This window comes from Macrotis lagotis, chromosome 4 (genome assembly GCF_037893015.1).
Source record: "Macrotis lagotis isolate mMagLag1 chromosome 4, bilby.v1.9.chrom.fasta, whole genome shotgun sequence".
Classification (NCBI taxonomy): Eukaryota; Metazoa; Chordata; class Mammalia; order Peramelemorphia; family Peramelidae; genus Macrotis; species Macrotis lagotis.
In genome coordinates, this window is record NC_133661.1 from 263,912,590 (window position 1) to 264,056,768 (window position 144,179).

General features: G+C 35.1%; 3 protein-coding genes and 1 pseudogene across 3 annotated transcripts in view; 3 read left to right on the top strand and 1 right to left on the bottom strand.

The window, feature by feature from the left end:
• MNAT1 (MNAT1 component of CDK activating kinase) overlaps positions 1-7,025 on the top strand; it is a 303,321-nt gene extending 296,296 nt beyond the window's left edge. The window contains exon 8 of the mRNA XM_074235952.1: positions 6,747-7,025. Within this exon, the coding sequence (XP_074092053.1) occupies positions 6,747-6,867 (121 nt within the window). The 3' untranslated portion in view covers positions 6,868-7,025. The remainder of the gene's footprint in view (positions 1-6,746) is intronic.
• A 3,797-nt stretch (positions 7,026-10,822) lies between these two features.
• TRMT5 (tRNA methyltransferase 5) lies at positions 10,823-20,111 on the bottom strand. Its single transcript, XM_074235950.1, is given in 6 exon segments — positions 10,823-12,897; positions 12,899-12,939; positions 14,553-15,228; positions 16,324-16,448; positions 18,168-18,820; positions 19,871-20,111. Coding segments are annotated over 5 exon segments (1,377 nt in total). The 5' UTR covers positions 18,658-18,820; positions 19,871-20,111; the 3' UTR covers positions 10,823-12,852.
• Positions 20,112-20,636: 525 nt separating this feature from the next.
• SLC38A6 (solute carrier family 38 member 6) lies at positions 20,637-95,208 on the top strand. Its single transcript, XM_074235953.1, has 16 exons — positions 20,637-20,768; positions 24,653-24,783; positions 26,388-26,461; positions 33,941-33,993; positions 43,905-43,944; positions 58,621-58,699; positions 67,012-67,094; positions 67,556-67,614; positions 73,980-74,045; positions 75,113-75,166; positions 81,286-81,365; positions 81,738-81,838; positions 87,487-87,611; positions 88,995-89,139; positions 89,242-89,336; positions 91,924-95,208. Exons 1-16 carry the CDS (start codon positions 20,637-20,639, stop codon positions 92,002-92,004), a joined length of 1,398 nt encoding a protein of 465 aa, XP_074092054.1. The 3' UTR covers positions 92,005-95,208.
• Positions 95,209-126,145: 30,937 nt separating this feature from the next.
• On the top strand, positions 126,146-126,548 carry LOC141522902 (ubiquitin-conjugating enzyme E2 G2 pseudogene; annotated as a pseudogene).
• The last annotated feature ends 17,631 nt before the right edge of the window (positions 126,549-144,179 follow it).

A 144,179-nucleotide genomic window follows, 5' to 3' on the forward strand; every position in this document is an offset into this window, starting at 1 on the left:
GGGTGAGAATAGAGCATAATGTAGAGCAGGTTAAGCTGGTGGAAACCAGACCCTAGCAAACCAGGAGCATACCTTGGAAATGACTGAATCAGCAATGGCAGCAGATGTTTCCAGAGCTCTCAGCCCACAGAGATAAGGAGGTCAGATAACTGGTCAGATGGAGATTACAGTGTCATTTTGCTGACACTGCAGGCAGGACTATGTTGCATTGGTCATATTTGGATCTGGATCATAGTCCTAAGTGGCAATCCTAGAGGGAAGAAGGAGCACTAGTGCACTAAAGTTTGCAACAGAAGAGGACCCAGGACTTTGATCACAGTTCCAGGGCAGAAAAGAGTGCTTGTGATCACTGTAGTATTACGCCTCTCCTTAGATCATACTACACAGGAAGAACTGAAAGTTCTAGAAGTATCACTGAAAAATTCTGTACAAAACCCTGAAGTTTGGGACAGTGCATCCTCCATCCCTGAAGCAGAGCTCCACTTTTCAACAACCACAAAAAAAAAAAAAAATGACAATAGAAAGTTACTGTGGTGGCAAGAAAGATCAAAACACAAACTCAGAAGAAGACAACAAAGTCAAAACCACTACATCCAAGAAGAATGAATTGGTCTCAGGCCATGAAAGAGCTCAAAAGGAAAAAAAATGGGTAGAGAAATGAGAGTGATGCAAGAAAATCATGGAGAAAAGAGCCAACAATTAGGAAAAGAAGGAAGAAAAGAAAAGAAAACCTTGTAGACTGGAGAGGGAAAGGAAGGTTAGAAAAACTTATTTCACACACTCAGGGTGCACAAATGAACAGTTACAGAAATGAGGGAAGGGTATAGAGGAGTAGTTTACATTTGAATCTCCCTCTTATCTAAACTGGTTGAAAGAAGAAAGAATATATTCACATAGTGAAATTAGTAGGGAAAGGGAAGTAGAAGAATAGGGAGGGTAAATTATGGAAAGATTACCCCTAAGCAAAATCAATTCTAAGGATTTTTTTGAGGTGGCATAGAATAGGAATCTGAGGGGTGCCTGTAAATGGGAAAATAAACCAATTACGGTATGGTCATGTGATGGAATACTATTGTTATGAATTCTTATTAACATACTGACCAACCAAAAATCTAATGAATAAATAAATACAATATATGGATATAGAGGTGAAGGACTAAGAATACAGAATAAGGCCAATATTGGGGGGGGGGGTATTTCCATTGTAGAAAATCTGTCTTGCATGTTTGAAATGGATTTTGTTTTTCCTGTCTTTTCAGTTGGGCATGGCATAGTGTATGAGACTGAGAAAGCAGATCTGACTAATTAAAACCTTTTATTTTAAAGATACTCACCTCTTTAATGAAATAGAGTTGTAAATGAAGTCTTCCAAAATGCCCACCTCATAAAAAGAAAGTCCTAGACTCTAGAGTTTAATTTTAATTATCTCTTGAACTTTTTGTTTTGGTAAAAGATGCTATTTTAAAATTTGATATAAACAATAATAATGCTTGCCCTTTGTTTTTGAAGACCACAGCAAGGGAGATGATGCCATGACAAGCACATGAATTGAATTTGAGTGAGGGGGTGCTGTGCTAAGTCACCAGCCTCACTTTCTCCTCCACAGCCAATCTGGTTCCAGTGGCCAGATATGAATCAGGATGACTGGAGATGACCCTGGAGGTGAGGCAGTTAAATGACTTGCCTAAGGTCACACAGCTAGAGTCAAGTGTCTGAGGTCCAATTTGAATTCAGGTCTTCTTGACTCCAGGGTCAGTGTTCTATTCACTGCACCACATAGCTGCCCCATTATTTCTTGTTTAATGTTTAGCTAGGCTATTGGTAAGGGGATCCAGCATGTTATATCTGAAGTTATATTGTAAGATTTCCTTGTTATCTAGAAATGGTGATCATTGTTCAAGAATAAAAAAGAAAATAGAGTATTTTCTTGTTCTTGAGGAACAACTTTTTTCCAGCAGAGAGTATTCTTGACCATTTCTAAGTTCAGAGCTTCAGCCCCACTGTATGTATGTGCATTTTTATTTTTATTTCCAAATTTTCTCCTTCCCATTACCTCCTCCCCCATTGAGAAGGCAAGAAATCTAATACCCATGATTCAGATGCTTACCTGTGCAAAGCATTTCCATGTTAGCCATGAATCTAATGAAGCAAGAAAAATAGAGGACAAACGTTTCAGTCTGCATTCCAGTCCTTTAGTTCCCTGTCTGGAGGTGGATAGCAATTTTTGTCCTGATTCCTTTGGAATTGTCTTAGATCATTGTATTTTTTTTAGAATAGTTATGTTTTTCACAGTTGGTTGTCTTTACAATATTACTGTTACTGTAGACTGTTGTTCTAATTCTGCTCATTTCATTTTATATCAATTTTATTATTTCTTACAGCAAAATAGTATTCCATCACATAATACCACAACTTGTTCAGCAATTGCTAAATTGATGGGCATACTCTCAGTTTTCAGTTCTTTACCACCACAAAAGAACTATTAGATATATATCCTTTTCTTTTTTCCTTTGCTCTCCTTAGCATATAGACCAAGTAGCAGTGTTGCTGGGTCAAAGGGTATACAGTTTCATAACCCTTTAGGCATAGTTCTAGATTGTTCTCCAGAATGGACTGGTTCATTGCTCCACAAACAGTGCTTTAGTATATCTATTTTTTTATATCCCCTCTAGCATTTGCCATTTTCCTTTCCTCATGTTAGCCATTCTGATGAGTGTGAGGTGGCATCTCAGAGTTGTTTTAATTAGCATTTCTTTACTTAATGATTTAGAGCATATTTTTTATAATTCTTGTTAGATTTGATTTCTTCTAAAAACTGCCTCTTCATATCTTTTGATCACTTATCAATTGGGGAATGCATTTTTAAAAAAAATTTGGCTCAGTTTTTCAGATATATTTGGGAAATGAAACCTTTATCAGAGAAACTTACTATAATTTTTTTTTCCAGTTCTCTGCTTTTCTAATTTTGGCTGCATTGGTTTTGTTTGTATAAAAAAGCTTTTTAATTTTGTGAAATTAAAAATTCTCCATTTTACTTCCCATGATCTTCTCTATTATCTCTTATTTGGTTACAAACTTCTATCCGTAGACATAACAGGTAATTTTTTTCATGTTTCCCTAATTTTTATTATTTAATCCTTTATAGTAAAGTAAATATTAGAAAAAAAGCTTTTGTTACAAAATAAAGTTACGTATTTAAGTGTAAATTATACTGCCTCACTTGGGAGGAAAGACTGTTAATTTTAATAAGAAATGGCAATGTAAGAATCTCAGTTCAAGGAAGATCCTCTGCCTCCTCTCTATACCCCAATGACAAAAATGCAGTTAATTGAAAAATAATTTTTGGGGGGCAGAAGTTAAAGGAAAAAAATATTTCCTTTGAGCATAACTCAGGATAACAATGCACTCTAAATCTGGAGTATCTGAAATAAAGTTTTTGAGAACACCTGGTTCATTTTGCCATGTACAGAAATAATAAAGTATATCTTTTTATTTTGGCTGCTTTTACTTTTAGCAAAAATTAGATGTGAAAATTATACACCAAAATAAGCAAACTTCTTTTTCCTGGATTGTGCTAATAAAATTTATAGGTACCCAAAATAAAGCCATGAAAAACAGACAGTGGATGTTAAAATTTGCTAACCAGTCAGAGCAATTATCTACAGATTCCAAAACTCAGCTGAGCTTGATTTTAGAACTGCTTGGCAAAGGCTTCTTCCTGGTGCCTTTGTAAAGGTGTACATGAAATGATATTGACCCTTGCCAGAAACCCTAGGAATTCAGTTCAGAGATGTATTTGTGTAAAAGTCATCAAAGAATTAAAACAACACATGTGAATTAATGTGGAAAAGTAGGCAAAAACACTAAATTCTCATTGTGTGGTTTCATTGTGGCTGATCCTTTAAAATGCTTTGGTATACCACAATAATTAAAAAGTTTAAGAACATTAAAGTTAGCTACTTTGTTTTTTAAAAATATTATTAAAATATCTTATTTTTCACAAATACATTTAAAAACAATTTTAACAATTTCTTTAAATTTTGAATTTCAAATTCTTTCCCTCCTGTCTTCCCCCCCATTGAGAAGTCAAGCAGTTTGATATAGTTATACATGTGTAGTCATGCAAAACATATTTCCATGTAAGTCATTGTGTGAAAGAAAACAGACAAAAAAAGGGTCAGCTCCTTTAAAAAGACCACAGCTAAATGCCTACTATGAACTGTTTTAAATTGGAATTAAAGTAAGTTGCTATGGTGAAAATAGGTTGAAAGCTTCAAAAGAAATCACTCTGTGCTGATGAAGAGTCTATAACTGTAAAACATTCTTTTATTCTGTTTTCACATGTTTCATTGTAAGTGAATACAAAAAAAGGAAGTTAATATTCTTTGATTTGCAAAAAGTATTCTAAGACTACTTAAGTTTGGTAGTAAAAATCAAATGTCTTAGGACTAATTCATACATAGAAATAGATATTGTCAGGGGCAGCTCGGTTGCACAGTGGATAGAACACCAAGCCTGGAGTCAGGAGTACCTGAGTTCAAATCTGACCTCAGACACTTACCATTTGCCTTGCAAAAACCTAAAAAAAAAAAAGGATATTGTCCATTTCCCTGACAGCTATTAAATGAGGAATATTGTATTCAAACTATAATTAATTTAAAAGAAACTTTTTTCACATTGATGGCATAAATGAGTATGACTTGATTACATTTTACCTGTAAAAGTTGAAATGTTTTAAATACTCTTTATAGAAACTGTGCATAGTTATAAATTAAAAGATGCAACTGTTTTGAATATTTTACTGCCAGCAGTACAGCTGTTTTAGGTTTCTCAGGATAACATAAAAAGTCATGTGCACAGTGCAAGTTTATGCTTGAATTGCCAAGTCCGAGGTAGAATGACTCAACTTTCTCAGAAGTAAGTTAGACCAAGATGTGATGAATCAAAATAGTGAGTTTCAAGCTCAGTGGTTTGCATTATAACTGTGAAACCAGTTCCCATTTGTGATAGTTGGCTTTTAAAGGTTAATAAGCATACTACTAGAGTACTTAAGTCTGTCCATGACTTCACAATTATTGAAGTTGAGATAATGCATTTCTTATTGAAGGGCTAGGGTAAAGAAAATGAAGGTGATTACAACCCCAAAATTCTGGAACATATTAAAGAATGTAAATTGTTAACATTGTTTCAGATTTGATAAAGCTTTATTTTGTTACTATTGATTTGGTAACCCATGTGAGATAAATAGTTGGCCTATCCTGCTCCATAGGTGAGTTTTTAAACTTCTGAGCCTGGAAACATTTACGTCATTTGTCATGCATCAGACTCCTTAGTAATACCTTTAATCACAGTAAACTTTGTTGTGGCGGTTAGGAGGTATTTAGCAGATAGAATTTTAAAAAGTAGTTATTTTTAGAGGGAATCCCTCTAAAAGTCTCATAGAACCTAGGGTTTTTGTGGACTTTAGAAGATGTTTTACATTTAATCTGATGGTGAGTTACCTGAAGCAGAGAATTTTATTTGTGACCCCATTTATTTTGTTGTTGGGGATTCTGTTTTGTTTGTTAATTTGTATGTTTGGCAAAGATACTAGAGTGGTTTGCTATTCTTTTTTCTAGCTTATTTTACAAATAAGAAAACTGAGGCAAACAGGATGATGTGACTTTGCCTAAAGTCACACGGGTAGGAAATGTCTGAGGCCAGATTTTTAAGTCAGGAAAATGAGTCTTCTACTAGATAGGGAAAATATTACCCAAAACTACCATACCTATCATATTCCTAGTTTTTAAAATGTTTGCTTTGGTCAGAGAGAATAAAATCAATTACTAAAGGACTAACAATGGAGTTGGAAAATGTTATTATCTTCAGTAGTGATGCTTAATGACTAGATCAACTCTTTTAATGAGAACATCTTTTTTATTCTACCTTGTGTCAAGAAAGACATATGGCATGACTAAAGGATTTAGCATTTCTGAATGGAAAAAATAATATCTGTTCTATCCTTTGAGTTCTTTATAGAAGAATATTCCTTATATATAATTAACAACATCAATTCTAGCTTAAGCTAAGCCTGAGATATTTGGGCTAGGGCTTCTCATGCATTTTTAAAAGTAAATATTGTTGATGTTTATATTTAAGCTATATTAATATATATTTCTTTTTTGATACCATATATTTCTGTTCAAAGTCATGATAAGGGTTGGCAGGGAGCAGGGAAGAAATATCACTGCTTATTCTTAATTAGTCAGGATCTTTATGGCAACACCTTTTGGAAACCTCAAAGTTGTACAGTTAAATGGTTATCATGATTAATTCAACACCAACTAAACTCCTAGTAGACACTTGATAAATTGAATTATTTTTTAGTTGTATTATCATAAATATGGTCAAGAAATCAGAAAATCTTGGGATCAAGTATTGCCTCTGGCACATACTGGTTCTGTGACCTTAGAGAAGTCACTTATCTTCTTAGTATTATAGGTAACTTGACTAAATTGCAGGTGTGCTGACTTACAGAGATAAAGGGAGTTTCCTCACCCAGTTTTACCAGTTAAAACAGAGTTGCACGTACTGTCCATTTTCACATTTAATTACTTAAAATTAAAACATGATGAAGATTCAGTAACTCAGTATTTATCTTAATTAAAATAAACTAAACTAATTAAAGTAACTAATTAGTTGCCTTAAAAAAAGTCTTTACCTGTTGCTTTGTACTTTTTTTCTCTAATCATTTTTTTTTCTTTTAGGTATCTAAATCATGTCCGAGCTGCTTCACCACAGGATCTTGCTGGAGGCTATACTTCTTCTCTTGCCTGCCATCGAGCCTTACAAGATGCTTTCAGTGGACTTTTCTGGCCATATGGTTAACCTGCACTTATTTGCTAGTTTGTGAAGATTGGAAATTAAAGTGGAACCAGAATCTATGCCAAGTAAAACAAATGACCACCACATCCAGCACAACTCAATCTAAGTGCTGCCACTCAGGGTAGCTCTGTGCAATAAAGTCAAGTCACAGTGTCATGTAATTGGGAGATTTATTTTGTGTAAGAAAATTCATTTTTACTTGTATTTTTCTGAGAGGAATTGAAGCAATAAGCCACATCTAATGAAAGATATGAATAATTCAGATGTGTCTGTCTGTGTGTGTGTGTGTGTGTGTGTGTGTGTGTGTACACACATACAGTTTAGGTTAAGACAGACTTGTAAATTTTTTTTAAATAAAGCTAGACTTTATATTAAGTTTTATAGTTTTATTATAAAATTTTATTTGAACAAGTATTTAAATGCCATTAAGTCAATATTCAAGCCTATTCTTTTTTTCTCCATTGTCTTCTCAGTACTAGTCCAGACAAGTAAGTTTGTTTTCTTCTAGCAGCAGGATCTGGCAAGTAAAATCTAAGCTATGATAATGTCACTCTCTTTAAGTTAGAGCCCTAATACTATTCTGCTACAAGTTTGATTAAGGCCCCTGTGAGCTGTGGATTAAATAGGATAATCCAGAGCAGACACAGCTTTTTACCAAAGGTAAAGTTAAAGACATATCTTAGCATTTAGGGGCGGCTAGGTGGTGTAGTGGATAAAGCACCGGCCTTGGAGTCAGGAGTACCTGGGTTCAAATCCGGTGTCAGACACTTAACATTTAATAAATACATAAAGAGTACCATTCAACTATCATACGTACCAGTCTACAAATCCCAGGAGACTGATTTGTTTTAAGTGAAATTTTACCTTTTGAACATTGCATTGAGCGTGATGTCTTTTCTTGTGGACATTAAAAAAGTTTTCATTCTATAAGAGATTTTGTATTATGCAGAATTACTTGTAAGAGCTTTCTTTGGCCATAGAAAGAAAAAAATATTTGAAACATCTGAAACAAATAAAAATAGCTGAAATCTTCTAGTACTTTACAGTTAGTTCATAAAACACTCCTTACAACCACAATGGTAATTAACAATTAGTACAATGATAACTAATAAATTTTTACATCAGGAAACTAAGGCTCAGGAAAATTAAACTGACCATGGTATACAGCTACTGACTGGTGGTCCTGAGACACAATTTTTTAAAAATTGTATTACATTGCTATTTTTATTTCCACTGCATCATGCTGCCTTTCTTAAAGTCAGTGATTGTTTCCTGTAGTTTTTTTAATTGCCATTAAGTAAGATACTAACAGTTATAACTGGTCAAACTCTGTGAAACCATTTTAAACCATTTGTAAAAATGTTATAACTTTTAGAATGTAATATTTGTGAATTAGGGTACTGGACTTTTGAGGCTTAGCAACTGGATCAGATTCCCAGCTTTGCTACTTAGCCACATGACTTTGGGCAAGTTACTTGATTTCTCTGGACCTCTGTAAAAATGAGTAGGTTGAAATTAGTTATCTCCAAGGGTTAAACTAACTTGTCAATGTCCTATAACATTCATAATCCTTTAAAGTGGGGAGAACACATATTTAACATGTATCATTTAACAATTTAATATCATGTATTATCATGTATAAGAGGAAACTGAAATACATCTTGCTCAGGGTCACACATCTGAATGACAAATAAAAAGTAAGGCTTGGATTCTTGTTTTCCAAACCCATTTTTCTGTCCATATACAAAGCTTCTGGCCACTTTTCATGTCTGCTAAGCTCTTAATTAAGAACACAGGGATATAATTTCATAAACACTTTCAAATGAGATGCAAGCTCACCACCATAGCTTTGATATCTAGTTCATATTTTTAACTCCTTGTTCTATTATCCTTTCAGACTTCAGGGGTCATGTCTGACCCTCCTAGCCCATTCTGACTTAAAACCTTACTCAATTGATCTTCTCTGAGATTCTGAAATTCTCTTCCCTTACTACAATTTTCTGTTCTATCTCTTTTTAATTCCCCTGCTTAAGCTAAATCTGTTCCTCACCTAAGGATGACCTTTGCTTTATTCCTTCCTTTGATTCTAGCCTTATTTATTTCTCTAACCATGTAGGAAACACTTAATGTTTACTGTTCAGTTGAATTCTTTCAATTTTTTCAGTGATACCCCACTTTAAAAGCCCATGTTTCACTGACCTTCCAAAAGAACCTTCCTTGTTGAGTACATCTACTACTTATACCCTGTTCTCTCAATTAAGACCCTACTTTTAATCCTTTCTGCCATACTTTGCTCAGCAGCTATTCCAATTCTTATCTTTCTTCAGGCCCGAAGCTCCCCAATTATATCCTATGCTCTCAGCAGATAGCTTCTACAGCCCAAAGTATATGAACTCCTACAGATCTCTTGCTCTCAGTAAACTTTATTGTCAAGAAATGGTCCTCCTGGGTAGAGCCAAGATGGTGGCAAGAAAAGAGCCTCTCTTAAGTACTGTCTCCAGACCATTTAAAAAACCTTGAAATTATGACTCTTAAGTTTTCTAGAGACAGAACACACAGAAAGATCCAATGAGGGAATTCTCCAACCCAAGGTAATCTGGAAAAGTAGTGGGGAAAACTCTGTTCCATGGGGTTGGAGGGGTGCACCTCCCCATAGCAAGGAACTTCAGCCTTCAGGGAAGAGCCCCAGGGTGCCTTGAAGTGCCAGCTCCAGGCAGCAGAAGCAGTTTCCTGACTTGCACCCCAAGGAACACCAAGCACAACTTGGAAGATCAGCAGGGAGACTTCTGCCAGAGTAAGCGCGAAGCCCAGGCCTTCAGTGCTGCCAGGGCACTCAGCACTGCCCAGATCCCAGAAAATGGAAGCAGGCCCATGGAGTCACCCAGCAGGAGTTTCCAGGCAGTTGGATCCTGAGTGTTCAACATGTGGTCATTCACAGACCAGGAGAGCACTCAGAGCCTCACACTAAGGTCCTTGGGGAGGGGAGGGAGGGTATTCCAATAATACTCAAAAGCTCAGGAAGCAGGGGTGGCTAGGTGGCACTGTGGATATAGCACTGGCCCTGTAGTCAGGAGTACCTGAGTTCAAATCTGGCCTCAGACATTTAATAATAACTTAGCTGTGTGGCCTTGGGCAAGCCACTTAACCCCATTGCTTTGCAAAAAAAAAAACCAAACAACTAAATAAAGCTCAGAAAGCACCCCAAAACCATGCATAGACTGGGGAAATGAATAAACAGAAAGAAAAGGAACCTGTCCATGGAAGACCAAACCACAGAAGATGGGAAAGTCCAAGCTTCTGTATCTAAAGACTCTTAAGAAATAAAAGTTGGACTCAGGCTGTGACAGAGTTCAAAAAAAGATTTTGAAAATCAAGTAGGGGGAGATAGAAGAAAAATGGGGAAAAGAAATAGGGATGCAGGAAAAATACGAAAACGAAGCCAGCAGCTTAATCAAAGTGATAAAAAAAAAAAATGCTGAAGAAAACAACATGTTAAAAACCAGCTTGGGTCAAGAAGGCTTTTAAAAAACAGAATTGGCCAGATGGAAAAGGAGATATGAAAGCTCTCAGAGGAAAACAAATCCTTCAGATGTAGAATGGATCTCAAGGAAGCTGATGACTTTGTGAGAAATGAAGACAATACTTCAACATTAAAAGAATGAAAAATTAGAAGAAAACATGAAATATCTCATTGGAAAAAAACAACTTATCTAGAAAGCATATCTAGGAAAGATAACTTAAAAATTATTGGGATGCCTGAAAGTCATGATCAGGAAGAGAGCCTTGACCTCATTTTTTTTTAGGTGTTTTTTTTTTTGCAAGGCAAATGGGGTTAAGTGGCTTGCCCAAGGCCACACAGCTAGGTAATTATTGTCTGAGACCGGATTTGAACCCAGGTACTCCTGACTCCAGGGCCGGTGCTTTATCCACTATGCGCCTTGACCTCATTTTTAAAGAACTTTTACAGGAAAATTACCCCGATATCCTAGAAGCAGAGGGCAAAATAGAAATAGAGAGAAAATCCACCAATCTCCCCTGGAAAGAGATCCAAAAACAAAACAACCCCCAGGAATATTATAGGCAAGTTCCAGAACTCCCAAGTAAGAGAAAATATTACAAGCAGCCAGGACACAGTTCAAATACCGTGGAGCTGCAGTCAGGATCACACAGGATTTAGCAGCAACTACATTAAGGGTTCATAGGGCTTGCAATACAATATTCTAGAACGCAAGAGTTTGGAATGCAACCAAGAATCAACCACCCAGCAAAATTGAACATCCTCTTCCAAGGGAAAAGATGGACTTTCAAATGTTCCTGTTGAAATGACCAGAGCTGAACAGAAGTTTCAAATACAGAACTCGGGTGAAGCATAGAGTAGACAAGAAGGGTAAATTATGAGCGACTTGATGATAAACTGCATGTATTCCTGCATGGAAAGATAATACTGATAATACTCAAATGAACCTTCTCATTTAATAAAGCAGGTAGGAGGAGCATTTATAGATGAGGCACAGGAGAGAGCTGAATTCGAAGATGTAAAAAATGTAGTCAGTGACTAAAAGGGAAATGTACTGGGAGTAAGAGAAAAGAGAGTGAATGGGCTAAGATATTTCATGTACCTTTTGCAATGGTATGGAAGGGTGGGAAGCCAAGGGGGAATAAGAGAACCTTCATTCTCATTGGAAATGGCTCAGAGAGGAAACAATGCTGATACACACTCAATAGACATCTAGAAGAAAAAGGAGAAGAGAGGGAGGGGAGGGGGGATGTGGATGATAGAGGGTAGATCATAGAAGATACTCAGATATAACACATTTTCTTCTTTACTTTTTACAAGGTGCTGGGATTGTGTAGTTTGTCTGGGACCACAGGGCTGGGTGGTTGCTGGGATGTAGACTTGGGGACCTCCTGGCCCCAGGGCTGGTCTCTGTCCACTTGCCACTTGGCTGCCCCACAGCACATTTTTTAAGAGGGACAGAATGAAAGGAGAGAGAAAATAGATGGTAGTGGGGAGGAATGGATGGAGGGAATTACAATCAGCAACAGCAACTGTGGAAAAATATGGAAGTAACTACTATGATGGACTTATGATAAAATGATCCACCTGAGACAGAGATGGTATCAGAACACATACTCAAACACATTTTTTCTTTTTCTTTTACTTTATTTCTCATGAGGTTTTCTATTTTAGTGGGGGAGGGGTATTATGTTTACACTTAAATAAGAATATTTTAGTGATTTGTAAATAAAAATAAAAAAATAAAACAAGTGAACCAACTGTCATGACTATACTACTCACCTGTACAATTGGTCCCATTCTTGCAATTAATCTTCAATCTATCCCTCTCTTCTGAGTACTTACCTTCAATTTACATCATGCTTTCAAGCCCCACCTATGCTAAAAAACATCCCCTTAACTAAAGCTATTCACTTTCCTCTTTCAGTGCTTAACTTTTAGAGTCCTCTATATTTAATTATTTTCTCTTTATACTCATGCCTTTTTCCCTTGATATCCTTTATCTACCATTATCCTGAAACGGCTTTCTCCAAACTAATTACTAAACCCAGGAACAACTTAATTATAGAAATCTTGCTGTGCCAGATGATACCACTGATTATTCTAAGGTATTGCTTTGACCTTCATAATCAAGGAAAATCCTACTAGTGGATGTGATTCTTACTAACATGGAGGAAGGATGACTTGAAATGATTGAAGCATTGTAGAAAAATGACTCTTTTAAGTCTTTGTGATGGAGAAAACGAAAGTAGTCACGGTCTCCCCAAAAGAGATAACTTTTGAAAGTAAATTTAATCACCTTTGTAATACAACAATTAAGGTGTCTTTCTCATAATCTTCAACAAAACAACTGTAAAAAAGAAAAACTATCTAGTCCCAATATCACAGTGATATAATACATGAGCTTTAGGGAATTACAAATTGCTTTTAGTTCCACAAAGGATAGATGGGGAGATAGAAAACATTTCTGATCATGTTTGTGAAAGATTTTGTGATTGTTTTTCCACCAAAGTTTTAATCTCTTCTTTGCTGTTTAAAAGGAGGTCCTTCTAGGTTTTCTGTAACAAAACCAAATAAATAGACTTATGTTAGGTAATATTTCAAATAACTGACTTAAGATTAACAATGACAAAAATGGAAATAATCAATGTTGGAGAGGTTGTGGAAAGACAGGAACACTAATATTAGCATTATTAGTAGAGTTGTGAATTGGAATATTCATTCTTGAAGGCAATTTTAAATTCTACATCTAAAGTGACTAAAATGTCCAAACCTTTTGACCCAAAACCCTTTAACCCACTGCTGTGTGTGTGTGTGTGTGTGTGTGTGTGTGTGTGTGTGTGTGTGAGTGTGTGTGTGTGTATGTATCCCTTGTTTAATATTCTTAAAATACATGTAGCAGCAATTTTTGTAGTAACTAAATGAAAACAAAATAGATTCCTATTGATTTGGGAGTGACTAAATGAATTGTGGCATATGAATATAATATTACTTCAAGAAACAATAAACATTCGGAACAGTGCAGATGAAAAGAATAGCAACCAAAATACAAATCAAAACTGAATGTTGTGAGATTGTAAATAACAAGCTTTTTAGCTCCCTGGCAGAGGTCAGTGTGTTGATCATTTTTGCTAAAATGTTTTCCCCTCTTCCTCTCTTTTTTTTAAAAAAAAATCCTTTGTTATAAGTGATGGCTTTCTGGGGAGAATGAAGTAACAAAAGGTGAAACCTAGATAGTATTAAATTTTTCTTACAAAACAAAATAATAAAAACACCACAGAAACCCTAAGATTCTTAAAGCTTAAAATATGAACTTAAAATAATACAGAAGCAAGTGATTAATAGAGAAGCAGTATAGTGCAATGGAAAGAGGACTTGAGGATCAGTTTTTAAATCCTTTATGTACTAGGGCAGGTAGATGGCCCAAAGGATACAAAATGGCCTTGAAGTCAGAAGGACAAGGGTTGGAATCCAGTCTCAGACACTTGACAAGTCACTTATCCCCAATTACCTCACATCTAGGACCATCTCCAGTGGACCTGATCTTTATCAGGCCACTGGACCTAGTTAGTTCTGGGGGAGAAGATGAGGCTGGCAACTTAGCACAGCACCCCCTCACTCAAATCCAATTCATGTGCTTGTTATGGCTTAACTTCCCCTTATGACATGGTCTTCAAGAAAGAAGGAGAAACGTCATCTGTGCTACTAATTAGTTGGGTGACATTGAGTATGTCACATCCTTTTCTGAACCTGTTTCTTCATCTATGAGGAAATTAAATTAGAGGTTTCCTGACATGCTATTCAACTCTACATTTATAATCCTATATTAAAATGTCAGTTGTCTAGCAAAAAATTAGTGCAGTTGCTTTTCTAAAAATCAATAAAATTAAAACACAACTGGGGGCAGCTAGGTGGCGCAGTGGATAAAGCACCGGCCTTGGAGTCAGGAGTACCTGGGTTCAAATCCGGTCTCAGATGCTTAATAATTACCTACCTGTGTGGCCTTGGGCAAGCCACTTAACCCCATTTGCCTTGCAAAAAAAAAAACGCAATTGAATCAGAAAGTGATTAAAACTAACTATCACACCAGTTTAACCTCATTGTCTATTCCCAAATGAAAGGGATGACTATTAGAAAAGTGAAGTGTTAAAACATGTAAATATAGCCATACCAGCTTTCAGGAATTGCTTCTCTTGGTTCATTGGCTGGTTTTCATAGAGCACAGAAGGTGGGATCTGGAAAGTGATACATATCATTTCCTTATTAGGAGCCACATTTCTTACAAGATGAACTGAACTGCAGCCTTTTAAAGAAACACGTAGCAAAGCTTCAGCTCGCTGTTGAATATCTTTGGCAGGATCATCAGCTTTGGAAAAACTGTAACAGTGCACTATGGGAAGAAGCTCCCTGCTTTTGGATTGTCCATCTAAAAGACAACAAAAAGTACCAAGGAACTCAATAGCCATTGCTGGTAAATTCATAACTATGTGCACAGATGGTTTTTTCCCCTTTGATGGTTGTCCCATCAATTTAATTAATTCTTCTTTTACTGGTCCTTGAAGAAAGTCTTTACCATCCAGATTAAAGATTTTTACTTTTTGGTCCACTTTGTTTAGTTTACAATTGTGCAATAGCCATTTGTGGGATTCAGGATTGAGATCATTGGCAAATACAGTGCAGTCTTTCTTCGCTACCGGGATGGCAAAAGGCCCAACTCCAGCAAAGACATCAAATAAAATATCTCCAGGCTTGAGAAATTCTGTAATACGGCTATGTTCTGTGCTGAGTCGAGGATTCCAATAGACTTTTGAAAAATCAAATTCATATGTATAGTTGTTTTCTCGAACCTGAAAAAAGATATGTTTTGGTAATTATGTTATTTCTAAATTCCTGACACTAATATGTAAATATTTGCATAAGACTAATCATTTACAAGTGTTCTTAAAATGGTAAAGCTAAGAGTAAAGAGTAATGCATTCAAAACAAATTTAATTAGGAAACCAGTATTTATAATAATATCCTTGAGACTAGTTTTTGCATTAGACTTACTTGAAAAAAGATATCCTCTTCAAAGCCAAATAGTTTTCCCACTTTATACTAAAGGGCTATAAAGTACTTCTCCAGTCACATAAGGAATTTTTAGATAGGCCAATGAACTTAGCTTAATTATATTCTCATATACCACATGGAAAGAAAAAACCTATAACTTAAAAAACAATATACCACACACATCTTCTTGGTTGATAGTTATTTTGCAGTCATCAAGACCACACAGTAAAGCCACCTCCAAAGTTTTTGTCTGTAAGAAGGCAGAAGTATCAATGTGAACAAGAATAGAAATGGAAAAAATTCTCAAGTCAGAGCCATTTTGGGGTTTTCAGACATTGTTATTTTGGGGCTTTGCTAGTTTCAAGACCAGAAATCTATGTAGAGGGGAGATAGAGCTGGGAATTTTAGAATATATACCAAATTTAAGATGATGAGAGCCAATCAGCATAATGAAATGGTTAAGTTAACTAATTTTTCTCATGTTTCTTTCCTTTGCGAAGTTTAACTCATCTTGGGTAAATTAAAATGCAGGTGATATTAAGACCTCAGAAAAAATTAATTGAACAATTTATGACACTGCCTTGTGACTGTCACTGTTATGAAATATCAAAACCATAAAAACTCTAGAATACGGTTGAAAGAATTAACAAATGGGGGCAGCTAGGTGGCGCAGGATAGAGTGTTGGCCCTGGAATCAGGAGGACCTGAGTTCAAATCCAGCCTCAGACATTTAATCATTACCTTAGCTGTGTGAACTTGGGCAAGTCACTTGACCCCATTATCTTGCAAAAATAAAAACAAAACAATGAATTTAAAAGTATTATTTTTGAAACTTTGTTTATTCCTTTAAATTAGCTAATTTGACTCAATATATTAGGGAAGAAATACTGTACCTTGGTTATCATGTTCTCTTCTCCAGATAACACTTCCATTTGAAAATTTCTATAAATATTGTCAATAGTATTGATCTTATTTACTACTGAAGTGATGCCTTGGTTTTTATCAATTATAACTTGGCCTGAAAAAAATTGGAGAAAGATTTTTTTTAAGTTTTCTTTAACACTTACAAAATAAAGCCTGCAATTGCATATATATAAACATATTTTCCTTAAAATAGGATCTAAAATGAGTTGAAGGAATGTAATTATTAAAATCTCTTGCCACTGAGGCTATCCGATGGTCTCAGTAATTTAAAAAAAATTTCTTTTTCCAATACCTGAAGTCCCTTGAGTGTGTTTAACAGTTAAGTGTAAGGTGAAAGGTAGGAAAGAGGGCTTTGAAAATATCAGCAAAAGCAACCTTCTAACTATGGGATTTAGGCAAATGATCGTTTTTGGAAATGTTTTTGAAGAAAACAAATGTTTCCAAATAAAAATACTTTATAGTAACCTGCCTGTAAACTTTTCAGTACTGTAACATAAATGGGTGAATGCTCCTATTTTGCCACCTTCTTAGGTATCAGAACTGATTTTTCAAAGTAAGGTAATTAGCTTGAGATGAATGAAATTTATGAAGAAAAAAAATCAAATAGAGCTCTGATTAATACCTATTGTTAAGAAATTTATAATGACTTGGACAACTTAGTTTTAGTTTAGAGAGTAATCCAAGGCATTGAGAAGTTAAGTGATTCTACCAATCTGAACTGACTTTCAGCCTTCTCTATCCACCATGCTTACTTCTTAAAATATTTCTGAGAATTTCATAGATCCTATGTGAGGGAAAGGAAACATCATGAAAAGGAATTCCAGGAGGGATTTGTGCATAATTACATAACATCTGCTTGCAGCATTCAATATTTTGATCACACTGTTCAAAAGGCAATCCTTTTTATCATTAAAAATGAAGGGGGGTGAGCCATAAAACAGAAATCATAAGTCTTACCTGAACAAAATGCTGTAGTTAGACTTAAAAGATGAGCATAATACCTAAATGTATTAAATATTTTTCACCTAAAAAAACATTAATTTGCCTGGGGAATGCTAGTGATATTTAATATTTATACTATTAATTCACCTCCAACAAATTAGTGTTATGCTAATTATAAAGCGACTCAGGATGAGTAATCAAGAAATAAGGAACCTAGCCAAAAATTTGGATCTATAGCCATATAGAAAAATAGACAATACTTTATTAAACAAATCACACCTAAACCAAAAATTCACAAAATTTCAGATCTTAAAGATCAAGAATCACTAAGTATGAAAAAATGCTCTTGTTGCAATATGGCAACCAGTGAATTTTGGCACAGCAAATAATTCTGAATTTTTAAGTCTATTCTTACACACTGATGAACACAAAAGCCTAAGCAGACATATTTAAGCTTGTTCACATCTACATCTCCCAGAGGAGGTTCTAAATGGCTTTTTAAATGGGGTGGATTACAGCTCAGAATATGACCTAAACTTAAAATGGGAAAATTTTCTCTTCCTATAACCTGGTAATTGTAAAATAAAACTCTTGGTTTTGGTCCAGACTTTTGTTTTCATCAGTCAGAAAGGAGGGGATCTTATGTGTGAGGAGAGAAATGCAACTGAACTTCAAATTTGGAAACTTCCTCTACAGATGCAGATCCTTAATTCATTTGCAAATTATAATCTTAGAAAACTTCCTGAGACATAAAGGTTAAATGACTTGCCCATGACATAACTAGTCTATGTCTTAGCACTAGTCACTCCATTCACATTTACATACTAAAATTACAATTTACACACTGAACATGCCTTTCTATTGTACCTACCAATTAACTGTTTGAATGGTAGCTGATGGTCTCGAAGGTTCAGATGGGCTATATGACCAATTCGGCTAAACCCTGAAGTTACTTCTTGACCTTCTGGAAGCACAGCTCTCAAGATTTCTTCTGTCTTAAAGTTTTCATATGTTAATTCCAAACTATACGAAGAGATTTCAGGATTAACATTAAGCTCTTTTAAAAGAAGATGTTCAGATTCTTCAAAGGAGTCTTCAGAAATTATCTTATAAGGATCCAGCATAACAAGTTTATTTTCTTCATCCTTTGGATCATCAATCACACGCTTTATGCCTGGGCGTTGTAGCAGTACCTTTTTTAGAGATTTGACTAATTTATTTACCATTTCTTTCTTCACTTTGAGTACTGGAATAGAAACTATTTTTTTGAATGCAGTTTTATCAAGTTTTGTCATTCCACGAACTTGAGAAGGTGGAAAATACAATTCAAGGTCAATTTTGTTCTTTTCTATTTCTGGCATTGTAGAAAATGTGTTTCTTTGTCTGCACAAGTTAAAAATTAGTGTTTTATGAAGACTCTGTGCCAATAATTGCCAAGTGAAAGGAATCTGTGACTTTGATGTAATTATTATATAATAATATGTTTTCAGAAATCCTGAATACCCAAATGATCTCCACAAAATCCTAAAAAAGTAATAAAAAATTAAAATATTAAGTAATACTTGTTTCTGAAAGTAAATCTCAAGAAATAACTGTGAAATAAATTCACAATGAAATCATACACTGCAAAAGGAACTACTTCACAACTAATTAATACTACAAGAAAAAAAGGAGAAAAGCCTAAATAAATCGAAAATTATCTGAGAAGGATGGCACTGATATTTTGGGTGGATAGGAAACACTTTCATGTTGAAGGTGGTAACTTGAACTACATCTTAAAGGAAGTTAGAGATTCTGAGGCATAAGTGAGGAGAATATATTTCTGGGATGCATTAAAACCAGAACAAATGCTTAAAGAACAAGAGAGGGAGTGCCTTTTGGGAGAAACAGAGATAGCCAGTTTGGCAGTATCAAAAATCAATAAACATTTAATAAGCACATAAAATACGACAGGCACTGTTCCAATTGCTAGGGATACAAAGGTCCCTCTTCTCAAAGAGCTCACTGTCTAGTAAGAAAAACAACATGCAAAAAGTTATAAACAAGATGTGTAAAGGAGAAACCGGATCAAAGAAGGGTAACGTATGATAAAGTCACAAAGATAAGCTGAGTTCAGCTCATGGAGAGATTTAAAAGCCAAAAGAAGAGTTTTTATTTTATCTAGGAAGCAATTGGGAGCCACTGGAGTTTACTAAGTAGGGGCACATACTGTAAAAATGTGGCACATGACTTTGCAAAATTCATTTTCCCTCAAATAATAATTCAAAAAGCAGGCGCAGCTATTTCTCTCTTGAATAAACTCCAAAGGGGGGAAAAAATTCAACTGAATGACTGGTTAAGAGAAGGTAGTTCTAAAAATCATTTGAATAAAAATACCTTTCAACTTGTTTAAGTAACTTGTTAATCACTCCCGACAAAATGTCCTCAACTTTACAGGAACTCATATTTTACGTTCTAGACGTTCTGAAAATTTGGGATTTAGGGAGCTAAAATTCTAAAAATACCTTTTTTTATACCCCGCAAAAATTTCCATAGCGTTTTAAAAGTACAAGCTGCCACCCAAAGCCACCCTACCCAAGTGTGTCCCGAGACAAGGAAAGCGCTGGGGCGAGTCCTTCGGCTTCTCCCGGGCCTCGGCTCCTCCACCGTAAAAGCAGCCAGGGGCTCGCCCCGCTTCCGGCTCTAACCCGGCTAACACCCAGACCCCGGAGCGGCGTCTCCGGAAACCAAAGGCCGCCCGCATCCTTCAGAAACAAGGCCCAGACCCAGCGGCCCGAGGCTGCTCGCGCCGGAGGGTGGCAGGGAGCGGGCCGCGGCGGGCCCGTGACCTCCGACCCTCCCGGTCATATCGCGAGGCTGTTCTTCCATGCGGCGGGTAACCACCCTACACGGGACCCGGGGCCACTTGCCCACTCCACGAGGGTTCGCATTTTCGGGTCCTCACAGCACCCGCGGAAAACCACGCCCCAGTGGCCGCTGTGCCTGCTGTTTTCCCCTTGCCCTTCCATCAGCCCCCCTCCGGTCTGGGGCGGGAGCGACTTCAACAAACCACTCGCACCTCATAATCCAAAAGAGAGGAAAAGCGCCAGCACACGGGAGGCCCGGGCGCGACGGCGTCCTCACTCTATCGGGGGGAGGGGCGGACCCGGAGCAAAACGTCATCAAATCGCGCTGGCTTCTCCCCCCCCTCCCCCGAGACGAGACGGGGCTGGAAGGTCGCCCCGCGGCGGCCGGGCCTGGAAGTGCGCGCATGCGCGCGAGGAGTCCGTGCGCTTACCTCTGCGGAGTGGGAGGCGGGGCCCGCGCTGAGACCGGAGGAGGAGGAGGAGGCTGAGCCGGCATGGAGAGCTCTCGGGGGCGCATCCGCGCCGCGGGGCCGGGCTGGTATGTCTCCGCGCGCCCGGAGCAGAGCCAGGACACGGACGAGGAGAGGGAGCAGGCGCGAGAGGAACGCAGCCCTCTGCTGCGCAGCGTGAGTGGCGGCGGGGAAGCAAGGTCGGCCCCCGCGGGGCGCAGAGCTGACGGGACCCGATCCTCAGTGTCCGCGGCGGCAGGGAAGCCCGCGGCCCCGCCTCACACCCGCCTGGCCCCGACGCCTCCCTCGCCCCAGCTGAGCCCCCCCAGAGCAGGCCGTGGGAGCCCTTGCTTGGAAGGGAGCGGGCGATTCAGTCTGTGCACTCGACTAGCAAATTGCCCTCCACCGGGGCAGAGAACTAAGGGATGAGCAAAGGAACGGGCCAGCCCTGCTTTCTGGGGTGCCTTCACCCCAGGACTCCCTCCACGCCCCCACCCTACCTCGGCCCCGTGACTCCCACCTTGCCGCTCCAGGCGTTCTCCCAGGTCTCTCCCGAGCCTGGAATGCTCTCCTCCTCCACCCCTACCGACTCCCTGCCTCCCTTAAGTCCCCACTAAAATCTGTCTTCAATAGGAAGCATTCTCCAACCCCTCTTAATGCCGGTGCTTTTCCTCTTTTAATTATGACTTATTTATTCTGTAGATAGCTTGTATTTATGTGTCTGCATGTTGTCTTTAGATTACAAGCTCCTTGAAGGAGGGGACTGTCTTTTGCTTTTTTTTTTTTTAATCCTCATCGTGGCTGGTACATTATGGGTGCTTAATAAATGTTTTTTTTTTTTGCAAGGCACTGGGGTTAAATGTCTTGCCCAGGGTCACACAGCTAGGAGATTATTAAGTATCTGAGGTCGGATTTGAACTCAGGTCCTCCTGCTCTCTACACTGCATCACCTAACTACCCCTAATAAATGCTTATTGATTGATGTTGTAGAGATCAGTTTTGTTTAGTTTAGATCAGGGGTTCAGAACCCAGAATTCAGGAGCTGATCTGTGAACTAGGAAGGGGGAGGGGAAGAGAAAACATCTTTATTTCAATATAATTAGCTTCCTTTATAAATATTGGTAGCTAATTTTATGCATTTAGAATTTTGAGATAATGTCTTGTAGGCTTCATTATACTGCCAAAAAGATCATGATATAGAAAAGATTACACCCTCCCAATCAGATAGTCTTCTATTTTTTTCTAACTCAGAAGTTGTCTAATGATAATAGTTGTTTAAACAAGCCTAGAAACTTTTCTTCCTTCTAAGTTGAGGGTTGGGGTGGGATGTTAAGTGAATCTTTTGATCCTGGAATTGTTAAGTAAGAAAGGTACTGAGTCAGGAGTGAGGAAACTCGAAGTAACTGTCACCTTGAACAAGTTATTTTTACTACTTAGGATCCCATTTTCCATATTTGTAAAATGAAGAAATTGGATTAAATGGCCTTTCAACTCTAAGTTTGATGCTGTTCCATTTAGTTCACTTTTAGTCTCAAAGTTACAGGGCCAGGGTTATAAGGATTAGGCAACCCTATCTAAATAAGATTGAGAAAATTGTGACTTGGAATTTGGACTTCTAGGAATGTTGAGAGGCCTCCTAATAACTAGTTGTATGACTTAAAACATGGGGGTGGGGGAGAGTCATATGGGAGAAAAGGAACGAACTAACATTGTTTTCTGGAATAAATTGATAGTAGAGTAGCATTTTTTAAGTGCCTGATATATCTAGACCTTGGGGATATATAGAAAGGCAAAAGATAATCCCTGTCCTCAAATACTACACAGTCTAATGGGGGTGGGAGTGGGGTAGGGAAAGCAAACAAACAGACAGGACAAGCTATAGGCAAAATAATAAGAAAATAATAAACAAAGGGAAGGCACTAGAATTGAGAGATTGAAAAAATCTTCCTTATAGCAGGTAGAATTTTTACTGATAATTGTAGGAAGCATGGAGGTTGAAAAGAGGAAAAAGTATTCCAATCTTAGGGGACAGCCAAAGAGCATGCCTGAAGCTGAGAGATGGAAGGTCTTGTTCCTTGAACAGCCAGAAGACCAGAGTGGGAGAATGAACGAAAAAAGTGACCTAGAATGACAGCACCAGAGTTTCTACAGAACAAACCTTTCTTTTCAGCATCTCATGAATTTTGGAAAGTTTAGACTTCATTGCAAAATAAAGGCTTTTGCTACTTATGCTGAAATACTTGTAATAATAAAAAGGAAGCAGGGAACTGAATGAGAAGACCAGGGTTGGAGTTCTGTGATTCATTCATTAATCATCTTCCTGTTTCCATTTACAGTGAAGTAGTATTTCTTAAAGTAGTATCACGAGGTAGCTTTTTTCCCCCAGCTGAAATGTGGGGAATTCATATGTAATATTTGTAGCTTGCATTTATAGCACTTTAAATTTTTTAAAATGCTTTTCTCAGAACAGTCTTGTGAAGGGGAATAAGTAAAGTAATTCTCAATTTTATAGATAAGAATACCAAGCTTAGGAGAGATGAAGTGGAACTGAAACTCATCTTTAGCAAAGTTTAGTGTTATTTACACACACACACACACACACACTGTGCATGCCACCTGCATGTAACAAGTCAGAGTATAGAAACAGTTTACCAATACACTGGTATCTCAGAAAAAAAGAAAATCTTTATGGAAACATTAATATTTCTCAAACTCTAAAGTTTAGGATAAAGACACTGCCATGTCATCTGACTTTGACTCTTCATCTCAGGTCCCTGCAAAAAAAATAGTTATATTTGGCTTCTGAGAATTCATTACCCTAACTGTTTTGAGAAAAACACACTCTCAGGTTGGCCTCTACTGAATTTGAAAAATTGAAATTGCTTGTTTCTCTTAACCGTCTTTCCTTACATTTACTTAGGTTTTGAAATGTCAGTTCAAGAGAATATTAGCAATTATTGATAGCATATCCTATGATAAATAAAGTGGATTTAACTTTTTAAACATGGGTTGTATTGATTTTTTTTCATTCCTAGGAATAGATTATTGCCTTTGTGCCACTAGTCCTTAATGTGACTCTCATTCCATTTTTATGAATGCCCTCAAAATGATTTGCCTAAAACCAATTTTCCTGAAATAACTGGTAACCTGATGATGTTGTAACAGTACCACAGCACCTTCCAGGATTGGAAGCCAAGGATCTTTCCCTTCTTAACCCAATCTTAATTGCATATTTCTCATCAGACCTTGTCCCCCTCCTTTGCTGACCCCTCTTCTTCATCAAAGCTTCCTTCTGCTCTGATCCTTGGATCCACTATCCTTTTCATGCCAATAGTCATTGGTCAGGGAACATCTGCCATACCACATTGCCTGTCAGACTCTTAGTACCACTTGGCTTTTCCATCTGCCATGAAACTGAACCCTTCTTTATGTGTTGTCTTAGCCAGTTGGAATGTGAACTCTTGAGAACAGAGACTGTCATGCTTTTTCTATTTATATCCCCCATGCTTAGGACAGTGCTTATCACAGAGTAAGTGCCTACCAAAAAGCCTCAAAATTGGTGAGAAGAAAACAAATAACAAAAACCAGTGTACCTTTGGTGAGCTGGCACCAAGAAATAATTTTTTGAGGCAAATCGACTTAAGTTGATTGTCCTCCATCTCCTACTTATTCAACCAGGAAGATTCTCAGTATCCCAGTAAGAAAAAAAATTCTCCTAGGTATACTCCAGGAGCTACATTGAACTATTAATCTAAAGGGTTGGGATGAGGAGAGTAACGGGGAAAGACATCTACTTTCATATGGTTCTATCAGGCAGGATAGAATTGGGACATATTTAGAGACTAGGATAAACAGCTCCAATGTTGAAAATGTTTATCAATACACTAATATCCACAAAGGAGAAAACATACATTCTTTTTCAATTTTTTACCAAGTACCCTAATATCCTTTTCAATTTGGGAAAATATTTAGAAGAATAAATTAAAACATCTGTTCAAATAGGTTTTCTGACTTCCAATAAGTTAATATTTAAACTGTTATTTTTGTTTGTTTGTTTATAGAGACCCCAGGGTCATGAATGCTCCGGTGTTTCTTTTAGTTTCTCAGTGTTTAATTTAATGAATGCCATCATGGGAAGTAGCATCCTTGGTCTAGCCTACATTATGGCCAATACAGGTATTATTGTGTTTAGGTAAGTGTTCTTTTACATGCTCTTATTGTCATTAATAATTAAAGGTTCAGAGGCAGCTAGGTGGCTCAGTGGATAGAGCACATGCCCTGGAGTCAGGAGTACCTGAGTTCAAATCTGGTCTCAGACACTTAATAATTACCTAGCTGTGTGGCCTTGGGCAAGCCACTTAACCCCATTTGCCTTGCCAAAAAAAAAAAACCTAAAAAAAATAATTAAAAGTTCATTTATATAAGACACAAAGCTACTAGCCAAAATAAATTAAAGGTTCTTGACCATTGCCTTGGATATTATTTTAGGAGTGCTCCCTGTATTTGAAGATCAATATGACCTTATGTTACTTCTTTATGTAAATACAATTCTCTTAATAGAACTTTACTTTTTACCTTAGAAATTTTTGATTTCTCTCCTTTCACTGATGAAGATTGAAAAAAAAATCTCTTATATTACTCAATAGGTTCTTTTGAGCTACTTAGGAAAAAAGTTATCTTCTAGTGGCTATCCCTGTGGTTGATGAACTTTTCCTAAATTAACTAGATTGACTCTCATAAAAATCATATAATCTGAATCTGTTATTCAAAACATTTCCACTTAACAGAATCTGCTTGTCTTTATACTCTGTTGGCATAACCTTCAAGAGCTCAGAATCCCCTCCACAAATGGGACTTTAGTGGAAAAATTCATTATTCGTTTATTAGAATCTGGTTTAAAGCGGTTACTTATCTATAGAAAAATATGTTTTACCCTATTTATTGTATTTTAATCCAATAACTTCTAAGAAAAAATTGATCCCCTCCCTCTCCATATCTTTAAATATTGATTCATTCTATGTGTCATTTTAGCCAAAGTGAACAGTTTTATCAGTCATTCAGATTACTTATCAATTGAAAAAAAAAGAAGATTATATATATATATATAATCTTATTCTTCTTACTAGTCTTTTCCTCTCTTAATTATCTCCCCTGACAATCTCATGTTTGGAAATCAGTCAATCAGTCTTCATTGTAAAGACTTTGCCTGAAGAAACTAATATTGATAATTGCCTAGTCATGAATTTAAAATTATGCATTGGAAATGTAGTTCTTTTTTTCATTCAAGAATTTTTTTTTTTTGCTTCCTATAATTTTTAGGGAAATTAACATGTACTAATTGCCCAATTTCTGAGTTTTATGTTTTCACAAGAGACTAAATAGTTTTCATTATTTTGAAGTAGGAATATTATAAACCATATCTTAGACAAATATAGTAAATAAAATCTTAAGTTTTATACATTTTATTTTATCAACTTGAAAACCAGCTGTATCTTTAGTTTGGCCTCATATACAAATATGAGAAGCAGCATGTATTAGTGAATAGAATGTCAGTACTGGAGTTAGGAATACCTGGATTGATGACTTTTTTTTTCTTTGGTTTTTGCAAGGCAATAGGGTTAAGGGCCTTGCCCATAACAAATATTGTTAAATAGTGATATATAACAAGATTATTAAATTGATGTGACTAGCGGTCATAAGCATGAAATTAGGAATCTTCTTGAGGTAAAGAATTTTTTTCCTTTTGAAAGTGGATAAAAGCAAGCTTGTTTAACTGCGTACTATTTGATATTTTAGTATCATGCTGCTGATTGTTGCCATCCTGGCTTCTTATTCAGTTCATCTCCTTCTTACAATGTGTATTCAGACAGGTAAGTAAAAAGATCTTATTTATTTTATAGAATAAAGCAGCCATTAAACTTGCCATTTGCTTACATACCTCAAATATCTTAAAATACTTTCAGATGAACAGATACGGCAGGGGGAATGAATTGGGGTCTCCTAGAAGACCAGGATGTACAGTAACAATCCTTTAGAAAATACATTAATACAATGATGCTGCTAGAAAGAGGGGAAAAATAGCATTCACCTTTGCATTTCCAGCAAGTGTTACAATATTCTTTTCAGTTTAGGGGATAACCAGTACAAAGATACATGAAATCCAAATAGAGCATTTAGTTCTTGTACCCCTAGTGAAAAAAAAGGGGATATTTATGCTAGCCTTCACTTCATGGACTAGCTATCCAATAACTGAATGCCTGTGAGCATGAAGAGGGCTTCCAAGAGTGAATAGAGTCAATTTACATATATCACCATGGCATTCTTTGCTCATAGTGGTCCATCTTCATACACAGGAAAGGATGACTAAAAGTCTGATTTTCTCTATTTTTTAATTTAACTTTTTAAAAAATTCTAGACCTGTGATTTCAAAGTGTGTGGAACACCTAAGGTAGGCTCCCTTTTCTGATACAGATGAACAATGTCTCTGCAATTAAAAGTCTTAAAAAGTGGATTGAAGCACTGAGATGTAAAGTGACTTGTTGCTAGGGTCATATAGTTTTATATGGAAGTTCAGCAAGAACCTGAACTTTGATCTTTTTCACAGCAACTTGAATTTCTGTCTATGATACTGTTTCCCCTCATTTTGATTTGCATATTTCACATAATTTACGTTTACATAAAGTAATTATTGTTCCTCAGTTTTTGAAGGTTTAGTAAATGCTTTTTATCCTATTTTGGTTCTCAATTCTTGGAGACCAATTTAAAAAAAAGATTTTAATTTGTTGTAATGATTTATATTTATATATATATATATATATATATATGTATATATATATATAATTAGGTTTTGAATAAATAAAAACCTTAATTAAGTTAAATAATTCCTATTTAAAATGTAAGTTTCTCACCTACTCCTACTTCCATCTCTGATCATTCTGAAAATCTAATACCTGTCTATGTTGTTTTTCTTACTTCAGGGCAAAATAAAGTAGAAGAAACCATTTTTCTTTCTTTCTTAATTGCCTTTGCTTTCAATAACTTACTTGGGTTTTTCAACTGGCTTCTTCATGATCCTGTACAGATACTACTGTTTCCTTCTTCTGTTGATTGAATTCCTTCAATCACTAAAAATACTCTACTGAGGTAGGCTTCTTTTAATATCAGTGACTTTTTAAAAGCATGTACTTGATTGTATAAATTGTTTTTTTGTAGCAGAATTATAATACCCAATTCTAACTCATCAATCAGACAAAAGATTGTGTAAACCTTTTATAGGTAAAATTATCATGAATTTTCATGGGGCTAGAAGTGTGAATTTCCCCCTTTTTAGAAACAGAGGCCCTTCTCTGACCAGGGACATAAATTGTAGGTTCAGTTATAGGTTCTTTGAGTCTCAAAACATATTTTTAGGTCTTGAGTGGTAGAGGGTCAATACATTCATCTTGAGGTAGTATCATAATTGGTTATTATGTAGGGTTCAGATTTTAGATGGAATAATTTCACTTCAGAGTTCAGGATAAGCTCAGCTGTATCTTTGCTGAACAAAGAAAATTTATGTCCTTCATCCATAAGTTCATAGTCTAGCAAATAACTCAGGTGATATCATTTTTTTAGGCATCTTTTGATGCAGAAATAGCTTTAAAGCCAGTAGGAGGGATGTTTCATACTTAAGAGTTGTATACAATATAATGGGGAGACAATATAAATATATTTGTAAAAACTAGCAACAGAAATACAAAAATAATCTGCCAGTATATAAAACCTTATAAATGAGTGCTATATTACTAGTGAAACCAGAAGTGGAATTGATCTGGAAACATAGTTTGGTTGAGGTAAATTTGAGAGTTTTACATGAGGGTAAGGGTAGGTTTTGACTGAGTAGATTAAGATCATGTTTCAAAATGATGGAAATGGAAAATTAAAAGAAAGGAAATAGAAAGTATGAGGCATGAGGAAATGAAAGATTTTCATCCATATGTATATGCATATTTCCAAGTTGCAAAATTTCCCTCCACCCTCCCTTCCCACCACCCTCCAGTCAGCAGGGTACAGTCAGGTTAGCATTTTACATAGATATTTTGATAAACGTGTTTACAAATTAGTAATTATCAGCATGAGGTATTAAGATTAAGGGAAAGAGATAACATAAGAGATAAATTTTATAAAGTGTTCATCATAATTGGAAGGGTTTTTTTCTGTGTGTTTTGTTTTATTTTTTTATTTTTATTTTTTTTTACTCTGGATGAGGGTAATATAGTGTAATAGCCAGTCAGATACTGTTGTCCTAGGTCTCTGGACTGCCAAGAGGAGCTGCTTCCATCTAAGTTGTTCATCCCATAATGTTGTTCTTGATGTGTATATTGTTTTCTTGGTTCTACTCCCTTCACTTAATATCAGATTCCAAAAGTCATTCCATGCTTCTCTAGAGTCCAACATTAGTGTTCCCTAATATTCATGTATCATTACTTGATTAGCCATTCCCCAATTGAATGGCATCCCCTCAACTTCCAATTCTTTGCCACTCCCAAAAAGCTCCTATGAAGATTTTTGGAACGTATAGGGCATTTCCCAATTTTTATAATTTCTCTTGGATATAGACCTAGAATCAGAACTGCTGGGTCAAAGGGTATGAATAGTTTTATTGATTTGGGGGGCATAGGTCCAAATTGTTCTCCAGAAAGATTGGATCCATTCACAACTCCACCAGCAAAGCATCAATGTTCCAATCCTCCCACGACCTCTCCAACACTGATCATCTTCCCTTTTTCTCATCTTGGCTAATCTAAGGTGTGAGATGATACTTCATTGTTGTTGTAATTTACAGTGATTTGGAGCATTTTTTCATATGATTATATATAGGTTTAATTTCTTCATTTGAAAACTGACTGTTCATGTCCTTTGACCATTTATCAATTGGGAAATGACTTGTGCTCTTATAAATTTGATGCAATTCTCTATATATTTTGGAAATGAGACCTTTATCAGAACTCATTATGAAGATCATCTCCCAGCTTTCTGCTTTCCTTCTAATTTTGGCAGCATTGATTTTATTAATGCAAAACTTTTTAATTTAATATAGTCAAAATCATTCATTTTGCAGTTGATAATGTGCTCTAATTCTTGTTTGGTCATAAATTTATCCTTTTTTCCATAGATCAGAAAGATAGAGTATTCCTTGGTCTATTAACTGATCTATGATGTCATTCTGTATGTCTAAATCTTGCATCCATCTTGACCTTATTTTACTATAGGGTATGAGATGTGGCTCTATGTCTAGTTTTTGCCATACTGTTTTCCTCAAATAGTGAGTTTTTATCCTAGAAGCTGATGTCTTTTGGTTTGTCAAATAGTAGATAGATGTAGTCATTTACTACAGTTTCTTTTGAACCTACAGGATAAAAACTTATAAAGACTGTAGTCAGAAATTTTAATTTGATGGAAGAGATCATAATCTAATAGGAATCTATTAATCTAATAGTAGACAAGTAACATGATCATGAGAATTTATAGCTGGAAATGACAGTAGTCCTCTAGATATATCTCTTCCTTTTACAGATGTGAACACTGAATTCTATGTCCCCAAAGTCACACAGGCAATAGATGTTAGACTTTGTATTCTAATCCAGACCTTCTTCCTTCATATCTACTCATTTCCATAGTACAGAGAGCCATTATAGGATTCTGATACATTGCTCAGTATGTCTCAGACATGGAAAAGTGCCTCTAATTTTTTTTTAATTCTGGAGAAGTAATGTGACAGTGAGTAAAAGATAACATATTCAAAATAATTTTTGAGGAAGTAGATGATTCTCATTACTAAGAGTAGAATAGAATGTAGTTGGGGGTTTAGGAAGATAGTTAATGTCTAATGTAAAACTATGATTTTTAAACTAACAAGAAGAGTGTGATGGAATTCAAGAAAACTAGGTAATAAGAATTATCAAGATTCAGAGATGAACCATATGGAATAAATTGAGGATAGAAAGGAGTCATTGAGGACCCAAGATTGTCAGCCTGGATGACTTAGAAGATAGCAAAAAAAAAAAAGTCCTTTGAAAAGCAATGAAATACTGGGCAATAGTGAACATTCTTCTAGACATTTTTAAATAGCAAATATACATGACATATAGATTTAAATATAAGTAGGGTTGTCTACAAAATAATGAGAGGTTAGAGCTAGAGATTTTGAAGGTTTCCATATATTTGGCAGTTGAAATTATACTCAATAATTAGTTTGATAAGGAAAGGGAACATAAGTGATAAAAAAAAAAAAAGAGAAATAGAAATCATAAAAAGTAAGAGGTAGTCTAGAAGCTGTAGTTTCCTGCAGGTGAAGTTTAAACATTTATCAAAGATGAGTAACAGTATTGAAAATGGTAGAGGTCACATAGTATTTAGACAATAAGTGTTTGATGAATTAATGAATGAATTAATGACTTTACATAATTGACCTTTATGATCACACTGCAACCAAAAGGAAATGAGATTAAAAGGTTAGAAAACATTACACATAAAAATTTTTTGAAATAATAAGGAACCGTTCCATGTGGCTAACTTTCTGAGGGTTGAACTATATTTAAATAATTTGTGTTCCTTAACCCAGATCCAAAGATAATATTGCTGCTGTTGAGAAGCTTGAGTTTTGTACTTCATCTGAGATTTATTAATTGTCCTTTCTCATTGAAGAAAAAATGCAGAGTAGACAAGTAACTTGATGGAAATATTTCACATGATCATGAGAAACAGCTTTCCAAACTGTTCCTGTGAAGACTTAACTCTTTGCCAGACCAAAATAGCCATGACACATGCCTCAATGGTATACTAAATAAGATTTTTCTCTCCTGTTTATTTGATTAAGAGTTACAGACTTTCAGTCTCCTCAAAACACAACATTGATTTCTCTAATATAATATAATATAATATATATATATAAAAGGTTTCCTAAAATAGATTCCTCTCACATGCTGATGATTGCTTCCAGTTATTTATTTAACATGGGTTGTGCCAGGTACTGCTAACATGAATTCCTGTAAAAGATGAAAATAATTCCATCTTTCAGATTGTTTCTGTAACATAGGATATACTATTAGAGAGGATAATCATTCTTTAATTATTTTGATTTTCTCAATTAAGCTTATTTCTTTGTAAGTCAACTTTAACAAAGCAGCCTTATCAAGGAAGAACAAGGAAAAAGCAATAAGACAAGAAAAAAATTTCAGTAAATAGACATAGAAAGTCAAAACTTTATTTAACCAATTTAACCATTTGGGGTGCAAATGAGATAGGATGTTGAGGTTGTTAGCAACAAGATTTTTTAAAGAGTATCAGCAGCATATTTATTGAATAAATGGAGATATTTCATTTAAGTTGTGACTTAAGATTGTTAAGCATAAAAAGTATTATTCATGTCTTAGATGTAGAAAAGTATCCACAATTTTTGCACTTCTATAGGCCTATGACTTGACTGTATGTAATCACTATGCAGATATTCTAACTGGAAATGCAGAGTTCAGGACTCAGAATGGTTACTCCACAATGTCTGGGAACTTGCTATACTCATCATTTTTTGTTGATCTCTAAATTGAGTTAAACCCATAGGATCACAGGATTATAGAATTAGAAGACCCTTTAGAGATAATCTAATCCAATCTTCTGATTTATGCAGATGAGGATTTGAATCCAGAATGAATAAATTCACTTGCCCCTAGATTACACAGATAGTAAGATAGCAGCCTTTGAAGATTTTTTAACATTTTGTAATTATTAATGTTAGCCTTGAGAAGATAAGTGATACCTTGATACACTTATTTAGAACTGCAACTCATTATCTCTTTTCTTCAAGTGCAGTACTGTGTATACTACAGTGTACTTCATACTAGATTATGCACAAATTGCTGGAGAAAACAGAATAATTATTTGCTATAGTGTGCCCTATCCAACAGCTTTGGAAATTATGGTAGAATTAGCATAGAGAAAATAAGTACATAGTTACAGCATTTCTAGAGGTGATCAGTTTTTATTACTGCTGCTTGAGAAGTGGAAAAACAAATACATAATGTTCATCTTGTGCAATTAAATGATGGCTTGATACCTTTTAATAAAGATATTTGCTTTTCCTTTTGCTGATGATAAATGTTTGTTTGACACTTCTATTGAAAAAATAACCATGCACAAACCATGCTCAGGTTTTTAGAAAAATTTATCTGAATAACATGGATATTTATTGACTGTAAAATTGGTAACTTTGGAAGCAGTTCCTAGTATATCTAAAGTGCAGAAGATACAAAAACAAAAATTAAATAGCCTCTACGACTTCAGTGACTTTATATTTTAATGGCATAGTATGGCAGGATACTAAGATGATTTAAAGAGGGGGGGAAAGCATTAACATAGGGGAAAGGTCTCATAGGAGGTATAGAATTAGAAAAGATCATAGAGATTGTTCAGACACAGGGCTTCTGGAAAATATTCCAGTTTTCTTTTTACTTTGCTACATTGCCTCCCTTATTTTAATTTAAAATATGTATGTGTGTGTGTGTGTGTGTATATATATATATGTATATATATATATATATATACATATATATATGTTTCTTGAGGTACTTAAAATATATAATGAAAGGTTTACAAAATAAATAATTTAAGGGAATTATTTTCCTATAATAAGAGTTTTAGGAAAGCGTACACTCAAAACCTTCATTTATAGACCAGTATGACAGTAATATGATTGTGCTATATAAAAGTACTTATTATTATCCTGGACCTAAAAAAATTCTTTGAAAGTACAGTAAGGCCTTGTTTATTTGACTCAGTTTTTCCAAGTCTTCAGTTTCTAAGACCTATTTCCTGTCTAAGTTTTTATATTGTGAAAATATTACAGAGGATTTTGCAGTTAGTTAATAACAGTAGCTAGTGTTATTTTTGAGTTACTTTTTAGTCCCTTTCTTGAAGCAATCTTTGAAGTAACAATACCTATTTAGGCTCCAGTTTTATAGGACCATCTAAAACTATTACAGTTTAAATAAAGTTTTGAATCAAGAAGTATTAGTAATTGGACTATATTTCTTCAAATTCAACAAAATTTAGTTGTAAAATACTATATGAAATCTTTGCTACATATAGTTCACAAATCAGTCAACTACTCTTATTGTCATTTTGGAAGCTCACAAAACATCTCTCTGTAAGAACTATTCTGTTTTATGGATTCCAATGATTCTGGACCCATGAAAATTATGATATTATTCATTTATAATAAAGCAAATTTTTAATAAAATAATATCTAATCTAACAAATATTCTTAATTTTTATGTAGGTGATAAAAAAAATCACTGTCATTTTTCTCCTAACAGCTGTCACATCTTATGAAGACCTTGGTCTTTTTGCATTTGGATCACTTGGAAAGGTAATTTTTTTTTTTCTCCTGACTGTTTGACCAAGCCTGAACTGGATAATATTTTCCTCTTTTTCTGAATAAAAGAGAATGATGAATGAAAAGCAGTTCATCAGGAAGAAATAAAAAAATAGGATGATAGGAAATTCAAGGAAAGCAGAACAAGAATAAAAGGAAAGACTATAATAACCAAAGGAAAATAATTATTTAAATGACTGGTGACTGCTGTTTACTTTCCAGGTATAGTTGATACTTTTTCCTAGAAAATAAGGTGAGGGAATGAAGGCATATCTTTCTATTCTCCATGGTTATTAGGGAAATGAAATATTCCTTAAAAAACAAAAAAAGTAGTCTTCAAGGCGGGGGGGTGAGAGTGAGAATCTAAAGTGGATGAGGGGTAGCTTGACCCTCATTGGGATGTTGGAGAGTAAAAAAATACTACACAAAGGAGGAAGAGAAGGAGAAGGACAGTATAACCTTTCAGTTGAATAACAAATTTAAGTCTATTCCCAAAGAGGAGGAAACTGAATGATCTGAGGAACAAGTAGTTCTCTAAGAGATGATATAATAGAGCCATAGCAAACATCATGTGAGTTTATCTATTAAAAATCAGAAGAAGAAAGGAAAAATAATGGTAGTAGTAATTGTCAAACTGATAACAATAATATATGGGTTTGTCATCTTCCCAAGTCCTATATCTAAGACATTACAAAGAATCCCAGAACTTTGACTTAGTATCATTTGCGTAAGTCACTTAACCTCTCTGGGTCTGTTTCCTCCTTTATAAAATGAAGGATTTGGACTAAATGGTCTCTAAAGTACTTTTTGGCTCTGTATCTAAGATCAAATGAAGTACACATTTGTCATCTACCCAAGACCTATTGAATAATACCAATCCATGTAAAAGAGATGATATACCAGAGAAAATATAGAAAGTACTGGCAAAGATTACAGAGTCTTGGACAAGAAAATGAAGGGCATGGGTATCAGTTGTGTTTTCTTCATTGCTGCCTACTGAAGGAAGCAATTGATTATTTTTTTTTTCTGTAAAAGAGAAATATCTTTACACCAGAACTAACAGAGTAAAAATCACTATTCAAGATTTATAAAGAGGGAATAAGAGAGCACCTAAGCAGCTAGCCAGTCTTGATGAATTCAAGTTGCCTGTCTCAAATAAACTGCATCTTAGGGTACTAACAATGGGCAGGTCTGACTGCTAAGTCAACCTTAGTAATATTGAAAGATCATGGCTATGAACTTTTTTGAAAATAGGAGAGGTACCATAAAACTGGAGGACAGAAGTCCTGATTTTCAGAAGAAGTAAGTGATTAGTATCTACAGACTGAGCTTGACTTTGATTCCTGGGGAAATTGTAGAGCATATTAAAGAGATTATTGCTGAATCATCCATGAAAAGCAAGCAGTAAATATCTCAAGCCAAGGATGGCTTCATCTAAAGCAAGTTATGTTAGGCTAACAATTTTCTTTCTTTGACTGTCTTTCTAAACTAAGGGATGTAGATGAATGCACAGTGGTAAATACCAAAGAAATCAACTAAAATGATAGAAGGAAGTGTAGCAATTTAGGAGATTATATATTACAAAAACCTCAAAACCTGTTAGTAAGACCCCTGCCCTCAAATTTCTCTGGCAGCAAAGAGAAGAACCAGGGGTCCTCACAAGGAGGCAAATATAATCTTATGACTAGAACTGAGTTTTGGCATGAAACATAACTCAGGAATATGGCTCTATTTGGATATGCCTCCTTCAAAGAAAGGGAATATTTAAAGGGGGTAGGTGGGATGTGCTTGTGTAGAATAGCATGTTGAAAAGTTTGGACAGAACTCCAAATATATATGTGTGTGTGTGTGTGTGTGTATATACATATATATATATATGTATATACATATATATATATGTAAAATTATAAAATATATTCAACTAGAAGATAACCTTGAGGGTAGAGGAGGCAACAGCAGTTAGATGGATTGGGAAAGTTGTGCTTGAGATGAATTTTGAAGCAGATGAGAAATCCTAAAGCAATATGGTAAAAATAAATTTTTTTTACAGGAAAACTTTATTTTGTTAGCAATATATTTTTTACCACGTGAGCAGAAAAGACAAAAATAGAAGAGATCACAAGCCTGTTGGAGAGGCATGAGATGGGAGTGACTGGCAATTTTAGTTATCCAAGCATATATTTGATCTCTCTGTTTACAAAACATAGAGGAGCCAACAAGGGGAAAATCCATATTGGATGTCTTAACAAGAAGAAGGTTGCTGGGGTGGAAATGATGAGTGAATACTGAGAAGAAGAAACCAATTCCTTCTTGGAGTGTATGCAAGAGGAGAAGAAAGTTAAGTCTATTCTGATGTGCACCTTACATTTGATAGAAGCAGATGTTAGAGGAGGATCGATGGGAATTTTATGGACTAAAAATCTAAATGGGAAATGAGCCCAGGAGAGAAGGAAAACATATCAAAATGAAATTCTAAAGACATGCAGGGAAGCAGTTTCAATGATGAGAAAAATGAGAACTACCTAGAAAGAACAGGGACAGTCAACCTGTACCTACTATGGGCTTCTGTGTGCCAAAGTCTGCTTAAAATATAATAAATGAGTATAATTTTTGTTACATAGGTTTACTAATGAGAAAAGTGGAATTTGGTGGGGAGAGGATGACATTTCACTTAGGGTTCAAAGTTATTCTTTCCCATTACGAAAATTAAATTGTTCATCTTTAATAATGACTTGTAATGAGATTTTACATATTTCATGTTTGAAAAAGTCTTTCCACACAAATAGGAACTATCAAATACTACTACCAATCTATCAGCATAGGATTTAATTGAGTATATTCATTGTTTGGAAAGCATCTGTAGAATTTTATTGGATTCTTTGCCTGATATTAGATTTGAAAAATATCATTTCATTTCAGATTAATTTTATCCTTTTGAAGACTAGAGGAAAAGCTCCTCATTTGCACAGTTAAATGGATTTTAAAATATCGAAATTATTTTTGCTTTTGCATCAAGGACTAGAAAATGCTGCTGGAACTGTAGTTTGGAGGTGGCTAGGTGGCACAATGGATAGAGCACCTACCCTGGAGTCAAGAGTACCTGAGTTCAAATTTGGCCTCAGACACTTAATAATTACCTAGTTGTGTGACCTTGGGCAAGCCACTTAACCCCATTAGTTGTTATCAAATGGACTTTATCACAGCATAAATTTTATACTTAAGTGCTGTTTTGCCTTGTAATTTTAGGTTGACTTCATAAAGAAACATTATCAAGTCTGCTGTAAAAACAAATTTCCTAAATCATTCAGTATTTGATAATAGTGCTTTAGGGCAGTTCTCAATCAGAAAAACTTGTCTTGACACTGAGCTCAAAAAATTGTATTGAAACCTCTCTCTTCTTTTCTTGTTGTAACATACCATGCTGCACTAGTAATAAAAAATTAAGTAAAATATCATGGTGCAGTGATACATATGGATCTTGAAACATTGTTGAGTTACAATTACCTTATTGAAATTTATAGAGTCCTGGGTGGTAGTGGGAAGCAATGAAAGCCAAATAAAGTCTCTGCTGTAATTATTCACTTCTGCCATTGGAGCATGAAAGAAAGTCATGTAAAATATGAAAACAAATGAGCATAATTGTGTTCCATTAAGACTGTGGACACTGAAAGTTCAGTGCCAGATTGCTGACCACTAATTTATATTTCCCTAATCAATATTCTATACTACTTACCACAATGGCTTTTCCAACCCTTTTTATACCTCCTTAAATCATTGATCCCCTTCTCCATAGCCTCTTAACTGAGAACATTGCTTCATATTTCATTGAAAAACTTGAGGTCATTCTCTGAAAACTCCCCATTCTCCCCTCCTCATAACTCAAGATGTCTTTTGTCACTCTCTTCCTTCATTTCTGTCTCATATGAAGAAGTAATCCTTCTCTTAAGGCAAATTCTATATTTACATACATATCTATTCCATCCTGTCTTCTCCAGCAGATTGACAGCCCCCCTCTAACTCTCACTAATCTTTGATTTTTTTTTCCTTTTCAGTTGATTGCTTCCCTACCATGGCCCCATCCTCAAAAAAGACTCTCATTAGATCTCTCTATAACTGTTAGTTATCATCTTAGACTTCTCTTCCCTTTTCTGGCTAAATTCCTTGATAAAGTCATTTACAATAAGTGCTTCTATCTTTTCATTCTTTTCTAACTACTTATCGAACATCTCAAACTGAATGTCTTCAAGAGACATTGTCCAAAATGGAACTCTCACCCCCAAACTCTATGCTTCTAAACTTTCTTATTACTACTGAGGGTTCCTTCATCCTCTCAGTCACCCAGGTCCACAATCAAGGAGGCATTCTCAACTTCCATCCCACATATGCCAGGTCCTCTATCTTCCCACCTTCTCTACCATCATTTCCTTCTCTTGTCTCACACAGCTGCCATCATGATACAAGCCCTTATCACCCCATGCCTGGATTATTGCAGTAGCCTCCTCATTATCTCCTTGCCTCAAGTATCTCCCAACTCTGGTTCATTCTTTACTCAATGACCAAAGTCATCTTCCTTTTTTTTTTTTAGTTTTTGCAAGGCAATGGGGTTAAGTGGCTTGCCCAAGGCCATACAGCTAGGTAATTATTAAGTGTCTGAGGCCAGATTTGAACTCAGGTATTCCTGACTCCAGGGCCGGTGCTCTATCCACTGTGCCACCTAGCCGCCCCCAAAGTCATCTTCCTAAAGCATAGATCTGACATGTCAACCCTCTACCCCCCCTGATCCTGGCAGTTTCATTCGTTCTTTATTGCTTCCAGGATCAAATAGAAAATCCTCCAATGACTTTTAAAGCCCTTCATGACATTATCTCTTCCTACTTTTCTAATCTTCCTGCACTTTAGTCTCCTCCACATACTCCACATACAGGGACATTGTTCTTGATATTTTTCATACAAGACACTCAATCTCCTGATTTTTAGTATTTTTAATGACTCTTCCCTATACTTGGAATTCTGCCTCATGGCTTCCTTTAAATCTCATTTAAAATCTCTCCCTCTGCAAAAAGCTTGTCTTAGTCTCCCTCATGCTAGTGCCTTCCCCCTGCAATTGATTTCCATTTACCCTATTTATCTTTTATGTGCATAGTTTGTTTGTCATCTCCCTCATTTAAGGCAGTGACTATTTTTTGCCATTCTTTGTATCTCTAGTACTTAGCACATTACCTAGAACATAATAAATCCTTATTAAATGTTTACTGATTTACATAACTTGTTCAAGGTCACACACCTAGAGACCAGATTTTCTGACAGTTATTTTAGTTTATTTTTCATTAGAGCATACTGCTGGTTTCCACAGTCACAAACTGATTTATTCTTGTCACAAGCTACCTTAGTAATGATCCATTCTACTTCCAAAATTTCTATTCTGTGTTTTAAAATGTCCTCCCTCTAGCATATTATAACTCTGTAAATGTGGGGAAATCAATTGACCTCTTGGGGGCTTATTTTCTTCATTTGTAAAATGATGAAATTGAATTATTTGACTTTATGACTCCTTTCAGTTCTAAATTGCCCTGTGTTAGGGGAAAATATGTATATTGTTATTTATTTTATTTTTGATTTGGATTTCTGATTTTGTTGATGCAGGGAATGCCTAGTGAAGAAATTCATACCAGTGTAGATACCCAACTGTTTAAAAGTTGCCTGGAGAGCTGATAGGTTATGTCTTATGCAGAGTTATATAGCTAGTATATTTTAGAAGCATAATTTCAACCCAGGCCCTCTTGAATTCAAGGTCATCTTTCTGTCTACTAAAACCTGCTGCCTCTTTCTGCATTTGTTAGCATAGCTAAATTGTGAGAATGGAAGAAAAAGTAATAACAATAATAATAATAGCTAATGTTTAAAAAGAGCTTTGCAGTTATGAAATGCTTTTATTTTCATTAACTTATCAATCCTCACATTAACCCTATGAGATAGGTAATATAGATATTACTATGGTTGTTACCTCTATTTTATAGATGAAGAAACTAAGATTGAGAGGCATTATATTACATTCTACTAGGAAGTAGCAGAATCAGAAGTAAAAACCCAAATCTTTCAATTACAAGCCCAGTACTTTCAAATATAATGTATAATTTCAGGAAGATATTATAAAGGTGATAGATTGACACAATGAAGAATATGGCAAGTTTGTGAAACTCATTATAAAAGTTTATAGTAATTATCCTTGATGACAATTTTTTATTTCTAAGAGATGTTTCTTGTATAAAGATATAACTATGAGAATGTATTCAATCAAGAAACTTCCTGCATGTGGTTTGATTGAAGACTCAAAAGAAGAAAATGTTTTAAGAAAACATCCTGATTAGTTCTTCTTGATTTATAAACATGCCACTAAGCATCATCACTGTCATCATTGTTAATTTATATTAGCATATCCTTCTGGATTTTTTTAGTTTAGCATCAATTTTCTGAAAAAGTATAGATTGTTAGAGTAATTGCTTGAAATAAGCAAAGATGTTCACTGCCATTTTCTTTTATAAATCTCATCAACATGAAGCAAAAGTGGTATGGTTTCTACTAGATAAAGGCTAAACTGGGAACTAGATGCTCAATTTTTGACTGAGTTTTTCTGAAGAAAGAATCCTCTTTTGAGTCTGTTTTGACATCTGTGAACATAGATGATGAACATAGGGTATTTTGTAATTTGTATATTCTGAGAAGTGAGTCATGAGAAGTGTTTTAAATATTTCAGAAAAATATTTTTAAAAATATAATCAGACAAATTTTGTGCTGTTGAAGTACTTCAAAATTGATTACTTGATTTCTTTTATAAGTTTTATAATGTAGTCATAGATTTAGTGCTTTTATACTTTTACATATTTCTGAGAGGTTAAAATATAATACAAGAGTGTTCAAGGTTCTAGCAATTTTTTTAAATAGCTTTGCCTGGAGGAAAACTGTTCTAAGACCACAAATCACAGTTTCCAGTTTCAGGAATCCATCTTGCAAATGTCTATCATTTATCACAAGGGCAACTGGCAAAAGAGTATTTTTGGCATGGTGCAATTCATCACTATTCCTAGAAAAACAACTCTGAGTGCATGTCCAAAATGCTGGGCATCATCTTTGTATTCAAAGAAAAGTTCAGACCCTCAGTTTAACTAATACATTTTGGTTTATTTAAAAGGGGAAAGGCCAGAAGAAAAATCACTAGTCTTAATTTGGTCATCTCAAATCTGCTCAGCTTTATGTCCAAGAACTACAGCTATGTAAGGAATAGACAATGAAGTCTGGTGTTGTCTTGAGCCACCAAAGGAAGGCTCAACTAAAGATCTTTAGGAGGCTAAACATTACAGGGTTATGTTGGGTATTGAAATCCACTTTGTCTTAAGGGTATTCCCTCTTTCTACCCCTATACCCCAGTATATGCGAACTTCTAGAGATAGCCAATGAACTGATCCAAGGACAATTTTTGAATAATTTCAGGGAGAATAAGGGTTTTTGTTTTGTTTTGTTTAATTACTCTAGGATACAAAGTTCCCGGTTGTTTTTTTTTTTGATTTAGTTGATTACTCTTTGATTACTCTTTGAACTTGTCCCAGTAGATATCTTTCTCAGAAAGCCTCCTTTACCTAATAGGTGAAACAGAATCCCAGAGGCCTGTTGTATGGCATACTAATGAGCTCTGAGGGTCATATGTCATCCTTCTTCCTACACAGCAGTAAACCTGCATCAGGCTGCTCACAGAAGAATGTGCCCAAGTTATAAAAACAAAAAAAATGAAAAAATACTAACCCAGATGGATTCCATTTGACATTTTTTAATTGATCAACATAAAATGCAATTATGCTAATGATATGTGATTTTATCAGTATATGACTATAGCACAGATCACAACCTATTTATGACTCTTATTGTTAATTGAGTCTCAAGGAAGTTTTAATGATTTGCCCAGTATCATAAATTCCAAGGAAGGACTTGAATCTAGGGCTTTTTTGACTCAATCCAGCACGATTCTGCGCCATTCTACCTCCGAATATAAAAGACTCATTAATACCACATTCTTTTAGTACTTGACAAGGTAAAAAATTTACCTGACCAAGACCTCCCCCCACACACACACACATACCTATCCACCTACCTATGTATACATACATAAAAATTTTCTAAAATTTTCTTTGTGCTTTCCTATGCACTTTCACTGCTCCACAGTGCCTTGGACGTTTTGAAGCTTAGGTCAGAAAAGTATAAGCTCTTTCAGGCTAGAAAAATTTCTAGCATAGGCATAGTAATTGATTGTATATCTATTGTCTGATGAATGGTATATCTAAATTCAGAGAAGCTCAGTAGCTAAGCCACAGGGTGATGAATTTTTTTAACTATACCAACTGTCAAAATCATCTGATGTTTTAGAACAAATGTGATCTGATACGACACACTTTTGAGGAGGGACAGGGTGAAAGGAGAGAGAGAATAGAATAAAATGGGGGTGGGGAAGAATGAGATAGAGGGAAATACAGTTAGTAATAGCAACTGTGGGAACAAAATATTGAAGCAGTTTCTCTGATGGAATTACAATAAAGAATGCTACCAATCCCAATGCAGAGCTGATGGTGTCTGAATACAGACCGAAGCACAATTTTTCCTCACTTTATTTTTTATTTTATTTTATTTTATTTTTTTAGGTTTTTGCAAGGCAATGGGGTTAAGTGGCTTGCCTAAGGCCACACAGCTAGGTAATTAAGTGTCTGAGACCAAATTTGAACCCAGGTACTCCTGACTCCAGGGCTGGTGCTTTATCCACTACACCACCTAGCTGCCCTTTTCTTTTCTTTTTTAAAAAATATTTTATTTGTTTTCCAATTATATACAATAGTAGTTTCCGCCTATCATTTTTTGAAGTTTTGAATTTTACACTTTTTCCCTCACCTTTCCTTCCCTTCCCCCATTCCCCACAGACAGCAGTCTGATAATCTTTACATTGTTTTCATATTCTACATTGACCAAAATTGAATGTGTTGAGAGAAAAATCACATCCTTGAGGAGAAAATAAAACATTAGGCATAGCAAAATTATGTAGTATGTAAGACACTTTTTTTTTAGTTAGATCGAAGGTAATAGACTTTGGTCTTTGTTTAAACTCCACAGTTCTTTCTCTGGATATAGATGATATTCTCCATCACAGATACTCTAAAATTGTCCCTGATTATTGCACTGATGAAATGAGCAAGTCCATTAAAGTTGATCATCACCCCCATGTTGCTGTTAAGGTGTACAATGTTCTTCAGGCTCTGCTCCTCTCACCCAACATCAGTTCATGAAAGTCCAGACTTCTCCAAAATCCCATCCCTTTTGGTTTCTAATAGAACAATAGTGTTCCATAACATACATATACCACAATTTGTTTAGCCATTCCCCAGTTGATTGACATTCACTCAATTTCTAATTCTTTGCCACCACAAACAGAGATACTATGAATATTTTTGTACATCACTTTATTTTTTTTTGTGGTTTTTCTCTCTCTTTGTGGAGGGAGGGGAGATTATGTTTACTTTTACAAGATTACTGTAGTCATGTGAAAAATTAAATTAATAAGAAATTTTAAAACCAAGATAAAAATTTTAAAAAGTAATATGATCTAAATTAGTTGAATAGAGTACCCATGTTACTAAAATTACAGAACCTTAAAGTTTCTAGAGGAACTTTTAAAGAAAGGGTTCACATGAAATAATCATTACAAAGTTAAAAACAGTAGTCATAATGCACTTCTTGTCTTCAATGTTGTGAATGCCTTCTCCCTCTAGTTTAGTAATAATCTTTCTTGTACTAAAAAGGTTCTGATATTTCTGACATTTACTGTTAAAATGTTCTTATGTCTTCTGAATCAATATATTATTTTATAGGTGGCTGTGGCAAGTACAATAATTATCCAGAATATTGGAGGTAAGGAAGTTTAAGTTTAATAATTATGTTTTCATGACTTAATATTTTTTATTTTGACTTTGTATATCTTTATGATCATGAACAGTTTCTGAGTTGAAGTACTTTACATTTCCTTGGTAGGCATGTGTGATTCATTATGTTGCCACTGTGGCAGTTAAATCTAACTACTAATAATCTGAGCAGCTGGGTAGTTAGAGTGGTTAGAGTCCTGGAGTTAGGAAGACTCGAGTTCAAATTTGACCTCAGACACTTACTAGGTGCATTACCCTGGGCAAGTCACTTAACTGTGTTTGTTTCAGTTTCCTTATCTGTAAAATGACCTGGAGAAGGAAGTGGCAAACTGCTCCTGTATCTTGGCCTAAAAGAACTTAAAATAGGGTCACAAAGAGTTGGTTCTGCTACAGAATTGTGCCTAAAACATGATTTTGAAAGACCCTCATAATGATCCCTTCAGAATCTTAAATTTTATGTGAAAAATAAATGGTCTTTAATGAGGCAAACCTACTAATATGACTGTTATGGGAGAGGCAGGTGGAAGAAACATTGGATAAGAACAAATATGGCAAATAGATAATCTGTTTATCTTTACATCTTTTCATAATAGATTGATTCTAGAATGAAATTATGAAATCAAATTAGTGTCCATTCCAGTATTAAAGGTTACAAAAGGGACGGCTAGGTGGCACAGTGGATAGAGCACCAACCCTGGAGTCAGGATTACCTGAGTTCAAATCCAGCTTCAGACACTTAATAATTATCTAGTTGTGTGGCCTTGGGCAAGCCACTTAACCCCATTTGCCTTGCAAAAACCTAAAAAAAAGTTACAAAAGATATAAAATTATGAGGTTAATGCCAATTGGTAATTAAATAAAGATGCAAAGCATCTAAATACAAAAATACAGGATTCTTGTATAGAATCTAAAATTTTTCTCAAGCAAGTGACAACTAACTTTGTTTTACCATTTGCCAGACCACCAAATAAATGTTAACTGTCTAAAAAAGCTATAAGGAGAAGGTATTCAGATTTTGTATCTAATGCAAGATTGTAGTCAAAAGAAATTTGAATCTTGTTTCTTGTACATGGTAATTCATAAATTTTTATGTGTGTTAGTTTTAATAAAGTTCAGTTCTAAAACCTGCAGCCTTGGGCAGTCATACATTTGAGTATTGCTCAATCCACTCTTTCACCTTCTATCAAGGACCTGTTTAGCATCCCTCCCCCCAAAAAAAATTGTGCTAGTCACTATACTTTAAAATCCTGAACTTCACAAGAATTAATTATTAATTTTGATTCTTTGAATTCCCATGGGAAAAAGTTATGTTTTTGTTTAGGAACAATTATTTTCCCCTCAGCACTGACTGTTGTAGTTAAGAAAACTAACCTCTCACTTTTTTCAAAGAGTATATCTGCCTATACTAATTTGAGAATCTATTCCAAAACATGTTTCATTTTTTAATATGAAACTAGAATGTGATGTATTCAGTCTCTCATTGTGACACTTAGGGGATTCTGCATCTAAGTCTGAATGTTACTAATATAGTAGGTTTGATCAAATCTGTCTAAAATTACTTTCCATTGTTTGAATTTACAGTGTAATTTTTAAGAGTGGCATTTAAATTTTACATCTTCATCTAGCATTTTTTCAAGAAAAAGTGACAGGCTGATGGGTGAAAATTACAGTGATGTCAAATTTGACTGAGTGTAATTCACTTTAATAAACAACATCTACTTTATTAAGTCTCCATACAGAGATGAAAAGTAAAACTGGAAATTGCAATCTAATGAGGGAATAAAATATAAATAAATAAGTATGATATAAGGGAGAGTCTGGTAAGGGCAAAGTGTTGTTAGGAATTTGAAGAGAAAAAAAATTGGAAGAAAGGAGTTGGGGAAACTTTCATGGTTAGAATGCTGGGCCAGTATTCAGGAAAACCTGATTCAAATCCAACCTCATACCAACTCTGTGACCCTGGTTGAGTCAGTTAATCACTTTATCTCAGTGTTCTTATCTGTAAAATGGAGATAGTAATAGGACCTTCTTCCCAGGATTAATGACGTAATAATTGTAAAGCTGTTAGCATGGTACCTGACAATAGGTGCTATATAAACATTACCTATTATTTCTGTTATTACCTGCACTACATCTTAAAGAAAGAACATTTCAACAGGCACAGATGTGGAGAGAGGGTCTTAGTGGGGAGTGCAGAATTGGGGGGATGAACTGAACAATTTTCCTGACATAGGAGAGGTATGAACAAGGGATTACAGTCCTTACTGTTCAGAAAGTGTGAAATAAGACTGAAAAAGCAGATGAGAGCTAGATTATGGGAGAGCTTTTAAATGCCAGAGCAAAGTGGGTAGAGAGGAATGGTGGTGGGGAGAGAGAGTTAATTGACTATGAGTACAATATGTGACAGCAGTGTGATTTAGAAGCCACAAGTTAAACAAATAAACAACAAAAACTTACTGCAATGAATAGTAGGTTTCTATAAGAGATGTAATATATCCTCTACTTGCAAGGTAGTTACTTGTTCATATTACATCTGGAGTATTGTATTCCCTTTTGAGTGCCTTATTTTAAAATCATTGATAAACTTTTAAGATCCAAAGGAGAGCAGCCAGTGTAAAGGTTTATAAAAGGCTTATAAAGATTATCCATCATTCAACAAGCTTGTTTTACCAGCCCCTTGTTAGTTGTAAGAGAAAGATAAAGTAAAAAAAGCCTCTCCCCTCAAAGAGCTTACATTATACCTAAAAAGTGGATCAATAATAGCAAATACAAGACAGATTTTACACTAGCAGCTAGGTGATCAGAAAAAGGTCTTATGTAGAAGTGACACGTGAGCCAAGTCTTAAAGGAAATGTGATATTCTAAGAGGCAGAGGTGAGGAGAACTTGCATTTCAGACATAGAAAACTTCTAGTGTAAAGGCTTGGAGATGGGAAATGAAGTATCATGTATGAGGAAGATTAAGAAGGCCAGTACAAAGATAGCAATATGTAAAGGTAGTGAAGAACTTTGAATTCCAAACAAAACAGTTTGTATTTGATCCTATAAGTGAGAGGGAACTGGAGTCTTATTTATGTAGTCAGGCCTTACATTAGGAAAAATCAGTCTTGCAACTGTATGGTATAGAGACTGAAGTAGGGATCAGTTAAAGGAACAAGAAATGATTAAAAAAAGAAAATATTTAGAGGGTGGGAGGGACATGATAACTGTTATCCAATATTTGATGTCCTGACTTGTGGAAGAAGAAGAATTAAATATATTCTGACCCTAGAATTCTTGTTCACTTCCACAATATAGCTTGCATATTATCATTTGTTCTCTAATATCCACTACCTGAGTTCAAGCACTATTGCAATAGCCTCATAATTGGTCTCCCTGCCTTCTATCTTTCCCCCTTTCAATCCATTTTTCACATAACTGCCAAAGGATTATAACTGCAGGAGACCCCTTTAGTCACTAGGAAAAAAGCATAAACCCTTTTCTTTGATATTTTTAAAGCCTTCATAATCAAATATTGGCAAAAATAATATTTTCCCCAAGCGGTAGTCACTTTTTTCCTCTTTTTTTAAATGGGGTTAGTTAGATGATAAATCTTTTTTTATGTAATCATGCTGATATTAATGACACATAATAAGCAAAATACTTTTTTAATGCTTTGTAAATATAGTATGTCCCAATTTAGAGAGGTCATTTTTGAATAAAACTTCCCAGTCTTCTGTATTCTTATGTTTCTAAACCTAATCATGGCATACTGTGCTCACTAACAAAATATGTCAAAATCATGAAGATAAAGCTAATATTCTAGATTGACAGGAGAGAAGGTCCTATGCTAACCCAGAAACATTGGTGACCCAACTTAGTTCAGATTCATGAGGAAGGAGAAAAACTATTAAGTGATCAGAGGAAGACCACAGCACATTTGGACACTAATGGCACTAGTTTTCTTTGGTGTTAAAATGGAACCAAAACTTTATGGAAAGCCTACTATATTGGCTGTGATACATTCTGTGATATTTCAGTTAACAATTATCTGTTTACAATGCGAGTATCACACTATTTGGGAAACAGCTGTTTAGAATATTTCTAAATGACTAATATTTTTTAAAAATTAAGCTAATTTAAGGAGATCTTGTTTCATGGGCTGGTTAGAATAAATTACATGCCATAGCAAGACTATTACTACATATGCTGAATGAAATTGGAGAGCAAGTTATTTTAGTAAGAACTGTGGAAAATGGAGGCCCATGTAATTAAAATAATAAATGTTTGTTGAACTGAATTGAATTCAGAGCAGTTAATGATCTACAGCCAACACTAATAATTTTGTAGCTTTAGGAATTTGAAGTATAGAAATGGGAAGGGAGGGCTGAAGAATCATATGATTCCTCAGGCTGAAAAGTGGCATTTGTTGAGAGAAGGGGAAGGTCATTTATGCTGAGATATATATTCAGACAAACAAACATCTGGAAGTTTTAATATGTATGAATGTAATGTGAAGGCAGAAATCAGGAGCTTAGAGAGTTTGGATTTAGTAGGTTAATAACAGAAGGAGCCATAGTAGAAAAAAAAGCAGTCCTCCTCAGGGAGTTCATTCAACCAATTATGAAGTATTGTATAATTCTTTATCCCCCCCCCCCCAAAACCCAACAATTTGGACAAGATTTTTTTTTTGTATTTAAATGATTGCTAGAGTCAGACAACATAATAGTGAAATTCTCCAACTTGGCATGTATGTAAACCCCCCAAAACTCCTCCTTAACAAAATGAGATATCAGTATATTTGTAACTTCATTTTTGTATTCAGTCTGAAAATATATTTATGTTCACATAATATAATCTTTGATAAGTAGAACAGAATCATAGGCAATTATTTCCTACAATTATAAACATGAAGTATAGCTGAAGTAATTATTATCTTTATAGGTATTTAAGTCACAACTATAGCTTATAAGAAAAGAATCTTGCTCCTTCAAAAATTGTTTAAATGTTTCAGATTTTCATAGATGCAGACTCTATTCTATAAACTTAGGTTGGGTAAATTAGGATGAGTTCATTTGGAATCTAAGTCTTAGAAAGAGATATAGCAAGGACTTATATCTTTCCAGTTTCTAAATCTGAAAGATACTAATAAGATCATTTGCAGTCAAACTTTAGATCTGATCAGGTCTCCTGATTCTATATTTTGAGGGAGCCTTTGATTTAATGTTGAATCATTTATAAGCTTTTCCTAGATGTAGAAAACTGAAATCTCCATTTTCAGATGTCAGATACTAGTTTGCTATAGATTTTCTTCCTAGTTAGATTTTACCACAGGAAAGAATGTGGACTGCCTCCATGGAAAGAAACTAGAATTTGGGCGGTACTGTACTGTCACAACTCCCTCTTCTGGCCAGTTTTATCTATGGCGACTGCATACTTGTGTTATTTAATCAGTTTCCTTTTTAATGACAGAGTCCAAAAGATCTATATAGGCACTGTTGTCTTTCCCTGTTTTCCTTATATCTTTTTTTGTTGACAAGTTCATTGAGTTCTACTCCAGAGTGAAACAGTAGAAAAAAAATGCATTTAAAGATTAGTTTTAAAAAACTTATACAAAATATTTATGACTAAGAGTTATTTATGTACCATGCTTTGCTTATGATAGGAACTTAACTCACCTTAATACGAAATAAATTTCATTTGACTGAATGAATTTTGTAAATTTATTATATGTTTTATAGAGTGTATACCATATTATTCCATTCTGGGTTCTCCATGGTGCTGACCAAGATTTACCAGGTACAGAGCAGATACTGTATTGAGAGGTAATAAATTTAAGCCTATGGTCAGTTACTTACTTCTCTTAACTTCTGTGAGCCTTAATTTCCTCATCTGTAAAAGGAGAGGTTTGAATGCTTTCTAGCGTCTCTTCCAGCTCTAACATTTGATAATTTTGAACTTTTACCCAGATTTAAGCGTCTATCCTGACCCCCAATATTTACATTTTGTTTAGGTTTTAAGACATTGAGGGAAAATGTTTTTAAACTTAGGATTTAGATCTTTTAAAATATCAAAATTTTATTTTTTTGAAACTTGAAAAGGAGGTGATTACATAGAGAAGGAGCTTAATGCAGATTCTACAATTTTAGGGGGGGGAAATCAAGATATTAAGAATCAGAATAGATTGGTTTCCTGTAAATGGCTATACCTGAAAAACATTAGAAGTAAAAGGAAAACTCCCAAAGACTGAAAAGCAAACAGTATTTCTGCCCATGATGCATCTTCTTTGTTTTGGGATGACTGACTAATCCTTTAAGAAGTTGTTAAACTTCCCTGAGTGCTGAAAACCTAAATCTCTTTAAAATAGCTGTAAGTAATCCTTTCTTCATACTTTTATTTGAACTGTTTAGCCAAAAAGTTAATTATCTTTGTTTAAACTGTTGGTTTCTAATGCTGGGTTCCTCCAATTAGAGATGTTTTAAAGAAGCTCTTATTCCAGTTTAATGATGGCAATTAAAACAAATTGGCTAGCATTTTTACAGTGCTGAAAAGTTTCTAGTAATTATTTAGGGTGTTTTTAGTGATTTTTTTTTTAAGAATAATTTTAAATACATTAAGAGCATAGTTTGCTTGGGAAGAGAAGAGCCAGCCTTGGAGTCAGAGTAAGTCTTTTTTTCTGATCCACCCTGACTAAGTGACCTAGACAGCTGACCTTTATTGTCCCCCTTTATTGTCCTCTTATTGATCTGCATTAGTATCCCTGATTCCTCACCACCAACTCCCTAAACTAATGAAATCATGAAATCTCAAGTCTGATCTTTTTTTTAAAAATTAGCTTCTGAGAGAACATGCAACTAGGAGAGAGAAGGGACCATAATTATAGAAGTAAATTGAGATAAAGAAATATTCAGCTCTATTGAGCAGTTTTGTTTTAGACATTTAGTTATATGATACTTTCAGTGTCTATAAAATGTATCTATAAATGTTTGTGACTATAAAATTAGGTTATCCAGCTGTCTCACAAAGAAATAATACATTAGACTATTACTACTATACTATATGTTGTTCAAATGTAGTTAACAAATTGAAAGAGAATTCTGAGTAATCCTTTTTTATTTGACCTTTTTCATTTTCTATGTGCTTGGTATCTTCCATTCTACTCATGTTCTCGCCAACTTCTGTTGTCTTTCCAAACTTTTACTCTCTTCTCCCCTTTTTTTTTTTTTTTGGAAGATAACAGTCCTTCAGTGGTTTCATACGCCAACATGTCTACAACTTATAGTCTTAGAGAGTTACTTGGTCAAGAAGAAGATGAATGGCATGCACAGAGGCAGTAGAGCAGAGTGCTAAATGAGTTGAGGTTCAAATCTTGCTTCTAAATCTTGCTTCTGACATTTGCTAGTTATACTAACTTACACAAGTCACTTAAAGGTCTTTTTTAATCTTCTCATCCATAGTTTCTCATTTAGTAGAATGAGACTAAATAATACCTACCTCACAGTATTGTGGTGAGGTTCAAACAATAATGTACAGGTACTTTGCTCATAAAGCACTTTGCAATCTTTAAAGCATTATATAAATGTTATAATAATTATTATTATGCTTACATAGCTAACATGTCAGTCAGTACTTGAACAAAGATCTCTTCACTCCAAGCTCAGCCCTCTGTCTCCTAGCCTATTCAGCCCCTCATATAAATGTCATACCTACTATATAAATATTGTTTGCTACTTATCTAAATGTTTCATTTCTATTTTATATGCTCTTTTAATATGAAAGATTTTATGCTATATATTTCTTGAAAAAATATATTAGTCAGGTAGACAAATGTACTTTTTTCCCTTTAGTACAGTTTTCTGTTAAAAGTTAAATCTTTTCCACCCTTCATTTTAAAGAAAGAGAATTTCTCTTTAGTAAATGTGGTGAAACTGCATGATTTGTAATAATTGAATACTTGTCATCATGGTATGTCTTATAGTATTGATATTGGCCTTAGTATGGATGCCAGAGCCACTTAACTATATGGTTTTCATAATCATACCTCTTATGGATGACCCTATTATGGCTAATAATTTTGAGTACAACATGGTATGTCTTGTATTAGAGTACTACTTATCTGTGTCAGTGAAAATCACTTACAAATCCTTACTTGTACACTCTCCCTAAGATACATTTTAAACACTTCCTTATGCCTTTAATGGAAGACATGAAACAAAAGGTGTGGCAGCTATTTGGTCTGGTAAATCTCTTAAGTGAAAATAATGGATATTTGAGTCTTCACCATTGATACTATCTCTTTAAAAACCTTTTCCATTTATCTTTATGAAGTTAATTCTTCTGTATAAATGTAGCTAATTTTTTTTAATCCTACTTTGATGACCAGGATGGGTGCTGGTCTGCACTTGAAAATGTACAAGGTGATAGGTATACATGTGCAGATATACTTGTATATGTGTGTATTTATATGTATAAATATAATCTTTCTGTTAACTTTTTTGATAATGAATACAACAAAATAACTTAGTACATTACTTGTTAAATTAATGATTTGTTTTTCCTATAGAGAGCTATATGTTTTTATAAGCCTTAAGACATATGCTGACAAATGTTTAAAAAGGAAAAATTAATTTGTTTTATTATTTGTTTCATATCTATAAAGATCTTTTGAGAAAGCAAGAATACAAATATTTAATGTGTGCTCTTTTCTTGAGGCAAAGATGATTCACTTCTTTAGACTGGAATTTAGTGAAATTGGACTCCCATTCGAAAACAAAAGAGTAACCTACAACAAAGGATATATGTGATCAAATGATTAGCCAGAGGGTAGTAGGAATTCATAGGAAGAGTGACAGATTGTATATTAGGAAGAAATCTGATCTTTAAATTAATTGAAGCCTTCTACTTCTCAAGAGCCAAAAGAAATAATAGAAATTTTCTGAAGGAGATAAATGTCTGAAACTTTAGAAATGCGTGTGTGTGTATTGTATTAATCTAAGCAAGAGAGATTGATGGAGAGATAATAAATTGCATTGTATAGTAAGTCTGCATTCCTAGTTTTCAGGAATACTCTTGTCTTTCATTCCTTACAAGATGTATTTAAGTAGCCTTAGGCCAGTTTTAGAAACTTCACTTCATGATTCTCATTATCACACCATATGTGCATAGTTCTTTGGGATAGATAAAGTATTATAAACAAAGACTGTATTTTTAAAGCTAAAAGTCTAATCTAAACCGTCCTGAAGAATATTGATATTTTCTTTCTTATGCGGATATGAACAATTTAAAACATTTTTCATGCAATCCACCAGAATGATAAAACAGGAACATAAGATAAAGATAGGTTTTTCTAAGATATCATAGTTTTAGTCAACAGCTGTGCTTCTATTGGGAAGAAAAGAAATGAACAGTCTGAACAGGCTGAACCAACTGATTCTTCCATTACCAAGTGATGATTATTTCCTTATTTAGTGGCCTAACAACTGTTTTTAATTTAATGTTACTGTAGATATTTGTCATTTGAATCAGAGATTATATGGATATACAATTAGAAAAATATATGTAACTATATCTTACCACATCTTTATAATTTTTGATATTGCTTTAATATCAGAATATTAAATATTTTATTTACATATTAAAACTAGTTTTGATATTATATAAGAACATCTTTGTATGTTGTTCTTTTAGAATAAAACCAGAAAATATAAGCCAAGGTTTGCTATGTTAAGGTGAAATTTAATTCTGTTTAAAAAAGGAAGGAAAACATTGAAAAGCTTTGTTTTTTTCTCCTTAACCAAGGGGGGGGGGAGAATATAACCAAGTTGCACTTAAATTCAATGACCCTTTTAAATTTTATTTAGTTTTAACTTGTTTAAGGAGAGAACTGATTGCTGAAGTGGAAATAAAGGGAACTTTAGGGGAAATAGCCATCCCATCTTTGAACTTTTGATAGAGATGAAGAAATTTGGGAATAATATAACAAGCACTCTGAATTTTGAGGAAGCAGATTTCTAAAGTTTCATAGGAACAATAAGTAGGGTCTCATGGGCTAAAATGCTACAAGAGGGCTGGGAAATCTTAAATTTGAATATCAGAAGACATAACTATTTTGAATGGAAGAAAAAATTCAAACATGGATTCATTAGAAACTCATCAACATAAATTTTTAAGAGCTTTGTAAGTAAACAAGGGCAAACCACAGAGGATGAATATAAGTGTGACACTCCTAGGGAGTGCTAGAAATGAGAGGTTGGTAAGGAAGGTGAAGAATAATAACTAATAAAGTTATATACTAATAACTAAAAAACTAATAACTAATAAAGAAAAAGGCTGTACTGCTTAGCCTTTATCTACTGTTTTTTCTTCTAAAGAGAATGATTTTTAAACCAGAAAAGAGAAAACAAAAATGGCTAATGGGGAACTTGTAGCATACCAAGATAAGTTAGGAGATAATAAAAGAATACCTACCTGCCCTTCATGACTTCAAGTCACCTGGCCAAAATGAACCACATTTTTGAGTACTAAATGAAAGGGTAGGTTTTCCCATTAAAAAACATTGGAAGCTCCTTGAGAATAAGAGGATGGGTCCTGTTTTGTTTTTGTTGCCTATTTACCTTTGGTTGAGGTTTCTTGGCCAGTTATTTCCCTTTTATTAATTAAACAAACTCCCCTCCATAGAAGTATCCTATTTTATAAAGAAAAGTTTTAAGTAAAACCAACTGATTAGAGCAGCTAGGTGGCCACAGTGGATAGAACACAAGCCCTGGAGTCAGGATTACCTGAGTTCAAATGTGGCCTCAAACACTTAATAATTAACTAGTTGTGTGGCCTTGGGCAAGCCACTTAACTCCATTTGCCTTGCAAAATCCTAAAAAACTAACAAAAAAAACCAACTGATAACAGTTACTCTATCTGACAGCTAGACCTTTTTTCACATCTGTAATACTCTACTTTCCTACTAATAGAAGTTCAAGGACCATAATTGATCATTGCAGTAAATCAGTGTTCAACTTCATTTTGCTGACATCACTTACAATTTTTTAGTTGTTGCGTATTCTACTGGTTCTGCTTATTTTTCTTTGTTTCAGTCCATATATGCCTTCCCTTGTTTCCTCTGAATTTCTCCACTTTTTTGGGGGTGGGGGAGGTCCATAGCTGTGATTTCATTGTTATGTGAAAAATTCTTCCATTTATACATGCTGATAGCGCTTCTGTAACTTAAAGTCTTAGAGAATTACCAAACTCTATGATGTGAAGTAACTTGCTTATGATCACTCAGTTATTTAAATATGTATCTGGTTAGAACTCAAGCCCAGGCTCCTTAATTTCAAGTCGATTACTTTATCTGCTGCATTACCTTGCTACTCCCATTTCATTGTTTTATGCAATATGGTAAAAATTTTTATATGCCACAAGGCAAATGTTTTGATTTTCCCTTGCTTCTCTTTCCCTCCCCCCTTCCAAACAAGAACAGGGAATAGGGGTAAGTGGGAGAAATGAATTTATAGAAAATTAAAGAACCGTATTAAATAAATACACTGTATGGTAAGGAAATTTTTTTTAAAGTTTCTTATAGGAGGGAGACTGATAAAATACAAAGAACTTTGTCTCTTGAGTCATAAGACCTGGATTCAAATGCTACCATTGATGCTTACTACCAAATGTGGTTGTTCAGTTACGTTCTACTCTTTATGATCCCATTTCTTGGCAAAGATACTAGAGTGATTTACCATTTCTTTCTCATTTTACAGATGAGGAACTGAGGCAAATAGAATTAAGTAACTTACTCAGAGTCACACATCTAGTAAATATCCACAATCATATTTTAAACTCATGAAAATGAGTCTTCCTGATTTCAAGATCAGTACTATATCCACTTTACCACCTAGCTGCCTACTACCCATATTATCTTGAGCAAGACATTTAACCTCTCCATGCCTCAATTCCTTCATCTTTTAAATGAAAGAGTTAGATTAGATAGGTTCTGAGGTATCTTATAACTCAAAGATTTCATAAATCATAAATCTGTGATTTTATGAAAATTCAGTCACATTTAATAAAATGAAGTTTAACTTGCAAGCTTGGTTTCCATTTTAAAAATGCGATTTATCAGCAGTTACATCACATTAGAAAATTGAATTAAAACCGTTTACCATTTATTAAGCCCTTATCATGTTAGGCATTGGGGGGAGACAACAAAAACCCCTAACTTTAAGGAATTTGCATTCCAGGGGCTGGGAGAGGGGGATACTATGTACAATTAAGTACAAAATATATGCAGAGCAATTTCTCAGGAGAAGGCATTAGCAACTAGGGGGATCAGACTAGTCTCCCTGGAGAAGGTGGCTCTTGAACTGAGTTTTAAAAGCATTCTGGGAGGTGAGTGTGAAGAGAGGTTTCCCTCCAAACATCTAGCCTGTACAAAGGAACAGATATTGGATACATATGGAGATGTGGGGACTACAAATAGATTCATTTGCCTGGAACTTAGGATACTTGAAGGTGGATAACACTCAGCCTAGAAAGGTAATCTAGAATCAAATTATGAAGAGCTCTAAAATGCAACAGAAGAGTTAGTATTGGGTCCTAAAGGCAAGAAGGAGCTGCTGGAATTTTTTGAGCAGAGTGTGGAGGAGGCAAGGATACTAAATATGAGGCTATTGCAGTAGTCCAAATGAAAGGAGAATGAGGGCCTACAAGATGTTGGCTGGGTGAGTGAAGAGTAGGGGATGTATGTAATGTGCACAGTACAACTGGCAAGATTTTGCAAATGATTGATAAGGGAGAGTCTTGTTGACTAGAGAAATAGAAATGTCCCCTCACCCCCTCCCACAAACAGACGTTAGGGGAAAAGGTAAGTAGTACAAATGAGTTTGAGAGGCCCATGACACATCTAATTTGTGATGTGGGCCCAGAGTTGTAATTTAAATATGGGAGTTCTCTACTTGGAGATGATAGTTGCACTCTTAGGAACTTATGAGATCACCAAAAGAGTATGTAGAGGGTGAAGAGAGGGAGGATCATAAATAGGACAAGGATGAGGCAAGGAAGAATAAAGAGTGGATATATAGTCAAAAGAGCAATATCAAAAACCTAAGAAAGATGTGGTCAACAGCATCAATATAAAGAAGTTCAACAAGAAAAAGGACTAAGAAAAATGTAAATTGGATTTAGCAATTAAGAGATTGTTCTTAACCTTGGAAAGAACAACTTTGGTTGAATATCTAGAATATCTTGCAGTTGAGACTGCAAGACAGAGAAGTAAGTATGAGGTGGGTAAGCAAATTTTTCAAGAAATTTGACTATGAGAGAAGAGACATAGGAAGGTAAATTGAAAAGATAGTAAACTTTTCTGACTGAATTTTTTTTAAGGATGAAAGTATGTTGTAGGCATGTATGTAAGCATCAGGAAAGTTGCCAGTGAATGAGAAAAAAATTATCCTTCATGGACATTTGACATTTCCCCCCCCTCAATTTTGTGAGAAAAAGAAAGGGGATTCCTGATCTTTAAAATCAACATTCTGTGTTTCCACATAATTTCACATCTAAATTTAAATGTTTTAACACAAATAGGGTATTGTGTTTACTCATAATCAATTACATAATGGAGAGTTTGTTGAATTTGTTTTTTACCAAACTGTATAAAAATTTTAGGTATAATGCCTCTTTTTCTTTCTTTCACTGAATGACATAAATGATAAAACTTCATAGAACAGATATTTTCCCCCTTAGATATATTTATATATAGTACACAACATTCCATCTTCCATATTCTTTTCTGCCCCAAGCCTGGAATGCTTTCCCTTTTCACCTCTGCTGTTTTGGAATCCTTAGTTCCCTTTAGAGCTTAACTCAAGTGCCATCTTCTACATGAAACCTTTCCTATTAACTCAATCCTTTATATTTACTTGCTGATAAATTAATTCCTTCCTTTTTTCTTGAAAGCAAGAACTATTGCTTTTCTGTCTTGGTATCTCACTACCACATACCTGGCACATTGCATATACTTAATAAAATACTTGTTGAATTGTTGGAAAATTGTTTAGAAATAATTGATAGTTATGTTTAGGCATCTTTAGATATATAATAACGTATAATACTTGAGTTTTTATATTTGTATATATTGTTTTAGTATGTTTGAATCAGTCAATTAGGGAAGAACAATTAGCAAATTTGTTAATTATCCTTAGTCCCAAGCTAATTTTTAATAAAGTAATGCTTGTTAAAGTCTTCTGCTTTGAATAATAGTGCATGTCACAGTTTGATATTTGGCTTTCTGATATGGAAATTTTAATATATTAAGGGAAATACAAACAAATTTCATACCTTGTGGGCCCAGAGTTGTACTCTTCACTCACCCAGCCAATACCTTGTAGGCCCTCATTCTCCTTTCCTTTGGACTACTGCAATAGCCTCATATTTAAGAGATAATCTTTTGAACTAGAATTGTCAACAGAAGAGACAGCAGTGGTTGGAGAGTTCAGAGGACCCAGGTTCTAATCGTACCTCTAACATTATGTATATGAACTTGGGCAAGTCAGCCTTCCTGGGCCTGTTTGTTGGACTAGATGGTCTCTGAAGTACCTTCCATCTCTAGCTATGATTTTAAGAACTCTCCCTATTTACATGTTCTTTAAGTTGCTAGAGATTGCGTAATTCTAATATTATCTTTTAAATTCTCTTTACAGCTATGTCAACTTATCTTTTAGTTATTAAAACTGAACTTCCTGGTGCAATTTCACAATTTCTAACTGGCAACCACAGTGGGTAAGGAAAAATATTTCTTTTCCACATATACTTATTTTGATGTTCTAATGAAGTCATAATTTCATTGTTATAGGTTTCTACTTCTCCATTCTGTGCTATTTTTACCTATAGTTTTCCCTAAATACTCCAGTGTATTTTGTCCAGTTTGCTTTAGGCTTGTAAAATGTTTAATTTTTGTTATATATAAATATATGTAATGCAATTCCTAATTAAAAATGCTGAATACTTGCTTGACAGTCAACTCATAAGAACCCAAAATATCATTCATATGAAATCTTTACATTGTAGAACAAAAATTTTGAGAAAAAGTAGGCTTTGAAAAGAAAACATTATCTTTAAATTGTCAAGTTGTCACTTCAAAAAATTATTATACAAAACATAGCAGGTTTCAAACTTATATATTTAATGGTTCTGTTTGAGAATGTGAACTTTCTTTAGAAGATAGACCAACTTTTTCAAATTTGGTTTATAGTTTGAACTTTTTAAAAATAAAGTTATGCTTAGATATGTAGCCATGTATAACACTGTGTATGCTTAAAATCAGAATCAAAACCATTGCAAGAAAATGTGCTTGACATAACTAAACTAAAACATTCCAACTTGAACATTGCATTAATGTGTTTTCATTACTATATCTTACCAACATTGACAACATTTTAGTTTTCATCATATCTGTGTTATGGCTATCATTGTCAGAAGTTTTGAATTTACTTCAAAATCTTTCTTTAAACATAAGCTTATATATCCAAATTAATATTGGCTTATGTGTGTCTTGATTTCAAAAAAACTTTCATTATCTTATGAAAATTAAAGATAGCTCCTTTGAAATCTGGTACTATTCATGTCATTTATTGCTCTCTTACAGTCTTATGTTGGAAATAAACCAAACAAACTTTATAAAATTATGAACAAAGATTTTTGCTTATTGTTTTGATGCTCTATAGTCAAATTGAATTTTTAATGTTATTTTAAAGTATGCTTATTTTAAAAATACATTTTAATACAATAGACCTCTTTAACATAAGGTAATTATTTTAGATTTAAAAGTTTTAAAACCTACTAATTTAATAAATACTTGTAAGAATTTTTTAATATATAAAAATAAGCTACCCAAACCTCAAAATACTTTAAATCAAGAAACAGATTTAGTGAAATGATTTTAACTATACCCCTATTCCCCTCAGTACAATTATATGGTGACATTTTTCTACTAGACCAGAATAATATTTATTTACTTTCTTTTATAGTGGTGTTTTGTATTGTTTTCTAAATTATTTATAGAAATTAATGCATCTTTGATTTCACAAAGTATTTTGGTTTTAGCTTTTTAGCCAATCCTTACAAAGGCAGGGAAATTAAATTATATATATTTAAAATAATATTCAAATTTGAAAGTTAATCTTCAACAGTCAAAATAACATGCCATTTGATCTTAACTTCTATTATTATCTGCATTTTTAATGGAATGATTTCAATGTTTTTAAAAGCATACTGTTAAAATATTGTAACTTGGGAGCTCTCTGCTAACTTTTAATGATCCTGTCAGGAGGATATGATTGACACAATTAAGTTGTCTTGCATTTGAGTTACATAATTGATATGGGATGCAAGTAAAATGCTAATTCAGAACATATGATACTCTTGTCCCATTCCATTTGGGAATGATATTAAAGCAACTCATAAATAAATCTGGTTTTCATTTAAAAGAAAAAGAGAACATCTGTATGACAAAGTATTTGCAATACAGCAAAGGATTTATTCTCTATATTTCATACTTGGAACATTTTTATCATATAGGATTAAACCCACAGATCAGACAAGTTTTCTAGGAAGTATAAAACTTTTTCTTAATACTTTTGCCCCAAAGCATTCAAATCTTGTGTTTGGGAAATGGAAGCTTTATTTAACAACTTTATATTTAGAAAAAAAATAATTTTAAGTGAATATATTCTTCTAAAAAATACGTTATTTTGGAAGTGTTTATGGTACAATGGAAAGAGCACTATCTCTAGGATCAGAGTGCCCGATTCAGATATCATGCTGGGGATTACTTAGCCTATGTGACCTAGAACAAGTCATTAGGTCACACAGGTTAAGACCCAGGATTTGGACCTCAGTTTCCTCATCTGTAAAATGAGTTGGTTGGATTACATGACATCTAAGTCCCTTTTAAAGTTTCAAACCAAACTACTATAGTATAACATGGTGGAAAGAGAACTAGCCTGATTTATGAAGACATAGGTTCAAACCTCATTTCTTGCACAAGTCATTTAAACTCTCAGTTCCCCTCAGGTGACTCTCTGAGACCCTAAAAGGCAAAGCAGTTGTCAGTCTGCACTGTTAGAAGGAGTTTTCTTACTGAGATTTCCTTATATCAATGAAATTTGAAGTATAAAAGAAAAAAAAAGTTATTTATAGATTTTTTTCTGGAAAACAGATAAGACATTTTGGGGCTGCAATTATATTTTCTGTGTGGTTTTTTTTGTTTCCTTGAAAAATAACCATTGCCTAACATAATTGACTTGGCTGTGACTGACTAATATTACTGGACAATCTATTATTGCCTCTCTTCCTGGAAATAATTATAAGAAAAAATCCTTATCATTTATGATCATCTTTATGTTGGTTTCTTGATAATAATAATATGTGATTATAAACAAAGATGGGGGCATAGAATTAACACCTGAGTTCATTTTCTCTTAGAGATTCATGATATATTTGTACAAATCAATCCTTATAACACCCCTATGAATTTTGACACACTGAATCAAAAGCAAATAAAAACTGTAGGTTAAAAGACCATAAAATCTTAAATGAATGATTTTAGAAAAGTTATCTTTATCATCATTTGCTAGGAATCCTCCCCTAATCCACGTTTTCTACTTTAGGCAGCTACCATGTGACCTTCTGTGGCCATAAAAGAAGAGGGGAAGGGAACAAGCATTAAGAGATGAATAGGCTCCAGGCACTGTGCCAAATGATTTATAATTATTATCTCTTCTAAGAATAATAGTAGCACTTGATTAAGCATTTCTGAAATGACTACTTAGCATTTTAAAAGAAGAAACCCTTCTAACCTGGACTCGTATAGCCTTCTTCATTCCACACCTTTCTGACTAGGAGGACATGGAAATTGTTTTTGTGCTCCTTTGTGCCTTTTCCCCTTAGCACTGGGTCCTGTATTGATAATAGGTCTTCTATTGAATCTCAGAAGAAGATAGATATTTTGGTACTCTAGTGGACCTTCAATTACGAAAGAATGATGTAAAGATTATTATGTGGGAAAGATTGAAAATTAGTGTCACCTTCCATATTAAAATGTTTCACTTTTGGGGGCAGCTAGGTGGTATGTTGCTAGAGCATGGGTCCTGGAGTCAGGAGGACCTGAGTTCAAATTCAGCCTCAGACAATTGAGATTTACTGTATAATCTGCAAGTCACTTAACCCCAATGCCCCACAAAAAAAAAAAACTGAAATTAAAAATAAAACAAAATGTTTTACTTTTTAAAGTTATGTCATTCTATGTAATCCCTCTTGCAAGATTATTACATTTAAGTTTAGGTTCTCTCTCACCCAAATGCAAAGAAGTATTCAGTTTGAGGTTCACTGGAACTAAAAATATTTGAACTTCCAATAATTCAGACATATAATAGGTCCTTAACAAATCCCTCTTGATTCATTGTTTTCTTAGAGTTGTGAATCCAGGTGTAGAGGAAAGCAAGTGAGAAAACTGCAACTATTCCTTCTCTGATACTCTTATTAAAAGGAAAGTCTCTTTATTAACATCCAAATTTAATCATCAAATTGAACATACTTATAAAGAATATCAAAAGCATGTACCATTTCCAACCATAGATACACTACTTTATGGAATTTGGGGAATTAGAATATCCAGGTTACTGGAGGCATAGTGGTTTCAAGAAAAACCATATGCAAGCTGAATTTGACTAAGGAGTTTTTTTTCTAACAATTTCTAAAGAGTAATAGCTTTTCTTGATCTTGCTTTGGAAGATATTTTACATCCTACAATGACTACAAATTCCATAAAGATAAGAATCATAACATTCTTTTTTTTGTACCTAAGAGAGTCTAGGAGATAATAGGTACTCAGACTGAGGTGAATAGTATTTGAAGTATAATTTCTTTTGTGGCTAAAGCCTTAATTTTATTTTGTTATATTTAAAGGGATCTGTGATCAACCTGATTTGTAAATTCTTTCCAGTAATAGAGATTGAAACCCATCCATACTTATTCATTCTATATAAAGCCTGTCAATGTCTTCTAATATTATCCAATCTGTTGGATGCCTTCCCTCTTTCTTTTTTACTTTGTTAGGGACTAGTGATGCTAGTTCACCTAGCTGTTCACTTGGGTCATCCTTCATTCTCACCAGATAACCAGCCCTTCTTCTCTCCTATCATACAATTCCTTCATGGCATCTTTTATTCTTGTTTTCCTCTCAAGTTCTTTCATTAGTTATATATTGCAGTCTACTTGTATCTGTCACACACCTTCATTTTAATTCTTCAAGGACTATTGCATGCCAAGTTTGATTTCCACAAAGCAAAACTAGTTAAATATTAGTATTTAAAGAAATTAACCTTTGCTTTCATGGAAGACTTGGGAGTTGTTAAAGGAGTTTTGCAATTTATCAAAGACAGTAAAGCCCATTTTTTATCTTTTATTTAACTTTGGATCCAATTCATTATCCATTTACACTATCTGTCCTCATATCCCTTCTGATGATTAAGGTCTATGGGTTGTAGTCTGGGCAATAGCTCTACTTCTTTCTTGTGTGGGTGATCAAGCCAAATGCCACTGAGCAATTACATCTTTATTCCAGTAAGCTCTGCATTATGTGATGTAACCAACAAAATGTCATCTGCAAATGAGGGGAGAGGAGTATCTGAAAGACCTTACCATCCACAGGTATCACTCTTTAACTTAGACTCTGTGCTGAATCTCCTCCATCCAGTGGTGAATACCTTTGGCAAACATATCACCCATTTTATGCCTCACTTGCTATTTAAACTTAGAATAACTGAATATGATTATTTCTTTTTTTATATCTTTCAAGGCATATTGGTGCTATTGATGAATAAATGAGAGGCATTTTATTGAAAAAGAACCTGTAAAGTGGTTTTTTTCTCTACTGAGTCAACTTTTTTAAAATAATCATCAAATAATAAGAGCCATGGAATCTTATAATCTACATCTTTAAGTGAGTTGCGAAATAATAAAGATGTTGTACATTGTACAATATCACTTGCAAAAGCTTGGTTGTTTCCTCATCAAAGATTCCTTTTATTTCTATATAGATGACTCTTATAAAAGTATTATATTGGGAAAGTAGGTCTATAGGTTGGTGGTTACAGATGGCCTCTCAATCAACTTTTTTTCTATATTAATAAAGTGAGATTTTTTCCCCCCTATACTTTTGATGGCTTTCTCTCCTTCACCTGTGTTTTCTTAGGGATACCTCAATACCTTCAGAATTGTGTTGCCTTCAGCAACAAAGCTGTACTGCTGGTAAATTTTAACAAGAGATCTCTAGAAAAAGAAAAATATATGTATTCATACTTTTAATGTTAATCTGCATTATTAACACATTCTTAAGTCTTGACCATCAACAGAATAATAAATCAAATCTTGATTTGTGGCAGTAACTGTTCTTAAGGACTTGGGAGGGAAAAGATCTAGAGAAAGAACTTATTGAGTATGAATTCATATGAAAGCATATGATTTTTCACTTTTTTATGTTTTTTTTTTCCCTTTGGGTCTGTCTTCTTTCACAACATGACTAATATGGAAATGTGTTTTGCATGATTATATAACCTGTATCAACCTCAGGGAGGGATGAGGTAAGGGAAGGAGCGAGAAAGTTTGAAGCTCAAATTTTTTTTACAAAATGAATATTAAAAATATATTTACATGTGATTGGGGAAAATGAAATATTTTAAACTGATTCCCAAAGTTCAGCTGCCCACATTGACCTTTTAACAAGTGACTCTTGGAGCTCCAAGAACAATTGACTCCAGTGCACCTTAGGGTCCAGGCATGGTGATTCTACTGTCCTTGTTGGAGAAAAGAGATTGTTAAAAAATATTTTTTTCATTTTTCATTCAGTTAATTGAAATTTCATTTTCTATTTTCATTCTTAAAACTCTTGGAATGACTGCCTTTGAAAACTCTCACTATATGTCTGACAAGTAAATATGATGTTTGCTAATAAACTGTACTTTCTGGGCATTTTGAGTGTCTTTACCATAATAGTTGATTTATATTTGTTACATGTCTGCATAAAATTTTTATATTACTGTGGATGTCATTTGTCTTTTCACCTTTACCATTTTTAATTATTAATTGCTTGTTTAAAAAGGTCAGAATTTATTTTTTCAATTAACATTTTTCAATATTTTAATTTTTTTTTTACCAATTATGATTTTAGCACTGACACAGCTGATGGCCTGAATGTATCCAAAAGGCTATTCTGGAATGATTCTTACATCAATAGCAAGTCTGTTCCTGTCAAGCTATTTTAATTTCTGCAGTGCTATTCTGTGCTTTCCATGTCCAGTGCATACCAATTCATTTTTTGAAAAAAAATTTTTTTTTGATATATAAATATGAGTCTTCAATGTAATCTACAAGTCTTTTGGGGATTGCCTCACAAACCTGAACTGTGTTTTCACATATATTTTTCTTCATCCTCACCTTTTCTCACCTTTACATGAAGTGAACAAGTACTAGAATGGGATGCTGATTTAATTTGGAAAATTATATCTTTCTTCACAATTTATGTTTTCATAAGCAGCAAGTTATTTTCATGGTAGTTTTTTTTTTGAAAATAATTATCTTTACCAAAGACTATTACCTTTAATTTGAAAAAAAGGTATCATGTAATTTTGCTCTCTCTTATATTTTATTTTTTCTTTAAGGATATGAGTGCTCCCTCAATTGAATTTATTTTTATTTATTTTTAGGCAAACAGGGTTTAAGTGTCTTGCCCAAGGCCACACAGCTAGGTAATTATTAAGTGTCTGAAACCTGATTTGAAGGCAGGTACTCCTGACTCCAGGGCAGGTGCTTTATCCACTACTCCACCTAGCCGTGCCCCTCCTCAATTCAATTTTGATCAGTGTATAGCATGGAAACAATGTAAAGACTATCAGACTGCCTTCTGTGGGGGGAGGGGAAAATTGTAAAATTTTAAAAAATAAAAAAAGAGAAAGCATTTCTCTTTAGATGAAATACCTGATGAGCTGCTATCCCCATGAAACAATTTCTGGTTGCCTTTGGATTATGATAAATCCTGCCCCACCAATTCCTTTCTTTGCATCTCTGAAGAATACTTGTGACCCATCCATTTAGATGCAAGTTGCAACATGCATCTAAATTTGTTCATATCAAAAAATGTCAAAAATGATATGATAGGGGCTGTTAGGGGGCACAGTGAATAGAACATAAACCGTAGACTCAGGAGGACCTGAGTTCAAATTCCACCTCATGCACTTAATGATTACTTAGCTGTATGACTTTGGGCAAGTCACTTAACCCCATTGCCTTGCAAAGAATAAACAGTTGAGACTCCTTAGCAGCCTATTCAGTCATTGGACACTGGATAAGGATTTTGCATTTTAGAGTATCAATAGTCAAATTAAAGTTTATAGTTAGTATTTGGTTTGATTAGTTTGTTTTTGCAAGGCAATGGGGTTAAATGACTTGCTCAAGGTCACACAGCTGGGTAATTATAAGGTGTCTGAGATCACATTTGAACTCAGGTCCTCCTGACTCCTAGGACGGTGGTCTATCCACTGAGCCACCTAGCTGCCTCTATAGATAGTATTAACTATGGTTCTTAGCCCTTTTCTTTTTATTTATTATTCTTAGCCCTGTTGACCTCTTTTCCCAGCATTCTCTCACTATTATTGCAGAAGCATATGGGTGGGTGGGGGGGAGAATTATATAATACCTCAGGCTATTTTGTAATTTTCTTAGTTTTATAGGTTGCCATGGCCAAAAGAAAAGTCATCATCAAATAATAAGTCTTTTTGCACTGACCTCTCTGGTCCTTGGAAAAATAGACTTAGTCTGTTACTAGGACCGTATTCTCCATCTTTCCAGCAAGATAGAACCTGCTAGAGTTTTGAGATCACAGTGTCCCATTCTCATGCTTTTCTAAAATATAAATTATGAATAAGAAAGTAGGACCATTTTTAAGTGTGTTTTTCCATTGAATGATTATATCAGAACATGTTTTTTTTTCTATTCTGTACTCTTGCCTAAAATTAGTTACATTTTTTTCCCAATAGGTCTTGGTATCTTGATGGAAGAATACTGCTGATAATTATATGTGTCTGCATTGTTTTTCCCCTCTCACTTCTTCCTAAGTTAGGTAAGTCATTTTAGAATGGGAGATAGTATTATTTGACCAATTTGACAATAAATTACCAATAGGCTTAATTTTCACTGGACTAGATATTTTAGCATGAGGGGAGGAGAAGTCTTTGTAACTTGAATTTATTGTAAATGATTCTGCTGTAGTCCTGCCTAGTTACCCTGTTACTTGGGTTGCAGTAGTATTTTGTCTGCCATACGAAAATAAAATCTTTACAGCGGAACATTAAAGAGCAGCCTTTCCTTATAGTGTGCCATTAGTGGTAAGCCAGTTCCAATTCTGCCCTACAAAACTACATAAATGATCTGTGACAGGCAGTTGGAATGTTGTTATTCTGAGCTCTAAGCTCCAGATACCAAGCAACTGTAATAGAAAACATGCCCGTGACATATAGCTTTAGCTGTACATTAGGATCACTTTCCTTATAAATTGCTTTTTATTTTACTGTTATTTTACAGGCTTTCTTGGCTACACAAGTAGTTTATCATTTTTCTTTAAGGCGTTCTTTGCTCTTGTGGTAAGTTTAAAACATCAGTGGACTGCTTATCTTCCCTCTTTAAAACTGACCTCATTGTTCTTGCTTTTTATTTACTTCTGTCTTATGTTGAATGTACACCCCAGGATTCTTCCTTATTAACTCTCAAATACCTTACCTCTTTCTATAATCACTTTTATTTTTCCTTAAGTAGGATAATAAATCTGATTCTTTTGACTGACTAAACAAGAAGGTAAAGCTAGTATCAGGTCACAAGAAATGTATCCAATTGCCTACATTTTCTTATATACAAATATTCTCAAAAGCCTTAGATAAAATAAGTATATATGTGTTTCCTCTCTTGTCCAAAGAAAAGTAAGATGTGTTGGAGGATTAAAGTAGTTGTCTATAACACTATGGTCAACAGAACATAATGAAAAAGTTCATTTGGCACAGGTGTGTGATCAGTGAAACCAGATTTCAGAAACTCTGACCACATGGTTTGACCATGGAACTAGGAACTTCTAAATTTTTCTGCACAAGTTTGGTTTACTCCTACCATATAAATAGATTCTTGGGGGAGCTTATTTTTTGAGCTAGTTGTGTTGCCTCCACCACAAAGAATTTTTTTTTTTTTACTTCTAAAATGTGGTTCTTTATCTTAAAGTTTTTAAGCTCTAAATTTTCAGAGTGGCTAAAAAAATGAGTTAATTCCATCTAAATTTATGTCACTTATGTAAGACAAACTTGGATGGTTCAACATGGCTAAAAATGTCGATCCAAAGGAAAATTAAAACTTCTCTTGAGCAACATAAATAGATTTTAATATTTGAAAGACAGTATTTCATGCACTTTAGAAAATCTTCCTTTATTTTCCTTTGCATCTATATACTTCATTGTGAGTATCCAAGAGTTAAACTTAGTAGGATTAATTATTTAATAGTTTGCAAGAAGATATATATCTAAATATACTTTTCATAAGCTTGGTAATTTTTTTTCTTTTTATAACCAGTTACCAAAATTCTGTTTTACAAATAGATAAAATGTGGACATTTTACTTCATAAAAAGTTAAAAAAAAAAAAAAAAAAAAAAAACAGCAAAGCCTGTCCTAAAGAGTTGTTAAAAATAACCCAGTACACTATAACAGCAACATGGAGTTGATGATCAACCTTAATGGATTTGCACATTTCATCAGTGCAATAATCAGGGACAATTTTAGGGCATCTGAGATGGAGAATACCATCTGTATCCAGAGAAAGAATTGTGGAATTTAAACAAAGACCAAAGACTATTACTTTCAGTTTTTAAAAAGAAAGTTATCTTATGTATTATGTAATTTTGCTATCCTTCATAGTTTATTTTTTCCTTAAGGGTATGATTTTTCTCTCAACACATTCTGTGGGGGGTGGGGTGGGGGGAGGGAAGCGAGTTTGGGAGAAAATTGTAAAATTTAAAAAATATAAATATAAAAAAGTCTATACAAATAAGTGAATGAATGAAATAATCCAATATTTATACCAATTTGATCAGATCATTATTTTGGTGATTGAAATAAAGGATAAAATAGTTTTGCTCAGAGAAAGAAATATGATCCCAGGAGCCAAAGCACTATATGTTTATGATTTTTTAATTTGAATATTTCTATAAAACAGTTTTATATTTAATCATTTTACATGGTGCTCTTACATATTTATTCCATTTTCCCCATGCTTCTTACTTATCTGTGTGACCTGAATCAGTTTACTTAATGTTTCTGGGTCTCAAGTTTTCATCTGAAACATGATGGGATTGGACTTGATATAACATAAGGCTCTTCTAGCTCTAAATCTTTTATGCTCTCACCTCCAGATATATTTAAATTAATAAATACCAGTCCTTACAGTGAAGAAATATGTTTATCCTAATATCATTATGGCCAGAGTTCTTAATTCTGTTGAAGTAGGTAGAACCCAGTGCATATAGATGTATGCTTGTGAATATTAAAGAAATAATTATATTGATGAAAAAAATCGGAAGTTGTATTATTTTGATTTAGTTTTCATAGTTAATAGTTTGAAACAGGTGAAATATATTGGTAAGCTATGCCCACTGCAGTTTTTACAGCATTAATTTCTGTCATGGCATATATGCTCTAATTTGGTCCAGATTTCTAACTGGAGCAGTCATATGGAATTAATACCCTTATTCTACATTTATAGTAATCTTAGGAACCATCTGTTCAGATTTTTGCTTATGAGCAAAATTTTAATTTGGTTTGCAATAGGACAATAAAAAATACTGTACTTTTAAAAAAAAGATTTATGTCCTTTATTTGGTGAATTCATTTTAGTATATTTTAGTATATTTAGTATATTCATTTAGTATATTTAATGGTGGATAGAAAAGTCAAGTTTTTTGAAGGATCGATTTCTCTATATTTTCATATCAAAACTCTAAAATTATTTTTAAATCAGTGATATAATAAAAATGGAAATTTCTTAACCCAAACTATATAGTAGAACAAAGAAGTGATTATCTTTACATCTTCCTTCTCTCAGAGTTTTTCTAGTTGATTTTTGTCCCTTTTTTTGTCTGTGAACATTTATATGGTTAAAAAAGATTAATTTTACCATGTAATTGCCTCAAAATTCCAGTTTCTACCAGTCATATAGCTGGTAATTTGATTCTTGATCTCTTAGATTAACATTATTTTAAAATTTACATGTTAATACAAAGCTCATTATTAAAAACAACATTTAAATAAGTTAATAGTAGAAGTAGGAAAGAACTAGAACTATAAAATTTTTTTACAATCAGTCCATCAATATACATCCTTTTTCTGGGTATTCAGTGTTGAATTTAAAAGCCATAGGAATACAGAAGTATAAAATTGGTCCTTCTCTTGGAACTTTAATTCACTTATGCATATGACTTATGCATATGAAACGATCAGAATAACAAAATCATATGATTATGTGATATCGTGTGTAGTATAAGTTATAAGTGATTCAGAGGAGAAAAAATCATTGTATAAAATCAGTGGGAATTGAACTGAAACTGGAATTTTGTAAAGGATTTCTATAGATAAAGGAGAGTATATTTTAGACATGATAACAAATAACTTGAGTTATTCCCAATTCTTTATTTTCTGTCTCCCTGATTTTTTTCTTTTTATAACTTAACTAGGACTATTTTACAGATTCTGTTTGCTTCATTTTGGTTTTCATCCTCCATAAAATTGTATATTTTTCATGCCTTGATTTTTTATTCCTAATTTATTTCTGCTCCAAAATATTTTGATCATGCACCTATGAATAAAAATTTTTTGAGCACACACTTCCAGTATGTGATTATTTGCCTCTTAATAAATTATATTCCTTACTGCTGCAGTAGTAATTATATAATTTATAAAGCTTACTAAAATAGAAATTTGAAAAGGATGAGATAAAAATGAAGCAATATTTTATGCTGGAGTCTATAGGGAACTACTGGAATTTGAGTAGAAAACTGATTTCATCAGATCTTAGCTTCAGAAAATCACCTTGGTGGTTTTTATGGGGGTAGTATTTCAAGAAGAGAGTGATGAAGTAGGGAAACCTATTAGAAGACTATTGCATAGTTCAAGTGAGAGGTTAAGATGTGATAGCTGTCAGTAAAGAAAAAGACAGGGTTTTAAAGGTAGACATGAAAGACATGGAAACTGATTAGATTTGTGGGATGAAGGAGATTAAGAAAACTGAAGATGTCGCTAAGGTTGTAAACTTGGATGACCAGGAGGGTGATGGAATAGGAAAGATGGAGAAGGGTGAGTTTGGGTGACAGGAATAGGAAAAATGGAGAAGGGTTGGTTTGGGTGCAAAGGTAATGCCCATCTATGCCTGCTATCTTGTTCAACTCTGTTACCCCAAATAAAAAGTTGGGGGATCTGAGTTTTACTCAATGCTCATCACCTGAGATGTAGAGCCTTTATCAAGAGTATCTGCCAACATCTGTATCCAGATAAAGAGCCGAGGAGTTTGAACAAAGTTCAAGAACTATTCCCTTTAATTTAGGGAAAAAAACCAGGTATCTTATTATCTGATCTTGTTATCTCTTAGACTTTTTGTCTCTTCCTTAAGGATATGATTTCTCTCTCATCACACTCAATTTGCATCAATGTACAACATGGAAACAAAATAAAGACTGTCAGATTTCCTTCCATAGGGGAGGGAAGTAAGATTGGGGGGGGGGGGGAGATTGTAAAACTCAATATCTTTAATAAAAAAAAAGAAAAAAAAGAGTATCTGCCAAAAGCTAAAGCTAATCTTGTTGTTGTTGTTTGTCATTGGTTCTTAAAGAGGACCATGACATCATGGAAGTAATGTCATAACATGCAAATTGGATTTAAATCCAACATGAATTGGATTTAAGTGAGGGAGGGCTATGCAAAGTCACCTACTCCTCCAGAGCTCTCTGGGTCCAGTGGATCAGGATGATTATAGATGCTCCTGAGTGGAGTAGAAGACCTTGGTTTTTTTTAATAAGGTCCTCAACAGGTTTCAGTTTGACTGAGGCAATGCCTATTCAAGTGGTTAAGACTTGGTAAAGAAAGAAATGAGGCAAAGAATGACCTCTTTTACTTGGTTAAAAAAAAATTTATCTGTGCAGAGAAGACCCTCAGGGTTTCCGGCCACAATGGAAACAAATGCTATTCATATTCACTCTGAACCTTTCAACTTTGGGCCCAAATAAAGACTAAGTGGGGGTTTATTTAGGTCCTTTCGTTGGCTATTGCTTTGGGTTTAAGTCCTGGTCCTTAAGAAAGAAATCTAGTTGGTAAAATCCTAGATGTCTTGTGAGGTTTCAGTGATCAGAATTTACATTCCTTTGAGGAGATCCAAAGAAAGGTAAGGGTATGATATCCTATGTGGAGAGAAGAGAGAGAGAGAGAAATGAACAAGAAAGCATCTGTCAAAGTCAGAGGTAATCCGATAGGTAAGAGGTGAATATGTTGCAGAGGTTAGGAGTTGAGGATAAATTTTCCTATTACCACCTACTCAGCTATTTTAATCAACATTAGCTAAGTTATCAATGCCATAAAGTAACCTTCGCCTTTCCCAGAAGGAGTAAGATAACTTACACAGATGGAATGAGAGAGTGTTGGAGGATAAAGATAGGTATGACATCCTTGCTTTCTAAAATCTTGTTTCTCTTGCTCACAGCACTCATAATCACCCTGACCTGTTTTAAATGGAATTGACTAATTATTGTCTTTTTTTTTTGCCTTCTCTTCATAAATCAAATATTGTAATATCAAAGCAACTTTTTCATATCATTCACACTTCTCACCTTTTTTCTATCAGATCTAAGCATGCCTCTTCATTGGTTTATTTTATTCCAAAGAAGTTAAGTGAGTTTTGCTTGAAACTTGTATTAGCATTACATTAATCTTTGATTGGCTAAATAAATATCAGAGAGAAATACTGTTTATTTTTTTATTTATTTCCTGCATAGCACAGGTCTCTTTCTTTATATTCCCTTGGCCTTTTGTATACTGGATATCAGTCTGAAACAATTATTTACAGGGTACTTATTCCCCCAAATCCAGGTCTATAGTGATTGTGCTGATACAATCATAACTATTGAGCAAGTACAGCATGGCTATACAAAAAAAAAAAGTATAATTGTGAAAAATTCTCATTAGACCCTCCTGGGAAAGAATTTCCCTGAATTTCTTTTCATATTTCTTTTAAAAAAATATTTTTCTAGCTAGGTTTACTTAGCTCATTCACAATGTTTTAGAGACATATTCCCTTTGGATTTCAATTCACCTATCTTAGACAAAGAAAATGACCTATGTTCATATCCACCTCAACCTGGAAAGTGTTTACTCTTCCCCTATCTTAAGATCTTGTGCTCCTGTCCCAAGCAGCTGTCTCCACATTCATTCATTAGAAGTTTCTGTAGTATTCACTATCTAACCAAGGGATTATGAGTAGAGCATCCAGGGAGATGTTTAATCATTTTTCATTAAATTCCCTCTCACCTACATGCCTACACTTCAGATCTCTGTATGGCAGGGCTGAAGGTTGAATTTTCTTAGATACAATGCATGAACTTAATCTCAGGGAATACTAACAAGAATTACCAAGCTTAACTGACCATAATGGTAGTTTCCCCACAGTTTTTAATTGTGTAAGGTCTTATCAAATGTGAAGTACCTCACCTGAGGAGATAGCCGTAGCCTGGTTCATCAGCTTTGGTTAGTTAGATGGAGAGAATATTCATTAACTGTAATACCCTTAACTGTATAATTTAATTTAGAAGAAAATAAAACTAAATAGAATCTCTCCTTTGGCTTGCCACTGCTTTGATCTCTTTTAAGTAATGTGTTTCATGAAATTTTGTAAGTACAATCCAGGTACTTAAGTTTTTTTTCATCCTACAGGTTATAATGAAAAAATGGTCTATTCCTTGTCCACTGACACCCAGCCATAGAGGGGAATTCTTCCAGGTAATGATCTAGTTGTATTTTGTAGAATTTTAAGAATTCTTATTTTAATCTGACAAGAAAAGTCACGGTAATAATGTTTACTTTTATAATTAGCAAAAAAACTCCTACATCTCATTTTTCATTTTTTTAACTTACTAATACCATTTTAAATTTCCAATTACATGTAAAGATACTTTTTCAAATTTATTTTTGCAAAATTTTCTCTCTTTCTCCTTTCTCTCCTCAACACAGCAAGAAACCTAATTTAGCTTATATATACACAGTTGTGTTAAACATATTTCTATATTGGTCATGTGGTGAAATAAAAATCAGAACAAAAGGAAAAAACAAAAGGGTCCATCATCAATCTTTCAAAATCGTCTTTAATCTTCTGTATTGCTAAAAAAAAAAAAAGCTTAGACTATGATAATTGATCAACCCACAATGATGCTATCACTGTGTACAGTGATCTCCTGGCTCTGCACACTTTACTCAGCATCAATTCATGTAAATTTTTACATGTTTTCCTGAAATTCACCTGCACATCATTTCTTATAAAACAAGAGTATTTCATCACATTCATATACCACAACTTTTTTTAGCTATTCCCCAGTTGATGGGTAGCCCTTCAATTTCCAATTATTTGCCACCACACAAAGAATTACTATAAATATTTTAGTATAGGTGGCTCTTCTTTCTTTTTTTATGATTTCTCTCTCATTGTTTTAAAAACTGGAATTCAAAAACTGAAGGATAAATCTGGCATTCATAGGCCGATCCTTACTCTTTGGGCTTGAGCATATTTCATATGCCATCCTTCAAAAACAGGATGCAAAAAGGGTGGACCTGGATACCGAGAGGTACATGACCTGACCTTGGCTGGTCTTTGTTCTGTCCTCTGTAAAGCCCAATTTTCTTTTTTGATGAATGGTAATAATTATAGGTAATATCTTGAATGTTGTGATAATCCCAGGAACCAAACATCTCTAAAACACTATTGATATAAATTTTGATTGTTAGGAATATACTAGTTTACTAAATCGTTAACTTTTGGTTTCCCATTTTTCTTCTCCTCTGCTCTTTCCCAGATTTCAAATATAACAGAGGATTGCAAACCAAAGTTTTTTCACTTCTCCAAAGAGGTAAATTGTTAACAGACTTTTCTGATATAATTTTCTTGTTTTAACTATAAAAGATTTTTATGTTACTTGTTTTTAAGGTATTTTTACTTCTTAGTTATTTTTCATAGGGAATGCTAGGTATAGTTTTGCCCACCAAAATTATATTTTTAAGCACAGGGTATAGATTATCATAAAACAGTTACTTTTTTGATGTTTTAAATGAACCCTTGCATAGAACATATTATCAGATTATTTGATCTATCCAGTCAATCTTTCTGTGACTGCTGGTATTTTGCAGCATCATGGACTTGTAAAGCTAACCAGTCTGTAACATCAGATATTCCTACTTTAAACATTGTCAAAAAAAAAAAAAACCATTCTATTTAACTGGTGGACCATTGACTTAACATATGTTGACTTCTGGTAGATATTCAAAACCTTAAATATTGTTGCTTTCTGGAGTTTATGACTAAAGGATAAATCTGGGATTCATAGGCCAATCCTTACTCTTTGGACTTGAGCATATTTTATGTGCCATCTTTCAAAAACAGAATGCAAAGAGGATGGACCTGGATACAAAGAGAGGGTGCATGACCTGACCTTGACTGGTCTGTGCTCTGTCCTTTGTAGAGCCCAGTTTTCTTTTTTGATGAAGATGAAGAAGGGACTCCTATACAGCCTACCATTATTTATACTGTTCAGGGCAAGCATAATCAAATGTATCCCTTCTGTACCTTCAGAATCTGGAATCTTTCCTTAAATTTTGAGGTGGAGGGATGACTTTGTAGGTAAAACCAGGTCATCAAAAACCTAGCCTCCTACAGATAGAATACCTTTAAGAATCCACAAGCTCTTCCACCTGGATATTCATTCCACCAGTGCAGATTACAGCCTTTATGTAGTAAATTATATAATATGTTGTTATGATTTAAAAATGGTATTATAGAAAAGGGCCTTAGAGTTTCTGATTCTCTAGTAATTTGTGTCCTAATAGTGTAGGAAGCTAGATGTCATCTTGCCCCAAATGTGCCTTCCCTTCACCTTATTTTTTTAAAAAAAAAAAACTTTTTTTAAGGTAATTTCTTAGCAGTTCTTACATCCAAATATATGTACATATATTATGTACAATTTTGGTTTTTAGAAAAATGATGCTTAGAATGTCTGTACTCCCTAGCAGGCTGAGAATTCCTGAGCACAGTCACTTAGACAATACTATTAGTAATAATTAGTATGACTTTAAGTTGAATTGAGTTATTAAAGGAGACAATGTAGTTGATTTGGAGTCAGAGAAAGTCCCTGGATTTTAATCTCTCTTCTGCACTATATATATATATATATATATATATATATATATATATATAACCATGGACTAATTTCTTTGAGCCTCAGTGTGCTCATGTGAAATGAAAGGTTTAGAAGAGATGCCCTCTAAAGGTCCCTTTTGAATCTATGAGTCTATGAATTCTTTTATCAATATTATTATTTAAAACCTTATTTTTTCCAATTACATACAAAGATAGTTTTCAACAATCATTCTTTGTAAGGTTTTGAGTTTCACATTTATTCTCTCCAATATAGGTTATACATGTATAACTATGTTTAATATAGGTTATATATGTTAAACATATATCCATATTAATCATGATGTGAAATAAGAATCAAGTCAAAAAGGAAAGAAAAAACCATGAGAGAGGAAAAAACATAATATATAAAACAAATTTTAAAAATTGAAAATAATATGCTTTGGTTTACATTCAGACTCCATAGATCCTTCTCTGGATGGGGATCGTATTTTCCATCATAAGTCCTTTAGAATTCTCTTTGATTATTCTACTGCTGAAACGAGCAAATCCATCATAATTGTCATCACCCAATGTTAATGTGTACAGTGAACTTCTGGTTCTGCACACTTCACTTAGCATCAGCTCAGTAAGTCTTTCCAGGTTTTTCTGAAATTTACCTGCTCATCATTTCTTATAGAAAAATAGTATTTCATCACATTCATATACCACAGTTTGTTCAACCATTCCCCAATTAATGGGCATCTCCTCAATTTCCAATTCTTTGTTACCACTAAAGAGCTTTATAAATAGATTAGAACATGTGGGGTCTGTGATTTCTTTGGGATTCAGACCTAGAAATGGTATTATAGGATCAAAGGGTATGCATAGTTTTATTACCCTTTGGACATAATTCCAAATTCCTCTCCAGAAAGGTTGGATCAGTTCACAACTCTATCAACATTGATCATTTTCCTTTTTTGTCATATTGAGCTTATGAATTCTGTGAAAGTTAGTTGGGAGTTACATACATTTCAAACATAGCTGTCATTATTTGAGTAAAAAGGGTAACTAGTGACAGTGATCTACCCAGAATCAAGTATATTTGGCAGGAGGATGTTTTGTATGTTTGCCTGTATTAGATTGCCAATTACATTATGATCCATCATCTAGCTCTCACAGATTGCTTCCCTTTGTGACCCACAACCTGGCTTATCATTTCTGTTACCACTTATAGATTTTTTTTGATACTCTCTGACACTTTGGTCAAGGAGGGCAAACTGACTTTACCTTATTCACCATTGCTATTTAGGGGCTCCCTTCCCTACTGCCATGCAACCACCCATAAAGGTTTACTCTGTCCACATTTATTACCTAGTCCAGATGTGAACAGCTATTACCTTTCAGTCAACAGGTCATTCAAGGAATTTTATCCAAAATCCCAAATCCTGCCTTTTTACTAGAGAACATACATGTTGATGTTCTCGGTTAGCATCCCTACTTCTCAGTTCCTCACCCTCCTCAGCCCTATGATCTATTCTTTTCCACTTTACCTGTATCCAGAAATTGTCATACCCTTGGTCTCAGTATTATCCACATATGTTAAACTTCCATAATTAGGACTCTGAAGCTCTCCACCTAATACTATTCTTTGTCTTCATTGTGACTTTCTTTTTTTCCCACCCTTCAGTAATTTCCCACCCCTGTTCTAGCTTTACTTTTTTTTTCACTTTACCAATCTTGATCCTTTAGTTGACCAATTCAAATCTATATTAATCTCTATTTTTGTATTCCCTTCTCCTTTATTCTACCACAGCTTATGACTTGCTAAATCTTAGCTAACCACTTTGCTGCCCCTGAGGCCATCCCCTAACATTTTTAGTTTCCTGAACTCTTGTCCCAGAGCCCCAAATGGTCTTAGGAGTGATCAGCCCTGCTACTCCAGCCTTGCTCGTTTTCTTGTTCCTGTTCTTTGTGAACAGCATTAATACTATTTATCACCTTCTTCTCTCTAGGTTTTTGGAACATCACTTTCTCCTGATTCTCCTTTTCTGGATCCTCATTCAAGTCACACCCTCTAATTGTAGCTATCCCTCAGGGTTCTATCTCTCTCTTCTCCCTTTAGATCACTTCATTTGGAGTTGTCATCAGCTTTTCTGGATTTAATTATCATCTCTGTGCTGGCTTGCCCTAATCTCCTGTTGATCTCCCAACTTTGAAGCTTCAACTACCTTTCAGACATCTTGAACAGAACATCTAGTAGCCATCTTAAACTCAAGAGTGTCCAAAACTGAACTTTTATCTTTACCCCTAAACCTTCTCTCCCTCCAAAAATTATCTATTTCTGTCAAAAGCACCATCATTCTCTTAGTCCCTCAGGTTCACAATCTAGGTCTCTTCCTCGACTCCTTACTATCTTTCTCCCCCCAAATCCAGTCTGTTGCTAAGGACTGACAGCTTTTACTTTTGCAACATCTCTTGAATATATCTCCTCTCTTCTGATACTACCACCACCCTAGTGCTGACCCCTATTACCTTACACTTGAACTATCTGACAGAAGCCTGCTGGTGGATCAGCCTGCATCAAGTCTTTCCAAACTACTCCATTCTACCAGTCATTTAGCCATCAAATTACTAAAATGCATGTCAGATCATTTCCTCCCTCCCCGTCTCCCCCGCTCCAATAATTTCTAGTAACTGCTATTACCTCCAAGATCAAAAATAAAATCCTCTGTTTGGCATTCAAAGCTTTTCATAAACTAAACCCTCTCATTCCCATCTATCTTCCAATTTAAAGTCTATGCCCTGCAGGCCTTAAACCTTTCATTTTCAGAACTTCCAAGCTGCAGTTTTCCTCTATCCTTATTGTTAAATGTCTCTCCTGTGTGGAGACCATACCAAACCCCATCTAGCTTTATAATTAGGGAATTAGGATTTCTCATCTGGGTCCTTATTGCACCGTCAATCATTCTTTCTTTTCAATCTCTTCATATCTATGATTTCCTTTCATAATGCCTGTAAACATTGCCTTTCTTCCATTCCTTAAAGAAAAACAAAACCCTCATTAGATTTTGTCTTTCACCAAAAGCTATTGGTAGGCCATATCTCTCTTACCTTTATCTCAGCCAGAATCCCTGAAAAAGCTCTCTATAATCATAATAAATTTATAAATATTTCTTTTTCTTCTTTTTTAAAATCTGGTCACTCGTGATCTCTTTATTGTCAAATCTAATGGACTTTTCTCAATCCTTAGCAGTCTTGACTTCTCTCCTGAATTTGATACTGTTAATACCTACATCAGCTTTCTTCTATGTGTTTTCATGACCCTGCTTTCTCTTGGTTCTCTTACCTTTCTGAGTGTTCCTTTGCTTAAATCTTTCATATTATGGAATGTGTATCATTATTATTGACTCTCAAATCTATAGTTCTGGCTCTGGTCTTTTTCTTGACCTCTGATCCAGCAGCACAAACTGCCTTTTAAACATTTCCAACTCAGTTAACTCAGGGTGCCCAAACAGAATTCATTATCTTTCCTCCTAAACCCACTACTCTCTTGAAAATCACTCAGGTTCCAGACCCTGGTGCCATCCATGACTTCTTATTTTCCCTCACCCAATTCCATTCAGTTACCTGTTCTGGCCTATCTCCACACAATCTCTTCCATCTAATCCTTTCTCTCTATCCCCATAGCCATCACTTTAGGCTAGGCCCTCATTGTCTCTTGTCTAGATTATTGCTACAGCTACCTAATTGTTCTCCCTACCTTAGGTCATTCCCATCTTCAATCCATTCTTCATAGCTGCCAAACTAATTTCTCCAAAGTATAGGTCTTACTCTCACTTTCCTTCTCAGGAAACTCCAATGGCTGCCTATTATATTAGTGCAAATATGGATTCCTATGAAGTCATTACATATATTTGAATTTGTATAATTTGAAATTATAATTATATAGAATATGGTCATTGGTTCCAAGCCAGTGGAAATAATGCAGTACAGATTTGAATAATGATTCACAGAACTTGTAATTTACACTATTCACAACCTGGCTGTACCTTCAAAGTCAAACATAAACTCTTCAGTTTGTCACTTAAAGCCTAGCCCCCACCTACCTTTCCATCTTTCTTGCTTATTATTCTCCTCCACACTCACTACAGTTCCGTCAAACTCACCTCGTGGCACTGCCCTTCATTTCCCACATTTATGCCTTTGTGCTGACCTAAGAATGCACTTCCTCTTCATTGCTGTGTCTCAGAATCCCTTTGTCTCAGGTCATGTGCTACCTTCATGAAGCTTTCCCCTTATACTGAATTAGAGACATTCAATGGGCTCTTTCTCAGCTAAACTCTAATGTACTTAAGGACAGAGACAAGTTTTGCTTTTGCCTTTGTACTCTCAGTACCTGGAACTTAGTAGATTCTTAATAAATGCTTGTTAATTGGTTATTATAACAGTTGCATGCATTAACTAAGAAAACAGTAACCCACAGCAAAAGAAGGTCCCAGATGGCATTGCGGGACAGGGGAAATCAGCTAAAGAATAAAACATTTTCTGTAGATTTTGAAACTGCCCATAATTATTTAGAGGGAAGCTGGAAGGGGAGAGAGAAAATGTTTATAGAGAAGGGGAGTCCCAAAACAATTGTGATGTAAAAGCAGGAGGTACCAGAAAGACTTATTTAATAAATATAAATATACCTGTTCCTCCCATCATAGAAATAATTTTCCTTTGAATAATGTATTTGCTTAGACTACTGAGTTTGACCAGATTCCTTACTCTGGAAAATATGAGTTGAAGGTCAAATTTAGTGGTAGCTTTTTCAGCAGGAAGCTAACAATTTTATTTTATTTTTTCATTTTTCAGAGTGCTTATGCCATTCCAACTATGGCATTTTCATTTCTCTGCCATACTTCGATATTGCCCATCTATTGTGAACTTCAAAGGTAATGTGTATGAATCTTAGATTATCTTAAGGGAAATAAAGAGGCCTTTGATATTTTGAAACTTTTCTGAGTCAGTTCCATCCTTCCCTCATAGTTCTCTGTTTTAGATTCTGGAGGTTTTCTTAAACAACAATAAAAAAAAATCAGTGGAGTCCTCATGGAGAATGTCACATGATTAAAAAAATATTCTTATATAATGAATTTCCATTGTAATTCCTAGTTTAAAGTTTAAAGTTTCTGATGGACTCAGCTTTGTATGGCTGAGGAACCCCATGACTTGGAATATAGATTCTTTGATCTCTTGTCCAGCTTTTAGTTTTTATCTTGTTCAGTTTTGTAGATCTATTTTGGTTTGTCTTTGTTGTCTTTTAGACCTTCTAAGAGACGAATGCAGAATGTAACCAACACAGGGATTGCTTTAAGTTTTCTCATTTATTTTTTATCAGCATTATTTGGGTATCTCACTTTTTATGGTAAGTATTTAATTTTACATGATTAAGAAATAAATGAAATTTATTTTTCTTGAACTGTTACTTAATGAATTTTATTGAAAACTTAGAATTCATGTCTCTCTTTTACTTGTGATTCAACTCTTTCAGAAAACTACTTGGATAAATTGAATCATCTTATGGAAATGAAAGGATTGATTTATTTATTGTCTTTTGAAAGTGAGGAATCAGAAACTGTGATTTGTCATTTTATAGGAAACTTTTGTTTAAAAACTTAACTGGGGGCAGCTAGGTGGCACAGTGGATAGAGCACCGGCCTTGGAGTCAGGAGTACCTGGGTTCAAATCCAACCTCAGACACTTAATAATTACCTAGCGGTGTGGCCTTGGGCAAGCCACTTAACCCCATTACCTTGAAAAATCTAAAAAACAAAACAAAAAAAAAACTTAACTGTAGGTGTATGAACATACTTCAGTGTCTCTCTGGCAGATATTTTAGTATGTCAAGTTACTGATACTTTTTAAATGGCATAGGTATAGTGTATGTCCTTTATATACTGGTAGGAAAAAAACCCCGTCCTTCCATGCAAATGGTAACAAGTGAAGTGGGACATCTGATTGTAAACTCCTTGAGGGAAGGTATTGTTTTTTGACTCTTTTTACACCCTCAAAGCTTAGCACAGTGCCTGGCACATGGTAGGTGCTTTTTAATTAAATGTTTATTGATTGATTGTTCACACATGCCCATTTATGTAGCCCAATACAATTGTAAAACTCATTATACTCACTGTCTCCTTTCATTTTCAAAAACTTAGGAGTTAAGTAGTGTAAGCTTATTTCCATTTTAAAGATGAGGAAAACAAAGCTGAAACAAATTAAGAGAATTGCCCATGATAACTGAGACCAGAATTCAGGATTCTCTGGACTCTGAATCAAGTGCCTTTTCCATTATAGATATAGTAGGTGTAAGGAAGAATGAAAGAGAATTAAAGAGGAAAACTATATGTAGACCTCCTGGTTCAAATGCCCTTTACTCAGGGTTCCAATGAAGCAAACTCTTAGCTGTTCCTGACTCATTTAGGTTTTGTCTTTGTAGGTTTTTAAAAATTCTCTTTTAGCCATCATAAGTCAAGTGGTCTAAAAGATTTTAATACTTGTTAAGTGACATATTTTTCCTGAAAAAATTTGCCTAGTCATCACATATCTTTTCCTTTATGGATCTTCTGTGACCTGAATTCCTTTTCCATAATTGCAAGTTTTTTTTAGAATACTCTAATTTCCTCAAGTGAGAAAATGAAAACTTCTAGAAAAATTATTACATTGAAACAAAGAGTTTTTTTGGACTTCATGGTTTATTTTGTTTTTTTACATACAAACTGATTCTTCCCTAAAAACTGAGTCATAATGGGGATTGGGATATGCAGTTCAGAACAGATCTATTTTGGCATTTAATCACAGTGTAAGAAAGAACTTTCATATCGCCTTTCTGCCAAGATGACTACAGATGCCAATCTCATGTAATACAGAGTGTACTTTAGGCAAAGAGCTTGTTAAAAATTTTAGTTCAAAGTTAAAACCTTCCAAAGGTCAAAAGTCAAGTAGTGAGTCCCACTTTATAAACTTTTTACCCTATCTGGCAATCTTCTTTGATTATGACACTGTCTTAACTAGGGTCATATATATTTTGGAGAGGTCACCTTATGATATTTGTAGAGATTTGTCTGGATCTATACATATTGGTTACATGTGTTCTGGCTCAGCTAAGAACACAGGGCTAACCAACTAGCTCGGACAGCAAATCTGGATCCTGAGAAGATGGAAGGTAGGCTTGTAACAATTTGAGCTTAAATTAGAATTGCTTTCTTAAACTTCTGACAAAATCTCATTATATGTCAGAAGCAGTGTCTTCTATCCAAGCATTTAAAGGCAGATTTTATATGTGATTCAAATTTGGGTTACAGGAAAAGCCTTCACTTATTAACCCTAGCTTATTTGTCACAGAATGTGTAATGAGAGCTTGGCATTATCTGGTAAAAAGGAGAAAAACAAAACTACTTCCCAAATATGCACAATAATAAACCCTTCGAGGTTTATCAGTAATAGGTGATAATAGTTGCACTGTAGTTCATAAAATGGAAATAGATTTTATTTTCCTATTAAACAATAGTAGTCCCCTTGTATTCTGCCCTGATCAGACCTCATCTGTTTAGTTCTGGTCACTAAATTTAATTAAAAGCATTGATAATCTGAAGAGGGTCCAAAAAGAGAAACTCTTGGTAAAAGGCCTCAAAATCATGTTATAATCTTAGAAGTTCGATGAAAGAATGGAGGATACTTAGCCAGGATTACAAAAGTTTACAAAGACGTGTTATGCATCTTTAAGTATTTTATTAGATTTATTCTACTAGCTCCAGAAAGTAATAATAGTTGTCCTTCAGGGGCGGCTAGGTGGCGTAGTGGGTAAAGCACCGGCCCTGGAGTCAGGAGTACCTGGGTTCAAATCCGGTCTCAGACACTTAATACTTACCTAGCTGTGTGGCCTTGGGCAAGCCACTTAACCCTGTTTGTCTTGCAAAAACCTAAAAAAAAAAAAAATAGTTGTCCTTTAATTTCAAGGATCACACTAACCAAATTAATGGTGGCATGACTTGTACAATATATTTATTGTAGTGAGGAGTATGTTGTGCAAAGACATCCTTCTCACATGCCATCCCAGAACCATTTCACCCTGTAGCCTGATTTAATAGGAAACAGGACTTTTGTTGATGGTCTGGATGCTACAGGAGTCCTTGGACCTGAGAACAATTTTTCCTCTTTTATCAGCAAGGCACCTCAGCACTCCAGCCACACCAGACAAAGCACCAGCGTGTTATCTGGTGACAAAATGGCTACTTACAGCATAGAAGGCACCACAATGTCTCCGCAACATCGAGCTACAACAAACACACTTAATCCAAACCTGACTCTTGCTGGATCCTGGAATGGCAAAGCCAGAGGAGATTGGTGGAGGTCTGTAGGGATCCTGACATGTTAATCAGTCATCCAGCCTGGTTATAGGGGCAAAAGGCTAATTGAACCATCCAGTAGCTGGTTCCCTCCAGAGTTTCCCTCTCAATAGCTGTTGCTCTTGCAACCAACTGGGTCATCAGGGTGCAGCTGCCATTCAGTTTTTATCCAGTCAAGCAAGCAATTAGAGGTCTTGAGGCCAAAATGATCTCAACCTAATCTTTATTCAATGGGTAAGAGGCCTGAATCACTAGCTTGGAGCTGGGCATGGAATGTGAGTGCCTAGTAGTACACTTTTCATCCAGAGAGTAGAATTAGCAACAGGCTTGTTTTAGGGAAAAACTTTGTAATAACTAGAGTCCTATCCAAAAGTAGAATAAACTACCATCAGAAATCATTATCTGAGAGCTTAAAGAGACTTCAAAGGTTTTCTCATCCAATTTGTTCTTTAACAACCTAACCATTTTTGTTTGAAGATCACTACCTCCTGAAACAGCCTATTCCATTTTTGGATGGTGAAGTGAGTTGGAGTCAAGTCCAGTCAAATTAAGTAATCAAGGTTTTGTGCTAAGTCAGATTGACTTGTTAGGGATGGAACTAGATGACCTCTGATTCTCTTCCAATTCTGAGATTCTATAACCCAAAAATGTCAAGCATTTGGGAATAGAATCTAGATTTGTATCTCCTGCTCTCTTGTTTGGTTTACTAGACTGCTGCCTTCACACAGAAAAAAATCTAGAAAGCACTTTTTAGATAATTTCTAAATGGAATTCAATGATATTAAACATTCACTAAATGCCTACCATGATAAAAGTACTATAGTCCCTGCCCTCCAGGAGCTACCAACATACAAAGTCATTTTGGCCTTAATAAATATTTTTGTTCATTAGAGTTGCTTTCCATTTGAAATATTAACATCATGATTTAGGTCATCATTACTTCTCACCTACATAATTGTGATAGCCTCTTAACCTATCTTTTTGTCTATACTGTCTCCCAAGTCCAGGTCTTCCTTAAGGACAGTTCTCATCATCCTCAGAAACCTTCAATAATTTATACTTGCTTGCCCAAAGTACTACAGGCCTAAAGCAAACATTTGCCAAATGATGTTGTTGTCATACTGTGAAATTATGCTTACTGTTTGCTCAGCTCTTGATAGTTCCTCTAATCCATGTCTCTTTGCTTATCAAATTCCCAGTGTTCAGATTATAGTGATCTATCCCTAGGGAAGATACAAATTATATATAAGCCAATCAGAATCTGCTTGAGGTGTAATAATATTTGTAAAGTGCTTAGCCTGGCATAAAATGATGCTATATAAATGTGGATTCTCTCTCCTTATTCCCTACTAGTCCTTGTGTTTTTATTTGTATTTTCCCACCCCTTTCTCATTTCCCCACTATTTCTCTGTTAAATTTCCTTTAAGATCCAGTTTCAATGCCACGATCTCTATGATCACCCTCACTCCAATCTCATCCATGTTAGAAATAATCTCTTTTCTAAAAATTATAATTGCATTTTTCCTCTTATTTCACATTTATTTTTCTCCCTATATTACCATTAGTTGTGTAAATGTCATCTCTTCTATTAAATTGTAAGCTCTCTTAAGAATGTTATTTAATCATGTATTCCCAGAGTGCCAGACAATAGAAGGCACTCAGCAAATATTTGTCAATTATACCTTTTTACCCTTACTAGTTTTCTCAAGCTAGTAGAATAGAATAAGTTCTAACTTGAGTCAAAATTCATCTTTTTTCTTCAATTCTATATGTACTACTTTCTTAAATATCTTCACTTTTTAGATCTTATCAGTATTTGTCTACCCTTCCTAGCTACTACCCTTATGTCATTAGGTAATTAATTTTTCATTTGGCCCTTTTCTGCTTTTAGGAAACAATAATTATGCTGCTTGGTGCCATTTGAGCTAACAGTTGAGGTAAAAATAAGCAAAGCAAGGGGCAGCTAGGTGGTGTATTAGATAGAGCACTGGCCCTGGAGTCAGGAGGATCTGAGTTCAAATCCGGACCCAAACACTTCATAGTTACCTAGCTGTGTGATCTTGGGCAAGTCACTTAACCCCATTCCTTTAAATTAAAAAAATTCTAAATAAAAAAAATAAGCAAAGTGGCATTTGAAATTCTCTATAGGATCCTGGAAAGAAAAATTCTATATTCTTATTTTTTCACATAATGTTAGGTTATCTGTTATATATGTGCTTGTTTCTGTTTGGGTGGCCAAAATGTAAAAGGGGGGGGGAGTAAAGATAAGCCTATCTTTGAGATGTTTTACAAAGTCTTGCAAAAACAATCCATGGAAAAGAAAATATTTTGCTATTCTTGACATTATAATGGGACCTTATGATATATTTTTTTCTCTCAACACATTCAATTTTGTTATATGTATATCATGGAAACAAATGTAAAGACTATTAGATTACCTTCTGTTGAGGGGATGGGGTAAGGAAAGGTTAAAAATTGTAAAATTCAAAACCTTGCTAAAAAAATGATTAGTAGAAACTACTGTTGTTTATAATTAGAAAACAAATCAAATATTTATATATTTTATTTTTATTATTTATTTATTTTATTATTTATTTGTTATTTATTATTATTATTAAATATATATTTTATATATTTATATTTATATAGCCTTATTTGTTATTTGCAGAAAAAGTGGAATCTGAAGTACTACAGGGCTATAGCAAATATTTGCCGAATGATGTTGTTGTCATGGCTGTGAAGTTATGCATACTATTTGCTGTGCTCTTGACAGTCCCTCTAATCCATTTCCCTGTAAGTACTGTTAAAAGTCTTGTTGCTTATTGTAGTTGTTTCCCTAACATGGCAACACTAATTCTTTGCAGACTGGAATATTTGAGTCAAATCTAGTCTTGTGTATCTTATTCATTTGTCAAGTGATTGATCAAAGACCTTATACTGCATATGGCTTCATGAAAGGACAAAAATAACTGTAAACCACTGAGCTAATTTGTGCTTTTTGAGATTAAGTTTAGGTTTAAGCTATCCCACAGCATTGTTTCCAATTTGGAGAATGTAAAACTTCTAAAGTTTTAGGGGGGAAGGGTTGAAATTATTTTTCTCCAATTCTGTAGTGTGTCTTCAAAAGGATATATAACAAAAAGATGAAAATTCTAGTCAGAAAAAATAAGTTCTTGCTGATTCATCATTACTTTGTTTTTACAGAGAAAGTTTAGTTTAATCCTAGCCAAAATAAAACATTGACTTTGCAGTTATTAAGATTTGAGGGCAAAATGAATGGATAAATGAATGAATGAATAAAAAATATAGTATTATTATACATGAGAATTCCAACATTTACTATGTCACTAGGGAAAAAAGTAGTCAAATATTGTTGTATTAGTGCCCTAGCTATTCATTTAGATTGTAAATTCCTCAAGGACCATTGTCTTTCTGTTGATTTGCTTTTCACACAGTCTCTATCTACTGTACCACCTAGCTGCTCTCCCCACCCCCCATCCCCATTATTACTCAGTAGCCAATAATCTTTTATCTAAGCTGGACTAGTCCCAAGGTATGGCATCTGTCTCTGGGCTTAAACTTGTAGTTTTTCTAGCTTAGGACCTCTAATAACTATGCTTTACATAGCTCTCAAATATAAATCATATTTACCAGGTTGAAATATCATAACAGGACCTCCATGACAGACAGATTAATCAAAAAAAGTTGAGAAAACTATGTGGGTAAAAGTTTTCTCATTTTTCATAATTTTTTATCCAGTAAGGTACAATGTAAATTCAGTGCAACAAATATTTATTGAACATGTACTAAACCCAGGGCAGGGAACATTCAGAGATGAAAAAGGTGCAGTTTCTGCCACAAAGAGCTTGCCACCTAGTAGGAGAGATAAGTACATAAATAATAATTATTATACATAAATAGAACATGATAAATGCAAATGCATTTATCACTAAACCAAATGGAATATCCTAAGAAATGAAAATAATATCTGAGAATAAAATTAAAATCTTATGTATGTTTTTAAAAACTTCATGATAAAAGAAGTATGTAAACACAACTTTTTAGACAATAGGCATCTTGTGAAAGGACTTAATAAAGACAGATTTATATCTCAACAAATATTTCCCTAATGATACCTTCTTTTTTCTTAAACTATTTTCTTTTTCCTTTATACAGGCAAGGAAAGCAATAATATTGGCATTTTTTCCTAATCGCACATTCTCATGGATTCATCATTTTTTGATCACTTTAGCACTCAATGTTACCATTATTTTACTTGCACTGTATGTTCCTGACATTAGAAATATATTTGGTATAATTGGTAAGTTATCTGTTCCTAAAGTTCCACATAATAATTTGACTCACTTAGTTTCAGGTTCTGATCCTAATGACATCATTTTCTTTGTTTGTTTCCCCTTCTAAGGTGCCAGTACATCAACATGTTTGGTTTTTGTGTTCCCAGGATTATTTTATCTAAAACTCAGTAGAGAGGATTTTATATCACAGAAGAAGCTTGGGGTATGTTTTTTTAAGTGAATATTTCTTTCATGAACCATATTTTAAGAAACATATTGTCATTTTATATTTTCTAAAGAAGCCATTTATCAATCAAAAAGTATTAATTAGGGCAGCTAGGTGGCACAGTGAAGAGAGCACCAGGCCTGCAGTCAGGAGTACCTGAGTTCAAATCTGGTCTCAGATACTTAATAATTACCTGGCTGTGTGGCCTTGGGCAAGCCACCTAGCCCCATTAATAAATGCTAAGCACTGTCCAAGTGTACAGGGATTGCAAATTTAAAAATGAAACATTATCTGCCCATCCAGGAGATTACATTCTATTGGAAAGAATCAATATGTTCATTATATATTTGTCTGATAAATAAATACAAAATGATCGTGGAGGGGAGGCACTAGATGATGGCAGGGTCAATAAGGCTTCATGTAGAAGATAGTGCTTGAGCCGAACTTGGAAGGAAGGTGGAAATTCCCAAGAGAGGAAGATCTTCACTTAAAGAATGATAGCCTCTTGAAGGACCCAAAATGGGAAAGACTATCATATGTGAATGATATCGAAAATGAATAATAGAGATTGGGGTCAAATTCTAAAGAGGTTTGAATTTGATTCTAGCGATAATAAAGGATTTCTGGGTCACACGAGCAACAAGATGGTGGACTAAGTATTTCCTCCAATCTCTGCAACCTCTCAGACCTTTCCAAAACTGAAATATGCACCAGAGATCAAGCAACTTGAGCTGTTTCCACAATCTGTGACAACCATATACAAAAGAAGCTTTTTAAAAAACCCAAACCCAGGAAATTACACTGACCCTAGGTTCACTCAGCACCCTGCTCCCTCTTGCCACACTTGGCATTGAGGCTTCATTAATAGACCCAAGGACATAACACGTTTACCTCAAAATCCACCCCTATTCCTTGCTCCCTCTTCCTTTTTTCATGTTATAAGAGATCCTAGTTCCAGGCTGCAGAAGTTTGCTCTTTCCTCAACAACCAGTTTGGTCACAGCCTTTCAGGAAAAACAGCCTTCCAGAAGCTTCAACCAAGAAGCTCTAAATTGCCAGTACTAAGGAAAGACAGCTCTGAACTGATAATACCATGCTAGAGAACTAAGGAACAGGGCATGTCACCCAGATATGTGAAGAGCTCTGAGCTTAAGGCTGAGGGAAAGAGCACAGCATTCATCAGCCTTTGACAAAGTGCAAAAGACACTACAAAGCATAGACATAGAGACCTTTTTTTTAAATTAGCATGAAAAGCATATGTCTAAGACCAAAAACAAGCATATGCCCTATAAATCCAGTAAATACAGGCATGAAGCAAGGATACTTTCTCAATAATTACTTGAATATAGTACTGGAAATGATGACAGGAGAAAAAAAATAAAGGAATAATAGGCAAAAGAAGAGATAAAACTATCCCTCTTTGCTGATATATTTTACATAAATTATCTGATCAACCCCCCAAAACACACAAAAGACGTGTAGAGATTCAATTACAAAATTCCCTTTAAATAAACAATCTAAAATTTAGTTTGAGGAATATTTAGTGCTTACAATTAGGCCATGCCAGTATTATAAAAATTACAATAATTCTCAAAAGAATTGCAAGAAGTTCACAGGCACATGAAAAAATGCTACAAATCACTAATAATAGAGAAATCACATATCAAAACAACTTATCTCACACCTTAAAATAGCAAAAATGACCCCCCCCCCCCAAATGCAATAGTCAGTATTGGAGGAGTTGTCAGAAAGTGGGCAAACTAATATTTTATTGGTAGATCTATGAAGTGATACAACCATTTTATAAAATAATTATAAAATTTTTATAAAATAAAACAATTTATAAAATAATATAGTCATCAATATATCTATACCTTTTTACTCTGTTACTGGGCTTATTACCCCAAAATATTCCAAAATATTCACAAGAACACTTTTTGTGATAGTAAGAATTGGAAATAAAGTAGATATCTATCATCATTTTGAAAATGGCTAAATAAATTATGGTATATGAGTGTAATAGAGTACTACTGTGCTATAAATTCAGACCACTATTTCACCAGAAATAGTATTGCACAGAGGAAAATACTTTTGATGAAAAGCATAACTGGTTTAGTAGAATTTTTTATTTGATCCAAAGTGAAGAAATACGAGGAATAACTCTAAAAGTAATAGGGATCTAAATCAGAATAAAGTTCCTTGTCTATGTAATCAAAACATAGGTCAACCTTTAAGGTCAAAGTGCTTTGTTGGTGATGTCTTGAGATGGATGGCTCCATTTTTCAGAATTTCACAATGAAGTTGTTGAATACCAGGGCCCTTCAGTCTTTAATATACACAGCAAGTGGAAGAAACCACCATATAAATGAAGCTTACAGTTTATAAAGTCTTTGCCTTACTGTCAAAAAAAGATGAAATATTTCATTTTAAAATATTCTTAAAATACAGCCAAGATGCCCCTTGATGCATGTGTAAAGAAAGGTTTGAAAATTTTTCCTAAATCATATAGTATCTTTTACAAAAATAGAGCTTTCCTTATAAAAGGTAACCCTAACTGTTTTTTCTTGTTTTCCTTATTTCTGCAGGCTTTTGTATTGCTTCTCTTTGGAATTCTTGTTGGGAGTTTAAGTTTTGTGCTAATAATTTTCAACTGGATTAATAAATAAAAAAATCATTATCCTTTAACTTCTACAAAAAAAATTATAGGATTGTTTTCAGCAAGACATGTGTTGTCACAGAGCTCAGTTGATTAAGGACAACAGAAGACATATTATGGCAATTGTGTCAGTCATTTCGCCATGTCTGACTTTTCTCTGCAAAAATACTGGAGTAGTTTGCCATTTTCTTCAGTGTGTCCTCATCTGTAAGATGAGAAATTAAGACAAAGTAAGTGTTTAGTTCTTTATCCAAGGTCTGATAATAAATGTCTGAGACTGAATTTGAACTCAGGTTTTCATGATTCCAGACCTAGTGCTCTCTCCACTGCACCACCAAGCTGCACCTGTCATCACACTTCAGCCATTCTTGGGAGAGGATTTTTTTGTACAAGTGAACTTTCATACTCCTGAAATTCACCGCTTTTGAAGTAATTTAATAGGAATGACCTAGAATAAATCAGTCATTTTCTGAGAAAAGAAAACGTATCTTCAGTCTTAGCAAAAGTCTTGTAAAATAATAACAGTTTGATATTTTTATGGTGTTTTAAGGTTTACAGACTATTTTTCATTTATTATCTCATTTGATCCTTGCAACATCCTTATGAAATAGGGAGTGCAAATATAAATATCTGCCCTTTACAGATATGGAAACTGAGGTTCCAAAGGATAAAATGATTTGCCAAAGATCAGACATCCAATAAACTACAAAAGCACAATTTGAGCCCAGATTTTTATGACAACAAATCCAGTTCCCTTTTTACATTTTATCATGATGCTCCTTCATAATCCAATGAGATGGCAGTATACTTGAATTCAAGAACTCTGTCTCCTTGTATCTTTCATAGTGTTTAGCATGGAAATAGATCCACAGTACTCTAGAAACTTGCTAACTGATCAGTTATAAGAAGGTAGAATTAATGTTAGAATACAAACTAACAATATTTTTCTTATTTAATAGACTATGAGGCCTACATTTGGATCATGGAAAATAATCAGTATTTTTTCTTCTTGTATTATACCGTAGCAGTACATATTAACATTAGTCAGTATTTCCATTACAAATACTTGTTTTCTAAAACCTCAGTTCACTTTGACCTTCAGGATATTTATGTTCTGACTCCATAAGTCATTTTGTGTTTATACCCCTACTATTAGAGAAAAAATAAAACTTTCTAGTTATATTACTAAAGCACAGTGGGGAACTTTATTCTATTTGGATCTAATTATGTGCTGCTGTTCGATTCAAAAATCCCATTAAAGCCATTATGTGTTTATGCCTTCTATAAATCCAGACTTAGGCCTGTTGTGACAGCTGATAAAATTGCTCCCCAAACTCATCAGCTAGCCAAGAGAAGTGAATGCATCATTAGCAACAAAGAACTTGTTTCACCATTCCCATAACTATTCATTCATCGTCTATTCTAGGTTAAAAATAAGAGGTCCACCCAACATTAAACTTGTTTGTTTTCCTAGTTTCTCCTTTACTAGTATTCATTTTTAATAACTTGGATTGAGTAATTATTATTTAGGAGGTATGAGTTTTCAGCTAATTTAAGAGAAAAACTCGTTCACTATGACTTTTGGTACAAGAATGATTGGAAATCATAAGTTGTGTGATCCTAGCACTGGAAGGAAACTTGGAATCAAAGTTTTGGAACCAGAACACACTTTAGAGATTATCTGATCCAACTTTTTAATTTGTATGTATGTATATGCATATGTATAGCTAAAATAATTGATGAAACAACCTAAGCATTAAAAGATTAATTGTCTCCCATGGTAGGATTCTTTTCACTTTTCACTTCACTTTTCACTTCCACATCAACAATATTGGATTGATGAAATACTAGGGGGTATGGTGAGGAGCTATCATAGCACACTCAACACCTTAAATAGTATTATCTTCAAAACGATGCATGATGATGAGTCAGAAACATGACTTCTGTGAAATGGATATAAAGTCATCATTAGAATTTGAGAAAACCTACATATTTCTGGGAAACAACAGAAAGCAAAATAAATATCCAGTCAGTCATGGCAAAATCTTCAATATTTAGTACTTTAAACTCTATGCATCCTAGAACTTCTTGGTATTTTCTCTGCAATCTCGGTCCTTTGAGTTAATCCTTCTTGTCACCTATGTAGCGACTTTGGATCATATCCTGTCCCATCATCTCTGAGACTTTGCTCTATAATCCATGTCTTTAGCTCTACAATAATATGGCTGCATGAAAGGCTGCCAATATACCTAATTTTTCCTTTCTAAAACAAGTAAGAGGTAAGGGAGTCCCCAAAGAAACTAACAGTAGAGATTGAGGAAATGAGCAAGCTAAAAAAGAATTTTGCAATGAAGAAATTCTGTGTATTAAAGTAATCCTGGGATAAAATTCCAGAAGAGGAGAGTAATTCTATCATAACTATATGTAGAAATCCATAAAAGAGAATAAAAACCCCAGGAGAGATTAGAAAATCTAATAAAAGAATTGAAGGAAAGTTTTATATATAAGGAAAAAACTTAGGTTTTGGAGAATTTCAACATTTATACCCATACTTCTTCAGGCTCCCTAACCTCCCAATTCCCTGGCTATCTTGAAATAATCCCGTTTAAGTCCAGACAAGTCATGGCATCACCTTCCTGATGTCCTTTTCCAGAATGAAGGACAACAATACTATTAAATCACATGACCTCATTCTATCTAATGCATACCTACAAATGGTCACTTCCTGGATCTCACCATTACTGATCACTGTTACCTTTCCTTAATTAAATGACATTCTTCTGTCTGACCTTAAGCTATCATTCCATCTCTCCTGATATCTCATTACCTATTATTAATATCTCAAACCTATTATTCATCTTCATTTCAAACTCCAGTCACTAAACCCCATATTACCTCTACTTTGACTTTTTTCCATTCTCAATCAATTCAACTGTCCTCTTCTCACACTATCCTCTTCTCACAAATTCATCTACCTCCCTGCCTCATCCTCTCATCATTCAACCTTTGTGAAACTTCAATCCTGTACCCCTATTTTTACTTGCTACCAAATGGAGCTTGTGTCACTATTGTTAAGTAGACACACCATAAATTCAGTTATCTAACTTCATCTGGACTCATTTCAACAAGGCAATCCTTTTATTCCTCTCACCCAAAAGCCATTTCAGAAATTCAGAATGTTTTTATTTCCAAATTCTCTTCTTTCCTCTGCTTCCTCCCCTACCTATATATGCATATTTATGTATGTATACATACACACATATACATATATATATATATATATATATATATATATATATATATATATATACACACACCTACATGGAGAGTAGTTTCATAATTTGCTTAACCAATCCCTGATTTGATTCTCATTCTATATACAAGAAAAAGAATTGCTATAAATATTTTTGTATCTGTGTGTCCTTCCCTCTATTTTTTTATCTTTTCAGGATATAAACCTAACCATATTATGTACAAGGAATAATTCCAAGTTGCTTTCCCAGAATGATTGGACCAATGCAGAACTTTAGTGCATTTAGTGTGCCTAATTTTCCTGCAGCTTTTCCTACATCTATTATTTTTCTCTTTTCTCTTTGCCATCCTTGTGGCTATGGAGTGGTATCTCAGAGTTTTAATTTATCTCACCTGATTGCACTATTTTGGCATTTACATTTTGTCCCAAGAAGCTCATTATTCATCCTGCAAACTGCTATCAACCTTGGAATTATATGTCCTCACCATCCTCTGTTCCACTGATTGGAAGATGGAGCCATGAACTCTAAAACTTCCCTTTCAAGAGGGAGCCCAGGTCAGAACATCCCATTTCTCACTAGATGTACTACTTCAGGACTTCTCTGACATTTTCACCATGGCCCCATCTGTTTTCCTTTCCCTTACATTCTTCTTTTCAGCTTCCTTTTGTGTGTTTTCTTCCCCCATTAGATTATAAGCTATTTGAAGTCAGGAACTGTGTTTCTTTCATAACTGTATCCCCACTATTTAGTATAGCATACTACCATATAGTGAACACTTAACAAATGTTTATTGACTGACTAGATTTGGAAGTTTTTTTAATATGACTATTGATAGCTTCAATTTCTTCCTTTGAAAACTTTATTTCCTTTGACCATTTATCTATCATAGAAGGGATCTTAATCTTATAAATTTGTATCATTTATATATCTTGTATGTGAGAACTTTATTATAGATTAATATATTTTAGAATATTATAAGATCTTTCCCACTTAGTTATTTGTCTTCGTATTGTCATACTTATTTGCATTAAACTTTATATATCCAGCTTGTTCATTTTATCTTTTGTGATCCTCACTATTCCTTATTTGGATGTGAACTCTTCACCATGGGTCACAAGAGTTTGCTTTAATTTTCATTTTTTTCCTAGTGATTTAGAATATTCTTCATATAATTTTTGTAGCTTAGATTTATCCCTTTTAGAATTGCCATTCATATCCTTTGACCAAATAATTATTGGGTAATGGGGAGTCAGGTTTGGAAAAATTAAATGAAAAGCCCAAGTCTGGGTCAGAAGTGCAGTTGGAGACATTTAATGTTAGGGTTAGGATTAGAGTTAGGGATAGAATTTGGATTAGGTTTAAGGTTCATGTCAAAGTCATTTAGGCTTTAGTTAGAATGGACTGGTTAAGGTTGAATTTGGAGATGGAGGCAGAAGTTCCTTGGGTTAAAATCAGAAAGTTAGGCTTAGAGTCGGAGGTTAGGGTTAAAGTGAGAGCCAGAAATATAGTTGAATTTAGGATCAGAGTTGGCTGTATTTAAGGTTTGGATTAGCAGCAGCTATAAGGTTAGGATTCATATTGAAGTCATTTGGTTGGAGTATACTGGTTAGGGTTAAATTTGGAGTGGGAGGCAGAGGCTTCAAGGGTATAAGTAGGAAGGTGAAGATTAGAGTAGGAGGGTTAGGGTTCAAGCAGTAATCAGGCAGAGGATTGGGGTTTGGATTAGAGATGGAAGGTTTCATTAAGTTTAATGTTAGGGGGACAGAGATTCTGTGAAGATGGTAGAAGACAGACAATTCCAAGTTCTTCAGATTTCCTCTAACAAGTTAAAAAATACCTTAGGGTGAAAGAGTAGCTAAAAGAAAAATTGAGATTAGAACAGTGTTCATTATGGGACAACCTGGGAAGATTTGAAGAAAGATCCCAGATCAATTTTTAGCTGGTTGAGTGAAGTTGCAAGCCTCTCCAAGCTACTTCCCTGAAGGAATTTTCACCTCCCTGAAAATATGGGGAATTGGGTGTCAGCAGGCAAAGAGAGGGAACCCTGCTGATAAGGGATTCCTGACCCAGCTATGCAGGTGAGACTCAGTCCTGGGCAAGAAGGAATCAACAAATGCCTGGTGAGTGCAAAAGCAATGGTTCAAGATGCTGCTGACTGTGGACACATTAAAGGAGAAATGAGTTATTTGTTTTGATTCCAAGCCAGAAGAGAGAATATAATCATCGGAGAGTTCTTAGGGAATAAGATCATTTCCAGTACAGTGTGTTGAGGGACCCTAGCTGTGAATAGAAGGGGAAAGGAGTTGTATAGGTTGGGCCCAGAACAAAGCTCCTGACATCAGAGACACTATTCCCCCACACCACAGTACTAAAGGTGAATATAAGGGGAAAAAGCTGCTAATTTTTTTTTCATGATCAGGCAAAGGAGAAAGAATCCAACTATAGGCAATTACTATAGGAATAGAGAAGATTGGTTTTTCATCTTCAGAGGAAAATACTGAAGTAAAAAAAGTCTTTCCTATACCAAAGAGTACATCAAAAAAACTACATGTTCAAAAATAATCCTTAGAGGAACTAAAAAAAAAAAAGACTTTAAAAATCAAATTAGAGAGATTGAGGAAAAACTAAAAAAATAGGAACAATAAAAGCAAAAAAAAATTATGAAAAGAAATTAAACCAACTGGAAAAGGAGATCCAGAATCTTAATGAAGAAATGACTCTTTGAAAATTAGAATTAAGCAAGGGGAAATCAGTGAAGTTATAAGAAATGAAGAAATAAAAAAATATATAAAGAATGAAAAAAAGAAGAGAAGGTGAAACACCTCACAAAAAAAAACAACAGATTTGGAGATAGATCAAGAAAAGAAAACAATAATTGGATTACTTGAAAGCTATGATCAAAAAAAGAATCTTGATATAATAATACACGAAATGATTAAAGAAAATTGTCCTGACGTGTAGAACAAGAGAACAGAGGAGAAATAAAAAAATTTACCTATCAGGGCAGCTAGGTGACACAGTAGATAGAGCACCGGCCTAAAGTCAAGAGGACCTGAGTTCAAATTCTGCCTCAGACACTTAATAATTACCTAGTTGTGTAACTTTGGGCAAGTCACTTAACCCCATTGCCTTGCAAAAAAAAAGCAAAAAAAAAAGGAAAAAAAATCACCACCATCTGAAAGGGATCCTAGGAGGAAAACTGTCAGGTATATCAGAGCTAAATTCCAAAACTCCCAGATTAAGGAGAAAATATTAAGGGCAAAAAGAAAAAAAACAATTCAAATATGATGGAATTAGAATTGTGTCAAATGTGGCACAATTAGAATTACACAAGAACTAGCAATGGAAAATCTTGGAACACAATATATCAAAGAGCAAAAGAACTGGGCTTGTGGCCAAAAATATAATACCTAGCAAAGTTAAATATCCCAAATAAAAAAAAAATAAATGGACTTTCAATGACTTGCCAGATGGTCAGGATTTTATTGGAAAAAGATCTGAGGCCAAGATGGCAGAGAGAAGACAGGCACTATGCTAAGGTCTTCTGATCTTCCCTCATATATAATATGAAATAAACTTAACAGAAATTTGATTGACAAACCCCAGAAAAAGAAGCTAGGAAAAGAGCATCTACCTCAAGGTTTGTCTTTAGGGATTGTGGGTGAGCCAGGAGCAGAGAGCAGAGCCTGCTGAGATGGGGTGAGGGCTGGACTAAGCTAGAATGGCTTTGGTTATGGGACTGATGGTCTGGGGCACTCTGGCAGGACTGGAGGGTGAGTTCCAGTGCAGGGAGTTGCAAATATCAATACGCTGGGCTTCTTTGGCCTGGAGGACCTCAGAATCCTTACATTCATTTCAGCTGAACCCTCTTCCCAGAACAAACACAGTAACACCAACCCCCCTCCAGGCTCAGGCACTGGCACTAGAGTTCCCACAACTGAATGGGGAGAGTAGTTACATTGCCCCAGGACATAGCCCACATTGTTCAAGTATAAAAGTATCTAGCAGCCCTGCCCACCCCCTCCAGGCCAAAGGAAAGGGCCTCAAATCAAGGTCACAGACACTCCAGAGAAAGCAATCAGCACCCCCCTACTGGCCAGCCCACTTGTAGTTATTAAACCCAGTGAGCAAAGCCTCAAGGGATGGCAACACCAAAGTTCTGTGAGCCTGCCCCTTCCCCAGCACAAGGTCTCAGGAAAATGAAGAAAGGCCAGTGGGAGGGGTCTACAGAAAACTAGAAGATAAAGACCCTAACTCAGAAAAATCTAGAACCTCTGAAAAGAAAAATGATTTTGTGTCCAGCCCAGAAAGACTTCCTTGAAGAAATCAGAAAGGAGTTTAAAAATCAATTAGAAAATTTAACACCTTGCAACAAGAAAACAAATCCTTGGAAAAAAACAATTGTATAAATGTACAAATTGTATAAATTGTATAAATGCAAAAAAGAAAATAATTGGTCAAATGGAAAACTCTTTCAAAATTAGAACTGATCTTCCTTAAGGATGTGATTTCTCTCTCATCACATTCAACTGAGATATATACCATGGAAACAATGTAAAGACTAACAATGCTTTCTGTAGGGGTGGGGGGAGGAAAGCAAGAATGGGGGGAAATTGTAAAACTCAAAATAAATAAAATCTTTCTTAAAAAAAAATAAAACTGACCAATTGGAAAAGGAGCTGCAAAAGGTAAATGAAGAAAACTCTTCTCTAAAAAAAAAAGAATGGAGTCTGTGGAAACTAATGACTTCATGAGGAAACAAGTATCTGTTAAACAAAACCAAAATATTGAAAAAATAAAAGAAACTATAAAATACCTCATTAGCAAAACCACTGATCTCAATAATAGAACTAGAAGAGACAACTTAAGAATCTTTGGGCTCCCTGAAAATATTGAAGAGAAAAAAAAAGCCTAGACTTAATATTGCAGGATATGGTAGTGGAAACTTGCCCTGACATCATGGAACCACAGGACAAAATAGTTATTGAAAGAATATATCAATCCCCTCTGGAAAGGGATCCCAAGATTAAAACACCAAGGAATATTGTGGCCAAATTCCAGAACTATCAGATAAAAGCGAAAATCCTGCAAACAGCCAGAAAGAAACAATTTAGATACCAAGGAGCCACAGTAAGAATTACACAGGACCTGGCTGCATCAATACAAAGGGATCAAGTCTTCTCTTCCAGGAAAAAAAGATGGACATTTAATGAAAACAGGAGGCTTCCACCTTTTTCTGATGAAAAGACCAGAGCTTAATAGAAAATTTGGACTTCAAATAGGAGACTCAAGAGACCCATGAAAAGGTTAAAAGAAATGCTATACAATAAGATGAAACTGGCTATATCCCTACTTGGGAGAAAGACTCTAATAACTCTCAAGAATTTTAACTCTATTAGAGAGATTATACTTAGAAGTGATGGACATTCATGACTTTTCTGTGATTCAGAATGATTTAAAAACAATACCTCCTTAAAAGGGTGGGGGGCATTAAAGAGACAGGAGGTTGGAGGAGATTGAATGGGGGTAAATATTGCATTAAGAGCTACAAAGGACCTATTGCAAGAGAGGGGAAGAAGGGAGGAGCTGAGAACCACCTAAATCTTACTCTCATCAGATTTGTCTTAAAGTTAACATACATACACTCAGTTAAGTGAAGAAGCTTATTTTACCTTTCAAGTATTAAAAGGGGAGGGGGAAGAAAAGGGGAACTAACAGAAGGAAGGGAAGAAAGAAAGGGCAAAAGGAAAGGGGAAGGGGGTTGGATATAGGAGAGCAAACACAATGAAGGTGGTAGTATTCAGAAACAAAATACTAGGGAATGATAAAATGGAAAAAGGGGAAAAACAAATAGAGGGAAGATAGCATGGAGGGTATGTGAATGAGACGAACTCTCTCTTAAAACATAAGCAAATAGCAGAGTGGATTAAAAACCAAAATCCTGCAATATGTTGCTTACAAGAAACTCATTTGAAGCAGAGAGATACATATACAGTAAATGTAAAAGGTTGGAGCAAAATATATTTTGCTTCAGCTGAAGTTAAAAAAGCAGGGGTAACAATCCTTTTCTCAGACAAAGCAACTGCAAAAATAGTGCTAAAAGAGATAAGGAAGGAAACTATTCTTCTAAAAGATACCATAGAAAATTAAGTAATTTCAATACTAAATATGTATGTACCAAATGGTGTAGCATCCAAATCCTTAGAGGAAAACTTGAAGGAGTTACAGGAGGACATAGCAAAACTCTATTAGTGGAAGACCTCAACCTCCTGCTCTCAGATTTAGATAAATCTAACCAAAAAATAAACAAGAAGGATGTTAAGGAGTTAAAAAGATTGTTAGAAAACCTAGATATGACAGACCTATGGAGGAAATTGAATGGCGATAGAATATACTTTTTTTCTGCAATACATAGCACTTACACAAAAATTGACCCTGTACTAGGGCATAAAGACCTAATGATCAATCGCAGAAAGGTATAAGAGTGAATAAATCTCACATCATAATGCAATCAAAATCACATGCAATGTTGGCCAGGGAGATATAGACCCAAAACTGATTGGAAACTAAATAACTTCATTTTAAAGAATGAGTGAATCAAACAACAAATTATAGAAAGAACATACCAAAATTTATGGGATATAGCCAAGGCAGCAGTCAGGGTATATATTATATCTTTAAATGTTTACATGAATAAATTAGTGAAAGAGGAAATCAATGAACTAAACATACAACTAAAAAATAGAGAAAGAACAAATTAAAAAACCCTCAAATATCAAATTAGAAATTCTAAAAGTTAAAGGAGAAATTAATACAAATCAAAAGCAAGAAAACTATTGAACTAATAAAACCAAGAGTTGGTTTTATTAAAAAAAATAAAATTGTTAAGCCTCTGGTTAATTAGATTAAAAAAAGAAAGAAGAAAACCAAACTGCTAATAGTACAAATGGAAAAGGTGAACTCACCACCAATGAGGAGGAAATTAAAGTAATAATTGGGGATTATTTTGCCCAACTCTATGCTAATAAATATGATAATCTAAGTGAAATGGACAAATATTTACAAAAATAAAAGTTGTCCAGAATAAATGAAGAGGAAGTTAAATACCTAAATAACCCTATTTCAGAAAAAGAAATTCAACAAGCCATTATTGAACTCCCTAAGAAAAAAATCTCCAGGGCCAGATGGATTCACAAGTGAATTCTATCAAACATTTAAGAAACAATTGGTTCCAATTCTTTATAGACTCTTTGGAAAAATAGATGGATATGTAACTCTGCCTAACTCTTTCTATGACACCAATATGGTGCTGATACCTAAACCAGGAAGAGTTAAAACAGAAAGAAAATTATAGACCTATCTCCCTGATGAATATAGATGCAAAAATCTTAAATAAAATCTTAGCAAAATGATTACAACCAGTTATCACTAGGATAATACATTATGAACAAGTAGGATCTATCCCAGGAATGCAGGGTTGGTTCACTATTAGGAAAACTGTTAGTATAATTAATTATATTAATAACAAACCTATCAGAAATCATATGACTATATCAACAGATGCTGAAAAAGCTTTTGAAAAAATACAGCACCCATTCCTACTAAAAACACTAGAGAGTGTAGAAATAAATGGATTGTTCCTTCGAATAATAAGCAGTATCTATCTGAAACCATAAACAAGCATTATATTCAATGGGCATAGGCTAGAGTCATTCCCAATAAGATCAGGGGTGAAACAAGGATGCCCATTATCACCACTACTATTCAATATTGTATTAGAAATGTTAGCATCAGCAATAAGAGAAGAAAAAAGAAACTGAAGGAATTAGAATAGGGGAGGAGGAGACAAAACTCTCACTCTGCAGAAGACATGATGGTATACCCCCAAAATCTAAAAAAAAACTGCTTAGAAATAATTAGCTACTTTAGCAAAGTTGCAGGATATAAAATAAACCCCCCAAATCCTCAACATTTCTATATATGACTAGCAAGATAAAGCAGAAAGAGCTAGAAAGAGAAGTCCCATTCAAAGTAACCTCAGACAATATAAAATACCTGGGAGTCTATTTGCCAAGACAGATTCAGAAACTTTTTGAAAACAACTACAAAGCACTTCTCACACAAATAAAATCAGATTTAAATAACTGGGCAAATATCAACTGCTTTTAGATAGGTGAGCTAATATAACAAAAATGACAATTCTACTAAATTAAACTACTTATTCAGTGCCCTACCAATCAAAATTCCAAAAATTTACTTTAATGAGTTAGAAAAAATTGTAAGTAAATTCACAAAGAGAAATTAAAAAGTTGAGAATATCCAGGGATTCAATGAAAACAAGTGCAAAAGAAGGTGGCTTAGCCCTACCAGATCCAAAATTATATTAAAAAGCATCAGTCATCAAAACTGTCTGGTATTGGCTAAGAAACAGGGTGGTAGATCAGTGGAAAATACTGGGTACAATAGCAGGAAATGATTATAGTAATCTGTCATTTGATAAACCCAAAGAGTACAACTTTTGTGATAAAAACTCTCTTCAGTAAAAACTGTTCTGAAAAATCAGAAGTTAATATGGCAGAAATTTCTATTATACCAACACCTCACACCCTATATCAAGATAAGATCAAAGTGGATACAGGATTTAGACACAAAAGACAATATTATGAGCAAACTAGGAGATCAAGGACTAGTTTACCTGTCATATCTATAGAAAGGGAAGCAGTTTATGACCAAGGAAGAGATGGAGAACATCATTAAAAACAAACTAGATAATTCAATTACATTAAATTAAAAAACTTTTGCACAGACAAAACCACTGTAACCAAGATCAAAAGAAATGGAATAAATTAGGAAACAATTTTTTACAACTAGTATTTCTGACAAAGGACTCATTTCTATAAAATACAGAGAACTGAGTCAAATTAAAAAAAACAAGCCATTTCCCAATTGACAAATGATCAAAGGATATGCAAAGGCAATTTACAGATGAGGAAATCAAAGTGATCCTTAGTCATATAAAAAATTTCTCTAAATCACTACTTATTAGAGAAATGCAAATTAAAGTATCTCTGAGGAACCACTTTACACCTCTCAGACTGGCCAATATGACAGTAAAAGACAATGATCAATGTTGGAAGGGATGTGGGAAATCTGGGACACTAATACATTGTTGGTGGAGCTGTGAACTCATCCAACCTTTCTGGTGAGTAATTTGGAATTACACGCAAAGGGCAATGAAAATGAGCATACCTTTTATTCCAGCAATACCACTACTGGGTCTATACCCTGAAGATGAAAAAGGGTTAAAACATCACTTAGACAAAAATATTCATAGCAGCCCTGTGTGTGGTGGCAAAGAAATGGAAATTAAGTGAATGTCCATCAATTGGGGAATGGGTTAATAAATTGTGGTACATATATAATATATATAAAAATTTTATTTATAAATATTTATATATTTATATGTGTGTGTGTGTGTGTGTGTGTGTGTGATAGAACACTATTGTTCTGTTAGTAACCAGGAGGGATGGGAATTCAGGGAAACCTGGAAGTATTTGCATGAACTGATGCTGAGCAAGATGAGCAGAACCAGAAGAAAATTGTATACCCTAATAGCAATATGGGGGTGATGATCAACCTTAATGGACTTTCTCATTCCATCAGTGCAACAATCAGGCATAGTTTTGGGGTGTCCGTGATGAAGAATACCATCTGTATCCAGAGAAATAATTGTGGAGTTTAAACAAAAACCCAAAGACAATTACCTTTAATTAAAAAAAAGCCTTTTATCTTATTATTTAATTTTGCTATGTCTTATACTGTATTTTTCCCCCTTAAGGATATGATTTCTCTCTCATCACATTCAATTCAGATCAATGTATAACATGAAAACAACATAAAGACTAATATACTGCCTTGGGGGGGAGCAGGATTAGGGGAAAAATTGTAAAATTCAAAATAAATAAATTTTTAAAAAAGGAACTGGTCAAATGGAAAAAGAGGCTAACAAAGCCTGATGAAGAAAATAAATCCCTAAAAATTAAAAAAAGAAAAGAAAAGGAAAAAGATCTATAGAGTTATAGAAAATTTGACATAAGAACCAAAAGAAATATAAGGTAAACCAAAAACTAGTTACCAGGACAATTTGTCAATAAGGACAAATTGTTTACTAACTAAATTTGGAAATATAAATCATATATACAATATTGTTAGTAGCAATTGGATGGTTAGTAGGAAAGATTAGGGTAGAGCTGAGTAGGATAGGATTCTTAAAAATGTCTAGGAAAAGATTTTTTATCCATTGTGCCACCTAGCAGCCCAGAAAAGATTTTTTAATAAAAGAATTGCCATTTTATACAAATGAGATGAGAAAAGGATTACCATATTTCCTCATGTATAAGACCCTTCCATGTATAAGACACACTTTAATTTGGGGGCCTGAAATTTGAAAAAAATGCATTACATAAAGTTATTGAGCTCACGTTTTATTCATCATAAAATTCATATACCACCTCATCACTGTCAAAACTCTCATCCATTAGCTTGTCCTCATCTGTTTTTGATGGTGAATCATTGTCTTCATGTATTTCCTTATTCTCATTTGAACACAAAACAATGAGCACAAAGACAACGAGCACAAAAAGATCTTCAACAACTGTAGAAGATGCTCCCAGTTTTTAGACCCCCAAATTTTTTGTAAAAGATGTTGTCTTATACTTGGGAAGAAACGGAGCTGGTAGTTCTGGAAGCCTGCTCATTGAGAATGGGTTAAAAAGTGTGTGTGTGTGTGTGTGTGTCTGATGAATATGTCTATATATCTTTGTGCATGTATGTGGTTGTATGTATGTATATATACATATAAATGTATATATTTGTGTATGTGAATATGTATACAAGTATATATGTCCATGTATGTTCATATATATTTATTTATGTACATAGATTAATATTTTTAGATACATGTATATATATTTCCATGTTTAATTATATTTGAGATGAGAAGGAAAAAATAAACAGTACATAGCAGAGGACAGAAGAAAACCTAGAAGGAAGCAAAGATGAGCAATTTTGAACACAATGTACAATATTTATTATATAGTCTTTCTTGAAATTGAAATTTTTTTAAATTGTGTATCCTCATATTTTGTTGTGTACATGCCAAAATTTTTTATTTTTATTTTGTAAAATTTTGTAAAATTGTAAAATTTTATTTTGTAAAATTACAAAAAATAGAAAAAATTGCTTCTTGAACCTGGGGGCGAGGGAGAACAAGATTAAGATTAGGTTTAGAGTTGCAGATTAGAATTACAGTAAGATTTGGAGGCATTTATGGATATGGCTAGAGTTCCTTTCAAAGTCACTTTAGGGGGCGGCTAGGTGGCATAGTGGATAAAGCACCGGCCCTGGAGTCAGGAGTACCTGGGTTCAAATCCGGTCTCAGACACTTAATAATTACCTAGCTGTGTGGCCTTGGGCAAGCCACTTAACCCCATTTGCCTTGCAAAAATCTAAAAACAAAAACAAAAACAAAAACAAAGTCACTTTAGGCTTTAGTAGTGGGCTAGCATGGGTTGGTTAAGGGTTTGCATTTGGAATGGGAGATAGAGGCTTCTAGAGTAAGAGTTAGAAGGTTAGAGTTAGAGTGGGAGGGTTAAGGTTGGTGTCAGAGTTGATGAAGTTGAAGGAGGGTTGGGAATCTGAGTCAAAAGCATTTCAGATTACAGTTAAGATCGGAATTTAGGGTGAGAGTTATGGTTTGGGTTCATGTAAAGGTCACTTAGGATTTAGTTATGGTGGACTGTTTAGGGTTGGATTTGAAGAATGGGGCAGAGGGTGTTTGAGTTGAAGTTGAAGGGTTAAGGTTTAGTTAGTGTTTAATGTTTAGGTTTTAGGGTTTAAATTAGTGTTAGAGTTGCAGTCAAAGATAGAGTTAGGGTTAAGGTTAAGGTTCATGTCTAGGCCATTTTGGTTTTGGGGTTAGTTGCTTAGTGGTTGGATTCAGAGTGGGAAGGAGAGACTTAGGACAAGGGATTGATGGTGATTATTGTGGCTTGCTTCACCTTGGGGCCCACAGCGGTGACCTCCCTCCCGGAGGGGAGCTGAGAATAAGGAGTCAAGCCACCACTGCCTTATGCCTCCAGCTCAATTTTATTACTGCTTAGCTTCTACATATATACTGTTAGGTCTTCCGGGGTAGAACAAAGAGAATGAGGTAATAGGGGGGTATACAAGTGGGGTGTATGTGCAGAGTCTTGCGTTACAGGATAAGGGGGTTCGTTGGGGGGAGGTGGTAAAACACAGCTGTGTTTTGTACCCTTGGGCTGTGGGGCAGAATGACCAGCTCCCAAGGACTCTGGAGCACCTTATCTCTCAGGGTGGCATGCTACCTCCTGAGACTGTCCAGGTGGCTGGGCCATTAGAATAGCCTGTGTTCCCACAGGTGATGGTTAGAGTAGGTTAGGCTTTGATTTAGAATTAGGGTTATGATTTAGGATTATGTTCATGTCCAAGTCATTTAGGTTTTGAATGGAATTTTGTTTCTTAGGGTTGCATTTAGAGTGGGAGAACAAGGATCGGAAGGTTATAGATCCAGTGGGAGGTTTAGGGTTAGGGTTAAAATTAATGTTAGAGTTCATGTCAAATTATTTGAACTTTGGGTGGAATTATGTGCTTAAGATTGGATTTGGATTGGGAGCTTCAAAGACAAAAACCAGAAGATTGGAGATCCAATAGGAAAGTTAGATTTAGGGGGTTCAGTTTATAGTTAGTTTTCAGCTTGGAGTTCTCGTTAGATTGATGGCTAGGGTTAAGGTTATGATTTAGTGTTAGATTTAAAGTTAGGGTTGTTGTGAAAGACATTTGGCCTTTAGTTGGAGTTGGTGAAGTAGTGTTAGGGTTAGGGTTGGGTTAATGGGATTGGATCCAGTGTAGGAAGCAGAAGCTTCTATTTTAATAAAGGGAAGGTTAGGGTCTTAGTAAAAGGTTGGTTTAATGTGAGAACCTAAGCTACAGTTTAATTTAGTCTGAAAAAACAATTTTAGTTTAGAATCTGAGTAGAAGACAATTAAAGTTGGGTTCTAGTATTGTTAGAGGCCATTAGGTCAGGAAGAGGTGGATTCAGAGTTGTAGAAGATGAATGGGGAAGCAATGGCAGCAGTGACTGGGTCACAGTCAGATTAGGTGAAATCAGAAGCATAGGCAGAGCTGGTAAGATAAAGGTTCATGATGAAGTCATTTTGACTCTGCTTGGAACATACTGATTAAGGTTGACATCTGAATGGTAGGTGGAAACTTCAAGGGCATGTTTTGAAAGGATAGGACTAAAGTTGGAGAATGACATTAAGAATTAGGGTTAGGATAGCATTATCAGAGGCAGAGTGTTAGGGTTAGAGTTGGAGAGAATGGCTAAAGTTAGGGTTTGGTTGAGTTTGAGGTTAGGTTTAGGGTGAGAATTGGAGCTATTGGAACCATTTAGGGTCAGTATTAGGGTTCAAATTGGAGGCCTTTGGGATTTGTTTGGGATTAGGGTTTGGTTTTAGGGTTAGAGCTTTAGAGTTTAAGGGTTAGGGTTAGAGTTGGATGGTTAAAGTTTGGTTTAAGATTAAGGACAGGAGGATTAAGGGTAGGGATAGAGTGAGTGTAAGCTGAAAGAATTCACGACTTAATGGTCCATAGGGATATACTTCTCCAACCAGACTGAGTTTCTGGAACTAGCAATTTTTAAAAAAGATAAACAGAAATGGTGTTAAAAGTGACTTACCCAAGGTACAGCTAGGCAATTATTAAATGTCTGAGGCCAAATCTGAACTCAGGTCATCCTGACTCTAGGGTTGGTGCTCTATTCACTGCATCACCTAGATGCCCTGATAAACAGAACTTTTAAAGCAAGGGAAGGGGTGAGTTTGGGGAGGACTTAGTGAAGGATGCCTTCCGTGCAAGTGTGCTTTAGGGAATCATGTCAGAAATAGTCAAGGATAATTTGTGTATTATTTGGGCAACACTTATCTCAAGATTGTGTGTCTCAGTGGGCCAGATCTGGTCCATGTCTAGGATATTGACAACTTTGACATAATGTAAAGGATACATGGTACATTATATAGGGAAGTTTCTGATCAGAGACAGGATAGTGTGATAGGCACAAAACAAGTTTTTTCAGGGATGTTAGAAAAACATAATAGCTATTTATAGGTAGAAAGTCAGAATGGAAAAACACAACTTAAGTATTTGCTTTCCGCCCAGCATTTCCACTTCATCAATAGCTTTGACATGATTTACAAGATATAAAGTACATGATGTATAGGAAGATTTCTGACCAGACATAGAGTGTGAGTTAGTCTCTATCAGCTCAATAATAGTACAGTCAGTGATATAGGTCTAGAGGCACAAAACAAGAATTCTCAGAGAAATGACAAAGACATAATAACGTTTTGGGTTACACAAGATGGATTTTTTGTAGGTAGAGAATCAGTCATGGAAAAATACAAGTACAAGTTAAATTAACTACTTGCTGGCATTTGTCTAGCATTTCTTCTTCATTAATTGGATTAGGGTTTGTGGGGAATTATTTAGGATTTGGTTACAGTTAGTTGGTTAGGGTTGGATTTGGAGTAGAAATTGAAGGTTTCTAGGTTAAGAGTTGGGGTTAGAGAGGGAAGATTAAGGTTGGAGTCAGGGTGGGAGGGCCATCATAGTTGACCTGAACCATTATCTGGTGCAGGGGATAGAGCACTGGCTTTGGAGTCAGGAGGACAGGAGTTCAAATCTGACCTCAAACACTTGACTCTAACTGGCTATGTGATCTTGGGCAAATCACTTAATCCTGTTTATTTCGAATCCAGGCCATTTTCAGTCATCCTGATTCATATCTGGCCACTGGATTCATGATTCTGGAGGAGAAAGCAAGTCTGTAACTTAGCACTGCACTGCCCCCCCCCACTCAAATCCAATTCATGTGTTTGTCATGGCATCACTTCCCTGATGTCAGGTTCTCCTCAAGAATGAAAGACAAATATCAATCAAAATCATCTGACCATGGACTGAGATGACTCTGGAGAGAAAGTGAGCCTGGTGACTTTGTACCTCACTTAAATCTCATTCTCTTGCATATCACGGCTTCATATCTCTGTTGTCATGGTCCTCTTTAATAATGAAGGACAAGCAACATCTTATGTAAGTCTTAGGACTTTCCACCCTGCTGGTCAGTTGGACAACACTGCTCCTTTGTCTTTCCTCCTGTCTCTTTCTCCCCTTTCCTCTCTTTCCTTCCTCTCTTCTCCTGTCCTCTCTCCTTTTCCTATGGGTGCTCCACCCAAAGGAACATAAATGTTGATCACAGGCCAGCTCTATTTGGTCATTGTTTGGGTCCAGATTAACTCAAAATAAATAGCAATTGATTCCCTTTTTGTCACAAACTCTGAGGGTCTTCTCCCAAATTGATTTTTTTTTTTTGTGACTAAGTTAAAGAGGTCATTCTTTGCCTCATTTTTTTTACCTAGCCTTAATTATTGAATGGTCAAGGCTTCAAAAAAACCAGAGACCCTAGTTTAAAAAGGCCAAGGTCTTCCATGGCATCCTGGATCATCTCTAATTATTCTGATCCATATCTGACTACTGGACCCAGATGACTAGAGGAGAAAGTGGAGCTGGTGATTTTGCTCAGCCCTCTCTCCCTTAAATCTACATCACATCCCTGATGTTGTGGTCCTCTCTGAGAAACAACACCAATAACATTTGGGTAATGATTCTGATTCTTAAATATTTGAATGTTCTTCAAATCATGAATTTCAACTGCAAAAGCTATTTATGACACATATCTTCTCACTTTTTTTCATTATCTCTTGAAATTGAGATTCTTGGTTTTTGCCAGATGATTTTTGTTATAAATTTTTTCTATTTCCTTCAAGTAACTTTTGATAATTTGATTGCTATGGCACTGCATAAGTAAGCTAATTTTGATAGTATTGTCATTCTACACTAGCATGGCCTAACAGTGAAAAATTAATATTTCTATACTTATTTAGGTCTGTATTTTTGTAAAAAAAATTATTTTATAATTATACTTAGATGATTTTTGTTTTTTTAGGTGTACACCCAAATACATTATGTTGTTGCTTCTTTTTTAAATGGAATTTCCCTTTCCATTCTTTCTGTTAGGTTATGCTATTAATTTATAGAAATGCTGATGATTTATTTGGATTTTTTTGTATCACCATACTTTGCAAAAGTTATTAGTTGTTTCAATTAATTTTGTTTTGCTTTCTAGGGTTGTTATCATATGAAGTATAAAAAGTGATTTTATTTCTTTGTCCATGCTTATTTCCTCAATTTACTTTTATCATCTTGTTACTATAACTAGCATTTCTAACATTATATTAAAATAGTAATGAAAATAATTAACATCCTTGATTTATGCTTGAAATTTCTGGAAAGACTTCTAGTTTATCCACAGAATGTGTTGGCTCTTAGTCTTAAATAAATACTATTATTTATCTTGATCTTAAATCAAATAAAGGATTCATTTTTTAACTGTTTTATTTTATTTAATAGAAATGGGTATTTCTCTGCCTCTGTTAATTTGATCATAAGATTTTTTATTTTTGTTATTAATATGATCTATTATTGCTAAAGTTTTTCAAATATTGAGTCAATTCTGATTTATTGATAAAAATTCAACCTTACCAAGTAACATAATCTTTTTACTATGTTGCTTTAGCTTCTTCCATAATTTTAAATGTACATATGTACATAATATGTACATATAATACAATTATATATAGCATATAATTATATATTATATAATATCTATATGTATATGTTTGTGTGTATGTATGAAAAGTGTATATATGTACCTAATAAGTGAAAAACTACCTTCCTTCCTCCCAATAAACCCCACTTAGAAAAAAGGAGTCAAGACAGGAGAAACAGCATGTGCCAGGCACAGTGTTAAGTGCTTCAAAAATTTTCATCTCACTTGATCCTTAAAACAACCCTGTGTGCTTCATAAATGTTCTTTTTTTCTTTTTTTTAGCTTTTTGCAAGGCAAATGGGGTTAAGTGGCTTGCCCAAGGCCACACAGCTAGGTAATTATTAAGTGTCTGAGACCAGATTTGAATCTAGGTACTCCTGACTCCAAGGGCCGGTGCTTTATCCACTGCGCCACCTAGCCACACCTTCATAAATGTTAAAAACCAAAACAAAACCCATCAGAGAAATGATTGGAAAATTTGTGCAAGCATTCCATTGTTCAGAAAATTGGAAACTGAAGAATGACCATATAATCTGTGGCCCAACTAAGTTTATAATTTACATCAACATTGTCACCACTCTCCAACCTTCACCTTAAGCTCTTCCCTGCTGCCATCTCACCCTTGCCTTCCTTTTTCAACCTTTAGTAGAAGTTAAATTTCATCTCATCATTTAAATCATAATTAAATTCCACCTACTCCTAGAAGCCTTTCTTCTCCTTACCCTACACATACTCCCCTCCTACCTCTTATTAGTAGTTTCTACTCTGACAGACTTCATATAGCATTTTACTTTCTAATTCTCTAATGCACTTATGTATTATTTTGCATTATAGCTACCTCTGCTGGTGTGCTGTTCCTCTAATAGATTATGAACTCTATAAGGGCAGGACATGTCTCATTTTTCTATATCCCTCAATATGTTGCCTAGTTCTCTGCAAGCAGAAAACTTTTTTTTCAATGTTTGTTGGTTTGCTCTTGTCAAATTCCTTAATTCAGAAAAGTGTAGCTAGTGAGTTTCCCCTATGCCCTGAATTCTTACTTCCATTAGACAAAACTGGTATCTTTGCAGTCTTGAGTCTAGCTACTTCTCTGTGCTTCTCACATTGTGGGAGTGGTAAGGGGTGGAGTATGCAATGGAGAAAACTTCCCCTTACTTTGGTTGCTGGTGATATTCTTTAACCCTGTGCCCTACTTGAAGGTCCCTTCCTACTATAGATCCCTTAGAGCATAGTTCTGCTCTTAGTTCTCATCCTGTATTTTGAAAGACTGACCAGAACACAGCCATTTTTGAGGCACCAGGTTTTTTCACTTTTTTTTCAGAATTGTAGGCCAAGTTGCAAATGATTACTTAAGGACTTCCAACCCCCAATACTACCCAGCCCAATAACCCTAAATCTGCAACAGATGCAAGAATGCCCCCTGAGGCAAATGTTAAGTGTGATAACAACTGGGCGTCAATTAATGCATTTTCCCTCTACCCACGGTGTTTGGAGAGAGGAAGGGGAAAGATTTGGCAAGAAGGCAAGAAACCTGTTGAGTATTTTGAACTAAATTTCTAAGTCTGATTAACATCAAAATAAGTTATTTTAAAAGGTAATTCTTCTAATAACTTGATGTTCTCTAGCTAGTTGGCTATTTAGAGAAAACTATTCTATAAAACAATTTGAGAATGTCCAAGCTAAGGAGCAAGGCATCTTTGCACTCTACCAGGGTTACTGTAGACACAGTTCAAAAGCTTTTCTGAGAACTTGACTGTGATAGCATTTTTGGAGTGCTTTGCTTTTATAGGCTCGATTTTTTTTTATCACCGATGAGACTTTTACTATTTAAAATAAAATTAGATAAAAAAGAAAACACAAAATCATATTTGTTCGCTGATATGCCTATAGATTATATTGGTGTCATGCTTGTTTAGATGGAGACACTTCCTAAAAAAATAAATTGTTTTATACTGAAGATAAATTCTTATGAATTCTTTTCTATCATTTGAACCAAATGTTTATATAATGTCTAAGCATTTATATGGTTAAAACCAGCCTTTGAAGTTAACACTCTATTAAGATGAATGAGGGTAATTCACACCTCTGTAGGGACTATATTATTTCAGTCTGGCTGCACAGCAAACAGGATTGAAGCAGACTATTGATTTACTGTGTGAAGGCTCTGTACAAACCAAAAAGTCTGGAAATTTCTTTCTTTGCTTTCTCCTTATTTTTCTCATAGAAAATCAGGAGCTGAAAATCAGCAAACCCTGGGAATATCTTTGTAGTCTCAGAAGTATTTTAGATTCCTTAAATTAGCCCTAAAGCCAGTACTTGCAGTTCAAGGGTAGGCAAGTCTTCCAGTTTTGTTCTCTCTCCAGTTACCAAATGCATATTCTTAAAACTGAAGTTTTATTCTCTTGTAAATTTAACTAAATTGAACAGCAGAGATAGAACTATCAAATTTCAGATAAACCTTACAAGTGATTTTTAATGGAGTTTGAGCCAGTTGTTGACCCTGTAGGCACTTGCATGAGCTTCTAAAAGCACTTTTACCTTTGCAAAGTCTACTGTTCTCACTGCTTACCGGAGAGAGGCTAGATGAAGATGCTTTGGTTGGATCTGAGTTTCAAGTGCACAAAGTAGGGTTTTTTTTCACACAGGTTCCAATTTGCATATAACAGTTGTGCTTGTGTCAGAATCACAAAATTTAGGAGTTAGACAATCTTAAATGCCTCCTACTTGAACCCCTTTCTTTTACAAAAATAGTAAAGGAGATCCAAGGACATGAAGGGACTTGCCAAATATCACACAATTTGTAAATGGCAGAATCGAACTAGCATCCTTCTATCCCTGAAAGAGTTAATTTGGAAAACAGGGCCAGGAGTTTGGATGAGTTAATTTAGCACAAAGGAAATGCAAGCATTGTGTGCATTCGTGTTGATGAATGGATAGATTTTTTTTTAGGTAAACAAACTTTTCTCTCCACCCTTCTCAGCCTAGTCTGTGTGCAGGCAGATCAAGTTACTAGCTAATCTGTGGGTTGCTTGGCCACAGGCTATTTCTGTCCTGGCCTGTCTCTGGTGCTAACTCTGCCAGCATATAGTAATGGAAAATAAGAGTTTGAACAAAGGAACTTAAACTGAATTAATTTTAACCTGCTTTTCTTTTCATAATATGTTGAAAGTGCTCTGTAACTTGGTCAGAATTAATTTAAATTGAAGTCACTTTAGTTAAATGTCTTAGCCTTTTGTATCAGAATTTCTTACAACTCTTTGTTGGGAACAAAAAAATTAGTATTTCTTATTTAGACATCCAATTCATTCACTATCCCCCTAGTAAGTAGTGAGAGAGGTATAGTAGATAACAAAAATAAAATAAAATCAACTTCATAATTAAACCAAATTAGGTGTTTATTTTTGTTACAAACTTTTGAAAATAATTCAAATTATATTCCTCCCATCCTTACTTTACTAAAAAAAAAATCTAAAAAAGCATGACAAGATAAATGTGAAACTGATTAAGAATATAACAAGATATAAACTAGATAATAGGAATTTCAGTGGAAAATATAATAATTAGCCTCACCATAGTCCAGTAGGAATTCTTTTTCTGCAGGCCATTCTTTACCTTTTTGGATACCCTCTAGCTTGCATTTTGTCTATAGCCTACTCTCTCTACCAGAATACTTCTATACTCCTGTGCTTTGAAGCAAATGGTCAAGAGAAACAAGTTAAGAGAAAGAAAGAAAGAATTGATAGCATCATCTTGGCTGAACTCCAGGTCTACTGGTGGAAATGTTACCTTTGATCAAAGATTCACCCTGGGGGATGGCAAGAGAGGTCATTTCTATGCATGATAGTTTTAGAATACAGCATCTCAGAATCACAAAAGCACAGAGTTGGTAGGCACCTCAGAGATCATGTAATTTAAGGGTTTTTTTTTTTAACAGGATAGGGAATTAGGAAGGGATTGTACTTAAATTTTTTTTTAACTGTGTTTCAACATCATTAGTTTCCTTTGTAATCCAATATATTTTATTTTAAGCATTTAAAAACATTAATCTGAGAGGGTTACAAAGACACAGGTTTTAATCCATTATCTTAGTGTATAATTTTGATATCTTTTATACTTTATTTTTCTTCCTTGAGGATATGATCTCTCTGTCATCACATTCAATTTAGATCAATGTATGCCATGGAAACAATGTAAAGACTAACAGACTGCCTTCTGTGGGGGGTGGGGGGAGGGAAGCAAGAATGGGGGAAAAATTGTAAAACTCAAATAAAATCTTTCTTAAAAAATGGAGTTCAATCTATAAATTCAAACAAGAATCTTCTTTTATAACACATTCTACATTATTATAAAATTATCATTTGCTAGAAGTTCTTCAGGAAGAGGGAACCTATTCCTTCCCAAGACAGCCTATTTTGCTTTTAGAGAATTCTAATTATTTCCAAAGTAAATTTCCAAGGAAATTTTGAAGGAAAATAGATTTAGAGACAGAAGAGAACTTTTAAAAGAGGAGTCTAATACCCTCACTTTAAAGTAATTAAATCCTAATTCAGGTGGACAAATATCTAATAAACTATACTTTGAACTAATTTTCTGCAAGAAAAGTGTTAAATTAAGGAACTAGATTGGATAGATGACAATATAATAAGTACTGGAATAAAAAGAAGGGAGATATTGTTAAGAGGAGGAATAAGAAGGGGTTAGTGCTTTCCCTTGATGAATCCCACCAGTCACAGCAGAGCCTAATTAGAGCAAGAGTTTGAGGAGCCCTTTTCATTCAACCTCTTTCCCAACAACCCCCCCCCCCAAAGCCCCAGTAAAGAGTCTAGAGCTTTATTTTACTCTAACCTATCATCCATTATGAAATGCACATCCCTTCTGTTAGTAGGAACAAACATTCCCCTTTTGGCGATGATATATGACAAGTATAAGCATACCATGTTAAATGTGGCCAGTTTATTGGCTGGCATTACTTAACTTTATTTCAAATAATGTTTTGTTTTCCATGAAAGTAGAGCAGTGTTAGAACAAGGAACAAGGGATGCAAAAGTAGGGGATAGTGTAGTGTTGTTCGCCTTTTGGCTAACTGTTGGGGTAGGGAGTAAAGAGGGAGGAATGTGGAGTTAGAGCATAGGTGATGGCCTGGAAGAGTACCAAGAGATGGAGAAAATGAAGGAAAGAATGAACATTATAAGAAATATAATAGGAAGTAAAGGGAGAGGTGGAATGATAGTAGAAGATGGTCAGGGAAGATGGTTTTATTGAATACATGACTCTATGTCGAAATAAAGTGGAATAAATCATGAGACAAGCAAAGAGATTGAAGAAATGAGAATTTAGTAATTTTGAGGAGATTTTGACAAGGTTTTCAAAGTCTTGAATAAGGGTTAGATAGTAAAGAAGTCAAATTTGCCAAGAGAATTCACCCCATGAAGCAACTTCAATGTTTATAATTACAATTAACCTTAATGCCAATAGACATTCAGATCCATTGAAAGCTGGTGATCAGGTTCAGATTTCCATGGAGGAAAGCACCCAAATTTGTCATTTAAAATACAAAGGAGGTAGCTTAATGAACCTCTTTACATACAACATTTTATGTTGTCTTCTGTTTCTTAAATCACCATAGTTATCCTTTCTTTCTTCTCCTCTCCTCCTAGCCCTCCCAGAAAATCCTACCATAAAACAAAAAGTATTTTTAGAGAGGAAAAAAACCCACAACTGATTAATATATTGAAAAAGCCTTAAAATATGTGCAATGTGTAACATCTCCATGGAAGTGTGATTGAGGTACCCTCTCATACTTTTTTAACCAAATTCTGCTTGATTTTTTCTTTTTAACTTCTCCTTTTGCTTTTTTTGGTGTAAATGTGTAATTCTTTCCATTTATATTGGTATAGTTATTGTGTATGTTGAGGGTTTATTTGTCTTTTGGCTCTGTTTACTTCAACGTTTTTTAAAATTTACTTTTTAGGGGCAGCTAGGTGGCTCAGTGTGGATAAAGTACTGGCCCTGGAGTCAGGAGTACCTGAATTCAAATCTGACCTCAGACTTAATAATTACCTAACTGTGTGGCCTTGGGCAAGTCACTTAATCCCATTGCCTTGCAAAAAAAAAAAACTCAAAAAATTTACTTTTTAAAAATTTATTTATACATTACTAAGATAGTCTTGTAAGAGTAAACATAATTCCCCCTCCCCCCCACAAAAATAAAAAAAAAATCTCAAGAGAAATAAAGTGAAAGACAGAAAAAAAAATGTGCTTCAGTCTGTGTTCGAATACCATTCAGCTCTGTCCTGAGGTGGATCACATTCTTTATCATAAGTCCATCAGAGAAGTTACTTCCACAGTTAATGTTGCTGATTTTAATTCCCTCCATCCATTTCTCCTCAATACTAATTTTTTTATTTTCTCTCTCTTTTCACTGTGTCCCTCATCAAAAGTATGGGGCAGCTAAGTGGCATAGTGGATAGTACACTGATATGGAGTCAGGAAGAACTGAGTTCAAATTTGACCTCAGACACATAATAATTGCCTAGCTGTGTGACCTTGAGCTAGTCACTTAACTCTATTGCCTTAGATAAATTTTTTAAAAAGTGTACTGTGGGACACCTGGGTGGCACAGTGGAAAGAGCACCAGCCCTGAGGCCAAGCCTACATTCTACCCCAAAGACCCAGCACCCCACCTGGATGTCCTAGACAGGCCATCCAATCCCACTACTTTGCAAAAAGTAAAAAAGAAAATGTATTATATATCTGACTATCCTCCCCATCCCCTTTCTCCCATTCTCTTTCTCTCCTTTTCTAGATTTCTATGCTCTATTAAGTATATATATATATATATATATATATATATATATATATATAGTTTCCTTTTTGAGTCATTTCCAATGAAAATGAAGCTCCCTCATTCTCCCTCACCTTCCCCCTCCCATACCATTGCAAAAATTATTTCTTGACTCTTTTACATGAAATATTTTAGTCTATTCTACCTCTCCTTTCCTTTATCCCAGTACATTTCCTTTTCACCCATTGACTCCATTTAAAAATATTTTATACCTCAAATTCAGCTCTCTCCTATGTCTCAACTATAAAAGCTCCTTCTACCTGCTCTAATAAATGAGAAGGTTCATATGAATATTATCAGTATCATCTTTCCATGCAGGAATACACATAGTTCACCATAATTGAATTCCTCATAATTTACCCTTCTTGTCTACCCTCTCCATGCATCAGCTGAGTCCTATACTTGAAGATCAAACTTTCCATTCAACAGGAACATTTGAAATTCCCATTTCATTGAAAGTCCATCTTTTACCCTGGAAGAGGATGTTCAGTTTTGCCTGGGTAGTTGATTTTCATTTGCATTCCAAGCTCTTTTGCCTTCCAGGAATATTGTATTCCAAGCCCTGAAAGCCCTTAATGAGGATGCTGCTAAGTCCTGTGTGATCCTGACTGTAGCTCCACAATATTTGAATTGTTTTGTTTTGGCTGCTTGTAGTATTTTCTCTTTGACTTGGGAGTTCTGGCAGAACTTGGCTATAATATTCCTGGGAGTTATTTTTTCTGGATCTCTTTCAAGAGGAGATGGGTGGATTCTCTCAATTTCTATTTTGCCCTCTGCCTCTAGGCTCTTTAAAAATGAAGTCAAGACTACTTTCTGGTAGCCCAATAATTTTTAAATTGTCTCTTCTCTATCTATTTTCCAGATCCATTTTTTAAAGTAAGATACTTCATGTTTTTCTTCTAGTTTTTCATTCTTTTGATATTGTTTTATTGTGTCTTGATTCCTCACAGTCATTAGCTTCCTTTAGCTCCATTCTACATTTGAAAGATTTGTTTTCTTCAGAGAGCTTTTTGAACTGTTTTTTTTCCATTTGACCTAAACTAGTTTTTAGTATGTTATTTTCTTCAGCATTTTTTTGGATCCCCTTAACTAAACTGTTGAGTTAGTTTTCATGTTTTTCCTGTATCTATCATTTCTCTTCCCAATTTTTCCTCTACCTCCCTTACTTGATTTTCAAAATCTTTTTTGAGCTCAAAATAGCTTGAGCCCTTCTATAGTTCTTGGAGAATTTAGATGCAGGTGTTGGAACTTTCTTATCTTCTGATTGTAAGTTTTGGTCCTCCATGAGAAAAAAGTAATTGATTGTCTGTGGTCAGGTTTCTTTTTTTTCTGTTTACTCATTTCCCCAGTCTGTGACTGGTTTTGGGTGCTTCCTGAGCTTTTAAGTATTATTGGGACACCCCCACAAGGACCTCAGTATGTGAGGCTCTGACTGCTCTCCTGCTTGTGTTCTGGTCTGTGGATGACAATGGGAGGCCCCCAGACTGCAATTAAGGTCTGAATATGGATAAAGCACAAGAATCCTGTCCCAGGGCCAAAGGAGAGACCTTGACAGTGTCCCCATCCCCAACCCCTTACCTTCCATGGGCTGAACATGCTGGAAACGGCTGCCAGGCAGCTCTGTGTGCCTGCTTCCATATCCTGGGATCAGGACTGCTTTGAGGGTTGCAGCTATGCTGATGGCTGTGGCTGTGCTCAGGCCACCCTGGCTCCCACTCATTCCGGCAGGAGGTTTCCCCGCTAATCTTCCAAGTTGTGCTTGGTGTTCCCTGGGTTGCCAGGTCAGGAAACTGCTTCTGCTGCTGGGCTCCCCAGGACCCAGGCATCCAGGCGCCAAGAAGGCTGTTCCTGGAAGATTGGCGCTCCTTCGCTCCAGTGCAATAATCCTGATTGTGCTGTCACCCCTTCCACCCCAATGAAACGGTTTTCCCACTGTCTTCTAGGCTATCTTGTGCTGGAAAATTGCCTCACTAGTTCTTTCCGTGGATTCTATCTCTCGAAAATTTAGTTAGAGCCATAATTTTAAGCTTTTTGGAATATTTTTGAGAGAGCCTAGGAAATGCTGTTCTCTTGCTGCCATCTTGGCTCCACCTACCTACTTCAACTCTTTAGCAGTTTGTAAAGATCTGTCCATGGTTTTCTTATTGTACAGTAATATTTCATTACATCCATATACCACAATTTGTTTAGCCATTCCCCAATAGCTTATTTTACTGTTAGGGATTTTCCTAGTTCTTTTGATTGATATTCTGAGTTCTTAAATTATTGACTTAATGAATATTAGATTAAAATTAGATAAAGTATCAAACTCTTTAATAAGCTACTTATGGAACTATCATTCCATCTGATGAGGAAGAGGAATTTTGTATAGATAAGTTCATGTATAATTTTAGAAAATCCAAATAGCCTTTTTAACATTATCTAGAATTTTAAGGTTCCAGTCCAATTCTCCAATTACTATGTTCAAAGGACCTTTGAATGTCCTTTCATTTTTATTTATTTTTTTAAATTTTATTTATTTCTTTATTTTAAGGCAATGGTATTAAGTGACTTGCCCAAGGTCACACAGCTAAGGTACATGAGGTCAGATTTGAACTCACATACTCCTGACTCCAGGACCAGTGTTCTATCCACTGGAATGCCCATTCATTTATGATTTGAATTTATACTTTAAGCCCAAAGTTCATAATTTCAATTTATTTTTAGTCTGAAAATTCATGAAAAACTTTCAGATATCTTTTTAACTAATTATCAGGTATAAAGTCATATTTGTTTTTTCTTTGGCTGGAGAATCAAATATTGAAGCCATTAGTTTGGGTAATAGTTAATACCTATTGAACACTCAACTGTACCTTAATCTTTTTTCTCAAAGTCTTTTGTGATGCTTGCCAAAACCAAGTGAACGCTTGATATACTAAAGAATACAAATTTAAAATATTTGAACAATTATTCACCAGAGAAGCATCATGTTTCCCAGACAAATGTTCTATTATAGAAGCACTCAAATCCAAGAGATTCTAACCCCTTAAAGTCATTATTTCTTAAGTATCATTCTCAAGTATTAATTAATTAATTAAATAATTTCTACAATTATAGCATTTGAAATTCATAAATATAGCTTTAAAATAAAAGTCTTATGAACATTGAAAGTATAAAGCAGAACTTAGTTCAGTTGAATGAATCTCTAAATGAATAACTTAAAAAAATTCTATGCATGCGTACTTTTGGTATCTTATTTGTTACAACCAAAACCAACCTACAAAATATTTCATAACTGCAAAGATGTGCTGACCTTGGTCATCAATTATTCTTAACCATGCAGAATTGTGGGAACACAGGCTATTCTAATGGACCACCACCTGGACAGTCTCAGGAGCTGGCAAGCCGCCCTTAGAGATAAAGGTGTGCTGTAGTCCTTGGGAGCAGGAGTCCTTGGGAGCTGGACATTCCATCGCACCAACCAAGGGCACTAGACACAGCTGTGTTTTACCACCTCCCCCTAACATACCCCCTTATCCTGGACGCTGCATGTACACCTCGCTTGGTTCACTCCAATTACCTCATTATTTTTTGTTCTACCCTGGAAGACCTAACAGTATATATGTAATAGCTAAGCAGTAATAGAATGGAGCTGGAGGCATAAGGCAGTAGTGGCTTGACTCCTTATTCTCAGCTCCCCTCCAGGAGGGAGGTCATCACTGTGGGCCCCAAGGAAGCAAGCCACAACACAGAATAATTATGGCAAAGATAATAATTGTGTTTAACTAAATTATTAAATCCATGTATGTGCATTTTAGTTGATTTAGCTCTAATTTTGTTCCATGATTCCAATTTCCCTTTCTAAATCCACAGCAAAATGCCAGTATCTATGAAATTAAGCTCAAAAAATGTTAGAAATTTCTCCAAAATCCTTAAAGAGGAACTTTCTTTATAGAGACAATATCCTAACCCAAGGAGATCTAAGAAGATAGACGCTTTTCTATGAATCTTTATTTTCATTCATTTTCCTGAATATCCAACAGCTAAATATCTTGCAAGTCAGCCCTTATTGGAAGTGATATTTATCTTTGTATGCCTATAAATAGTCCATAGTTTCCTTTAGCACATTACTATTAATTTCTAAACCTTTAACTTTTTTTCTTTATAAATCACATATGTCATTTGAACTTGAGCTATTCTTCTTCTAATCCCCATTTACACTGACAGGCTTAGTCCTTAGAGAATTGTTAGGCTTCTGCTCTGCCTCAGGGGTTTAGGAGGAGCCCTGAAGAGTTGGGATGTCTGTAAAATACTGCAGAGCTCACAGGCCCCCATCGGTGTGCTTCCCCATGATTATCAAGATGTTCTTTTTATTTTACAACCTTGACTCTGCCTTTCTTGTTGATTCTAGTCTGTCTTCAGTTCTTAAGGCAGACACTGAAATCAGTGGTTCTTGAGGGTGCTATTAGGATATGGATGAGTAGTCTAAATTCTTCCAGACCCTCTCAAATTCATGAGGTCCTCTTTTAGCCCAAGGGGGCCAAAGACTGATGCCAGGATAGGGACCAGGACTTAGAGTTCTCCTCTTTCCTATGGAGTCTTTTTCAGGCATTTGGCTAGGAGGATTCAACTTCCAAGGATTCAAATATCTTGGTTTCTTATTCTTGCATTTTATAAAGACAACTGACAGGATATGATCAAATTTCCTCAAATAATCTGTGCAAAGGTCACCCAGTTCATTCAATGGTTTTAAAGACATCTGAACTGATTAAGGACTTTACAAATTTTGTTTAAATTTTGTGATTGATTGATGTCTTGTCCTTGTTCACGCCTCTGATTGATTATTCTCACCTGACAAAGATATCTCAGGGTTTTTCCATCTGTGCTTTAAGTGGGTGGTGGGGAGATTATGGGAAAAGATGAGGAAGTGAGTTGATTGTCAATTTCCACTTTTCACCTGCTTCATTTTACTATTCTTTCTGAATTTCTTTCCCCCACTGTTTCCTCACTCTTCAATTTGGTGTACCCTGTATGTTTTGGAGTAATTATTAGTTTATTCATTTAAAAAAAATTACCTAATTCTCTTTAGGAACATAAAGTTAATGCCATATAAAATTCCTTCAATTTGTCAAACAATTGAATTCAATCTGTAATTGACACCTGTGGAAAATTGGAATTTTTCCCAATAAAAATCAAATGTTGATTTAAAAAAAAATTCTTTCAGTAATAATAGTTAGTGGAAGAAGAGTTTAATTAAAACCACTATTAATAATAAATTTAACCTCTCCAGACTTTGAGAGAACTCCTAAGGAAAAAAAGCATAAAAGAATAAATTTGGTAGCAAATATTTAAATTTATTAAGTTCCAGTTTAATGATATGTCATATACTCAGTGATAACCCATTATGAAATTCAATATAAACTCAATTTTATTCCTATTATAATCCATGTAGGGATTGAAAGGTCTGAGGAGCTAGGATTCATTAAAAAGGAAAGCTTAGGGTATTTAGACACTACATGTTTGGGGTTTCTATGACTAAGCTCTATGCTTGAAATCATTAATACAGCAACTTAGAGCCTCAAACTAGGTAGAACAAGTAAGATTCATTCACAGACCATTCTCATAAAGAAAATGGACATATGAGTTAGTATTTGTTGAATTCTCAGTCTTCCTTTCGTTTTTGATATTGATAAAAAATACCATCAATAATCTTTTCCATTTTTAAGTCTTCTCATGTGTGAATTATCTTGAAAACTGAGCAATGAATAAAATTCTGTCCTCTTCCAACATCATATTCTTAAGTGCTACTGTCAAGGTACAGAGGTGGGTAAATCTAAATGTTTCACTATTGTCACTGATTAGCACACTTAACAGTAGGTATGGTGGTAGATTTGTTTCAGTTCACAAATGTTTTTTATCCTTCTAGAAATGGTGATGTGTAATGGAAAGAATTTTAAACTTTGGAATCTCAGTCCAAATTCTGGTTCTGATATTGTCTGATCTATGACCCTGGGCAGGTCACTGAATCTCTTGAAGATTCAGGCTCATTTTTTAAAATAGAGGTAATATTTGTACTAATTAATCTTACAAGGTTATGATGAAAATGCTATATTAACCTTAAAGCAGTACATAAATACAAATTGTTATAAGCTATAAAACAAATACAACTTACTGCTCTAGGCAGAATATATAAGCTATCTTTCTTAGCTACAACTTCTTTATGTCTCTGGTGTCATTTATAATGAGGTTAGTGTGTGTGTGTGTGATTTGATTCCTGTTGATCAGTAGACAAAAGTTCTAGAGCAATAAGAATATTACCATTTAGTCAACAAGTCAATTAACAAGCATCTATTAAGCATCAACTATGAGCCAGGCACTCACAGCTCTCAAGGAGCTCCTGACTGGTCTATATCATCTTAGCAACACCAGTCACTTTCTTCAGAACAATGAAACACTGGTGGCCAACCTTCTGAAATGAGTCTCTCTATCTTTAGCTAGGTTGTCCTAACAACCTTTATGGCTTGTTAGAATCTCTGTTTCCACAGTCTTTGAGAAGTCTGGATTACTACCATATTATGACAAAGACAAAGTTGAGCTTCTTTGTGGAAGGAGCTCCAGGTGTGCCAACCTTGCATGATAAGTGATGCATCAACTCTTCATCTTTTGAAAAAAAGAACATTTTAAAATTGTGAAATTTAAATATCATATACTATTTTATGATGAACAAGAGAACCTGGTAACATAGGTAAGAATCTCTAGAAAGTTGCAATTTCTGTCATCAATCTTTAGAATTTTGTCTTCCTTAATATATATATATATATATATATATATATATATATATATATATATATGGAAGGTGACAAGTGCACTATAACTTTTTTCTCAAAAATACACAATCATTTCTGAGAGTTACTCTAAGTGTTTACTCAATAAGTAGCGGATGACACAATCCTTGGGATCCTAAAGCACACCTCCCATTAAAACCTACTTGTAAGAGAGTTTTCTGGGAAGAGTAGAGCAAAGAAGAATATTCCCAACTATGTACTTGAGGCCTACCTGAAGAGTAGTTGGGAGAGAGGCAAGAGTAGTTGGGATAATGCCGTAGTTCAAAGGATCATAGATTTGGAAGGACTTAGAGAAAATTGAGGTCCAGGGAGATTAATCTATTTGCCCAAAGTCACATATTAATTATATGAACTCAGGTCATTGAATCACAGGGTTTACAGAATTTGAAAGGTAAAGGAGCAGGGTCAGTGGAGGAAGAGGAAGAAGCAGGATGGTTGGTCATGTTCCAGTACAAGCAACTGATGCTGAATCCATCTGAGGCCCAATGACTGAAGAGAATTTTTTTGCATGAGAAGTCTTGATCATGGGCCCAGAAAACACCCATTTTAAGTTTAATATTTTTCCTGCAATTCTGAGCTTTCCCCTGGATTCCCTCTGGCCCCCAACATAGGCTTACCTGTGATTTATTTCATGCAAACATTTATCCTGACAAAAGGATTTGCATTTCCATCCTTCAGCTCCTAGGCTGATTCCATGGCCTAGGAGAACAGCACTGTGGGGTGGAATACTGGGTAGAGAATGGAGAATTCCTTTTAGCAGTGACCATATTGACAGAACTAAGTGAAGAGAGTGGTGCTAAGGAGGATGCTTCTAGAACATGGTGGGATGATAGAGAACAATTTTAGCAAATTATCAAGCAGATTGTTCAAAAGTCCCTCTGGTTTTAGGACCTCTTCCGTTTATTTCTCTTCTCCTTCCCCCTATCCTTTTTCACCCCTCCACAAAATGACATAGTCACAGCTCAATTCTTTCTGAATTGTTGGTTGATGACTATGGTACTGTGCTAGGGTCCAGAAAGAGAAACCTCTCTTGTCTTTTTCTCCTCCTCATACTGAAATGCTCTGCTCTGTGTTCCTAGATTCTCCTTTTGTTAGATGGATGGCAACTTACTATGTTTTTGGAATATTCCTTAGATGGCTGCCAGGGAGATCTCTCTCTCTCTCTCTCTCTCTCTCTCTCTCTCTCTCTCTCTCTCTCTCTCTCTCTCTCTCCCTCCCTCCCTCCCCCCCCCTCTTTGAAGATAAGGATCTTTACTGCTAGTAATTCCTCACAAGAACTAGTCACCTTCTCATGCCCCTTCCTTGATAGACTTTCAGTGGAAGACAATGAGAAATGCTCCTCCTTCAAGTCAATGGAGAAGAGAAACAGAAGGGTTGTATGTAGAAGCAGTTTTCAGTTCAATGGATGAATATTTACATAATTGTTGTGTATTTATGTATGTGTCACACAGGGAATACCTACAATCAAATTCTGTCCTTAATTTGGCAAATATAGTTCTCTTATGTCTTAGTAAAATAATCTTCTTTTCACATGTCTATTACTTTCAAACCCAAAAATATTTTTAGCAGTTGCCATTTTTTATAATGTGGGTCAACAAAAAAGAATGTGTGTGTGTGTGTGTGTGTGTGTGTATGCATGTATGTGGATTCAATAGAAAAACCCTAAATTAATATGTTTTAAAAATCAACAAGTATTTGCAACATTTGTTTTATTTTGTTTGTTTTTGTTTTTGTTGGACAATGGGGGTTAAGTGACTTGCCCCAGCCAGCTAGTAAGTATCAAGTGTCTGAGATTGGATTTGAACTCATGTTCTCTTGACTCCCACAGTCAGTAAATGAAGCCCATGCCTGACCATTCCCTTAACTACAACTTTGACTCGGAGGGTTCTAAATCAATCTGGTTCCTCTCCTGCACATAATGATTACTAAAACCTTATAAATTTGCAGGTATTGTATAATACTCCACTTCACTCCCACTTCTAAAGGTAGACTATCAGAATTCACAACCCAGTTATATCAACCACAGGAAGTCTCTACTGACTAATGCATAAATCTCAGTCTCTAAGAAATGTTTGGGGCAGCTAGGTGGAACACTGGATAGAGCACCAGCCCATCAAAAGTTTTATTTGTTTTAACCTCTTTCCCTCCATGCAATTTTTTTAAAAATAAAGTTATATATTGACTTTAAAAAAGAATTGAAAATTAGAAATGTTATCTAATACAACCCACAAACGAAAGAAATTTCCACTATAATATATCTAATGGTCATCCATCCTGATTATCTGTAAAGCAGGGTAAGTCCCATCACCTCTGAGACAGTTCATTCTACTTTTGGGTTTTTGCAAGGCAAATGGGGTTAAGTGGCTTGCCCAAGACCACACAGCTAGGTAATTATTAAGTGTCTGAGACCGGATTTGAACCCAGGTACTCCTGACTCCAAGGCCAGTGCTTTATCCACTGCACCACCTAGCCGCCCCCATTCTACTTTTGATCTAAAGATTAAGAAGTTTTTCCTGACATCAGGACTAAATTTGCCTTTTCTTTTGCAACTTCTGTCCTTTTGGTAGAACAAATCTAATCTCTCTTCCATGTAACTACCTTTCAAATATTTGAAGAAAGCTATTGTGTTCTCCAACCCTCCAGTCTTCTCTTCACAAGGTTAAACATGCTCAATTCCTTCAACCCATTGTCATATGATATGGTATAGAGGTCCTTCACCATCTTAGTTGCCATTCTCTGAATGATCTCTAACATCAAAGTTCTTCTAAAATTGTGCACACCCAAACGTGATACTCCAGGTGAGAACTAATGAGTATAGAGGATTACTGAACTATCTCTTCCCTATTCCTAGGAGTTATGCTCTCTTATTGTAGCACAAAATTGCATTAGTTTTCTTTGCTGCCACATTGTAATAATGACTCACATTGAGCTTTCAGTCACTAAGATCCTTTTCAGAACAAATCTGCCTCTAGATCCAGTGCTCTTACCATTTCATCACCCTGCCTCATTAGAAGATGCTCTAATCTTAAGAGGTTAGCAAGAGAACTAGCACCACAGTCTAAATAGAGAGAGAAAGGCACAGGGAGAGGGCTGCTACTTCAAGGAAGGTAACATCCATGTTGTTCATTTATTATTCTCAAAGAGGACCTTAACTTTCACCAAAATTAGATATGAAGGAGAGGCACAGCTGTGTAAAATCATCAGGTTCACTCTCTCCTTCAGTCATTGAAGTCCAGTGGCAAGACAAAGATCAAGATGATTGATGATGGCCCAAGATACAGTGGATGACTTTGATCTTTCTAAATTAAGGTCTTCTGCAGGTCTCATTTATTGATCCGAGATGTTTTTCTTAGATGTTATTGCCCTGCAGTCCTATGCTAATAAGTTTTTAGAACTGCACATTGACTGGCCTGAATTTCTTTGGAGGTAGTCTTATCTGTGACTCTAGATAGGGGCTACAGTAGACTCTATTCTGAATGCAATCAGTAACCATTATACTGTATTAATATTTATATTTCAGGGGAGGCATAATATTTGGAGATTTGCTGGGTCTGTCTGAAGACTTGTGTCATTCATTTGCAACCCAAATAAATTCTTTGATTTCCTTCACCCAGAACATTCTCAGCTCATTACCAAAGCAGACTAAATAAAGTTGCACTTTTTGAATGTCTACTTTATGCGCAAAATGGGATTTTGCATAATTTTTCTTCTCAATCAAATCCGTAAGAAAGTGTTTGATTACTCTCCAGCCTAATTACTTAAACATTTCACAATTCTGTCACTCAGTTGCAAAATAAAGAAATTTGCCTGTAATAACTCATAGGATTGATTCCACAGAGGGCCTGAGTTCAAGTTTTTCCTTCTGCAGTTTACTATTTTCTTGATCCTCCTAGGCAAGTAATTTCTACTTTTTTGCCTGCAGTTTCCTTATCTATGAAATGTGGTGTTTATTATACTGGAAGATTCCTTCCAGTTCTGAAACTTTGGCCAAACTTGTCTGGTACTATGAAGGAAAAGCTGGAATTAAATTATTCTCCATAGTAAAATTCTACATGTATGATGTGAGCACAAGATAGCCCAACGTGTTAGATGGACATACAACTCTTGATTACTTTCAGTTTTAAACCTAAATTTCTTTTGTTACTTTGTTCATTCATTCAAAAGGAACTCTCCCTTGTTCATCACTCTGTAAGATATACTTCAGAATGCAGGGATGAGCAAAAGAGGATTGTGCTCATCCCTCAAGAACACTTAGACTAGTAGGGGCAAGAGTAATAACTTTGTGGGCTCTTGGAGAACAGGCATATGTCTTTTTTTGTCTCCTAAATTCCAATAGTGCCTAGCAGACAGCCAATGCTTCTTAATTGTTTTATGAATGAACTGCTGGAGTTTTGATTCAGTCAATATTTAACTTAATTCAATTCAACAAGTATTTTCTAAAAGAAAATTACATGTTAAAGCCTATGTTAAGTACTCCAGATTCAAAAGCCAAAAAAAAAAAGCCTAGGCTCAAGGTGCTTCCATTCCATTGGGGAATACAACATATAGACTATAGACAATAGACAATATACCTAAGCTTCTGATCAGTTCTAGGAAATGTTGCTGTTTTGGTTTTTCCCCCTGAGAGAACTACAGTTTTATGTGTTTCCCCTTGGAGGGAAATCCAAATGAACTATATACCTGAGTAAGGAAGATAGAGGAAATATAATTTGAAAGAGAGAAGGGTACAGACTTTTGAATGCTGAACTGCAGCATGTAGGAAAGAAAAGATGAATGAAAGAAAAGAAATAAATATGTATAAAGTGCTAGACCCTGTGCTAGATTCTTTTGAAAATAGCTAATTTAGGGGCAGCTAGGTGGCGTAGTGGATAAAGCACTGGCCTTGGAGTCAGGAGTACCTGGGTTCAAATCCGGTCTCAGACACTTAATAATTACCTAGCTGTGTGGTCTTGGGTAAGCCACTTAACCCTATTTGCCTTGCAAAAACCTAAAAAAACCCCGCTGAAAATAGCTAATTTAATCCTCCGAACAACCCTGAGAAATATATATCACCATTTCACTGTTGAGAAACTTGAAGCAGCAGAGGTTAAATCTTGCCCAGGGCTACACAGCTAGTAAATATCTGAATTCGAACTCAGGTCTAAGCTGGTGAGTGTAAATTAAAATCTACCTTCTCCCTAGAGAGTAATAAGGGAACTGACTTTTGTTCTGAACCCCTTAGCATTATACTCTAAATTGGAGAAATTTGAAGTATGGTAAATAGATATGTCTAGTTGTGAATTCTGCATCCCTCATCCCAGGTAAACCACTGGTAGTACCTATACTGCCCTCTTCCTGCTCTTTACAAAGATGGGCCAGATCTTATCTATCCATGTATCTGCTAAGTCACTCTTTTTATATCTAGATGGTCACTTATATATACACCACATATTTCTTACACAAGTAAAATATGAGAGGTATACTCAGTCAATTTAAAGGGAATCTCTGGGGTAGGATCCTAACTTTAATGTGGTAACGTTTGTTATTGTTCAGGACAGCTCATGGCCCAGGACACACTCTTGAAACACCTTCCAAGTAAAGCTCAGAGTAATTCTCCCCTTTTGCGTCAGGGCACTTGAGGTGAGCCAGAATAGGGCCTCTGTTCTGGGAAGGGATCTAGCCTAGCTAACCTTCATTCCCATCCCAGATGTGCCACCAGGCGGGATATTTTCATTGGGACCTCCCCTGATTTTCAGTTTCCTTTCATATGTGGTTCTTCACCAAAAAGAATATGAGACTATTAAGGGCAGGGAATCCCTTTTTTGCTTTAATCTGTTTCCCTAGAACTTATCCTATAGTTGTTTGTTTTTTGTCCTTTGAGTTTCAGAAGGACCAAAATGACATCATGATGTCGGTGTCTGGCTGTGGCTGATCAGACCAACTTCCAACTCGGAAAGTTCTACCATAAGGTTAAATAATTCCCAAGACCATTAAGGTGGGGTAAGGGGCCAGGTCTCTAAATTTGTACCTCTCAAGTTTCTTACAAGCTAGGCAACTCTGCTTTGCTCATAAAACACAGCACAGAGTAAGCACTAAATAAAGCCTTGTCATTGCCCCCAAACCTCCCAAAACTCTCCAGAGTTTCATATGCCAGGTGATTCAGGGGAGCAGGTCCTGTCAAAGGGGAAAAGTCCAGCCAAATGATGCTTGTAATGGAGAAAGGTCTGTAGAAAGCTCATTTCTCTGAGGAATAGTAAAGGGCACGGTTCTACCCACCTCAAGTGCCCTGACCCACATCGGGAGAGGAGCTTTGCTTGGAATGAGCTTCAAGAGCCTTTGCCTCCCAGGATCATGCACATCCTGGGCAACAAGCTGTCCTCAACTCGGACAAACCTCACCCCATTGGAGGTAAAGTGGGGAGCTCTACCTGCAAATCAAAGTGGAGCCTCTTAGAGCAAAGTCTCCCAAGCCAACTTCAGGCCTTTGATTTGCAATGAGGAGCTAGTGTGGATGTCAGCTGCCAGCCAAATTCCCCAGAGCTCAAACCATCCGGAAAGATGTTTTCTCGGGACCCCGACGCGAGCCAAGCAGGGTGGGCGTGATGTCTCTGCAGCTGCTGGGACCTGTATTTGTCACTGCTTGGGCTCTGGCCATCCTGGCCTTTCCTCTCCCTCCGTTCCTTGCCTCAGAATACCCCTGTGCATGCTCATCGTTTACACAGCAGCCGGGAGACGCCAGGCAGATCTCCACACCTGGTTCAAATTTAGGGCTCATTTACACATGATGTCACACATGCATTGTCAGCACAGGGGAGGTCAGGATGGTTCATTTTGGGAAGTTTTGCATTGTTGAGTCTTTACAACACTCACTGCCTTTAATGCTTTAACCATCTGAGCTAGATTTCAGTTTTCTGGCATGATGTAATTCCAGGCTCTAGATTTATAGGTTGAAAGGGAAGTAAGCGTGGTGGGTAATCACACTGGTTTGTAGATCTGCCTTTGTGGGACCTGTGTTGGAATTAGAGCACCACATGTCAGTAGAGCAAATCACTGGGGTTTTGGGCAAGGGAATTAGGAATTCATAGGAAGGAGACAAAGAAGGTGGTGGTGGTTGTGGCTGTCTGCAGCTGGCAGGCTAGGTGGAAGAAGGGAAGATGGCAGTGTGATAACAAACTGAAGGTCTAAATTAACTCCAGGTCTTAGCCTATTTGGGGGCCATCGTGTGGGGTCACTAAAGTTAACCCTCCTTCCTTGTTTTTTTTTTGGTTTACCTAAATACTGCCAATGCCATAAAACCCAATCTATATCCTTCCACACTCCCCTGTCTCCAAGCTTCAGTTCATATTAGTCCTTTGAATTCTTATAGCACTTGCTGAGTGTTTCACTCATTTGGTACTTAGGTACTGAACAAACACTTAAATGATTTTTTTATTTGGGTTTTTGTTGGCTTTTCAGTGACACTGAGTTTCTAGAGGGTAAGGGCCTTCTCTAGGTTTCTTTGTATGCTGGATCTAGCCCAGTGCTATATATACATAGTAGATATCCTGGTCTACATTTTACAAATGAATACATTAGTGAAGGAATAACCTAGGATTGATAATGGCTTGCCCAGTTTCTTATTTTTCCTATTAAACACCTCCATTCTGTGATTATGCCACAGCATAGGATAAGCATAAGTATCTTTCTACAGTAGATTCATTCATTTGTTCAGTCATTCATTCATTAAATTGAAGCAATTATGCATAGAAAGGATATGTCAGGATGATCCAGATAATTCTTAATGCATTGGTATAGTTTCTCCATTCCCAGATGAAACGAGGCCTTAGGAATCCTAGGAGCTGCAAGGGTTTGGTGTCAAGAAGGAATATAAACTGACAACTGGTGACAGAGGCAACATATCAGTCAAACAACTGGTAGTTCCTTAGCCAAGCCAGGAGCCATAGGAGCTAGGGTTTGGTAATGCTGTGCAGAGTTCAATGGAGATGAAGAATCAAGAGCTTAGACAAGATGGAGACCAGAGGAGGGATACTGAGATTTTTCTTCAGTGCTACTTCAATAATTGGAACTGGGAGACTCTTGCTTATTTAATTGATTTTGTATTTTTGTGGAATTGAAGGATGTGGACTCTGACTGATGAAATGGCACTACCCTGAAAATGGGATCAGTCATTCAATCAAACATTTCTTAAATTCCTCCTATGTACCTATCAGACCCTGCTAAGCTAGGGGATACAAAAAAGAGACAAAAGAGAGATCCTGCCCTCAAGCAGCTTACAATCTAATAAAGAAGATGGCATGCAAATAAATGAAATCAAAGCAAGTTATATGCAGGATAAAGAGGAAAAAATTAACAAAGAGAAAGCACTAGACTCAAGAAGTGTTGGGGAAAGCTTCCAGCAGAAGGTGGAATCTTAATTGGGAGTCAAAGGAAGCCAGAAAGGTCAGTATTCAGAGCACAGGAAGGAGAGCAGTCCTAATTTGAGGGTCAGTCAGAGAAATGGTCAGACAAGAGATGGTCTGACTTGCTTGTGGAATAATGAAAAAGATAAAACAATGTCTTCACCGAAAGGACCAAAATATCAGCTGCATTTATGTTCTTAAAAATATAATTTTATATTCTTGTCTTATTCTTTAGTGCTTTGGGGGCAACTGCATGCCCATAGAACAGAAAACTAGAAATGAGTCAAATTAAAATATTTCTGGTAGAAACCATGATTGGGAGCACAAGCCAAATAGTATCAGTACTAAAAAACCCTCAAAAATGAATTTGTGAGCCCAGAACTGAGATTCTGAACTTTGAATCACACAGTAAATTTTAATTACACACTGGAGTAGACACCAAGATAAATAAAATCCCTGCTCTGAAGGAGCTTATGTTTTGGTAGATTTACTGTTTTTACAGAAACATAGAAGAAGTGGGAAATGGAATAGTCTATATTCTCTAACCCTCTGCTTGAATCTCATCAGTACTATCCAGACTTCTCTTGGGGTAATGTCACCAGCATAGCAGAATGCTTATAGATGTGCCCTTTTTTTGAGACAAACTCTATGGCCTTAATGCCTCAGCCTCCCTTAGGCTTATTAAATAGAAGGGGCATTACTGTTAGAATCAATATTAATCAAAATCAAAGGTTCCTCTAACTTTTCTGCTGAGTCACCAGTCTATTGATCTATTGACTCATTCCCAACACTTATAGTTTTCATCATTACTGCTTTATAGTATAATTTGAGGTCTGGAACTGCTATTCTCCCTTCATTCCTACTTTTAAAAATTGTTTGCCTTGAGATTCTGTCATTTGTTCCACCAAGGAAATTTTGTTGCTATTTTGTCTAGGTCTATAAAGTATTCTTTTGGTAGCTTGGTAGTACTAAATCTATAATTAACTTTGATATTGTTGTCACTTCTATTATATTGGCATGGCCACCATATGAATATGAACTCTCCTTCCAGTTATTTAAATTCTTTCCTTAGTTTCTCCCAATTTACAGATGAGCAAACTGAGATTTTATAGATTTCATTGCTTTAACTTTTTTGGGATTTCTTGATATGGCTCTTTGATCTATTCTGATATTCTAGCATTCTAAATTTCATCAAGCATTAGTTTATTTTTCTTTATATTAAAATTGTTAAGAGAGATTTTTAATCTTCATTCTAGTTTTATGATTCTCTTAGTTGATGTTATTTACCAGTGCTCTAGATTTTTATTGAGTTTTCTTCCACTTAAAATCTTTGGTGTTTCAGTCTTTCCTCTTTATATTTTCATCTTCTACTTCCCATTTGCTTTTTTGGTACAACCCTAAACTTAGGGCATCTGATCTTTCTCAACCTTTCCCTATATTGAGAGAGTTCATCAGTCTGATTACCCTCTGGGGAGTCATTCACACTGGCTTCCTTCCCCCATTCCTTCTTTGACTAGGTTGAAAAGGTATTAAATACATTTTGCAGGGTATGGGGAATATGGGAAGAATACTTCATGTATAATATCTGTAGCTATGTGTTTTTAAGCTAAGAACTACCCCAGGAAGAAGGCACTATGCTTTCAGTCTCTTTCCCACCACCCAACCCACCTTCCTCCCAGAATGGTGTTCAGGCAAAAACCTCTGGGTGAGTTTGTGTGTCTCTGCCAGGAGGCTGGTAGAAGATTGATGATGAAAGAGTGACTGAAACATTTTCTTTCTCCATTGTTAATTTCCAAGGATTTTATCTTGTTGAAATTTATCTCTTTTTTGTCTTGTATTTATTTATTATTTTTATCCATTATTTATTGTTATCTATTATCTATACTTGGTGAATAATTCCTCTTTTACACTTTTCTCAATTGACAACAATGTATTTTCTCTCCTAACCTCTCCTTTCTTTTGGAAAAAAAGAAAGGAAAAAATAAAAGCTTTGTAACATAAAAAAATTCCCAAATTGTTCATAAAATATTTCATTTTGCACCCCTGGTTCATTACCTATCGCTCTGTCAAGAGGAGAGTAACATGTTTCATTATCAGTCCTCTGGAATTATGATCAGGTGTTATGCCGATCAAACCTCTTAAGTTTTAAAGTTCTTAAGATCTCATTTTTACAGTGATGTTGTGCTCATGTCATTCTGCTCATGTCCCTCTGCATCATTCCATACAGGTCTTTCCATGTTTCTTTGAAACCACTCGTTTGTAATTTCTGCCTTGTCATCTTCCATGACTTGTTCAGCCACTCTCCAATGGATGGAAATCCTCTGATTTTCTAGTTCTTTGCTAATATAGTCAAAGCTGCTTTAAATGTTCTTTATACATATGCATCCTTTGCTTCCTGATATAATTTTTGGAGAATAGATCTAGAAGTAGTATTGTTGGGTGGCATGTACAGTTTAGTAACTTTGGGGGAATAATTCCAATAATTCCAGAATGTGAATACCAGGTTTGGAATTCCACCAAACAGTAAATTAAAGCATTTTCCACTGCTCTTTTCTAACATTTGCCATTCTCCGTTTTTTGTTAGTTTTGTCAGTCTTTTGGGTTTGAGGTAGAATACCAGAGTCACTTTAATTTCTAATTATTGTTATTAGTGATTTGAAGTAGTTTTTAATAGAGAAAACATGTTTTTAAAGTAAATCCTTGTCATCTGCAAAAATTATTTTCTCTTTGCCTTTATGTATTTCTTGATTTCATTTTCTTATCTCATTTCTATAGGTAATGTTTCTTGAACTATATCATATAGCTGTGATGGCAATGGAATCTTTCCTTTACCCCTAGTCCTAGCAGAAAGACTTCTTATTTATCTCTTGTACATACATTTTAGATAGATATTCTCGATCATATTAAGGAAAGATTCATTTATTCCTATACTTTGAGGAATTTTTAAAAGTGAAATGGGTATATATTGACAGGAACTTTTTCTGATCTATTAACACAATTATATGATTTTTGTTGTTCTTGTCATTAATATGATAAATATTTTTTCAATAACTCCTATTATTGAAAAACCATACATTAGTGGTAAAAATACAAGTTGATTTTTTTTAGGGGAGAGCAATAGATCTGTAGAAAATAATTAATCCAAAAATATTGTTGATCAACAGAAAATTGCATTTGCTTTTTGTATTTACTTATCTGTGTATGTATCATCTTCTCCAATAGGATGGAAGGTCTTTGGGGACAGAGATTATTTCATTTTTGATTTATAACAATTGCCATCATTCAACATGATATCTTTCATATAGTAAACATTTAATAAATGCTTGTTGAATTGATTTGAATTTGCTCTTTCTCCATAACCTTTTCTTTCTTTCTTTTTTGGTTTTTGCAAGGCAATGGGTTAAGTGAGTGCCAAAGGTCACACAGCTAGGTAATTATTAAGTATCTGAGTCTGAATTTGAACTCAGGTCCTCCTGACTGCAGGGTAGTGCTTTATCTACTGCAACACCTAGCTGCCCCTCCCTAACTTTTTCTACTTTCTTACTCTGTCAGTAGTACCACCTAAATTTTCATGTTTGAAACTTTGATATTATATTTGACTCTTTCCTTTCTTTTTTGTTGTTGGTGATATTGGTCTTGATGGAAAGTAGTGCACTTGTCATTAACTCCATTGGTTTTATCTGGTCCTTTTCATTTTTGTTCTCAAGTCAACAATGATGATGTTGAAAATAATTTGCCAACAAAGCTTCTTCAGGACCATAATAGATACGAATTTGGTTGTGGGAGAAAAAGTTCAAAATATAGACCAAAAATTTCTCCAGTTAATGAAGTGAGAGATGCTGATTGAGCTCTATATCACAAAAAGAGATAAAATACATCTTAGGCCATAATTGAAAGAGCTAGCAGACCTTTTTGCTTAAGGGAAAGTTACATTGCATTAAAGGCCAATAGACAGCAATAGAAAACAATTGCAGCTCAGTATAATAGTCCACATTAGAACTTATGATATTTCTTAACATCATAACTGTATATCAGTGACTATGACATTAATAATATAAATAGTCTCAACCATTTTTGTTTCTTGGCCACATATGGTCTTTACTACACATGTGATCCTCCATATATGTTCCTTGGCCAAATGTTCTTTGCGTATGATCTTTTCTTCATTGGTGTGATAGCTTATGGGGAGACAAATCACAGTGTGGATGATGAAATACTTTATTATTATTATTATTTACTTTGTTTTGGTATTTCATTCAATATATATTGCTTTGAACTATTGTATTTTCTGGTTAACCTAGTGAAAGGAAATTTATTAGTGTGATTTTGAGCGTTTGCTAATTCACAAAGTATATTGTGTCTGATATTTGTCTGGTTTATTAAATTATTTTCCTAATAGGTCTTTCTCTTTTCTCTCTTCCTTTTAATTTATACTACATTATATTGCCTTAATAATCTTCCTTATGCATAGTTCTGGTTATGTCATTGTTTTGCTCAACAATCTGCAGTAGTTCCTTATTGGTTACCAAGTAAAGTTAAATTCTTTAACTTGGCATTTAAAGTCTTGTATTTTGGCCCTTTTCTACCTTTTCTGGGTTTCTCCTAAATTATTCCCCTCAAAGCATTCTACAGTCTAGCCATACTGGACTGTTCTCTTTCCCTAAACCAAGTCTGTACTTTCCCATTTCCCTGCTATCCCTGACCTGAAATGTCCTCAATTTCCCCTTCACCTGTTCAGTTCTTGCCTCATCTTTAAAGTCAAATTTACCTTACGTTCTCTCTAAGGTTCCTTCCTGATCCACTGTTGTTCTAATGATCTTCCCTTTTGGGCTTCACTTAGAACATTGTTTTGTCTCTCCCTGATGCACCTATTATATATTATATTTATGGTAGTTGTCTGTGTATGTGTCTTACCCCTCTATCAGGGATTTGTTGTGGGCAAAAACCATCTTCTCTCCCCTCCAATTCCTAATCTGTGTTATTTACCTTGTAACAATAAGTGCTTATTGAATTGATTTATATAATATTACTTTCCTAAAGTCTCAGACTACTGATTTTTCTCATTTTTTAACTTCAGACCTACTGTGGTTTGCAGGAAGGAAGTACTATCATCTGATTTATAGGCAGGGAAAATGAGGGTTAGTAACAATAGAATCCAGGCTTCCAGCCTCTCACATTTCTCTTCTTTAACCACACTTCTTCCCACTTGGCAACAATTTTGCAGGGGTAAGCTTTGACCATGATACAATAATTTTATGACTTTCTAGGTTCATGACTGAAAGTTCCATGTATAAATAGTCCCAATATGCCCAAGACCAGGAAAAAAAAAGAGTGATAACTCTCTATAATAGGAGTAGATTGAATCACATTATATCAATCAACCATCCCTGATTCTTAACCAGGAGAGAACACTTTGACTGAATTAATCAAATGATATAATAATAATAATAATAATAATAATAATAATAATAATTATAAATGAGCCAAGGTGCAAAAAATACTGGATTAATTTAGAGAGTTTTGAAATCCATTGGATGAAGTAAAGTGATATTGCACAGTAAATATGTTCAGCTTGGTTTAGGAGACTTGGTTATGTGCTGTGGTTTTGCATGAAATAGTAAGTCAATTCATCACCCAAGCATTTGAACATCTGGCTGTTTAGAGGTACAAGCCTTCCAGCCAAACACCTGAGAAGAAATCACTTGGTAGGAGGTGAGGTGGGAGTAGTCTTTCCTTGACCAGAGGAAGACCTTGTGAACCTGGGATGATTTTTAGAACAGCTGATGGTGGCATCCTGATCTAAGGACAAACGACACCCTGAGAAATAGCATCTTTAAGACTCTACAAGGATTCCAGAGCTGAAGCTAAATCATGCCTAAGGAGTACAGTGTATTCCTCAAAGGAAAGAATAGTACTTCTAGTCATCTAGATCTGTGAGTTCTTGATTTGTTATACAATCTGAGGTTAAAAAAAAAGATGCCTCTTCAGACTGAATTCTCAATAGATACTACAAGAAGTGGGGGAGGGAGCTGCATTTTTGTTGTTATTGTTCAGTCATAGCCAGTTCTTCATGACCCTATTTGGGGTTTTCTTGGCAAAGATACTGGTGTGGTTTGCCATTTCCTTCCCAAGCTCGTTTTTAGATGAAGAACTGAGGCAAATAGGGTTAAGTGCCCAGGGGCACACAGCACATGTTGGAGACTAGATTTGAGCTCAAGGTCTTTCTGACTCCAATTCCAGTTCTCTATGTTACTAATTGCCCCAGGGAACTAACTAGACAATAATAATAATAATGGACATTTGTTTAACATTGTAAAGTTGGCCAGAAACTTCATATATGTTATTTCCCTTAAACTTCATAATAACCTTGAAAAGTAGCTATTGTACTACAGTTAGAATCCACACTTGACAAATGAGGAAACTGAGGTGCAGAGATTTGCTCATAGTCATTCAGTGGAAGAGGCAGGATTCAAATTTAGGTCCTCCCGACTCGAGTCTTGCATATTATTGAGCAGAAGGGATAACCTACTACTTTTTAGATACTATAAAGTTATCACTTCTATACTGTGGGACTTAAGGGTATAGTGCCTCTGTGACCTGGAAAATCTGGATAAATTTTTTGACCCTTCATACCAGAAAAGAAGTGTGAATTTTTTTCTTTTATGGGATATTTACAGTACATTTCTTATAAAATGTGAGTTTAGTATTTGGTCAAAGACTGTGTTGTCTTCAACTTCTGAAAACCTCCCCCAAATTCCCATTTGATTTCTTATATTGACCCACAATATATTAATATGGTGATGGGGAAGGTTGCAATGTGGGAGGGAAAACTGTACTACCCTCCCTCATGGGAGTCCTAGAAATTGGAGAGGAAAAGTATGACATCACCATTTAAAAAATTCCTTTCTGAGAACCTCTTTGGAATCTCTTGACTTTTCCCACCATGCTATTGGAAATCTTTCACTCTCTCTCTCAAGTTCATTCTGCTCCAGCGGATTCCTCATTCTAGAAATTTCCTCTGCCCTAGTCTTCTCATCCTAAAGTATACTCCATCTTCTTATTGTTTGATTCTTACCAGAAGTTCCATTTTAAGGAAAGTGCCCTGACCAGACACATCTTTTCTTTCTGGGCTCTACTTTCTTCACCATGTCTTTGCCCGAGTATCTTTTCCTTACTCTAACTCCAATTTTCAGCTTCCTTTTATGTGTTGTCTTCCCCCATTAGAATAAGGCAGGAACTAACTTTCCTTCTACTTAGGTTTGTATGTCTAGTGCTTAGCACATAGTGTTTAATAAATGCTTGCTAACTTGACACTAAGTCTATTTAGAAATCTATCAATAGAATCCCCATCTACCTGTTGGAGACTCCTGGCTCAGGCACTTTTATTTTTAGGGGCTAGCTTAAGGGTTGGAACCAAGAAGGGGAGGGAAATCCAAAACTTAATAACAGCCTCAGATTCCTGGGGTTTTGCCAGAGGAGGTTACTAGAGCTGATTACAAAGCTGCTAGTAATCCCTAGAGAGGTGGTGAGCCCCAGACCAGGTGGAATTCATTAAAAGATGCCCCTTATTAACAACCAGAGAATACATTCCTCTTAGCGCAAATCTGTTTTCATTCTTGCTTTTTCCTGGAGAAGAAAGATGGCTCTTATCAAGAAAGCCAGCTTGGTGGTCAGAGATCAGACCTTAGAAGTGGCCTTGAGTAAGCTCTGTTAGACAATGAGCCTTTATATGGGAATGCTCCCAGGGAAAGAGAGCATTGAAGGATGTCAGGGCTGGAAGACATTTACAGTCATCCAATGGAAACTCCTCATTTTGCATATAGAGAAACTGAGGCTGAGAGAAGTCAGATGCCTTGACCAAAGTCATACAGCTGTATTGGGAATGATGGAATTAAACCTAGAAACTAGCTCACCAGTTTCCTATCCCTCTTTTTAGTCTTCTTTTAATTCATTGTTTACTGATTGACCTTTTTTTTTTTTTCATTTGATAGACTGGGTTTTGTAGATCTGTTATTTCCACTGCTGGAGCTTAAGCAGGATCTAATTTAACATGCCTGACAGGTGCCAGGGGAGATGTTTTAGCAATGGGAAAACTGTTAAAGCCTGAGCAAACTCATTAGTTTGCTAAAAGGAGAATTTAGCTATGCCACCAGAGGCAGGTAGGTGGTATGGTAGATAGATTGCCAGAACTAGAATCAGGAAGACTCCTCTTCAAGTGTGCAAATCTGGCCTTGGATACTTACTACTTGTGTAACCCTAGGAAGGGAACTTTACTGCATTTGCCTCAGTTTCCTCATCCATAAATTGAGCTCGAGGAGGAAATGCCAAACCATTCTAGGATCTTTGCCAAGAGAATTCCAAGTGGGGTCACAAAGAGTTGGATATGACTGAGCATATTTGACATCAGAAAAAATATCCTAACAATTAAAGCCACCCCAGATGGAATAGACTGAGTAGAACCTGGTGAGCTCTTCCTCATTGGAGGTCTTTACATGGAGACTGAATGATCACTTCCCTGATATGATAATGATGATAATAATAATAACTAAACTTTTGTATAGAATTTACTATGTATCACTTCAAATCATTATATCCCATTTGATCCTCACAACAACCTTGGGAGACAGATGCTATTATTATTTACATTTTACAGATGAGGAATCTAAGGTAAACTGAGGTTAAGTGATTTGCCCAGGGTCACACAGGTAGTAAGTGTCTCAGGCTGGGTTTGAATGAGGTTCTCCTGATGCCATCTCTGGTGCTCTCTCCATTGCACCACCAAGCTGGTATTTTATAAAGAGGGTTCATTTTTGGTTTAGATGTTTTAGGTGACTGTCACTATCCCTTCCAAATCTAAAATTATGTGATTTTGTGAAAAAACTATTTTAATGCTATTTTCTTCAGCATGAGCAGATTATTGCATCCTAAGGCATATTGGTACTACATAGAAATCTTTGGCATTGGAAGAAAGAAGTTCAATATAAATGTAAGACAAAGCTTTTGGTGGCAATGGCAGGAGCAGCTAGGTGTAGGATAGAATTCTGGGGTCTGATCTTAGTTTAAATCCCACCTCAGACACTTAGTAGTTGTGTAAATCTGGGCAAGTCACTTAACCCTGGTAAGTTTTATCATCTGTAAAATGAGTTGGAGAAGGAAATGGCAATGATTTGCCAGTATCTTTGCAAAAGAAAGACCAAATAGGGTCACAAGGAATTAGACATGACTGAAATAACTTGGTTTGGGTATTTGAATTGGTGAAGCTTTCTGAGGCAGAAAGATGTATTATGTGAAAGAATTAATTTAAGTTCATTTAAAAATTGCTCATAAAAAATTTTTGCTTTAATATTGTTGAAAACCTGCTTTCTATCAGAAAAACCCATTCTGATGACCGATAGGAATTTGAATAAAGTCAATTTCTATTCTTGTGTTCCCTGGCATTCAGAACAGGATGTGAATGCCCTTTAATAAGAGTGGACTGTTATTCCTTAATGCAAAAATCCCCAAAGAGTTTCTAAGTAGACAACAGCTTTGTGCACTCACTCCCCAGCAGCTCTAGGGAAGCTAGCCCCAGTGCTAAGAAAAGAGGCAACAATAATCTAAATCATATGGACCAAATGGTGTAATGTGATTATCTGTGAAGTGAAGGCACTGTCAAAAGAAGCCAGAGGGATGGCAAAAATACAATAAACTAAGACCTCACTGAAGGGGCCTCAACCTGTTTACATCATCCCACATTTATGCACTGGCACATGTCCCAGCTGGGTGCCTACCATAGTGGGTGCTCAGGACTCTATGTCCCTAGCTCACAGCCAAAGTTTCTTTATAAGCAGTTATTTATGGGGCAGTTGCATCTGGAATAAATGGTAATTTAGTGCTCTGGGAAGTATTCAGTACATAACTAAGGCGTTTGCTGTTGGACATTTGGGAGTTTATTTTTATTAATGAATTTTGTTAGTCCAGCAGAAAAGTGTAAACAAACATACAAACATCAACACATAAATTCCTCAGAAACAATTAAGTAAAACAGCATCAGCTTTACTAACACAATCCCTGCACAACAAAGTTCATTGCCTAAGACCCAGAGAGGTTAACTAACTTGTCTGCTGTCACAGCAGGTCAGAGGTAGAATTTCAGTGTATCTT

What these genes read in the sequence shown, in the direction of transcription:
- SLC38A6 (XM_074235953.1), top strand. Translation starts at nt 20,637, where the DNA reads ATGGAGAGCTCTCGGGGGCGCATCCGCGCCGCGGGGCCGGGCTGGTAT. An exon ending in CTCACTTCTTCCTAAGTTAG is followed by an intron (nt 67,095 to 67,555) that starts GTAAGTCATTTT and finishes GTTATTTTACAG; the next exon opens with GCTTTCTTGGCTACACAAGT. An exon ending in AGGCGTTCTTTGCTCTTGTG is followed by an intron (nt 67,615 to 73,979) that starts GTAAGTTTAAAA and finishes TTCATCCTACAG; the next exon opens with GTTATAATGAAAAAATGGTC.